Source organism: Carassius gibelio, chromosome A19 (assembly GCF_023724105.1).
Source record: "Carassius gibelio isolate Cgi1373 ecotype wild population from Czech Republic chromosome A19, carGib1.2-hapl.c, whole genome shotgun sequence".
NCBI lineage: Eukaryota > Metazoa > Chordata > Actinopteri > Cypriniformes > Cyprinidae > Carassius > Carassius gibelio.
The window spans coordinates 28,770,800-28,914,978 of NC_068389.1; the positions used below are offsets into that span (position 1 = coordinate 28,770,800).

The 144,179-nt window shown below is 37.2% G+C and overlaps 4 protein-coding genes and 4 long non-coding RNA genes across 12 annotated transcripts in view; 3 read left to right on the forward strand and 5 right to left on the reverse strand.

Moving 5' to 3' along the window:
- Positions 1-7,114: 7,114 nt before the first annotated feature.
- Positions 7,115-68,826, forward strand: LOC127935292 (uncharacterized). Its single transcript, XM_052533028.1, has 5 exons — positions 7,115-7,136; positions 8,929-9,216; positions 9,356-9,604; positions 68,228-68,272; positions 68,367-68,826. The coding sequence occupies exons 1-5, from the start codon at positions 7,115-7,117 to the stop codon at positions 68,510-68,512; spliced, it is 750 nt and encodes a 249-aa protein (XP_052388988.1). The 3' UTR covers positions 68,513-68,826.
- Positions 11,395-12,409, reverse strand: LOC127935134 (uncharacterized). Its single transcript, XR_008147988.1, has 3 exons — positions 12,267-12,409; positions 11,685-11,984; positions 11,395-11,602 (listed from the first exon to the last, which is right to left on the reverse strand). It is a non-coding gene; the product is annotated as an uncharacterized LOC127935134 (long non-coding RNA).
- On the forward strand, positions 20,864-24,457 carry LOC127935133 (uncharacterized). The gene is made up of 6 exons (XR_008147987.1): positions 20,864-21,272; positions 21,953-22,047; positions 22,946-23,073; positions 23,215-23,295; positions 23,829-23,956; positions 24,077-24,457. It is a non-coding gene; the product is annotated as an uncharacterized LOC127935133 (long non-coding RNA).
- Positions 26,424-29,101, reverse strand: LOC127935132 (uncharacterized). The gene is made up of 3 exons (XR_008147985.1): positions 28,737-29,101; positions 27,963-28,057; positions 26,424-27,036 (listed from the first exon to the last, which is right to left on the reverse strand). It is a non-coding gene; the product is annotated as an uncharacterized LOC127935132 (long non-coding RNA).
- Positions 65,903-111,338, forward strand: LOC127935119 (uncharacterized). Of its 5 annotated transcripts, none has more exons than XM_052532730.1 (8): positions 65,903-65,919; positions 95,203-95,331; positions 96,112-96,264; positions 100,084-100,118; positions 100,227-100,499; positions 108,140-108,385; positions 109,264-109,323; positions 109,421-111,338. In XM_052532730.1, the coding sequence occupies exons 3-8, from the start codon at positions 96,125-96,127 to the stop codon at positions 109,546-109,548; spliced, it is 882 nt and encodes a 293-aa protein (XP_052388690.1). In that variant the 5' UTR covers positions 65,903-65,919; positions 95,203-95,331; positions 96,112-96,124; the 3' UTR covers positions 109,549-111,338. The 5 variants fall into 5 exon arrangements, with proteins under 5 accessions (XP_052388690.1, XP_052388689.1, XP_052388688.1 ...); XM_052532729.1 differs by lacking the exon at positions 65,903-65,919 and adding an exon at positions 89,221-89,362; XM_052532728.1 differs by lacking the exon at positions 65,903-65,919 and adding an exon at positions 89,956-90,299.
- On the reverse strand, positions 102,472-103,344 carry LOC127935135 (uncharacterized). Its single transcript, XR_008147989.1, has 3 exons — positions 103,225-103,344; positions 103,050-103,117; positions 102,472-102,899 (listed from the first exon to the last, which is right to left on the reverse strand). It is a non-coding gene; the product is annotated as an uncharacterized LOC127935135 (long non-coding RNA).
- Positions 111,339-116,105: 4,767 nt separating the features above from the next.
- On the reverse strand, positions 116,106-119,022 carry LOC127935127 (uncharacterized). The gene is made up of 4 exons (XM_052532739.1): positions 118,903-119,022; positions 118,426-118,797; positions 116,965-116,991; positions 116,106-116,821 (listed from the first exon to the last, which is right to left on the reverse strand). The coding sequence occupies exons 1-4, from the start codon at positions 118,970-118,972 to the stop codon at positions 116,649-116,651; spliced, it is 642 nt and encodes a 213-aa protein (XP_052388699.1). The 5' UTR covers positions 118,973-119,022; the 3' UTR covers positions 116,106-116,648.
- A 14,657-nt stretch (positions 119,023-133,679) lies between these two features.
- Positions 133,680-144,179, reverse strand: part of LOC127935121 (uncharacterized) — a 13,389-nt gene continuing 2,889 nt past the window's right edge. Inside the window, exons 3-8 of the mRNA XM_052532732.1 lie at positions 143,038-143,106; positions 136,588-136,622; positions 136,213-136,485; positions 135,819-136,064; positions 135,636-135,695; positions 133,680-135,541 (exon numbers count right to left, since the gene is read on the reverse strand). Coding sequence (XP_052388692.1) covers positions 135,486-135,541; positions 135,636-135,695; positions 135,819-136,064; positions 136,213-136,485; positions 136,588-136,622; positions 143,038-143,106 — 739 coding nt within the window. The 3' untranslated portion in view covers positions 133,680-135,485. The remainder of the gene's footprint in view (positions 135,542-135,635; positions 135,696-135,818; positions 136,065-136,212; positions 136,486-136,587; positions 136,623-143,037; positions 143,107-144,179) is intronic.

Sequence of the window (144,179 nt, forward strand, 5' to 3'; positions counted from 1 at the left end):
GACCCAGTAGTCGATGGCGGGGACATCCGAGGGTTCACCGGACCAGGGGAAGAGTGGAGGTTGGTAGCTGAGTACGCACTGGAATGGAGTGAGTCTGGTGGTATGTTGTCGCAAGGGAGTTCTGTGCATACTCGGCCCACCCTAGGAACTGGTTCCAGGAATTCTGGTGTCTGTGACAGAAGGTACGGAGGAAGAGTCCAATCACCTGAACCTTCCTCTCCGTCTGCCCGTTCGATTGTGGGTGGTATCCAGAAGACAGACTGATGGCCACACCTAGGAGTGAGTGGAATGCTTTCCATACCCGGGAGATAAACTGGGGATCTCCGTCTGAGACAATGTCTTCTGGGATGCCGAAGTACCTGAAGACATAGTTAAATAGTAACTCGGCCATTTCCATGGCCTTGGGCAGACCTTTCAGGGGGAGAAGACGACATGACTTAGAAAAAATCTATCCACTATGACAAGAATGCAGGTATTATTATCTGAAGGAGGAAGATCAGTCATAAAATCCACCCCTAGGTGTGACCATGGACGATTAGGGACGGGCAGAGGATGGAGCTTGCCTGATGGTAGATAGCATGGGCTTTTAGAGACGGTGGAGTCTGTACATCCGTTCACATACCTTCTGCCATCAGAGGCCATGTTGGGCCACCAGAAGCGTTCCCTAAGCAACGAGAGGGTGTCATTGACCCCTGGGTGACCAGTGCCAAGAGACGTGTGAGCGGAGTGAATGAGTGGAGTGTGCCGTGTCCTGGCGATGTACTGGTGTCCTGGTGGGCAACCCGGCGGGGTGTTGGTAACAGGATCGGATGGAGGAAGGGTCTCGGCAGACCAGGTAATGGGGCTGATGATGACCTTTTCTGGGAGTATGGTTTCGGGTTCCTCTAGGTTTTCTTCGGGGGCGTGACACCGGGACAGGGCGTCAGCCTTCACGTTCTTTGCTCCTGGGCGATACGAGATGGTAAAGTGGAAGTGGGTGAAGAACAGTGCCCAGCGGTCTTGTCTTGGATTTAACCTCTTGGCGACCCGAAGATACTCTAGGTTCTTGTGGTCAGTGAGAACCAGAAAGGGGTGTTTGGCTCCCTCCAGCCAATGCCTCCATTATTCCAGGGCCAACTTGATGGCCAACAGCTCATGGTTGTCGATGTCATAATTTACCTCCGCCGGGTTGAGCTTCCGGGAGAAGAAGGTGCATGGGTGGAGGTGACTGGGATTCCCCTGCTGCTGAGATAAGACCCCACTCCGGTAGTAGAGGTGTCGACTTCAACGATGAAGGGTCGGGTGGGGTCAGGATGGACCAGGAGTGGAGCGGTTGTAAACTCCTTCTTGAGGGAGTCGAAGGCCTCTGTGGTGGCTGTAGTTCTGGATGAACTGTCTGTAGTAATTGGCAAAGCCAAGGAATCGGTGGAGTTATTTGATGGTGGTAGGAGTGGGCCAATTCATAATATAAGCTATTTAACGTACTATATATTAAAAACTACATTAGGAAATCATGAGAATTTTAAATACAGTAAATCTTGGGAGGAATGCAACTCTTGAACTGGAATACAGCTCTTGAAAGTATCTAATCTAATCAGATTTAAACAATTACACGTTTTAATCTCTAAAGAAGAATTCAGAAGTTACATTCTTCAGTGTTGTGGCTTCAGATAAGTCACGAGAAATATTCAGCTTATCTGAGATCAGATTTTACTGTCTGCTTCATCATGAACATGAAGAAACAGGAAACTGACCTTCCTTTATAATTCTTAAATTCATATGCAAATTATTCAACAAATAAATCACAAAATCATGTCGAATCAGAATCATTTTCCGACGGCTCAATGTGTTTTAACAGAACAGCCACTAATGATCATCACACTATTCGTTAGTAGGAGGCTCTAAATATCCCATGTTCACCAAAGTTACTTTCAGTTTTGTTTTAATCTTGCAAAATCTGCTGGTTTGCAAAACAAAAGACTCAGGTAAAATGTTCTCTATCTATGTTTTAATTAGTGGTTCAAGGATCACAAATCTCAAGGTTTGGATCACATTACGTTTTCTTTTATCGCAGCTGTTTTGTAGTTTGATGATCTTTAATGACAGCAGCAGTATTTATAGGACACTGTCTCTTTAAGACCTGATGCAGAGATCTGATAGATACACAACACATTTCTTTCTCAGCTGTTTTCATTAACTTGACACAACTGTCTGTGTTTACCTGAATGACTGTCCAGAGGGGTATTTTGTCATAGTTTAATGTGTCTGTTCAGAGGATTCAGAAGAGGATTCAGTTTGATGTTCAAAAGACTCATGCAGACGTTTCACCATGTAAGTTTAGATGCTATTTAATATAAAGCTTGTGTGTTTTTGTGTTATTATAACGTACCAATGTGTTCTGCTTCTGTAAACTTAACCTGCGGATGAAGAGATGTGTTGACATGTTTATGCTGAATGTCTGATGAAAAATAATTTTATAAAGTTTTGTGTCCATTGGACATTTGTGTTTGACAGATCCGTCTTCTTGAGGATTACACTGGCATCATTAATAAAACTAAGATTCAGATTTGTTTCTTATTCTTATTATAATGTTCTAATCAGAAGCAGAGTAAAGTATTTTATCTTTTGTGGCGTATGTCTCTGTCTCATAACAGCCTTCTATTTTCATCAGGTCCAAATGCTTGAATCTTCTTCTTCTTCTGCTGATGTTTTGTTTCTTCTATCAAAAGGGTCAGTGTCATTTGTTTTTTAATGGACTGAAACTTTTTTAAGTGTTAGAGTTATTAAATCTAGTCAATTATTTATCACACCACTCATCCAAGTGATTTCTTAAAAATTGAATAAACCCTAAATGGTTCGGACTCTAAACAATATCCAGCAAATATTTTAAGCTATTTAACACAAAGCATAGGATAGCTAAATTGTAATCTAAATTTATTAAATGTAGCTTTGTTTTCCTCTTTTTTCCTGAAACATTCTGGAAATCAATATCCAAACACCATGAAGTGAAATACATTAAAAATAATAGTTCATCCACACTTAAGATTCTGTCACCATTTGCTAACCCTCTTTGTGTTTATCAGAAGAAAGAAACTCATAAAGGTTTCAAATGACTTGAGGGTGAGTCCATGATGACAGAAACTATCCCTTTAAGATATGCATTTTAGGATAACTATCTATTGCCACGTTTCCACCGACAATACCAAAAACTTTTTTCCCAGGAACTATTTTCCCCTCAGACCTGTTGCTTTCTGTGTTTCCAGCGTGGTGTAAAGTACCGGGAAGATAATGCAAATAGTCTGGTGACGTAGGTCTGCGCATGTTACCCAATACAAAATAGTCTATTCAAATTTTGGATGTACATCCTCGGTAGTTCAGACTTTGTGCAATCGACTCGGGAATGTGATGTCCACGACGACACAAATCCGGTAATTCTGTTTGATGACTTGGCTACTGCTGTTTTCCTCACTGTATATTTACAATTAAACGAAATAGGATATCAAATACCATTGCCTCCTTTCATTTTTATTTACACATAATAACAGATGCAGAAATGTAGGCTACTTAGTTCAGGGAAATGTGTATACATACAGCCATTACAATGAAACGAAATAGACAAAAGATTACCTGTTAGATTTACCCAACTACATTGAACAAACAACTACATTCTTGCCTAAAATACTTTTAAAATTACATTTCATGACACAGTAACAGTAATATTTTGAAAATTATCTGAATAAATGGTGGTCGAAATCACAATGCTGCGTGAACTCAACCAATCAGGATGTTTAGCGCTGAAGTCTCGTCCCAAAAGTTCTGGAACTTTGAAAAAGTACTACCTCGCCAGCAGGGACAATTGCCCCGTTTCCACCGAAATTACTCGGAACAATTGTATAAGGAAATTTTTCCCCCAGGAACTACAACCACATTTCCACCGCAGGAACTTTACTCCAGGGGGGGCAGGGTTTCATATTTTATTGAAGCACCCCTGGGCGCCGCCATTGGCTAGCGGACCCCCACCTGCTGTTAGCATTAAATTGACTCCCATTCATTTTGGCATCACTTTAACAGCGAATAACTTTACATCTGAGGCGTTTAAAGACTCCATTTGTCCATTCATTATTTATAAAGAAACACAATACCACCTTCAATACCACCTGAGTATGGGTCACCATACTTGGCTGAATGTCACTTTCACTTCACAAAATACACGTAATAACCTGCGACTCTCTGTCGCACAGTAGAGAAATTACCATATGGACAGGAGGAGAAGCTCGCAGGGAATCATTTACTGTCTATGAGGCTATTGGGGGGACGTGGAGGTATAAAGTCAAGGGAGAAGCCCATAGAGAGTCCATAAAAGCAACGGGACAAAATTGTTCAACAACGTCTGCAAGATTCGGTGGGTGATTTAGATTTCTCTTGATAGAGTGATGAGAAGACAATTGTCAGACAGGTTGCTCACGTGACATTTAAATCATCAAGCTCAGTTAGAGTCTGCGCAGTACGCCCGACCCCCAGGAAGTAAGTGATTCTAATTGATTTCACTTGTCTCCGTTGAATCCAATGGGGTCGCTGTGTCCATTTCTTTTACTGTCTATGATTTATTAATGCAAACAGCCACACCTGCAGACCGACTTGACCCATGGCTGGAGAAGCACTGCAGCTTGGAGATCTCTAAATAAGGGTGGGAACTCCAAAACAGGGTGGGAGCTCCAAAATAGGGCGTGGCTTCCTCCCATTGACAGACAGGCGCATCCACTTCAGTGCAAACTGCCCCACAGCTGATTCTGAAGTTTTTATCGGTTGTGTCAGTTAAAGTGTTTCCTACACTAAGCAACAAAAGACACTAACCCCTAAACCTACCCCATACCTTACTTTAACCACTGAAATGGACTGAAAGGCGGGATTGGCGCTGAATAGCGTGGTAACGAGAGTTGCAGTTCAAGAGATAAACAGTTAATAAGATCATGCGATATGAGACTCACCAGACAATGGCACCTTGGGGGAGTCGTGGCCTAATGGTTAGAGAGTCAGACTCGCAAATGAAGGGTTGTGAGTTCAAGTCTCTGGCCAGCAGGAACTGGGGGGGGCACATGTACAGTGCTTTCTCCACCCTCAATACCACGACTGAGGTGCCCTTGAGCAAGGCATCGAACCCCCAACTGCTCCCCGGGCGCTGCAGCATAAATTATGCCCACTGCTCCGGGTGTGTGCTCACAGTGTGTGTGTGTGTGTTCACTGCTCTGTGTGTGTGTGTGTGTTCACTGCTCTGTGTGTGTGCACTTTGGATGGGTTAAAAGCAGAGCACGAATTCCGAGTATGGGTCACCATACTTGGCTGTATGTCACGTCACTTTTTTAAGTTACACCCAGCATCACTAACCCCTCCTAGCCTCCGAATTTCATGTCCCGGGACAGCCCCGTTGCTTGGAATAAAATGATGGAGTAAAATATTTCCCCTCCACTGGGACACTCCTGAGTGATTCCTGTTTAAATAATTTTATTTTAGATGAACTAGAAACAATGTTTAATTTATAAAGTTTTATTTTGAAATGTAAGTCAGTAACAATTGGCTGAAGCCACAGCCAATGCTGAAAGTCTTTGTGAAAGGAGACCTCGCCCCATTTTGGAGGTTCTGCCCAATTTTGAAGATCTTCAGTCTGCAGTTATACCCACTTGGATGCAAAGACCAAGAAGGGCACACTTCAGATGGAGTCTTCAGCATTTATCCACAAGCTTCCCCTCCAGCAGCCAATCAGAGCAACCAGGTGATTGATGACAATCAGAACCAGCTGATCTTCATTAAAGGGGGGGGGGGGGGGTGAAATGCTCGTTTTCACTCAATATCCTGTTAATCTTGAGTACCTATAGAGTAGTACTGCATCCTTCATAACTCCAAAAAGTCTTTAGTTTTATTATATTCATAAGAGAAAGATAGTCTGTACCGATTTTTCCCAGAAAAACACAAGCATCTGGAGGCGTGGCGTGTGGGCGGAGCTAAAGAATCACGAGCGCCAGTAGGCTTTTGCTTTGAGAGCGTTTGGAAGCTGTGACAGCTGTGAAGGCTGAAACTGAACGAGAGCAGCAGCAGCAACAACTCACTCCAAGCGGGGCTCAAACCCGGGTCTCCGGCAGGGGATGCGGACGCACTAACAAGGAAGCAGAGATATTTGAAGCAGTTTTACTCACCGCCTGCGGTTCCAACACACGATCGTGGCCCTTTTTCGTTGGGACTGCATTATCCTTATGAAATAAACGATGTGCAAATCCGGCGTCAAACTGGGCCTTGTTTGTAAAACAAGCATCTTCGAAATGCAGGGAACAAACACAAACACTTGCACAACTCCGTTGATGCTCTGTAAAAATAAACTCCATCCACTGGTCCCTTAATGCAGTTTCTCTTTTGGTAATCTGTGCAGGGTTGTCTTGCCCTGGCAACCAAAAACACACTCCTTTTGTGACATTTGGCGACGCTCTCGCTCTGATCAGTGAATGCCTGTGCTCTCTCAGTGCTCTGCTATACCCGGCAGACGTCCCCTTATAAGGAAATTCCACGCCATCTAACGTCACACAGAGCCATACTCGAAAAATCTTTCCAAAACTTGTGACAAACCGGAAGGAGTATTTTTGGAACAGAAATACTCCTTCAAACGTACAACTTAATTTTTGAAACTTTGTCCATGTTTAGCATGGGAATCCAACTCTTTAACAGTGTAAAAAACTCAGTATGCATGAAATAGCATTTCACCCCCCCTTTAAACTTTTGGATGGGGTAGAGAGAATAGAGACAAAACACTGCCAAAACAAACAGTAATCAACATAGTGGCAATAATTAAATACTGCACAAATAACACCTTAAATTACGCCTAAGGACATAACTGTAGGTTATTCCAGAGTTTAGGCGCCAAATAGGAAAAGGATCTGCCGCCCGCAGTTGATTTTGATATTCTAGGTATTATCAAATTGCCTGAGTTTTGAGAACGTAGCGGACGTAGAGGAGTATAATGTAAAAGGAGCTCATTCAAATACTGAGGTGCTAAACCATTCAGGGCTTTATAAGTAATAAGCAATATTTTAAAATCTATAGGATGTTTGATAGGGAGCCAGTGCAGTGTGGACAGGACCGGGCTAATATGACCATACCTCCTGGTTCTAGTAAGAACTCTTGCTGCTGCATTTTGGACTAGCTGTAGTTTGTTTACTAAGCGTGCAGAACAACCACCCAATAAAGCATTACAATAATCTAACCTTGAAGTCATAAATGCATGGATTAACATTTCTGCATTTGACATTGAGAGCATAGGCCGTAATTTAGATATATTTTTGAGATGGAAAAATGCAGTTTTACAAATGCTAGAAACGTGGCTTTCTAAGGAAAGATTGCGATCAAGTAGCACACCTAGGTTCCTAACTGATGACGAAGAATTGACAGAGCAACCATCAAGTCTTAGACAGTGTTCTAGGTTATTACATGCAGAGTTTTTAGGTCCTATAATTAACACCTCTGTTTTTTTTCAGAATTTAGCAGTAAGAAATTACTCATCATCCAGTTTTTTATATCAACTATGCATTCTATTAGTTTTTCAAACTGGTGTGTTTCACCGGGCCGTGAAGAAATATAGAGCTGAGTATCATCAGCATAACAGTGAAAGCTAACACCATGGTTCCTGATGATATCTCCCAAGGGTAACATATAAAGCGTGAAGAGTAGCGGCCCTAGTACTGAGCCTTGAGGTACTCATTCACTGCTTGAGGTACTCATTCAGTGCTACGAACTGATGGTGGTCATATAAGTATGATTAAAACCATGATAATGTACTTCCATTAATGCAAACAAAGTGTTCAAGTCTATGCAAAAGAATGTTGTGGTCAATTGTGTCAAACGCAGCACTAAGATCCAATAAAACTAATAGAGAGATACAACCACGATCAGATGATAAGAGCAGATCATTTGTAACTCTAAGGAGAGCAGTCTCAGTACTATGATACGGTCTAAATCCTGACTGGAAATCCTCACATATACCATTTTTCTCAAAGAAGGAATATAATTGTGAGGATAACACCTTTTCTAGTATCTTGGACAGAAAAGGGAGATTCGAGATTGGTCGCACTGTCTGATGCGATACTGTGGCTGACGGCTGAATGGTTACAATTTTAACTCTTAATAGAATCGATTTTAGAAGTAAAGTAGTTTATAAAGTTATTACTGCTGTGATGTTGGGAAAATGTAATTTTAAAAGTATTTCTAGCAAGAATGTAGTGGTTTAAAACTCAAATCTGTGGTTTATTTATAAAGAGAGTGCCTATTTAAAAATAAGTTCCAACACTGCATTTCTGAGGGGCTTTTTTTTTACCCGGAACTTTATTTAGTTCCAGGTTCCTGAGGTGGAAACACAAAGAGTACCAGCCCAAAGTCTCTAGTTTCTGGGTAAAGTTCCTGCGGTTTATGTGTTTTCCTCATGTGTACAGTAAATTTATTTGAATGTTGCTCAAATCGTAGTAATGTTGGTTAATCGTAGGTTAGTCATATAGTCTATAACACAACCCAAAATCTGTCCATTTGAGTTTATAGCTGATACTGGGATTGATTTCACAGCATATTACACCATCACACTTCATAAGATGAACCGTTTCTGAACTCTGCAGAACGTGAGAATTTTCAGCTGCCATTCAAACACAATCTCATGCTTTCATGAGCAAAAGATCACCAACAACCTTAAAGTTTAATATTATCATTACAATTTCTGATGCTAAATATTGGAGAAATGCCACAATCAGTTCACAGTTGTTGAATCCACACGAATGTGTGGTGAAACGTCTTGAAAATAAAAGCTGAGTAAAATAATCACTAGAATATGATAACATTGATTACAGAGAATAAACAGATACACCACATGTATTTTTCACATGTACTGATTCTTTGAATTGAATGGATCTGTTTTTGCAGAAATCCTGCCAGCAGAAAACTCATCTATATCTGTGTCGGGAAAAAAGAGAGGAAACATCAGACTCCGATGTGAACATGAGGACGATAATATTGTTCACACTGAGTTGTTCACTCCATCAAGAAACATATCTGTGTGTGAGACTGAAGAATGTAGTGGACGAGTGTTTAAAGAAGGAAACTGTGACGTCGTCATCAAGAATCTGATCTTCAGTGACGCTGGGAAATACACTTTGAGAATCTATTACAATAATGATCAGACAGAACTGAAGTACCAACTTCATATTCATGGTGAAGACTAAACTGATCAAACACCAGCATCTGCTTCTTTAAATGATTACATCTGGTCACCAATCATAAATCTGTGTTTATGGTCTTGATTGATTGACAGCATTATAATAATGATTAATATCTTTCTGTTTCTCCTCAGATGAGATTTCTGTGAAAACAGGCGAGGAGCTAAAGATGTCTGTTCTGGTGTCTGATGCTGATAAAGTGAAGACAAACTCTAGTGGAGAGTGGAAGGAGGTTTGGACGAGAGATCACGGGGTTCAGAGCGACCGAATGAATGATGATAATGATGGAAACCTGATCATTAAATCATTTCTGGACAGTGATGCAGGAACATACAGAGTTCTGGACACTGAAGGAGAAATCTTGATCACAGTCACAATCACAGGTGAGCAGGTGTTTAGAAATATTTCTAACATCATGAGTTTGGGATTAGATTTCTTTAAACTAACTAATGTTTTCAAATCTTGTTCATATTTCGTCATATCTGTCTGGCTCAGCGGGAGAAAACACAGGTAAGACAGAAGAACAGTAAAGTAAGAAGCTCTAAAAAACATGAACAATCATTTTAAAAATGTAAAATTTGTTCTTTCTTTCTAGCTTCGCACCGTTCTGCTCCAGAGCATTGGAGCTGGGTAGAAAATGTTCATTTTGGTTTTGTGATTATTGTATTTTTCATGTATATAGTGATTATAGCAGTTCAGTTTTTGCTTATGTTTGCTGGAATTATCTGATGTAATTACACTTACTGTTTTATTAAGAATATATTTGCTATAAGTTGGATTGCAATATTGCTGTTCATAGTATTTATCGTCTTTAATTGATTTTTCCATACATTTCTGTCATCATGACATTTAACTGTAATGACTTTAAATATTATAGAAACATGAATTTTCTGTAAAGTTGCTTTGCAACGATTTATAAAGTAAAAAACGCTATACAAACAAACTTGACTTCATAAACGACTGAAATGAGATGATTATGTCAGAAGCTGATTCTCCGGCGCTGCTAGATGCTTTGCTGTTTGATACCTCTGACAAACTAAGCTTGTAAACTATTTGCTTTGGTTTATTCTAGTATTTTGTATGAGAAGTAGTCAATAAAATTATAAGCAATTAAAACCAAGCAGCTTGTCTGTCAAAAGTCTCTGATCCAAACAGATGAAGACTTCTGTGACCTAAGAAAACTTAGATGCTTGTGATATAAGAAAGATCTTACTTTAGCTAACCTGAGAATAATTAAAATATGATAGGAGGTGATTAATAAATATGCACCATTAAATATAAAACCGAGCCACTAAAGGGACATGATTAGCCAATGACATAACTGTGAGAGAAAGCAATGAAATATATGTTCGGTCCCATATTTATTCCCTTTACACTCTTAAAAATCAAGGAGCTAGAATTACTGTCATCATCACTGCTTTAGATGAATGTGAAGAAACCTAACCTGCAGTATTGTATGTGTCCATTAGTCTACTGTTGATAAACTGAGGAGGATTTCTGTCGATAAAAAGTGAGTTAGCAGCAGCTTCAACATTTCAATTCAGTTTTGAGCACAGAAATCACAGAGGTGACTTCAATCTTGTCTAAGTCATTATTAGAAGAATAAGTTTGAATAAAGTTTTGTTTCTTGTATACGTGTGTGTGTTTGTGATGCTTCCTTTTATTAATTCATTTACTTCTTTATTCATGTTTCCTATTGTTGTCAATAAAAATATGTATATATTATATATATATTTAATTAACTTATGAATTAATTAACATTAGCTGCATTATTAGTCAAGTATATGCCCTTCAGCAAACGTGCAGTTGTGCTCCTGGACATCTGTGCATCCTTTTTCCTTTCAAAGCAACCAGAATCACCAAAAACACTGAGAGTTCAACCGGGACGATCCAGTACGCTTCAGGTAGAACAGAGGGAGCTGGGAAGAGAGCGTATGAATTAATTCATCAGAGATTTTGTAAAGCTGTCAAAGGCTCTTGTTTTACTCACTATGCTGCTGTTTGCCATCATTCATGAGGTTCATGTTGTCCTCTGATTCTGCAGGTGATGTTGAAAGATAATCATTCAGTTTAGCATCAATCTGATGTTCAAATCATTATCATGAAATGCTTTCTAATGATATCTCTTCTCTCACCTGTGACTGTCACCATGATCAGGATTTCTCCTTCCAGAACCTCATATGTTCCTGTGTCTCTGGCTGTAAAGTTACTAATGATCAGGTTTCTATCTCTGATGCTCATTCGATCACTTCTGAGCCCATGGCTTCTGCTCCAGTCCTCCTTCGGTCCTGTGCTTCTTCTGGTCCAGTGCACTACTTTATTAGCATTGGGCAACAGAACATCTAACTTCAGCTCCTCTCCTTTCTTCACTGAAACCTCATCTGAGGAGAAGCAGACACATGCTGGGTCCTGGCCTTCATGCAATATCAGCACAATACTAAAGGACATCAGTTTTGACATTACCGTGAAAATGAAGTCGGTATGTCCTGATTTGACGCTTCACTTCTGCCTGAGTATTAGTGTAATAGACTGTTAAAATGTATTTCCCAGCATCACTCAGTCTCAGATTCTTGATAATCACGGCACATGATCCTGTTTTAAACACTCGTCCATTCTGACTTTCACTTTCACTCTCACATTCTTCATTCTGACAAGAAAGGATGCTTGTTAACCTGCTCAAATCAAGATAATGAGTGTCTTTAAATTCACATGACAGGGTGGCGTCGCCTCCTTTTATTCCTTTCACAGATCGAGTGATGGATCCTGCAAATACATACATTATAATATCCATTCAATATACTGAAAATACATGCATTTCTTTCTGTGTATCATAAATAGTTATTTTAGTCGACTGGATAGTAATAATAATACACAAATATATCAGTCAAAGCATTAAGGAGCCAACAATACTATCTAAGCCTCATTTTTATGTTTTAAGTGTTGATGACAATAGTATCAGATGAATTTCAGCACAGAAACAATCAACTAGAGTAACTCTACACAGTGAAAATCAAAGTATAGAAAGTAAAACGAGTGAATACTGACCGCTGTGATTGAAAAGGCTGAGCAGAAGCAGCAGATTCAAGTGTTTGAACCTGACGAGAAAACAGAAGAGATGTCACAGATACGTCACAAACACAGTCATACAGGGATATAAGATGCACTCCTGAGATTACACAACAAACACAATAACTTTCACTTTCACTTTGTCTGAATATTTAACATGTGAATCTTACATACCAAAAATACCTGATCAGAAACATCAGACTAATTCTCAGAACAAAAGGTACAAAAGCGGTCACTGGGGTGTCACACTTTTAAACAGTGATAAGGGGGATATTATAAGGGGACAGCTTTTGTACCTTTTTCCCTGAGATTGTGAATGATTCTTGTGTAATAGTCAAATGATTACTCAAACCAAAAGTCATTAATACACACAAAAAAAAAGGTTTTAGAAATTCATTAACAGTCTAATAATTATATGAATCACCTCGTTAATTAAAACCGTCATCATAATAATTGTAATATCATCTAATCACAGTTATGGATACGTTATGCATTAAGATGTTGTTTCATTTCCTTGGTTTCACTGGCAGAAACACTTCAATTGTTACACACTCTCAGAAAAAAAAGGTACCTTTTCAAAGGGTACGCTTTTGTACCTTTAGGTCCTAAGATGTACAATTTAGGTACTAATGTGTACTCTTAACATACCAACATGAAAAGCCTTTTGAAAAGATACTACTTAATATATATATTTTAAATTCAATAAAAACTTACATGTTAAGAATCCTGCGGGAGATGTCTGGACGTCTTCATTCATCACAGCATGTTTAGTGAGATGTGACATTTCAGGAAAAACAAAACTAAAAGAATGGCCCAGACGCAGGTGAGTTTCCAGACAATGGTAATCTGGTGCCTCCCACTAAAGGCGAGTGAATACTGGTTATTCTTTCAAAGCAGATTAATATAATATCATAATGGTATCTGTTAGAGCTGGACCGGTCACGAGATTGATGTGAAATCACAACACAGCAGAAAGCTCACTTCTCCTCTTCTGTGTTTATGGATAACTTTTATAATTGATCATTAGGGGAAGGGGAAGTCGTGGCCTAATGGTTAGAGGGTTGGACTCCCAATTGAAGGGTTGTGGGTTCTAGTCTCGGGCCGGACGGAATTGTGGGTGGGGGGAGTGCATGAACAGCTCTCTCTCCACCTACAATACCACGACTTAGGTGCCCTTGAGCAAGGCATCGAACCCCCAACTGCTCCCCGGGCGCTGCAGCATAAATGATGAACACTGCTCCGGGTGTGTGCTCACAGTGTGTGTGTGTGTGTGTGTGTGTGTGTTCACTGCTCTGTGTGTGTGTGCATTTCGGATGGGTTAAATGCAGAGCACAAATTCTGAGTATGGGTCACCATACTTGGCTGAATGTCACTTCACTTTCACTTTCACTTTTCACTAGATCACGCTCCACGAACTCTTTCCACTTCCTCTCAGAGCAATGTAAACTGTGCCATGTTTATGTCTTGTTCTAAACTTAGTTTTAGTTTTCTTTTTGTTATGTTCCTGTTTACTGTGTCACTTTTATACAAATGATTATATATATATATATATATTATGGACCGCCATCAAACATAACATTTGGTCACTTTATTTTAAGGTTTAAGGTTCTCTCTATTAACAAATCATTAAATATGCCATTTTCCTCAATAAACTCCTAATTAGCTGATTATCAATAGTTAGGAAGCTAGTTAAGTTCAGGTATTGGGTATGTTTACGGATGTAGAATATTGTCATGTAGAATAAATGCTTAATAAGTAAACAGCCAATATTTAATAATCAACTAGTCAATAATGAGAATCGTTCCCTAAGTGTTACCAAACATTTTTCTCTAAAGCTTACAGTTTAAATGAATACTTCCTACTTTATAAAAAAACTGTATCTATACACCTTTTAAGCATATAAAAAAGTCATAGCTTAATATTTTTAAACTGAAAACGTATTTTATAATCAGTAACTTTAGGGTTAGGTTAATATAATAATTTTGAAATTCCGCGCTTGTATCATTTTCATTTCTAAATGAAATTTAAATGTATCAATTTCTGATAATCGCAGGTTGCTATGGTCACGCAGGTTTGTTTACACATTAGACTCATGACCGCGAAACAAGGATGATGTTAGCCCGTTTTTCGCCACTGAATAATAATAATAATAATAAATTGCGACTTTATATCTCACAAATTTGACTTTCAATTGCGATATTATATCTCACAATTCTGAGTAAAAAAAAAAGTAGAAATTCTGTGAAACTTTTTTATTCAGTGGCGGAAACGGGAAACGGGCTTCTACAGACACCGTGAATAATGAACGCACACACACACACACGCACACACACACACATATACCTGGAATAACATCCCAAAAATTTTCTTTCTTTTTTCTCTCTTTATTGTGTCTCAGGTCAGAATACAGCTTTGAAATACTGGGATAAAATCTAAATAATACATCTTTAAACACTAATAATTTTATATCGTTGAGAAAATAAAACAAGTAAATACAAATCAAAAAGTGACACACTTGTAGTCTGCTTTTCATATTGATAGCACTATAGCCTACAGATGAACTCCACAACAAATAATAACATGTAACTGATGAGGCTATCCAGTGAAAATGAAAATATGCACCGATACAGTGCTCAGTAGAATATAGAAAAAGTGATATGTTATATTAAAAAGTATATGTAGAACAACTTAAAGTAAAGTGAATAATATGAAAAGCGAGTACAACAATAACATACAGGTATGTGATATAATAGATTTATAATAGCATAAAATTATATGAATAATACCTTAACATAACTCAGTTTGGGGTTCGCGAATCATTTGAGTCAGTTTGGGAGTTCGGAGCGGGATCGCGAATCATTTAAATCAGTTCGGGAGTTCGCAGCGGGTTCGCGAATCATTTGAGTCAGTTTGGGAGTTCGGAGCGGGATCGCGAATCATTTAAATCAGTTCGGGAGTTCGCAGCGGGTTCGCGAATCATTTGAGTCAGTTCGGGAGTTCGGAGGATTAATCATTTGAGTCAGTTCGGCAGTTCGGAGCGCGAATCATTTTGAGTTCGTTCGGGAGCTCGGAGCGGGTTGGCGAATCATTAGAGTCAGTTTGGGAATCGCGAATCATTTGAGTCAGTTCGGGGCGTGAATCATTTTAATCAGTTCGGGAGCTCGGAGCGGTATCGCGAATCATTTGAGTCAGTTTGGGTATCGCGAATCATTTGAGTCAGTTCGGGAGTTCGGAGCGGGTTCGACAATCATTTAAATCAATGTAATGATATATAATATTATCATGTCCTTCCGGTTGCTTCGTTGGAATGTCAGAAGCTTAATCGCTAATGGACAGGAGTTTAAAAAGTATATTGCAGATATGAATAAATCTCCTGATATCATTTGTATACAAGAAACATGGTTATGCGTCATTAGATTTTAAGATGAACGGCTATGAGGTAATAAGGAAGGACAGGATTAATGGTAGAGGTGGAGGGTGTACAACATTCATAAAAGAAAATGTGATATATAGACAAATAAATAATGAAGGTAATTTAGAGAGCTTATGTATAGAATTAATGGGTACACAGGGGGTAATCAGAGTGTTACATTTCTATAATCCATGTTCAGAATTAACAATAGACATCCTGAAAAGTGCCTTGGGAGAAAAGGCAAACAAAATGATTATATGTGGTGATTTTAATGTATTTGGGGTAGTAAGAGTACAGATAAAAATGGAGAAATAATAGAAGAGTTCATGGAAGATAACTCTTTATTATGTTTAAATGAGATATAGCAAGAGGTGGAATGTGATGTTTGGATGTCACAATAGTTTCAGCATCATTAGCTGGTAAATGTATGTGGTCAGTATCTAAGGATAATATAGGAAGTGATCATTTTCCAGTGACGTGTGTATTTCAAAATAAGATTCAACTACAAAAATGTAATTATGTTGTAAGATGGATATATAAGAAAGCAGATTGGGGAAATGTGAAGAACAATTCAAAAATCTGTCAGTAGAGGTTAGTGTTGATGACAGATATAATAAAGTAGTGAATGGCATTTATTTTGCAGCCTCTCAGTCTATCTCACTATCAAGTGGTATAAGTACAAGAAAGAATGTACCATGGGGGTCAGAGGAGTGCTCGGCAGCAATCAGAGAAAGGAATAAAGCATTTCAGTTCTTAAAAAGAACACTCACCCCAGAAGCAGTCATAGATTATCAAAGAAAAAGGGCTTATGTTAAAAAGATTATTCAAAGTACAAAAAGGACAGCATGGCAAAATGTTTGTGATACAATAGGGAGGGAAACCGAAATAAATGCAGTCTGGCGTATGATTAAAAAGATGAATGGAATTAACAGCTTTAAGAAAATACCTGTAATGGAGGAAAATGGGAAGGTAGCTATCACAGATAAAGAGAAGGTTATTATGTCGGCTCAAACATTTGCTAAAGCTCATTGAACATTTAGATGATACATTTTTAACAAGACGACAACAAATTAACAATATCTCTGGAGATTCTTGCAAGAAAAAGCAAGATTTTAATAATACTTTGGATGATGAGTTTAGTTATTTTGAATTAAAAACAGCAATCAATAACTGAAAGAGTACCACACCAGGAAGAGATATGATAAGTTATAGAATCTTAAAGAAATGATCACCAAAAGCATTAGAAGCATTATTGGATTTATATAATTATATATGGAATGAGGGTCTCCTTCCTAAAACAATGGAAAACGGTAATTGTGCTCCCTCTAGCTAAGCCTGGTAAAGATATAACAAAATCTAGTAGTTCTAGACCCATCGCTCTTACCTCTACACTATGTAAAGTAATGGAAAAAATGATTGTGAGGCGAATGAACTACATTTTGGAGAAAAGGGAATTGTTATCAACATTTCAAAGTGGTTTTAGGAAAAGTAGGTCTACAGCAGATGTTTTAGTATTGTTTGAAAATGAAGCTAAAAAAGCTTTTGTAATGAAAGAGTACATGATCGCAGTCTTCTCTGACATAGAAAAGGCTTATGACACTTTGTGGAGGGAAGGTTTGCTAATTAAACGGAATAAAATTGGAATAGGTGGCAAACTTTATAATTGGGTTTTAGATTTTTTATTTGAACGCACTTTTCAGGTGAAAATTGTGGAAGAATTATCAGCTCCTTATAACATTCTAAATGGAACTCCACAGGGTAGTGCAATTAGCCCATTATTGTTTAATTTAATGATCAATTATGTTTTTGATAAAGTTAATAAATTAGGAATAGGATTGCCTCTTTATGCAGATGACGGAGCGTTATGGAAGAGAGGCCGTAATATTAAAAATGTGGTTAAAGGCATCCAGGAGTCAATTAAAGAAGTAGAAGAATGGTCATTGGATTGGGGTCTAAAGTTTTCAGTCTCAAAAACACAATATATGTTATTCACAAAAAACAAGAGGAATGAACATTTAGAACTGAAGTTGTATGTCATGTATTATTTATTTGTAGTAAGTATAATATTTTCCCGGGATGTATTGTTCAGTCATCTGAAGAATGGAGAGGATAGAATGAAGAATGAGGATATTTTAGGAAAAGGTTTTAAGGATAGACAGATATATAGAGCACTAATTACGTTTATATATGATTCAGGTTTGGGATTTAGAATATGATATACTTGAAATGTTAAACCTGCCATGGGGGCTGAGTGTGGACGGAGGAGCTGAACACGCAGCGCCAGATGAAGCTCAATGAAACCTCTATTGCAGGTATGATAAATAATGATGATGTATGTGGGATGATAGAGTAGGGTTCAACAAGGAAACATAGTTAATGGTCCATTTGTAAAAGAAGGAAGAGGAAATAGTTTTAAACTTTAGACTTATCACCCAAGGTTAATTTGCCATCCAACACAATAGGTGGCGATAATGCTCCTTTGGAGTTTATCGCCATTAAACAAGAAGAAAAAGTGTCTCCTGATGCACATTTCGGGTCAGATTAGCAAAACATTTGATTCAGATCGGGAATCGAATCGCGTTTCACGAATCATTTGATCGGGGCTTCGGAGCGAGTTCGCAAAACATTTGATTCAGATCGGGAATCGAAGAGCGTTTCACGAATCATTTGATCGGGGCTTCGGAGTTCAAAAACATTTGATTCAGATCAGGACTCCGAAGCGCGTTTAGCGAATCATTTGATTCAGATCAGGACTCCGAAGCGCGTTTAGCGAATCATTTGATTCAGATTTGGACTCCGAAGCGCGTTTAGTGAATCGTTTGATTCAGATTTGGACTCCGAAGCGTGTTTCGCGAATCATTTGATCGGGGCTTCGGAGTTCAAAAACATTTGATTCAGATCAGGACTCCGAAGCGCGTTTAGCGAATCATTTGATTCAGATCAGGACTCCGAAGCGCGTTTAGCGAATCATTTGATTCAGATTTGGACTCCGAAGCGCGTTTAGTGAATCGTTTGATTCAGATTTGGACTCCGAAGCGTGTTTCGCGAATCATTTGATCGGGGCTTCGGAGTTCAAAAACATTTGATTCAGATCAGGACTCCGAAGCGCGTTTAGTGAATCATTTGATTCAGATTTGGACTCCGAAGCGCGTTTAGCGAATCATTTAATTCAGATTTGGACTCCGAAGCGCGTTTAGTGAATCGTTTGATTCAGATTTGGACTCCGAAGCGTGTTTCGCGAATCATTTGATCGGGGCTTCGGAGTTTGCAAAACATTTGATTCAGATCGGGACTCCGAAGCGCGTTTCGCGAATTATTTGAGATCGGGGCTTTCGAGCGGATTTGCAAAGCATTTGATTCTATGATGTACTTGTTTAGATCAGGTTTTAATGAAGAGTAAAGAGGTTTAGAGACATTTTTTTTTGTTAATAGTCAGTTAGTAATCCCACAGTCCATAGCATCAGTAACTGTATAATTTAGTAAGGGAAAATTAAAACAAAATAGGATGTTTAAATTTTTATTTTATTTATGTAGCAATGGTCATCTTAACCTCTGTGCAGTGTTCAGGGTATTTCAGGACCCTAAATTAAATTCGAATTCATCTAAATGAGATGACACTTAATGAGTTTACCAAAACAGAAATTGGGATGTCTGATAGTATATTAGTGTAATAAAATCACTCAGAATGTTCATATAGTGCTTTTGTTTAAAATTGTAATTTTAAATGTTTTCCAGTAAATGGCAGAAATCTACCACTTAAGTACGGCAAATTTTTCATATGACCATGTATGAAAGCAAGAAATGTAGATATACTTTAAAATTAACTACATATTTATTTTGTATAAGCACTTCATATAAACACATAATACTTTTTTTAAACAAATTAACATTTAAACAAATTCCATATCAACTGTATAGTAAAAACATTGAAGGAAGTGGTTACAATTCATGATTGTCTAGATATTGAGGTTTTTAATTTCATCTCTTAAAGCAATTTCTTTTATCATTGCAAATATTAGTATTCAACATTTTGGGATTAAAACATCAAAAGACATTATGCATTTGTAATTGCAGGTTAAATGCATTTATATCTTGCATTAAACAGTGTGTGTAAACATCTGTCGGGTCTCTAGAGAGCGATGTGTAGAGGATTAAAACTTGAGCCAGAGGTTCTTCACTGCTATGAGGAGACCTTTGACGTTAACGTTCTTCCATCTGGTCTCATCATCCACCCTGATGCTCCACACCTTGGTGCAGATGGCAAAGTGGTGGACCCAAATGAAGAACCTCCCTGTGTCCTGGTAGAGGTTAATTGCCCTGATGTGAAAGAAATCGGAGAGGCATCCCACGTTGAGTTTATTGGGGACCATGCAAAACTGAGAAAGAAACACACACTTGGCATTCCACGGTCAGCTGATGGTTACTGTCTTAGTTAACCTGGTGTGATCTTGTGACAAGAACAAGAGGTGACTTCCATGTGGAGAGGGTATGGAGAGATGATGAGCTGATCACAGAGATCACGGCTAAAGCTGTTGAATTCTACTTTGGCATATACATTATTTTTTGTCAGGAAGAAAATAGGCAAGAAATTTACCAACAAATGATGTTCCTGTTCTATAGTGAATGTAGTTCTATAGTGTTCTATTACAATAATAAAATAAAAAAAAGTTACCCCGATAAGTCATGCTTCAATTAATTACATTTTATTGTTATTTATGTTATATTGTTGCAACATACCTACTCCAAACTGGAAAGATATGTCAGGAGGGGTTGGTGATTTCTGATGTGTTCAGAATCTGAAACGATATTGCAGAGCATAAGTAAAAGTAAAGAGTTAGATTTTTATAAAAAATTAGATTAGATGATGCTGAGGTCACTAGCAGGTGTTTTTTCCAGCTCCTTTATTTTTCCCATGCCTCAGCAAAAGCACTTAATTAACATGAAGCAAACAACACATGTATTATTTCAACACAGTCTCACTCTCTACTCGTCAAATGTCTGACGCATGGTCAAGTGATCTGGCGTCACTTTTTTGACGCACTGGGTATACCTTTGGCGTTATTTTTCAACGTGCAGGTTAGTCCGATAGACTTCTATAGAACTCAGTAGCGTTTATATTTGACGTCTTGGTTCAGCACACCGCAACCACACTGAATAAATAAAAAAAAATAATAGGCTACAAAAAAAATTATATATGACAGAGATCGTTTTTATCTGGCCCTCCAACTTGTTTTTAAGGGTTTAAATATTCTCGCAATCTGATATCAAAGTGATCTCTGTGCCAAAGCTTAGCGCGTTCATCAGTGGTGAGTTTAACAACACTCAACTGCAGGTAAAACAGCACTCAGCGGTGAGTTTGACCAAAGCAACGCTCAACTGCAGGGAAAACGACATAAAAGGTGAGTTTAACAACGCTCCAAGGCGCGTGCAAGTAAGCAGTTTAACCGTTTTCTTACAACCAATTTCGCTTATCGCTTATTCATAGTTCATCATCTCTATGAAATCACGTTCAAGAAGTCTCATTCAGCACACATCGCGATACTTGGCATCAGTTTCCATGTGCCACAGGGTCGGTGAGTAGATATAATTACGCTCTTTTAATGCCTGTTATAAAATTTATTCTGTCTTTATTAATCAGATTAGCGCCATATTGTTTACTCGCTGTATTATATCAGTCATCCGAGGCTGTCTTTGAGTTTCATTGCGTTTAACTAAATGAACACACCTGCTAACTAGTGTGATTAAACCCTGTCGGTCACGTGACGTGCCATAGACTTTCAATATATTCATTTCATGTCAAAGATGTACATTTGTAGTAAAATCATGGTAACCACGGCATGTACAATAGCAACAAATTAAATTTGAAGTTAAAACCCAGGAACGGGACATTTACCATGTTTTTACCTCAGTAACTGTAGTTCTACTATGGTATATTAATAATCAATACAACAATAAAATAATCATCAAACTAACTTTGGTTGTACAACTGTAATGGTCGTTTTTGATGTGCTTTTATATTACAGATATCACACATTTACTGTATCATGCTTTTGATACCTTTTTATGTAAATCCAAAAAAAGTAAATAAATAAAAGGAAACATTTTTCCCTTCCTGCAGTTCATTCATATCAGTTTATATTTTAAATATTTTGCTCACAAAACATTATTAAAATTCTGTTTATAATTCTATTTTATTCTACCCCTCCCCCTTTCTTATTTTTATTATTATGTATTTTTTTTTTTAGCTGAAAAGATGTAAAGGAAGCAGTCATCCCTGTGGTGTTTGTGGAGAGGTTTTCCTTCAGAAATGGAGAAGACTGAAAGCTGCGGAGGCAGACATTTGCAGCAGTAAGTCTGTGTTAGTTTTACCTTTTTATCAAACTGCTGTTATAAATTGCACAGCATTTGTTGTTTCTTAAACTTTTGCACTGTCCAAATACCCACACTTACCATCTTTGCACTTGACCAATCGATTATTTATTTGACGTATTTCCTATGTTTAGGCCAAGTGTTCGAGTGAGCATGGTGACCACAAGTGTGTGTCGAACTTTTCATCACCTGATGACAGTGGTTCCCGTTCCTGATCCTGGAGAACCCCAGCACTGCACGGTTTTGGCGTCTCTCTTATCTCACAAACACACTTTTGAGGTCTTGGAGTCTTCACTGATGAGCTGATGAGTTGAATCAGGTGTGTTTGATCAGGGAGACATCTCAAATGTGCAGTGTTGGGCTTCTCCAGGACCAGGATTGGGAGCCACTGCCTTACGGGACACACTTAAGTGTTTACAGAGATTTTTAGTTTGATCATTCAACTTTGCATTTTAAAATAAATTAATTGAAAAATTATTTTCAATATCTAATTATTATTATTATTATTATTATTATTATTATTATTATTATTATTATTAATATTTTACATACATTGTAAAGGTTTCCGTGACCCCTTGTGAGATCTCGACAAAAGGTCTCACAATTTATTCCAAAAATTGATGCATGATGGGATACACTAAGCCTGGTATAGAGCTCCTGAGTGGTATTGGAGATAATGTGGGTTTAGTGTTCATTAAGGGCACTGCGCTTTGGCATTATTAAGACTTGCGCACTACTGATAACAGTCCTGTTAGCTTGTAATAATTTTTTTTAATATATATATGAATATAGCTGTATAATTACACACACACATACGCACAGTAATGTATAAGATGCATGTAATGTAGTAATATTTTTCTTTCTTTCTGTCTTACAGGATTGTTTGCAGATAATGCTGTTCAAGCTCAACAGCTCTTTTAAGAGCCAACCCTCACAAACCTTCCTAAAAACTAAAAGAGCTGTTACTGAGTCTCAGCGAATCTTGCCATGATCAGCTCTTCCCAGGTACATTTGTTTAAAATATTTTTGAATCAACATTTACTCATCAAATGCTCTGGTCTGAATCTTATTTTAAATTAACTTAATTATATGTTTAATGAGCAATGTTAATTGCACACAGAGTAAGATTATCTTGTTTTTCCAAAGAGAAGGAAGACCAAGGAAATGATTTGCTCATGAGGAATGAAGACGGCCATCTTGAGCCCAAACAAAGACAGAAGTCCTCTGGTATGTGTGTGTTGAAGCAATGCTGTGTTATGTGTTACAGCACTTTATGATTTTATCTCACAGGACTGTTCATCTCAGCCGTAATTTATTCTTTCTATGTTTTTATTCTTAATAAAAAAAAAAATTATATACAGCTATTACAATTAAATCATGTAGGCAAAGTGTGACTGGAATATTTTTAAACTTTAAGTAAAAAAAAAAAAAAAAAACACCAACTGTTTGTCTTAAATAAAAGAATACAAGTTTTATGTAAGTGGTTTACATTATTTCATTGTTTCATAAATGTTGTATTATAAATTGTGGATTGATAGTTGATTGGTTTGAAGCCAGGCCTTACACTAAAACACATTTGTGAGAGAAGTCAGGAACTTTGAAGATAAATTAGAGAGGGAAAAAAGACACATTTACTGCAACAATAGATGAATTATAGAGGCAAAAAATTCTGTCACATGCTAAGGGGTGTCTCATGAGCAAGTCCTTTGCCTTAATTCTTGCAGAATGAAATTTTTATTGCAGTATTTTAATTTGTACAGATGATCTCATCAGCCAAATGGGGGGTTTTGACCAAGTGATGCTCTTGAAAGGACTGAAAGAAGAGGATGTGGTAAATTGTCTTCAGAGAAAAACGTTCTCTAAAGGTCTTAAAACAGCTTGAAGAATGGTAAGTGTACAGTACTACAAGGGTCATAGTTGCTCACCCTGCTAAAATCACACAGAACATAAGCTGAGCTCTCTGTCCATTAAACAACTTCATCTGGATTGTTTGTTTCACTTTGACCAGGTCTGGGATCTTAGGACTGAGAGATCATCTGGCTGAGGACAAGCTACACCACATCAGTGCTGGATATCAGCCACAAACTGTTTCCAGACACGAGAGAAGAAGATCACGATGGGGAGATGAAACCAGTTCAGATGTGATGATGGGAATCATTATTTTCTGGAACAGTATCACATGTCTTATATGCATCACATGATCTGTATCACAGTTGACTGGATGGATTATTTTTACTTTTAAGGACATTTCATCACTCATCTGTGTGAACTGATTAATTTATGATATTAATGAATTTTTGATCCTTTATTATTTTCCTTGAATTGTGTTTGTCTTGAAGCTACTTTATCAACTTCATAGTCTATGCTTCAATAAAATTAATATGGTGAATATTGTGTGTTGAAAATTCTTGGTAAATTCATAATTTTACTAGATACTGTAGGCTACTATGGGTTTATTCTACACTTGAAAAACTACATATTAATTACCAGGATTATTTTTTGCTTAAACATTAATGACATCTGGAACAACAATACACCAGAAAGTTATTATTGTATATATTTAATCACAAATATACCTATATATCTATATAAAGGGATTTAATAGATGAATTATTTTGAAAAGCCATTTACTTTATAGTTACAAACACTTGAGGGATAACTGAGAATGTAGCAGGAATGATCAACATGGATCTTGTACTGCATTAAATCCAAGAGCACGCACATTACTGATGTTCAGCATCTGAGGACCCAGATAAGGGGATGAGGAGGACATTTTTACACTGATTGTTGCTAATTAGTTAATATATATAGTATTCTGAGTACTCCATGAATTATTCCTTGTGGAAAAGTGAAGTATCACAATGTGTATAAATTGTCCTTGATTACTGCTTAACAGTGGGGAATAGATAATGGCATGTTGTTGCAGGTTTATCCATTATATTTATTACTGTTAACTTCAAAAATAAAATAAATAATCTATAATTTTTATTATTAAATCATTTCTTTCTAATTTTGCCATGTTTCATCAGATGGCCTCACCATGTCCTGTCAAAAGCTTTACTGCTCATGACATAAGAATAAGAAAAGGTTAGTCTATGAAAACTGTCAGATATAAATGTGACTCAGCTCAGTTTGTTGTCCATTATGAGGAGAATACATACATGTAGGTTTTACTGCCCTTCTACCCCCAGGGGCCCAGTAGCACCCCCCGGAAGAGCCAAAAACTGTACATTTGAAATGGCTGTAAATCAGAGTCCAATTAATGAATCAAAGAGAAAACCAAAAGAATTTTTACTTATGCTATGCTGATAAAATAATGTTGGGCACAGTTTTCAGAAATAAATGGAAATGTTTCATAAGGCCATTTTAAATATTGCTCCCTCTAAAATACCAAATTTCACTCTGTCTTTCAATTATATCATAGAGGTTTACACAATGAAACTATTCATATATCCAGTTTTCCATTAAATATATTATTTATTTCATTTCGTCAATAAAACGATTTAAACTACATTACCCACAAGCCTCCGTCGTTCTATATATGGAAAGGCGAAACTAGGGGCTGTTTTTTGTAGTTCATCGAAGTTATGATTAGGGTTAGGGTTAGGATCTCGCTAAAGAGGTAATTTTCCTCAACATAGCAACCCTTAATTGTTGACTTAATATATTACTAATGTGATAATAGTAGCAAAACGTTCTTCTGTAACACGATGCGCTGTTTAGTATGGGTTAAAGGATAGTCCAACCACAGACAACCCTGCGATGACAAGGGACATTGACAGCCAATGATATCAAAGCTGAGCAGCGGCGTCACGCTTCCTTATCCATTTATGACCGATGACTTTCGTTTTTCGGCTGAAGCGATAGATTGGTTAACAATCAATAACATTTGCTACCTATTAGATTGTGTTTTATTAACGTCTACACCTTCCTCCAACAATAATGCAAATGCGCTAATTATTGTTTTCAGCTTGACAAAAATTGGGCAATATTGATGAGCACATGGCCAGCATTCGCAGTTCTATCGAACCGATTCCTCTCATTAAATCTTTTTTTTTTTTTTCAAAGACAGGTGCATTTTCTAATCAAATGATTAGCTTGTAACATTTAAATTGCATGTTGTTTTGTTTTAAATCTATAAAAATTATTCACTTTAGTTTTTCTGTGATTTGCCATTCTTTACCAATTGAACTCTAGCAATAAAAACAGAGTTAAAAAAACTGATTCAAAGACAAATTGCCCATATAACTGCACTGCATCCTCTGTCAATAAGTTGTTTTTGCCACTATGAAGAATAAAAATTCTTTGCAAATACTTTTATTTAAAAAAAAAGTAAATACAGATAGTCTTTCAGAGAACACTGAAGAATTTATTTGACCAAAAAGTGATACAACACACTGTTTCAAACTCAGAAAATAAAAACCATGAAGACATGCATGTCAAGTGTGCAATATCATCTATAAACCTCCATCAGCACAGCATCAAATAAACACTGATTGTCCGAACAATGGAAGAAAGATAACGTTCAGGAAAACAAACACCTGCTACATAAAAATGCAGAAATAAAACTGACAATAACATCATTCACTTCATGACTGGAACTAGGGGATGGCTGTGCATGAATACGTCCTTTACGAAAACTCCTGATGAGAACTGATGTTTGTTTTTTTATGATAAAAGCACCAGAAGTAAAGTTTACTGTATGAAGCTTGAAAAAGAGAACACAATGCTTTATCAATATAAAAATACTATTTTCAACCATTGTTTTGATCACTGGTTCTGTATACAATATATGGGTTGCTGGAAGGTCACAATGTATTCATTATAAGCTTAGAACTAAAACAAAACTGCACTGCAAAGTCTAAACACTGATAAAGGGAGCATTTCTGTGTGTGTTGGGAAGATAAAGAGTTAAAGAGGTGAGTCCTTGTGCATGATCGAGAAGAACATCATTATCTGCGAACAATCCTGAAAGACAGAAAGGAAGGAAATATTATTACATGCTACTTTTAGACCATAAAACCAGCCTCTGTAAAGATGCTGTATAATTATATATTAAATGCATCTATTATTAAAAGCTAGTCAATAATAGCAAGCTATATTCATATGAATTATAAAAAAATATATTACATGCTTAAAGGAATGTTATCAGTAGTGTAATTGATCTGCTCACGGAAACCTTTCCAATGTATGTGAAATATTATTATTAATAATAATAATAATAATAATTAGATACTGAGAATAATTTGGAAGTAAAACAAAGTGTTGCATGTTTTCTTGGTGTACAGAAAAGTATATTTATTTTGTACATCATTTGCAACTGCTTTTTTTTCACTTAATTAGAAGCCCCAAAAATTTAATTGTCCTCTGTAATAGGGACTAATGAAAAGAGAATTAGAATTTCTTTTAAAATGCAAAGTTGAATAATAATCAAAAAAAAAAAAAAAAAAATCTCTGTAAACACTTAAGTGTGTCCCGTAAGGCAGTGGCTCCCAATCCTGGTCCTGGAGAAGCCCAACACTGCACATTTGAGATGTCTCCCTGATCAAACACACCTGATTCAACTCATCAGCTCATCAGTGAAGACTCCAAGACCTCAAAAGTGTGTTTGTCAGATAAGAGAGACGCCAAAACCGTGCAATGCTGGGTTCTCCAGGATCAGGAACGGGAACCACTGTCATCAGGTGATGAAAAGTTCGACACACACTTGTGGTCACCATGCTCACTCGAACACTTGGCCTAAACATAGGAAATACGTCAAATAAATAATCGATTGGTCAAGTGCTAAGATGGCAAGTGTGGGTATTTGGACAGTGCAAAAGTTTAAGAAACAACAAATGCTGTGCAATTTATAACAGCAGTTTGATAAAAAGGTAAAACTAACACAGACTTACTGCTGCAAATGTCTGCCTCCGCAGCTTTCAGTCTTCTCCATTTCTGAAGGAAAACCTCTCCACAAACACCACAGGGATGACTGCTTCCTTTACATCTTTTCAGCTAAAAAAAAAAAAACATAATAATAAAAATAAGAAAGGGGGAGGGGTAGAATAAAATAGAATTATAAACAGAATTTTAATAATGTTTTGTGAGCAAAATATTTAAAATATAAACTGATATGAATGAACTGCAGGAAGGGAAAAATGTTTCCTTTTATTTATTTACTTTTTTTGGATTTACATAAAAATGTTCAAAAGCATGGTACAGTAAATGTGTGATATCTGTAATATAAAAGCACATCAAAAACGACAATTACAGTTGTACAACCAAAGTTAGTTTGATGATTATTTTATTTTTGTATTGATTATTAATATACCATAGTAGAACTACAGTTACTGAGGTAAAAACATGGTAAATGTCCCGTTCCTGGGTTTTAACTTCAAATTTAATTTGTTGCTATTGTACATGCCGTGGTTACCATGATTTTACTACAAATTTACATCTTTGACATGAAATGAATATATTGAAAGTCTATGGCACGTCACGTGACCGACAGGGTTTAATCACACTAGTTAGCAGGTGTGTTCATTTAGTTAAACGCAATGAAACTCAAAGACAGCCTCGGATGACTGATATAATACAGCGAGTAAACAATATGGCGCTAATCTGATTAATAAAGACAGAATAAATTTTATAACAGGCATTAAAAGAGCGTAATTATATCTACTCACCGACCCTGTGGCACATGGAAACTGATGGCAAGTATCGCGATGTGTGCTGAATGAGACTTCTTGAACGTGATTTCATAGAGATGATGAACTATGAATAAGCGATAAGCGAGAATGGTGTGTAAGAAAACGGTTAAACTGCTTACTTGCACGCGCCTTGGAGCGTTGTTAAACTCACCTTTTATGTCGTTTTCCCTGCAGTTGAGTGTTGCTTTGGTCAAACTCACCGCTGAGTGCTGTTTTACCTGCAGTTGAGTGTTGTTAAACTCACCACTGATGAACGCGCTAAGCTTTGGCACAGAGATCACTTTAATATCAGATTGCGAGAATATTTAAACCTCAAAAACAAGTTGGAGGGCCCGATAAAAACGATCTCTGTCATATATATATATATATATATATATATATATATATTTTTGTAGCCTATTATTTATTTTTATTTATTCAGTGTAGTTGCGGTGTGCTGAACCAAGACGTCAAATATAAACGCTACTGAGTTCTATAGAAGTCTATCGGACTAACCTGCACGTTGAAAAATAACGCCAAAGGTATACCCAGTGCGTCAAAAAAGTGACGCCAGATCACTTGACCATGCGTCAGACATTTGACGAGTAGAGAGTGAGACTGTGTTGATTATTTTGTGTTAAACATAACACTTTAATAAAAACAATTCATTAATTTGGAAAGTTACTATCACATTTATGCAATAATATACCAGTTACTTAGAACATCAATTCAAAGTTAAATAACCTACAAACCATTATAAAATCATTTGAATTCTGCTTGTACAACAGATGTTTGTTCAACTTCTCGTATTTCCTACATTGTTGTGGATTTTACTGATCACTTTAAATGTCTTAGTTAATTTTGTGTGACTTAAGCCAGAAAGAGAGCAGTATAAAAGGGTGATGGCAAAAGTATAAAAACACCGCTTCACTAACCTGCTCGACTGTTAGCATAACTGCTAAAAGGAAAATGTACAACTGAGCAGCTTACAAGTTCGCAAAACATTTGATTCAGATCGGGACTCCTAAGCGCGTTTCGCAAATCATTTGATCGGGGCTTCGGTGTTATCATCATCCTGGGGAGGGACTTTGAGAGGATTCAGATCATCCCAGGAGCCAAACACGGGAACATCCAGGTGGACACACACACACACACACACACACACACACACACACACACACACACACACACACACACACACACACACACACTCACGCACACACACACACACACACGGTTCTGGCGTCCAAACAACATCAAGGTCTTTATAAACTGTTACAGCACTTACTCAGAGTGACACATAGCATAGCTTTTAGCCTCATGGTTGCAGTTTGAGGTTTAGGAATTAGTTTTATTAAAAAATGTTAGCCTTTATGTTTATGTAAGTTTTAATAATTTTAGCATTTCAACTTTTTTGTAAAAAGTTACTACTTTAATTTTAGTACTGTTTTCATTTAATTTATAGTGCTTTTTACTTTACAAATCATTGCAAAGCAACTTTACAGAAAATTAAGTTTCTACAATATTTAGTAGTAGCTTACACGATGTATCTATATCATTTTACTTTAGCTTTATTTCAATTACAGAAAACTGTTTTTAGTAGTTTCAGTCTTAGTTAACAACAATGACACATAGTTGGTTGCTTTGGGAATGAATTACTAGTTAGGAATAAAAGTTTAACTGTGTGTGCTTATTTTACATATTTATTTTTTAAAATAAAATGTAAAAATTATATTTTTTGTATGAGTTTCTGTCTTCTGCTGAATGCTAAAAAGATGATGCTTTAAACACCAAACGGTTGATGGTACCCATTCACTTCCATAGTATTTCTTCCTGTAGAATAGAAGTCAATGGGTGCCGTCAACTGTTCGCTCTCAAAAAAACATCTTCTTTAGTGTTCAGCAGAAAAAAAAACACTTGTTCAGGCTGAGGAAGAGTAAACGATCGCAGGATTTGATTGTTTGATTCCTCTCACACAGACAATACAGTTATATGAGTGTTAATCTAAACTGTGTTTGAATATGAAGCACTTTGTGTGTGAAGACATTTGTGAATCAACCAATCAGCTGTCACTCGATTTCAGAGCCGCTAACTAGAATAAGATCACAGCTACTTTTATTTTCATTATAAATATGGAGTTGAACACAAGGCTTGATGAAATAATATTGTGATAAAGATAATTTATTGGCAATTTTCTGGTGATTTTAAACATGTCCAAAAGAAGACATTTAACCCAGAAGGGCTGACAGGATATTTAAGGAGAAATGGCAAAAAGGTTTTGTCTCAACGCTGACAGGTTTGTTTAATCACAGCTCGTGGCTAATATTACATGACACTGTGACACACGGAGAAAGTAAATGAGTCAGGAGTATGCAATATTTATCGTGAACTAATATCCTAACGGTTGACTTAATGTGCAAACTTAGATTTTATAACTTTGCAAAAAAATGTGTCTGTCGGATGAAGGATATCAGATTACAATATAATTCCAGATATGAGGCTAAAATGCCCTTTAAGACATTTTGTTTTTAATATTTATGTCATAATAGTAAAGTAATGTCTGGGGTTGCTTTCCTGAATGTCAGCATGATTGCAAATGAATTGATTTTCTACAATAGTTCAACAAAAGATACACTAGTATTACAGTGTGAGTGTGTTATATTAGTCACAATGCTGTCTATCTCCGTTTCGGCAAGAAAACACTTTTAACAAAGCCAAAGTAAGACCAATCGTGCGTCTCCGAGCAGCACTGAGTATTTTGTTACTGAATGAATCTTTTGAGTCAATGATTCAGTGTCCGTTCATAAGACAACGGCTGCGTCTGAAATGGCATACTTCCCTACTATATAGTGTGCAGAGAGCAGTAGGCGAGTGAATGAGTATGTTTGAATCCTCAAGAGCAGTAGATTTACACTAGTTCTCGTGAGATTCAGACGTGTGTATCTGGTGGAGACGACTGCAGAGATTGATCCAGCAACCTTCTGCTGACCAGTCCACTTCACTACAGCACAGAAGTAATGAAGCTTTAGCAAATTAACATGCAGCTGTAAATATGACATTAAATGTAGCAATAACATGAGATATAAAGTGTTTCACTCTGTGTAAGTGTTTCACAGGTCGTGTGCTCATGGAGAGCAGACACAGCAGCACATGTTCTCCTGCTCTTCATCATGGTCCTCCTCATCCTCTCTGTTCACTCAGACAGGACTCGATGTCTCTCTCTCATCATGATCAGATTCAGGACCTGATGGACAGATGTGGGGTCACCGTCTGTACACTTTCAGAAACAGAACAGTGTTTGAATAAAGCTTTGTTTCATCTGTTGTTGACTTGTATTTATCTATTGTGATGCTTACTTTTATTTATTCTTTTACTCATTTATTCATGTCTTCTGTTGTTGTCAGTAAATAAAATATGGTCTAATTGTTTCATTAACACATGCATTCATTCATTACTTGACTCAATATTTAGATGTATTCATCTTAGCTGCATTTGTCCAGTGTGAAGTCATATGGAATATGAAAAAAGCTAAATACAAAACATATATAGTCACCATTTATGATTATTATTGTTGATAAGTGTTGGGGTGGGCTATAAATGTTTTCTGATGTAAACTTAATTTCTAATAATACTACTTACATTGTTCAAGTGTAAAATCAACAGTTTTCTCTAAAGATGAGATCAAGCAGCTGATCGATGTCTCCTTTGTGCAGATATTATAACTTGCTGCCATCTACTGGAGACTTTATTAATCCAGGACAGGTTTAAACCTGTTTTTATAGTCTATGGTTATACTACAATCATAATAATGTGCAGACTTGCTGCCATCTACTGGAGACTTTAGTGTTATATTTATTGATCCATGACAGGTTTAAACCAGACAAGGTGCTGATCTCAAAAACACACTCAGCAAAATCACTATATATATATATATTTACTTGCATTTACTGTTCTTCTTCGAATCCGTTGCAATTTCAGATGTCGTTCTGCCAGTCTACCATTTACTCTGAAAGTAATGAAATCAGAATCATTCTCGCCAAATTGTACTTCCCTAGTTATTGTTTGTTTTTTACAAGAATTAACAAGTACAATTCTCTTTAACTTGCCCCTTCACAAAATCCGCGTTAATGTCGAGCCCTGGCTAATATATAGGGACCATTTCCAGGTCAAAACTTTCATCTCAAAACACTTGAAGTCCATAAGGTAGTAACAATGAAGAAATATAAACATTGCAAAAATATTAAAGAACACGAAATTCCCAGCAATAACTTTGCTAGGTCAAAGAATTCCAAGGACAGCAAATTAATAATTGGTAGGCAGCGTTTACACTGAATAGTGACATTTTCCCAGGTCCTTCTTAAAAAATTAAAGGGGGGGTGAAATGCTCGTTTTCACTCAATATCCTGTTAATCTTGAGTACCTATAGAGTAGTACTGCATCCTTCATATCTCCAAAAAGTCTTTAGTTTTATTATATTCAGAAGAGAAAGATAGTATGTACCGATTTTTCCCGGAAAAACACGAGCGCCTGGAGGCGTGACGTGTGGGCGGAGCTAAAGAATCACGAGTGACAGTAGGCTTTTGCGTTGAGAGCGTTTGGAAGCTGTGACATTACCGTGAGGAAAAAAACATCATCCAAAACAAACCATGGCTAACAGTCAGATTCAGCGTATATTTATGATCCAGAATCAGATCCAGAGGCTGAAATTTAACAAGAGCAGCATCAGCAATGACGTCTCTATGTGGTATGTACTGAAACTGTATTTGCTTAGCGGTTTTGGAAAATGACTAAGTTCCACTTTATGTCGTCTTTTTTTTTTATTTTTTTAAGCTGTACATGTGGAAAGTGCAGTTTGATGACAACATCGCATGTTGTTTACTTGATGTGCTTACTCGCCGATAGCTAAGTTAACAACACAGAGATATTTGAAGCAGTTTTACTCACCGCCTGCGGCTCCAACACACGATCGTGACCCTTTTTCGTTGGGATTGCATCATCCTTAAGAAATAAACGATGTGCAAATCCGTCGTCAAACTGGGCCTTGTTTGTAAAACAAGCATCTTTGAAATGCAGGGAACAAACACAAACACTTGCACAACTCCGTTGATGCTCTGTAAAAATAAACTCCATCCACTGGTCCCTTAATGCTGTTTCTCTTTAGGTAATCTGTGCAGGGTTGTCTTGCCCTGGCAACCAAAAACACACTTCTTTTGTGACATTTGTCGACGCTCTCGCTCTGATCAGTGAAGTCTGTTGTGCTCTCAGTGCTCTGCTATACGGGAGCGCGCTCTTCCGGCAGAAGTGCCTCAGGACCCATATAAGGAAATTCTGCTCCATCTAACGTCACACAGAGCCATACTCGAAAAAAACTTTCCCAAACTTGTGACAAACCGGAAGAGGTATTTTTGGAACAGAAATACTCCTTCAAACGCACAACTTAATTTTTGAAACTTTGTCCATGTTTAGCATGGGAATCCAACTCTTTAACAGTGTAAAAAACTCAATATGCATGAAATAGCATTTCACCCCCCCCCCCCCCCCCCCCCCCCCCTTTAAACAGAAACGGTGACGCGTTGAACACACTGTTCTGATGACGCAAGAGTTGCAACTATGGCAGCTGAGAAGGCCATTCTTTGGTTTCTTTGTGAACAATTTTAGGAGCCTGATGAAGTCGGTGTATGCTACAAAATATGCCAGATGTTACAGTTACTGCACTAGCCTGTCCCAAAGGGATTGCTGAAGCTGAAATGGAAGCACACATCTTACCTAATTCAGACTAAAACACATCTATTTAGCCTCACATACATACTTTATTTGTAGTTCATACGGTTTTAATACCCTGTATTTTCTTTCTCATTTTTAGCAAAAGCACTTAATTACCATTGTTTATTTCTATACCAAATGTCATACACTTGCAATGAAGCTAAAAATATAAACCACTACATCATTATGTTGATATCTTATATTTTTACAATATAGCTTACGACAAACATGTTTTCTAATCTCCTCAGTCAGGGGCGTCGCACCCGTGGGGGATGAGAGGGTTCAACACCAACACGTATGGCGTGCATTTTGTGACACATCTAAGGCCTTAGCAGGAGAAGGAGAAGGAGCAGTCGACCCTTCCGTCGCCGTCAGTCCGTGTTCATTTTTGAATGGGATTGAATGGGAGGGCAGACGACAGACCCGCGGCGACGTCGCGGCGACGTCACTGTTGGAACCAATCATAGGCGGCGACGTGACGACGGCGTACGTAAGAAATTTAACAAAAATAGTACGTGTTCTCAGTACGTCTGAACCTAGCTACGTTGCCTTAGATGACACCTGATATATACGCCGTCTCAATATACGCCGCCTCACAAGACGCCTGATATATACGCCGTCTCAATATACGCCGCCTCACAAGACGCCTGATATATATGGAAAGCCGTTTGGTTCACAATTCGTCATCAACCAGACGCCTGGTGTAGAGAAAACGCCGTATTTCACGGCGTTTAAGACAAAAAGACGCCGTAAAATACGTCGTTTTGTAGTATAGACGGCGTAAATCACGGCGTTTTCACAGCAGAACCGCCGTTAACTTCGGCGTTTATTGATGCAATCCAAAACGCCGTTAATTTCGCCGTTTGGCCATCCATAATACGCCGTTATTTACGGCGCTCAGTTTGACAAAGACGGCGTAAAAAACGGCGTTTTCTGTAATATTAAAATCAGCCCCTCCTTTTATGCGCAGTCCAGCCCCTTAGATGCAGTAGCCAGTCAGACATGAACAGTAGAATGTCGATGCGAATTGCGATCGACTTCGAGGATGATGTTTTTTTTAATGTTATGTGGCCAATATTTGGACTTTCATAATGTGATGTTTTAACTTGTTCACTGGGTAAACGTGTGTTTTCGTCTTCTTTTTCACATTTACACAAATGTTACAGTTTTATCATCATTTTGTGTGAGGGGTGTGTCAAATATAGTGATTATATGAAGAACAATGTCTGCTTCTGTAGTACTGTGGTCTATGTCCCTTACGACCATGCAGTGCTTTTATGTGACAGGAGTTCGAGTCTGAGCTCCGATATGCTTTTCACTCTTCTTCGTTTGTTGTGTATTAGAATTTATTTTACGTTTTGGAGAAACTGCCCTTTCTGCAAATAACAGGAAGAACAGGACATTTGATTATTCAACAGCCTTTGCGAATCAGTTGAACTAAGCAGTGGCGTCGGTTTTTATTGTTCATTAAATTTGACTTCCCATGTTAAAGCGCTTGTTTTGCTCGTTTAGGTATAGGCTTGCTTGCAGTATGCCTTGAGTACAATATGAGGATCTGCACGCTGTTAGCCTACTGCAGGAGGGATCATAGGCATACACGGATTTAAATGCATTTTAATGTCATGGTTCTTATTGTAGCGGCATATTTATTAGGATTAATCAGTCTGTCTACAATATATATGCTCGCCTACCCAATAATCCAGAGAATCTGACTCGTTTAAGATGATCAGATCAAAATAAACAGTTATTTTAAACCGGCTCTGGCCTTGGAATATTTATTTGTTTGATTGACTCAAATTTGTAGTAACACCAAATCGAAATAAGAACAAAAAGAAATAAAGAGAAATGACAACGCGGTTTGTATTATTATTATTATTATTAGTCTATTATTATTATTATTATTATTATTATTATTATTTTGTTTTGTCCGAGAAACGGATAAACGAAAATCAAGCTAGTCATATTTTTTTTTATCTATGAGTAAAATAATAATAAAAAAGCTTATGCTATTGTGTGTGGGCGGCCCTAAAAGGAACCTTTTCAAGTCTTTTCCATTATGCAGGATAAGAGTCTATCTGATGTGCCGCTCAATAACGTTTCTTCATGTTTGGCTGCTGCAGACTCTTGCAAATATAGGCTAGCCTTTCTCATAATGAGCACAACACTACACTTCTCGGGTCGGCAGCGATGGCGCTATCCCTTGCATTGTGATAACTAACAAAGGAAAGAAATATAAATGTCTGCTTCATTTTGTGTACTTACACAAAACGTTAAATAGTTTTGGTAAAACAGGCCTATAGACCGCTCCAGTCCGGTCTACTTGAATGAAACAATCTAAAACAAATATATTTAATTTGTATAAATTAAAAATATTTGTTAAATATACTTCTGCTTATATATATATATATATATATATATATATATATATATATATATATATATATATATATATATATATATATATATATATATATGTACATGAATTTTAAAAAGATAAATATATATGTATATATATATGAATTAAAAAAATATATATATATATAGAGAGAGAGGCTATATATATATATATATATATATATATATATATATATATATATATATATATATATATATATATATATATATATATATATATATATATATATTAGATATTAAAGTTAAAGTTAAAAATTACAATTATTAAAAAGCACAGACTAAGTAAAAGAGTAAAAAGAGTAAAAAGGTCAGGCTAAAAGGGTAAAAAGGCTATTTTGATTACCCCATTAGACTTTACAGTTAGTGTTATCATACAAATACACTTACTTATAGGTTTAAAATTCTACATGACACATTTAATGTCCAACTATAAATAGAATAATGTATACATCAGAAAAATGTATACATCAGAATTAATTATCATGCACTTCTGACAGCAAAATGGAAATATTTCCATTGCTTTTTTAACATTTACAGATGGAGAATATACCTGTGCGATGTAAGTTATGCATTAAGGAAAACAGCACATATCAAACACGTCTCTCAAACATCCTCACACGCAGCCTTTCTATCAGAGCTTCTAACGGTTTGAACTGAAACTATAAACTATAGCCTACTAGGAGTCGGAGAGAAATAAAACGCAGAAATTATTTAAATGAAAAACAAACACCACAAGCAGCTAATGACTGAGAAAGAACAGGAAACAGGATTGATTTTTATTCGTTAATGTCTTGCGGTCTTGCTGGGTTATTCTTTTCTTTTTTTTGAACAATTACATTTTGGGCTAAAAGTACATTGTAACGCAAACGTTAGCCTACTGAACATGTACCGAGTAAAATATTACTGAATATTTAACAGTAATGCCTTACACTACTGCATTACAGCAAAAAGTAATATGTTGCTGTAATCCATTACTTTTGTAATGCGTTACTCGCAACACTGGAAATGATTTAGGCGATGCAAACACCTACCATATGCTATTTCATTCAGTATATCCCAATAGTTACATTTTAACAAAATCATTCTAAAGACATATATAAGAGCACAAAGTTGTCATATAGCAAAGTTTAATTGAAGCTATAACAGCAATATGTATTGTTGCATGAATAATAAACAACTGATAAAATTATCCACCCACCTTTAAATATTAATACATTTTAATGCAGTAATTATGGCATAATTTAACAGTGTTCATCCCTCTAAAACAGAATAATCTTTGCCTTAATCTTTCACAAATGTATGTCTCTTTTAAAGTGTATATGAGCTGTACTTGTAGGGGTTATTAATACAATTATTAACCCCAGATCTAATCCTTCAAAGCCTGGCTGGCCATGGTCGAAATGTGTTCTTTGAAAAAAAAAAAAAAAGCCTACAATCTTTATTATAGGTTTACCAAAGGCCTGTCTTTAAGCTACCTGGTATTTTATCACTAATCGACCAAAAACTCCCTAAAACGCCGTCCATTGCGCCGCTCTTCACCACCTAAAACGCCGTCAATTACGGCGTATTAACGTCCATAAACGCCGTCCATTGCGCCGCTTTTTACCACCTAAAACGCCGTCAATTACGGCGTATTAACGTCCATAAACGCCGTCTATTGCGCCGCTCTTTACCACCTAAAACGCCGTCGATTACGGCGTATTAAATTCCATAAACGCCGTCCATTGGGCCGCTCTTTACCACCTAAAACGCCGTCGATTACGGCGTTTTAACTTCCATAAACGCCGTCTATTGCGCCGCTCTTTACCACCTAAAACGCCGTCGATTACGGCGTATTAACGTCCATAAACGCCGTCCATTGCATTGATGTTGGATTATTAAGCCTATCCTAAGGTCTATTGTTATTATTATTATTATTATTATTATTATTATTATTTCCATTTTATAGCTTATAGCCTATATTTTAATGGTCCGTGTAAATCAGGGTATCTTCCGTCCATTCCAAATCCGTTTTCAATTAAAAAACAGAAAACGAAAGACTCAAGAGGATTCAAGTGAGAGAACATGAATTAAATAACAAGAAATGGAAAATGGCTAATTTATTCGTCATTTCATCTAGGTTAACAAAAGGGAAAATTAGTTTTTGACTTGATTTCTCATTTTGTCGTTTGGGGTTTAAAAAACGGTTTATGGCTTCAATATTTCATTCGCACTTGTGGGCGGAGCTGAAACGCTCCTTTCATCTGATTGGTCGAATCGCTCCGCCTTCAACTCGGTCTCCTCAGTCTTTCAGAATAAGAGTCTTACAAGAGTAGTGTCTGAAACCAGATGTAGCTGGACACATAATTTGTGTTGCTGCGACTTGCAAGTCACCCCTTTAAATTATTTCTAGGTTATAGCATTGTATGAATATTGTTCCACTGTAAATACAGTGCAAATAGTTCTGTCTCCTTGGATAAAAGTGAAGTGGAAATAAAAATCAATAATAGACTGAACAGTTCCATGTTAATATGTCTGCAGCATTTACCACTCTCGTATTTTAAGTCTAAAGGCACTAGGTAGGTGTGTGTGACATTAAAAATTAATTGGGAAAATTAATATAGTTCATTTTATGAAATAAATTTGTAATATTAGTTTTATTACATACTAAATTGAATGATGTTATTATTTTAGTCTTCTTTGTTGGCCTTGAGAAAGCCAACATATATATGAACATTTTTATCATTTAGTATGAGAGTAATTGACAATGACTAAAATTTTAATGTTTCACCAAATTCAGCTCAGATCTTCAGACTCATCTGACTCGTTGCTGTAACTGGTCAGACTTTGTCCTTCTCAAAAAATCCTAGTGACTTTCATTATCTGAGCAATGAAGGTCTTACACTTAAGGTCCACTAGAGGGGGAGACATGATTTCTGTTTATGTAAGTTTAAATGACAGATAAATACATGAATTTCATGTGTAACACAGGTTCTTCAATGATAGATGGGGTGGTAGGGGGGTATACCTTAGCTCAATGATAGCTGTATAATATAAAACAACATTAACTACTGCAGTTGGTGCCAAATAAAAATGATTACGTTTTGGAAAACTGCAAGTCAAATGTACTTGCACAAATGACTTGCTGTGTTACATAATACCCCTAATGCGTTGTTGGGGAAGTTTTCGTCCACTAGGGGGTAAAGTTGAGTCTTATTTTGGCCACAACTTTCTCTGTGTTTCAGCTAATGGAATGATTTTTGTTGACAAATCTTATTTTGACACATATTTTGCGAAAATGCTTTTTAAAAAACAGTACACTGTGGGCAAATTCACTACCCTTTCGTTATGTTCGGGATGAAAACACCCACTAAATTAAACTGCTGTAAAAATGTATCAGATAAAGATTTTTTTTTTTTTTTGCATAAATCTATAAATCAATCTCAGTCTGATCAAAACTACCAAATGTTTAAAAAAAAAAATCCAAGATTTTAACTCTTTAATTACCAAGTTCATAAATTATGTCACTGATTTGGGAAGAAAACACACACATTTTCAATATACGGTTGCAATCAAAATTATTCAACCCCCTTGACCTGCAAGACATTTTGCTGCGGAGAACAACATTTTTTTAAATCAATTCAACAAAAGCATCAGTAAAGTATTAGAGAAAGTTTGTTAATGCACTTTTGAGTGATTCTGAGAATGGAACATTGATGAATCATGATAAAATTTAAATTGGCTCTAAACATTCATGTTCAAAATTATTCAACCCCCTTTGTGCAGAATCTTTTATTCTTTAAAATCACCAATAAACGCTGTCTGTAAGTGTTTAGAAGCTTCTGTCACCTCTCTCAGTCTTGGCCCATTCCTCGCCTTAAAACACTTACAGATCACAGATAATCTTTGGTTTTCACATTGCCACTGCTTTCTTCAAATTCAACCAGATATTTGTAATGAGAATTAAGCCTTGAGACTGAAGAGGCCACTCAACTACATTCTATGACTGATCCCTGAACCAAGCAGAAGTAGATTTGGATGTGTACTTTGTCCTGCAGGAAAGTCTACTGATCATCAGCTTCAGTCTTTGCACCAAAGGCATCACAATTCTTATCAAAATGGCCTGATACTTCAAAGAATCCATGATGTCCTTCATACAGTCATGATTTCCACTTCCTGCTATAGTAAAGAAACCCCATAACAGGACTGATCCACCTCCAAGTTTGATGATGGAGATGGTGTTCTTCTGCTTATGAGCTTTGCCTGTTTTGCAGCAGACATACCGCTGATCCATGGGTCCAAAAAGTTCCAGTTTGGTCACATCACTCCATAAAACATTCCTCCAGAGCTCCTCAGGTCTACACAAATTAATTTTATCAAGTTCAAGTCTGCTTTTTGTTCTTCTTGATCAAGAGTAGTATTCTGCAAGATGTCTCAACATGAAGGCCATACTTGTCTAGTGTTCTTCTTACACACTGCATTGAAATGGTTTTCCTCCTTTCATCCGGTCATCTTGCAAGTCTTTGGCTGTACATTGCAGGTTTTTCTCAGTTGCTCTGATTAAACATTTCATGATATTGTGCTTTTTCTTCAACAGCCTCAAAGGTTTTCTGGTAAAACACACTTTAAACTAAGGAATAAGGCTGAGAGCTGTGTCTCTATGAACTTTCAATGTCTTGGAAATCTTCATAGCCTTAGCCTTTCTAAATTACTACGATATTTATTCTCTTTAGCTTTTGTGAGATCTCTGTTGACATTTTTGCTACTCAACTTCAACACATGCATGGGCTAACTGTATGTGTAACAGCTCAAGCTAATTATGTTTTTAATAGAGTTTCTAAAGGCTTAATTGTGTTTTGAGACTGTTTTATTCCCCTCCATGCAAATAAGGGATTTAAAAACAGCAATGTTGAATAGGGGTTGAATAATTATGACATAGCAGTTTTATTAAAAAATCTTATAACTCAAAAATATTACATTATATATTGACAAAATCACTTTTAATATGCCAGTGAACTGTTATAGATGCAATTTTAATTTTATCCTGGATCTTCAGAAAAGCTTGTATTTGTAAAGTACTGCAGTCACTGAGGGGTTGAGTAATTTTGATTGCAACTGTAAAAAGTGATTGTGGACTGGATATTTTTTTACCTTTTATGACAGTCTTGGGCATGTCAAAGATTAGTAACAAGATTGGCTTTGATGTATTATTAGTTTTTGTTCAGCATTCGATTTTAATTTTTTCTCCCTCATTTATTGTTGGTGGCTGTTATTGCCCCATTGACTTCCATTATAACGACATTTTTTGATTGCAAAGCCATGACACCATAAAATCATGCACTCTTGATTGTTGGTGGTTTTCCCTGTTGGGAAGAGGTTACATTTGTTATTTTTACAGTTGATCACTAGGTGGGACCATTAACCCTTTAGATAGGCCTGTGCAAAAAAAAGGCTTAGTTTCTGGCTTGTATATGGAGTTATATGGAGTTTAACAGCAAATTATAGTGTGAGAGTGTGTGTGTGTGTGTGTGTGTGTGTGTGTGTGTGAGAGAGAGAGAGAGAGAGAGAGAGAGAGAGTGTGAGAGAGACCTTTGTGCACTTACCTTGATGTATCTGAAAAAATCTAAATATGCACCTCATGCTCTCAGAACTACATGCAGTAAACAATTAAAAAAAGAAGTGTGTTTATGCACCTGCTGCCTTTTGATGGTGAAAAGCACGGATGGCCTATGTGTGAAATCCTTGTCTTTTCTTGATGGTAAAGCCTGTTTAAAACCTTTAAATCCTGTGAAAAAAACTACTTTGAACATAATTTATTATGGACCAAAATGCAATACCAACTTCAACTAAGCAGCAGCTCGACGGAGGGGTCAAACTGCAAAATCATTTCTAAAACTTGGTTCAAGTCAAGCCCTTTCTCTTATTGCTTGCTGCTCTTCTCACCATCAAATGACCAGCAGGATGGCAAGTGTTTAAATCCATGTACTTTGCTTTTGTTTAGTCTATACTTATCACCACCATTAAAAGGCAGCAGGTGCATAAATACACTTTTGTTTACTCCATGTAGTTCTGAGAGCTGAGGTGTACATTTAGATTTTGTCAAATACATCAAGGTAAGTGCACAAAGGTCTCTCACTATCTCTCTCTCTCTCTCTCTCTTACACACATACACACAATATAATATGCTGTTATACTCCATATAGCTTCATATACAAGTCAGAAACTAAGCTTTTTTTGCACAGGCCTATCTAAAGGGTTGATGGTCCCACCTAGTGATCAACTGTAAAAAATAACAAATTTTACCTCTTCCCAACAGGGAAAACCACAAACAATCAAGAATGCATGATTATGTGTCATGGCTTTGCAATCCAAAATGTCCTAATAATGGAAGTCAATGGGGCAAAAACAGCCACCAACAATAAATTAGGAGGGAAAAAATAATCTAATGCTTATAGCAGTTTAATTGAGTGGATGTTTTCATCCCGAACATAATGAAAGGGTAGTTAATTTGAAGAATGCACAAGGGATACATAATAATTTTTACTTGGCACCAGCCGCAGTTAATGTTGACAGCTAGCAGGAGTGTGGTGGGGTGCGAGGTCTGTTTTGACCAATGGATGGAGACCTCAAGGCAGTGGACTAAATGCTGATCTAAAGATTTTGTCTTTATAGATTACAGTTTACATTGTACTTACTGAAGTATACCTCTGCATGCAGACACCCAACAGTGATGCGAGGGTTGATCCAAAATGAGCAGGTCCCTGCGGTCAACCGCGGTTGCCTGCAGTTACAAGTCATCCAGAAATATTTTTAATGATATTCGGGTCGCGGTCGGTCGGGTCGTTTGAAATATAGATGCCAATTAAACCTTTGTAATTAATATAGTACTAGACACAATTTTTCAACATAGGCCTTTATTGGCTGAATAACTGGCGCTCAGTCTGCACGTAGAGATGAAAGCAGCACGAGAAAAGTTGAAGACCTGTTTTTGGTAAAACATGATTTTAAGGACTTCATTAAGTTTTGTTTTATAGAAAACTCTTTTTAACCCTCTGGAGTCGATTAACGCATATACGCGTTATGAGTCATTTTCTCCTGATAACCACGAAAAGAACTTAAATTACACTTTCAGTTTTGATCGTACAGATAAAAGTAATACATCAATCGAATCTGTAAAGGGTCTACTTTTTTTGAATACACACATAATAACAACAGAACTTTGCACTTATAAAATAAAGATAACAAACAAGGTGTGCTGTCTGCGCTGATCGTAATGTACAAACACGTCATTAAAATGAAGTGTAACTCCGTGAATACTCAACGAAGAGACATGAGAGAGATATCTATAGAAAGCTTGACATGTCTGCTTTTAAACTAAACAAGTGCTGCCAAAACAGATATTCTGTGATAAAGTCCATATGAAAACAACGCGATGTCTAGTTTTTCACGTCTCCCTTCATTATATTTACTGTGACCACGCCCCTGCGCTGAACGCTATATTCAGATTCAAACTGAAGCGTGCGGCTTGAATACACCCACACAGAAGAAAAAGCAGCGAGAGTTTTTTTATTTTACTGTTTTCTTCGCGATGAGAGCAATAAGACATAATGAACCCCAAAAAGATGTGATGTGGTTGAGGATTTGAGAAATGGATTTCCTCAGAAAAAAAGGATGAAGTGCTTTATTCAGCAGAGATCATAAACATGAGTAAGTCTCTTTTTATTTATGTATATACTTGTAGTACTAGTTTTCACATAACATGTAAACATTTTACTAGTTAGACTTTTTCCAAACTATAATTCCTGACTAAATGTATAATCAAGTGAAACATTATGAAGTTTCAGTAACAATATACAATACTTAAAAGCTTGATTTAAATAATATAAATGTAACAAATAAATGTGACTGTAACAAATGTAATAATGCTGTTCTTTCAATTTATCCCCCCTAATAAACCTGAAAAAATATTCTCAGCTCTTTTCAACATTAATTATAATAATAATAATAATGATAATGATGATAATAATAAATGTTTTTTTTTTGTTTGTAGAAAATCAGATTGTTAAGATAAAGATTTTCGTTTTCTAAAAATTGTATCTTAATTTTGATCAATGTTTTATCAATCAATTGCCCGTTTTTATGAATAAGAAGCAAATATATAACAGGCAATGTAATGAGGCGCCGACAGGATCACTTGCATGTGAACTGGAGGGCGACGAAACAGTGTGTGCCTCACAGATTTGAGAAATATAAGGCTATCTATAACAGAAAGCTTGAAATGTCTACTTTTAAACTAAAATATTAAAACCAAAATAAATAGGCTACTCTCTGATTATGTAATCCATAATGTGCATTTCTCTCTGGCATTAGTCTGCATCGTCAACTTAATCTTTGCAGAGACACAGAAAACACCAGTTATACTAAACAATTTAATGTCTCCTTGCATATTTTGGAACCAGCAGGCCATTCTGGGTTAAGCGAGACCCCACGGAATGAGCGAACGGAGCGTAATATATGGAGAAATGCGCAAACCCAAACCTCATGTCTGCTGAACAGAAACATAAAAATAGACATAGCCAGACTAGACTATTTTAGAACAAATGATGAGCTTATTGACGATTTTTTTTTTGTATAATTCTTGACAAAAATAGAATATATTAAGGATTTTCCTTTTTTTTTTTTTTTTTGCCTAGTTCTTACGTCTATGGCCCAATGACGATATGATGAGCATTTACTACATTTACGGGTCAGGAAGCAGGTCGGGTACAATATTTTCTTTTCCTTTTTTTGCGGTCCGAGTTGCGGATGGGTTAGTTGTAAATGTCGGTCGGGTGCAGGTTATTAATACATTGACCCGCGCATCACTGATTCTTGTACACAGATATGGCATATTCACATGAAATTCATGTATTTGTCATTTAAACTTACGAAATCCTGTCTCCCCCTAGTGGACATTAAGTGTAAGAACTTCATTGCTCAGATTGCTTCTATAGTAGTCAGCTGCATTTCACCACACTCTCCATCCCAATAACAGCGGAAAGAGCTTCAGCTCCGTCAGTTTTGGTCATAAGACACCCTAAATAACATGAAAACCTTACAAAACTCAACACGATGTGCTTTCTGCCATCTCAGTCATGAACTTCTTTCTGAAACTTCAGAAACCATGTTTATGCATCAGACGAACCATGTCTAGCTGGACATGTCTACTTTTAAAATAAGCCATTAAAATAGAAAAGTAATAATAATAATTTTATGTTTAGGCCTATGTAATTAATATGAAACCAAGAGAGGTGCAGTGTTTCCCGTCTGAACTCATTATATGTAATGATGTCACACCATCACTATATTCATACCGTCATCTACGGAATTCGTGAATTCAGTTCATAATTCTAAGTAGGCTATCCTATTTAAAGCAGACTAATTATGGGGAAAACTTAACTTATTTTATTATAAATGTTATTATAGATGTGGGTTGGATTTTTCCCATTATTATTTTTTTCTGAATGGCCAAGAATAAATTAAGTAGGCAAAATGTATTCCATGTCATTGTAGATCACAGGCTAAAATAAAATTCAAATGGCGTTTTATGAATAAAGTTGTCAAGTCTGCTTTGTCAATAACATGCAGCAGCCTGAAAATATAATATTATTTATTATTATTATTATTATTTTTATTATTATTATTATTAATATTATTATCGTTATTATTATCATTATTATTATTATTATTATTATTATTCAAGCACTTGCAAGAATCGGCAGGATTAATAAGCTCTGCTGTCTGCCGCTTCTCTGCTGTTGAAGATGAACTGAGCTCGCAGAATACAGAAGAGTTGAAAGGGGCGTTTCAGCGCCGCCCACACATTCAAACAAATATTAAAGCATAATCTCATTGTATACCCATAAACAAAAATACGAAAGATCCAGCTAAATTTTCGTTTTCCGTTTTTTAAACAAAACACACAAAAAAAAAACGAAAATAAATCCGTTTCTCATTTATCTTTATTTCTTTTTTAGTAGAAAGTCAAATGACCAAAAGATGCACGGATTCTGATTGTACACGGACCCTGTTTCTGAATGAATCAACTTTTATTTGAATAAATCTCTGTTTTAAATGGCTTGTCTCCGCCTGCTGGCTTTACGTTGTAATTGATACAGTCATGAAAGCATGAAGTCACTTTCAAAAAGTGATTTAGCCTACTCTATTTTGATTACTATATCCGAACTATAAACTTTTATTCCAGTACTTCTGTGATTATTTGTATGTTTGGAAATTGCAACACATTCAGAATTAGACTGAATAAAGCTATTTTATAGGGCATTTATAAACGTAAGTAATTTATGAACAAGATTGCGAGGGTTACTGAATTTGTTGATTGAGTTTGCTATTTATTTAAATATCCAAAACATCAAACAAGAGCTTAAGCTGTGTTTAGCAGAATGAACACTTCAGGAGTTGGGTAAAGCTTTTCTAAAAGCTAGCTTTTCACAGACAGTTGGATTTCTAGACAATACACATAGGCCTACATTAAAATATAGGCTATAGGCTATAAAATGGAATTAATAATTATAATTATAATAATAACAATACACCTTAGGATAGGCTTAATAATCCAACATCAATCAACTTTCACTACTAATGCACAAACTGCTACAATTTAATAAACGGACGTTAAAAACGCCGTAATTGACGGCGTTTTATGTGATAAAGAGCGGCGCAATGAACGGCGTTTATGGACGTTAAAAACGCCGTAATTGACGGCGTTTTAGATGGTAAAGAGCGGCGCAATAGACGGCGTTTATGGACGTTAAAAACGCCGTAATTGACGGCGTTTTAGATGGTAAAGAGCGGCGCAATAGACGGCGTTTATGGACGTTAAAAACGCCGTAATTGACGGCGTTTTGGGTGCTGAAGAGCGGCGAAATGGACGGCGTTTATGGACGTTAATACGCCGTAATTGACGGCGTTTTAGATGGTAAAGAGCGGCGCAATAGACGGCGTTTATGGACGTTAATACGCCGTAATTGACGGCGTTTTAGGTGGTAAAGAGCGGCGCAATGGACGGCGTTTATGGACGTTAATACGCCGTAATTGACGGCGTTTTAGGTGGTGAAGAGCGGCGCAATGGACGGCGTTTTAAGGAGTTTTTGGTCGGTTAGTGATAAAATGTCAGGCATTTTAAAGATAGGCCTTTGGTAAACCTATATTACAGATTGTAGACTTTTTTTTTCTTCAAAGAACACATTTCGACCATGGCCAATAATTGTATTAATAACTCTACATCTCATAAACACTTTAAAAGAGACAGACATTTGTGAAAGATAAAGGCATATATATATTCGGTTTTAGAGGGATGAACACTGTTAAATTATGCCATATTTATTGCATTAAAAGGTGTTCATATTTAAAGGTGGGGTGGATAATTTTATCAGTTGATTATTATTCATGCAACAATACATATTGCTGTTATAGTTTCAGTTAAACATTGCTATATGACCACTTTATGCTCTTATATATGTCTTTAGAATGATTTTGTTAAAATGTAACTATTGGGATATACTGAATGAAATAGCATATGGTAGGTGTTTGCATCGCCTAAATCATTTCCAGTGTTGGGAGTAACGCATTACAAAAGTAATGGATTACAGCAACATGTTACTTTTTGCTGTAACGCAGTAGTGTAAGGCATTCCTATTAAATTTTCAGTAATATTTTACTCGGTACATGTTCAGTAACGTTTGCGTTACAATGTAGGCCTACTTTTAGCCCGAAATGTAATTGTTCAAAGAAAAGAAAAGAAAAAAAAGAAAAAAACAGCAAGACCGCAAGACATTAACGAATAAAAATGAATCAAATAAGTTATATTTTCTGTTCGTGCTCAGTCAATAGCTGCTTGTGGTGTTTGTTTTGCATTTAAATAATTTCTGCGTTTTATTTCTCTCTGACTCCTAGTATAGTTTCAGTTCAAACCGTTAGAAGGGCTGCGTGTGAGGCTGACAGAGACCGTTTGACAGACGTGTTTGAGATGTGCTGTTTTCCTTAATTCATAGCTTACATTGCACAGGTATATTCTCCATCTGTAAATGTTAAAAAAGCAATGGAAATATTTCCATTTTGCTGTCAGAAGTGCATGAGCTTTTGCTTTAGCGATTCTCGGCTAGTCGGGCGCCGCCACGCGCATGCGCGCCAAACAGACTGCGCTCAGTGCAATTATTCTAATGTATACATTTTGCAGAAATATTTATAGTTGGACATTAAATGTGGCATGTAGAATTATAAACCAATAAGTAAGTGTATTTGTATGATAGCACTATATATATATATATATATATATATATATATATATATATATATATATATATAGCAGATATTTAACAAATATATTCAATTTATACAAATTAAATATATTTGTTTTTGATTGTTTCATTTAAGTAGACCACTGAAGCGGTCTATAGGCCTGTTTTACCAAAACTATATAACGTTTTGTGGAAGTAGGCTACACAAAATGAAGCAGACATTTATATTTCTATCCTCTGTTATAGTTATCACAATGCAAGGGATAGCGCCATCGCTGCCGACCCGAGAAGTGCAGTGTTGCGCTTTGTATGAGAAAGGCTAGCCTATATTTGCAAGAGTCTGCAGCAGCAGCCAAACATAAGACCAACTCTTCTCTTAAGATCAACTCTTATCCTGCATAATGGGAAAGACATAGACTTGAAAAGGTTCCTTTTAGGGCCGCCCACGCACAATAGCTTTTTTATTATTATTTTACTCATAGATAAAAATAAAAAAAAATATGACTAGCTTGATTTTCGTTTATCCGTTTCTCGGACAAAACAAAATAATAATAATAATAGACTAATAATAATAGTAATACAAACCGCGTTGTCATTTCTCTTTATTTCTTTTTGTTCTTATTTCGATTTGGTGTTACTACAAATTTGAGTCAATCAAACAAATAAATATTCCAAGGCCAGAGCCGGTTTAAAATAACTGTTTATTTTGATCTGATCATCTTAAACGAGTCAGATTCTCTGGATTATTGGGTAGGCGAGCATATATATTGTAGACAGACTGATTAATCCTAATAAATATGCCGCTACAATAAGAACCATGACATTAAAATGCATTTAAATCCGTGTATGCCTATGATCCCTCCTGCAGTAGGCTAACAGCGTGCAGATCCTCATATTGTACTCAAGGCATACTGCAAGCAAGCCTATACCTAAACGAGCAAAACAAGCGCTTTAACATGGGAAGTCAAATTTAATGAACAATAAAAACCGACGCCACTGCTTAGTTCAACTGATTCGCAAAGGCTGTTGAATAATCAAATGTCCTGTTCTTCCTGTTATTTGCAGAAAGGGCAGTTTCTCCAAAACGTAAAATAAATTCTAATACACAACAAACGAAGAAGAGTGAAAAGCATATCGGAGCTCAGACTCGAACTCCTGTCACATAAAAGCACTGCATGGTCGTAAGGGACATAGACCACAGTACTACAGAAGCAGACATTGTTCTTCATATAATCACTATATTTGACACACCCCTCACACAAAATGATGATAAAACTGTAACATTTGTGTAAATGTGAAAAAGAAGACGAAAACACACGTTTACCCAGTGAACAAGTTAAAACATCACATTATGAAAGTCCAAATATTGGCCACATAACATTAAAAAAAACATCATCCTCGAAGTCGATCGCAATTCGCATCGACATTCTACTGTTCATGTCTGACTGGCTACTGCATCTAAGGGGCTGGACTGCGCATAAAAGGAGGGGCTGATTTTAATATTACAGAAAACGCCGTTTTTTACGCCGTTTTTGTCAAACTGAGCGCCGTAAATAACGGCGTATTATGGATGGCCAAACGGCGAAATTAACGGCGTTTTGGATTTGCCGGTTCTGCTGTGAAAACGCCGTGATTTACGCCGTCTATACTACAAAACGCCGTATTTTACGGCGTCTTTTTGTCTTAAACGCCGTGAAATACGGCGTTTTCTCTACACCAGGCGTCTGGTTGAGGACGAATTGTGAACCAAACGGCTTTCCATAGATATATACGCCGTCTCAATATACGCCGCCTCACAAGACGCCTGATATATACGCCGTCTCAATATACGCCGCCTCACAAGACGCCTGATATATACGCCGTCTCAATATACGCCGCCTCACAAGACGCCTGATATATACATCGTCTCAGTATACTTCGCTTTACACGAAATGTAAGGTTTGCATTACAGTAGATGCATTTGTAACAGGTTGTTTTTAAGATATTTCCCAAAACGTGGTAACAGTGCATAATAATAACTGCATAAAGTCTATTTTATGTTTGATAAATTATGTTTATCTGTTAAGTTGGTGTTGAAGTGAAGTACAAGCACATTAATGTTCAGTTTGCTTGGATGCTACAAACAGTAGGGAAAAACTGAGAGGAAATGCATGATTTCTGCTTGAATTACATTTCTTTCTTGTTTCCTTGTGATCTTGACATAGAAGAGTGTAATTTTAACAGAAATAAAGTTGTATTTATAATAGATATTCATTAGACATTCGATCTTTAACATTAAATGGCATCGAGAACAAAGTCGTTCTAAGCAAACATGCTTAATTTTATTAATTTATCATATTTGGGACGCTAAGGCAGTGATATTAATGTTGTCCACTAGATGACGCCATGGGATTGATTTTAACCCAAATATAAGAAGTTTTTATTCTTATGAATTGAAAAAAAAAACGCGAATGATTTACTTAATTTGGATAACTATGGTAAACTGACAGTATAGTTTATAATTACAGTACATAGAATGCTTTGAAATTTATATTTATCATTATTATTTTTAACTTTTATAGACCTCAAGACATAAAACATCTCGATAGGATTAAATAGAAACCCATATTTAATATTTATTTGATTGACAAAACTGCAAACAAAATTTTCAATGTTTTCACTGACTAAATAAACAGTAATCTGTAAATATAAGATAAATGGGACAGAAACACGTTTCACACTGTGTCACGTCAACTTTCCTTTTAATTTCAGTGTTCAATTGTTTGTAAATCGAGGATAATAATTGTTTCTTCTTCAGCTGCTCATCAGTCTGTGGTCATCATTGCCTGAATGTCCTTTTCATGATCGGTCACACATGTTCAATATTCAGACAGATCTGGACTGAACATTCACTCTGTCTACCGTGCTTCTGTAGCACATGCAGAATGAGAGCTGGAATTGTCTTGGTCTAATAACCATGGACTTCTCATGAAAGATGTAATCTTGATGGCAGTATGCATCTCTGTACAATGCCAATATAAAGCCTCCATGTCTGTGTACCCTCACACATTCCAGTTACCCATACCTGATAAACCCCCATCCAATGAGAAATGTTAGCTTTTTGCATCTATCACTGGTAAAAGTCTGGAAGACCCCATTTGTCTTTAATTTTTATATCTCCCTTATCTTACACACTCAGTTCAGTTCACGGAGCTCTCTTTTACCAAGCTAATGAACTGAATCGGGAGTGTTAAATAAGAGAGACATGCAAAATGTGCATAGCAGAGGGTCCACATGACCAGGACTAAGAACCAGGCCTAGGGATAACCAATGAATGGAGTGCACCTGGCATGCAGAATTAGCTCCAACCCTAGTCAAACACACCTGCATTTGCCAAACAATTAATACAATTTTTTAAGCACATCAATATACATAGTAACACAATTTATCTCTGAAGCACAGAACTTAAAAAAAAAAAGAATAGACAAATAGTAGCCTATTATGATATAAAGTAAACTACAATATATAATTAGCAAACACATTCTTGTTATTTTGTAAATGTATGCAGACAGCACAATGGTTCTTAAGAACATTCCTGGAGGACCCCCATCACTGCACAATATGCATGTCTCCTTAATTAAACACACCTGATTCAGGTCACCTGTTCATTAATACAGACTGACTGACTTGAAATGGATGTGTCAGACAAAGGATATTGTAGCCTACTCTGTGTGACAAAATGATGACTCTTACATCCAGGTACGTTTACAATAGGTGTTTTCATAAAGTGGTATTACATTTAAAAATATTTTGATACATTCATTTTTATCAGATAAGCGGATGTGTTCTGACAGAAATATTTTCAAAGTGTAGTTCGCTGGTAAAGTGTTTAACCCTCAATCTTTCCTGGGTGTCAATATGACCCCAATCGACTTTTCATTAGTTAAAAAAAGGGTTCCCTTCATCTCAGAGGAATACAATTTTGTGACTTTTCTTACATTATTTATCTATCTATCTATCTATCTATGTAGCTATACATACACAAAAAACTGGCCTTGATTCGGTTGTTCTGAAGGTGTGTAAAAAAAAATAATAAAAAAATTAATCAATCTTGTCTTTGGAAAATGAATGGGAAATTCAACAATTTATTTATTTATTTTTTTTCATCAAAAAACACTTACACACACTCGGACAGAGACACATGTGCACACATGCTCTCTCCCTCTCTCACACTCACTCACTCACACACACACACACACACACACAAAGACACTTACACTCACACAGAGACCCAGGCACACTTGCCCTCTCTTCCTCTTTCTCTCACTCACACTTTCTCTACAACCTTCTCTCTCTCTCTCTTACACGCACAGACACTTACACTCACACAGAGACCCACGCACTCTCTCTTGCCCTCTCTCACTCCCTCTCTCTCACTCTCTATCTCTCACACAAACACACACCCACAGAGAGAGAGAGAGAGACCGAGAGACACAGGCACAAATGCTTTCTCTCCCTTTCTAACTCTCACTCACTCAAAAAATGTGTATGGAATAATTATTTTATGTGTTTTACACCATGTATTTCACAAATTTTTTTGTAGTTTGTTATTGCTTTTATGTTCAGTGTTCAGAATGTGATTGTAGAAAAAAATATTTGTTGTAGGCCTGTACATTTACACCTGTTTATTTCTGGATATTGCTGTTGCTTATTTACACTTTTTTTACATTTTAAAGTTATTTTTTTTATTGTATTTTGTATACATTTGAATCATTCAAAGGTTCAATAATATGCAAGTACAGTCTGACTCAAAATTTTGTCCTTTAGGTGTGACCTAGGTGGAATTTATGAGCAGTTGGCCTCATCCAGTAAAATGAATGGCTTTCAATTGCCCTTTGCTTGTCAAAACAAGTGTCAAAACACTGGCATTCCTTCATGACCCAGTAAACGGTGTGAAGAGAGTTTTTCCAGAGGCAAATACGTGTGGACTAATTCTGAGGCTCCCAGTACACGCCACGTATGATAGCTTCAGCAGCCACATGATTTTGGGCATTGTACAGTCCCCACATTTTGGTCTAGCCTGAAGTTTTTTTTTATTTTGGTTGTTCATGTTGAAATATTAGGATGTTTTTGATGACAATGCCTTTTTTATATATATATATATATATATATATATATATAAGGCTTGTTCTGTTTTTTTATATATATATATATATATATAAAAGGCATTGTCATCAAAAGGCTTGTTCTGTTTTTTATACATATATATATATATATATATATATATATATACTTGTTCTTTTTTTTTTTTTCTGTTGAATTCGAAATGTTTGACGTTGTCTTTTAAGTCTTCAAATTAAATGTTTGATACCAATCAAAATGTACTCTGAATTTTATTCACATTTTTAGATTAGTATTGTAATAACCCAAAACTTCAAATGCGTTTGTCATTAATGAATTTAAGACACAGAAAACTTCTCACAACATACAATAACACAGCAATGCTGATTTATCATTACTAATTGTACTTTTATTTCTGAAAATGAGCAAGCAGTACAAACAGTGGCTTGAAATAATGTCAATTGCAAAAAGACGGAAAAAAAATGTAACTGGAAAAGGGATGCCATAAAACTGAAAAATTAGTTGTATATTAAATGTTAAATTTTAGTGAAATCATTGTTTATCCTACAGGCCAAAAGTTACATATTTAAGGGACATGCTAAATATTTGCGTCTCCATACATTATTCTAAAAAAAAGTTTGATCAACATGAAGATCCCCATTCCTTTAAGACTTTGAGACTTTAGATTTTTAATTTTAAAAATCCTTTAAGATTTTTTTTTTTATCCTCCAATGTGTGGATATTTCTTGTCGAAGTGAATTTCTCGCTATATCAGCATAGTTTGTGGCTAAACATTTTGTAAAGCCTGCATTTTTCTGAATTGTACCTATATGTTTCCAATAATATTCATTGTTTCACTGTTATGTGGAACACATCTCTTGCAGCTCAGTCAACAAACTCATCTGCAAAGTTCATCTGTTGACTTAAAATGTTGAAAACATTCATATATATGAAATATATATATATATATATATATATATATATATATATATATATATAAAACGCCAACACAAGATTACATCCAATATAGATCTAAATATGCAAACTTGCTCAATCACTTAGGCTGCTGGCGCCCTCTATAGGCATTTACATTACATATTGTACATACGTTTATTGTTTAGATGAACATTCCTTTATGTTTTTTAACAGTGTTCAGTGAAACCATATGATTACTCGCTTTTAATGTTTTATTTAAACCAATTATTGCCTCATCGTTACAGATATTTTAAGTCTACTTTTAAAGATTTACAGTTTAAGCAAATATTTCAAGTCTTTTCTGTATTACAAAAAAAAAAAAAAAATCATCAGTAGATTGCTCATTTAACAAAATAATCGTTAGTGACAGCCCAATTTAAAGTGTTTCAAAATGCACCTGAATTTTTAATACACTTCTTTAACAATTTTATTAAAATACCTTTTCATTACCTTCTATTGACCAAAATTATTTAGCTCAATGGTTGATATGCACATTTTATGGTCGACATGACTCTGAAAACAGGACAAACTGAGAACCGTAACAGAGTGTTAAGTAAAATTATTAACATAACCAATATATCAAAAGTAAAACCTCAGAATGGCACAAATCAGAATAATGTTTAATAATTAATGTGTGTGAATTTATGTTGATGTTATTGTGAAAATACAACTAATTTTCAGCTCTGTTGATGGTGTATAATTTGTAGTAAAATAATGTAAAACCAAAAAATTATTTAATTTAACTCTATTTGAGGTATTTTGTGTCACAGTCAGTTGAGGCGGTTTACTTATCACGCGTCTGTTGAGGTGACGTCAGTTGAGGCGGCGTACTGATCACGCGTCTGTTGAGGCGGCGTACTTGTCACGCGTCTGTTGAGGCGACGTACTCTTATGACACGCAAAAGTACACGACTGTCGACTTCGGCAGGTAATCCTGTCACATTCCACCCGCCATAAACACGTTTTCTGCAGTTTTTCCGCAGTTTTGCACAAACGCCTTACTACAGTCGCTCCGTCCTCCGTTTCTCTAGCCGCTCTGTGTCTGCGCTCGCTGCGGCTGCCTCATCCCCCTGCCTCTCAAACTTGACACCGGCTTTGAGTGTGACCAGCTGATGATTGGCTGTTCTGCCTTAAGTCCCGCCTCTCTTGGGGTGTTATTGGTCAGCTCGTGCGGAGGAGGCGGGAACTTACACGGGAAGAGTTCTGTTATCGTTTTTGTTGACATGTCCAGTGTTTTCGGTATTATATTTCGTTTTTTAGAAACGAAATGCTAATTGCTATTATTGGGATATTGTTCAGCAGCTAGCTTAATTCGGTTATGTAATGTTATGTGGCCATGCAATGTATAACATAACTGTGATGATGAAGGCAGGGAATTGACGAGGAGGACAAACTGTCATTAAGCAGTGTATTTATGGCTTCATTTCCAGTGCAACTGATTTTGATATTTTGCATGTTTGTTGATTAGCTGTATACTTTTGTGGATACTTACCTGTTGTGTTTGATTGTAGCGTTACCTGTTGAGAATAAAGTGAGAAATGATGACATTGTTTGCGTACCTGTTGAAGAACTATGAAAGAAAAGTGTATTTTAATGTTTAAAAACAGTAAATTGTTACATTATTTATACCACCAGAGAAAAAGTTTTGTGTGGGCGTTTTTTTTCTCCCCTTTCCTGATTTTTTTTTTAAATGTAGGATACATTTTTTTTCCCGGTTTTCGGCAAGATGGCGAACTGAGCACACATATTTTGTTGTGACTCTGATCATTAGTCCCAAATTTTTGCATTGAATGTCCTTCAGGTTTCGTTTATTTAGTTGATTCGGCTGCATGTGTAATTAAGGTGCATAACTGTATACTGTTGGGTGGTTTTTTAGGACTCTTTAAACAAAAAATATGCCGAAACCGAAGACAGCTGCAGCAGGTGATGATTCTTTGGGTGCACACACATTAATGTCTCATGACTACGCTGTCCCTGCTAGTGAAGAGATGATGGAAACTCAATCAGTGAGTATAAGGAGACCTCTGGAATCTACACCTACTAAAATTCCAGTACCTCAAAAAAAAGTAAAAGGGGATGGTCAGCCTGAGGTTTCCAATGCCGCCATTCTTGATGCCATAAATAATCTGACAGCCATGATGGAGGGTTTCGGGACGCAACTAAAGCAGAATACGGTAATGATTGCTGAACTGGCAAAAGGTGTTGAATTTAATGCAAAGGAGATCAAAGACTGCAAATCTGCGTTGAGTAACCTTGGAAAAGAAGTGTCTAAGATGGCAAAGGATAATGCGGCGCTTAAGGAGCGGGTTCAGGATCTGGAGCGTTACAAGTGACGCTGGAATCTCAAGCTTCGCGGTTTAAAAGAGAAAACAGAAGAAAGAACACGGGACGAGGTACTTGGTATCATGGCGAAGATCAAGCCACAGTGGTCCACAAAATTGGAAAGTATGGTGGATTCGGTACATTGCGTGGGAAAGTTGGATATGGGGCGAAACCGACAGGTGGTTATCCAATTCACAATGAGGCACTACAGAGATGAGTTCTGGCGTCTTACGAAGAATTCCTCAGTTTGTAAAGATCTGAGCATCAGTTTCGCCGAGCACATCCTTCCAGTCGACAGGGAGGCAAGAGCACTACTGTGGCTGCAGATAAAGCAGGCAAGAGAAGCAGGTCACCGAGCTTATTTTAGAGGTCCATATGGCTACATCGATGGCAAAAGAATCTCTACTACTTAAGATTTTCGCGGCAGTCCTATGTCTTTAATAAGGAACTTAAGAAGGACTCTATAATGTCTGTTTAAGGGACGTTAAGCATTTCTTTCACAGCAAAGTTAATTCGTTCCTATTTACTTTATTCTTGTTCAAATGTTCTCTTTAAAATCAGATTTCTGTTTTTCTTCTTTCAACGTTGGGGTCTTCGAGATAGCGTGAAACGCAAAGCTCTTTTCTTATTCTGTAAAGGTAAAAAGGCACACTGTTATATGTTGCAAGAAACTCACTCAAGTGTTTTAGATGAGAAATTTTGGACTAATCAGTGGGGGGACAAAATTTTATTTGGTCATGGAACTAATCGTTCAGCGGGAGTTGCCATTTTGTTTTATAATTGCCCCGGAAAAGTAATTGTATATAAATCCAGTGACAATGGTCACTGGCTCATTTTTGTGCTTTCCATTGATGACATGTTTATTATAGGGAACATATATGGTTACAATAATACTAATCAAAACAGGGAAATGCTATCAGAAGTTTCTGAAGTTATAATGGGCCTGAAACTTGCATATTCCACAGACAATATTATATTAGGAGGGGATTTTAACATGGTGCAGGATGACTGGTTGGACCGTTTTCCATCTAAATTTAATAGCCATCACTATAATCCTATTTTATGTAATTTTTGTAATTCTTTTGACCTGTTTGATCCATGGAGAGATTTGAATCCCAATTTATGTCAGTATTCTTGGTTAAAACCAGATGGGTCAAGCAAATCAAGATTGGACTTCTGGATTATCTCATTCCACATTAAGGAACATATTTTAGATTGTTTCATATCCCCCGCACCAATTTCTGATCATTGCATGATTGGTTTAAATTTAAAGTCTCTGACTGCACGGCGTCGTAATAAGGGATATTGGAAATTTAACGCCAATCTTCTTAATTCGGAGGCCTTTTGTCAAGGAGTTAAAAATATTGTTACAGAAGTGACTGAAGATTCTTAATTCTCCTCAAATATTAATAAATGGGAATATTTGAAATTTAGAGTTCCTAGTTATTCCATTTCCTTTGGTAAACAGCTAAAAAAATCGACCCATTTAGAAGAAGTTAATCTTATTAGAGAGATAAGTGAATGTTGCAGTAATAGTCAGTCTACTGATTCAGATAGAACAAAGCTTTTATTCTTACAATCCAAACTTGATACTATCTATGTTGAAAAGGCGAAAGGTGCTTATATTTGTTCAAGGGCCAAATGGTTAGAAGAGGGGGAGAGAAATTCAGCGTACTTCTGCAGATTGGAAAAGAGCAGGCAGGAGAAAAATAATATACGATCCTTAATTATCGATGGCAATGAATCTTCGAACGCTCATGATATTGCACAAAAAATATTTTCCTTTTATAGTAACTTATATAAATCGAAATTTTCTCAAATTAATGCAGATGCTTTTTTTGAGAGTATTAAGCCATTTATTCCACAAATCAGTTTGGAGTTTAAAGAGATTTGTGATGCAAAAATCTTGTTACAGGAGTTGGAGAATGCTTTGCAATCTTTACCCTCTGACAAATCTCCTGGCTCCGATGGTTTAACGGCCAACTTTTACAAATTTTTTTGGGATTCTATAAAATGTATTTTATTCAAGGGTTTAACAGAGGTTACTGAATGTCTTTCACTTTCCCATACTATGAAGCAAGGGGTTATAATTCTCATTCCTAAACCAGGCAAAGATCCTAAATTTTTAGATAATTTGCGGCCCATTACATTATTAAATAATGATTATAAATTGTTAGCACACATTTATTCTAATTGTTTGAAAACCGGATTATCTCAGATTATAAGTAATACGCAGTCAGGGTTTATGAGGGGTAGATCGATTCATAATGATTTACGTTTGGTCCTTGATTTGATTGATTATAAAGACAAGATTAACGACGACGGTATCATGTTTTTTCTTGATTTCTACAAAGCGTTCGACACGGCCGAACACCCTTTTATCTTTGCAGCTTTAGAATTGTATGGGTTTGGGAAACAATTTAGAAGTATAATTGGTAGTTTATATCGGGATACAAATTGTTCTGTTTCATTGACTGAAGGGAGCACTCCACGCTTTAATATAAGCCGAGGTATTAAACAAGGCTGTCCAATTTCGCCTTTACTTTTTATTTTGGCTGCTGAAATCCAACTCTTTGACATTGAGCATTTGAAGGTTTTTGATGATTCCATAGTGATCAGTCAATTAGCTGATGACACAGTCTTATTTCTAAAGAATTCTGATCAGGTTCCAAAAACTCTCAAAGTTATTAATAATTGTTCTAATGCCTCAGGCTTATGTCTTAATCTAAGTAAATGTGAAATATTGACATTGACAGAATCTCAGCTCACACAAATTTGCAATGTACCAGTTAAATCTAGGATCAAATATCTTGGTATTCTAATTACCAAAGATAAAGAACTACGTGAATCACTTAATATATCTAATATAATTGATGAATGTAAGGCCAGATTGGATAGATGGATGCAGAGAGATATTTCTATATTTGGAAGAATTTTATTGACAAAAGTGGAATCTCTATCTAGATGTATTTACCCTGCAGGATCCCTTCCCATTTCTAATAAGAAAATTAAGTTAATTAATCAAATGAATTTTAATTACATTTGGAAGAGGAAAGCTCATTATGTTAAAAAAGGGACACTAGTGAAGGATTACAAAGAAGGGGTATTGCAGGCCATAGACTTTGACTGTATGAATAGAACTTTCAAGATAAACTGGCTCAAAAATTTTCTAACAAATAATGACAGTTTCTGGTTCTGCGCCCCTAGAAATATCTTTGAAAGTGTTGGTGGAATAGAATTCTTATTACGATGTGATTTTTCAATACCAAAACTTCATCTCAAATTATCAGAATATCACAAACAGGTTCTTTTATATTGGAAGATGCATAATTCACCTATTTGGAATAATAGGTACATTTTATTTAGGAATAAGTCGCTTTTTATAAGTGATTGGTGGAAAAGAGGTGTCTGGTCTGTTGTTCACCTGCTAGGGAAAGATGGTTATTTTTTGGATCAAAGTACTTTCTATAGTATACATTGTGATTACAAGCAATATAACAGAGTATTGAACTGTATTCCAAAGGCCTTTGTATTGTTGGTAAGTAACACATTGGCTAAAGCTCTTCATTTACCTTCTTTGATAATAAATGGGCAAGATTTCATTAGTAACCGCCTGCCAAATAAGTTAATAAGGACTTTATTGACCCAAGATAAATTTCCAAATCAAGCTAGTCGAAATAATGTTAATAATCTTTTTCCCAAGAGCTCTATTTTTAAATTAAGAACCATGTATATCTCCTTCCCTATACCCCCCAAAGCCAAGGAAGTACACTTTAAATTTTTTGATGATGTCTACCCATCTTTAGAGTTTCTTAGATATAGATTCAATATTGATCACAATAATTGTACCTTTTGTGATGTTGATATTGAAACAACTGTACATTTATTCTTTGACTGTTCATTCAGTAGAGCCTTTTGGTCTGATACATTCGAGTGGCTTAAAGTTTCAATCAAACTGTCTTCTCAGTTTTCTAAAAATGACATAATTTTTGGTTTAATAATTGAAGATGTACATACTCATGTCGTTCTGAATAATATTCTCATTTTGGGCAAATTTTATATTCATAAATGTAAGTGCCTTAAAACAAAGCCATTGTTTTCTGTTTTTCAAAAGGAATTTTGGATGTACTGTAAATCTGTGAGACATGTAAAATCTAAACCAGGAAGAAGACTGTTTGGTTTATTGCAGAAAGTTAATCTATTAGAAGACCCTATTATATAATTCCTTTTTTTTTTTTTTTTCATGTTTTATTATTATTCTGTTTTCTTATTTCTTCATCTTTTGTTTTGGTGCTCTGTTCTTGTGAATCTCATTACTATCTTGTATTGCCTTATTGTATATCTGTTTTTTGCAACAACAAAAAAAAATAATAATAATAATAATTTCCCAGCCAAACGCTGCGAGCCGGAAATCCGGCACGGTGCCGGAGAACTTTAAGTCTTGCATTTTGTACCCAGGTACAACTTGCGCACAGGCGCAGAAAACAAGCTCTGCTCAAATAAATCACCTGCCTCTTTATTTAAAGCAATGTTTGAATGCAAAATAGACTGAGTTTAACAGATTACATTTACGTCTGTTTGATTGTTTTTATAACAATATTCACATAAATCATAACTTGATTTTTGCAAGAATTGTAAACCGATGCTCTACGGTTAACAGTGATTTTTGATGTTTCCTGCTTCTGTTGTATTCTGAACCCGTTCTGTATGATGTCAAGAAATTCTCCCAGCATACTGTATATTACAAAGGCAGAGAGGAAAAAAATTGTTATTATACTACAGTTCCTAAACATTTTTATATTTTTCTTTACCACAGAAGCCCTGTCCCGAGACGCTCTCGAGTTACGTTGAGACTGATGATTCCCCAATCTTCCACAATGGACTTCACATAGGATGAACTGTTTCCAGTTTCAGCAAAAAAGCAAGAATTTATGAATGGATGACTGCACCTTAGCACTCTTCACTCCCACTGCATGCCTCACCTGGGCCACAGAGAAAACAATGTTGCTGCCTGTACATGGCACAATTAACCTCTAACCTTACAGCTGAATCAATGCAGTAACACTGTTAACTACAAATGATATTTTACCAAATGTTCAGACTGAATATACAGAGGAGAACTGGTCCCCAGTGTTTTTGGTTAGTTTGGTTACTCCAAAGGTTTTTTTTACTCCAGTATCGACATCTTACAGATTTTTCTTTATTAACCACTGTTGCCTTTGTCTTGCTTTCTGTATGTATGACGACTAATGCATTTAGAACCAACTATTAAAACAGTCAGGGTGTTTTTGACCATATAGACACAACAGTATGTCTTTCTGTAAAGATTCTTTGAAAATGTTATGCATTTTGAAAAATGTATAAATGTCTTACATTGATAGTGTGCATATTGCTTGAACATTTATATGTAAAAAAAAATGTGTAAAATTATATTATAATTGCAAGTTATAATTATATAGCAATTATTGCTATCTATATAAACTATCTAGCTGTATTTTTAGTTACTTTCAGTGCACAAACAACCATTATTCACTTACTATACTAAATGGTATATTATTATTATTATTATTACTCTTTATTTCAGACTCATGGTCCATATGAAAAGAAGAAAGAATGAAGAGGAAAATACACAGAGAGAATTTAAAAGACATACAAGCTTGCATTCCAATGCTTCCGCAAACTGGAAAAATACCTTGTATCACTATATAAATATAATAGGCATACTGACATACTTCATGTAAAATTAATATGACATTCGTTTTACATAAAATAATAATATATCTGTATATAATACAACAATAACACGGTTCTGCAAAAGCAATTGCGATATTATATGATTTAGATTAACAATATAAATTCACACACACATCGAGTAGCTGTATGCTATACTGATAGGAGAGTAACAAAAACAAAAACGAGAAATGTTTGATTTCACAACCTAAAGCGCGTCGGCTATATACTAGCCTATGAAACATGTAGTTTAAAGTACATAAATGGTCATTATAGCAAAGTTCAAACGACAAAAATAAAAACGCGATTTAGCAGGAATTGTAATCAGGCGCTAAAAAATAATACCCATTAAATGTTCGTTGAGCCAATGGGATCACTCGGGTCCTAAGCGGACTCGATTTCTCGGGCGGACTCGATTTCTCATGACACCGGAAACCGTAGTAAAACGTTGTTGTTTCCCTAAATTCATTTTTAATTCAATTGGAGGACTCAACTTCGTGTTGAAGTGTGACTATAACCCTGATAAATTGCCTGTAAAATTAGCTAATTTCCACAAGCAAGCTCTGCTGTCATGGAAACTGGTGTACAAACATAATTTCTCACCTACAAATTATTACATTTGGAATAACAGGAGTATTCAGTATAAAAACAGATCTTTGTACAACAAAAACTGGATTAATAATGGTATTGTTTTGGTTTCACAACTTATGAATTCGGATGGTCAATTGTTATTGTTTGAAGAATTTATTTCTAAATTTGATATTGCAGTTACACCAAAAGAATATGACATTGTTTTTGCTGCTATTCCAAGGAATGTTTTGCAGCTTTTGATTGGATCCAGAACAGAGCTTTTTGTGACAGCTCCTGTTAACAAAATTTTTCTGGGAAGTGTAGATGTTACAAGAAACAAATGTTCGAGTAATTACATTAGAAACCTTTTGGTTAATGTTATGGTTCCTCCTGCTAAAAAATTTTGGACATCTCTTTATAAGGATATTAATTGGAAAGAAATGTGGTTGATGAGTAATAAATTCTGTCTAAACAATAAAATAAAAGAAGTATCTTTCAGAATTATACATAGAATATATCCGGCAAAAAAGACGTTAGAAAGATTTAAGATTGATATTGAGTATTCATGTACTTTCTGTGGCTCAAATGAAGAAACTATTGAGCATCTGTTTTATCATTGTGTGTTTACTAAAATGTTCTGGATGGATGTACAAAATTTTATTGAAAGGAAAACAGGACAGTCATTATATTTGCAGGAGAAGGACGTTCTTCTTTACTTTGAGGTCATTAATTTGGAAAAGGACTTGATTTTTTTTGTACAACTTGTTTTATTTTTAGGAAAATTTCACATTCATAAAAGAAAATGGACTGACAGCAAGCCATTATTTCACCTATTTCTACAAGAGCTATCTCATTACAGCACCACCATCAATGATCTTAAACAATCAAAGGCTTTAAAAACAAATTCTATTCTAGAAAAATTTCTATGCAACTAATGTTTATTCTGTATACTCTTTGTAACCTTATTTATTTTAATGTTTGTACCCCTGGCAAACAGTTTTGTTCTGTACATATTTGTTAATAAAAAAAAAAAAAAAAAAAAAAGTAAAACGTTGTTGTGCACCGTTTTGAACTTGAATATGCCCCAGGTCTGTCGGCTACAGTCCATCCATCTGATTGGACGCTTAGGGCGTGTCGATGACAAGCCCCGGTCTGTCGGCTACAGCCCATCCATCTGATTGGACGCTTAGGGCGTGTCGATGACAAGCCCCGGTCTGTCGGCTACAGTCCATCCATCTGATTGGACGCTTAGGGCGTGTCGATGACAAGCCCCGGTCTGTCGGCTACAGTCCATCCATCTGATTGGTCTGTCGGCTACAGTCCATCCATCTGATTGGACGCTTAGGGCGTGTCGATGACAAGCCTCGGTCTGTCGGCTACAGCCCATCCATCTGATTGGCCGCTTAGGGCGTGTCGATGACAAGCCCCGGTCTGTCGGCTACAGCCCATCCATCTGATTGGACGCTTAGGGCGTGTCGATGACAAGCCCCGGTCTGTCGGCTACAGTCCATCCATCTGATTGGACGCTTAGGGCGTGTCGATGACAAGCCTCGGTCTGTCGGCTACAGTCCATCCATCTGATTGGACGCTTAGGGCGTGTCGATGACAAGCCTCGGTCTGTCGGCTACAGTCCATCCATCTGATTGGACGCTTAGGGCGTGTCGATGACAAGCCTCGGTCTGTCGGCTACAGCCCATCCATCTGATTGGCCGCTTAGGGCGTGTCGATGACAAGCCCCGGTCTGTCGGCTACAGTCCATCCATCTGATTGGACGCTTAGGGCGTGTCGATGACAAGCCCCGGTCTGTCGGCTAATGCGTTTAGTCCACAAACCCCACCTCCTGTTGAGTTAGTTCCACATGTTTTATCTGCTGAGTTCTGTAGAAAACTATTTACCCTGCGTAATCTAACACTCAAATGACAATCACGTAAAACGTGTACTTGTGTTTCTACATCAGTCTCGTCTGTGGTATAGATGTGATTTCAATGTTTGGATGCCTGAAACTAAAATACATGCAGAACATTTATCATGTAAGTGTACTTTTTTAAGTTTTCTTATATGGAGCCAACTTTTGTGTTTTGTGTTATACCAGTATTTTATTTGTTTGTGTAAAATTAAACCTAGTGAAGGATTGTGTGTCTCTGCTGTTTCAACATTACTGTAGATACGATGATGATTATGATTATAATTTTACAGTGGGATTATTAATATAAATGTTAAGTAGTTCTACCATGATTACTCGGATCGGTGAAGTAAAAATAACTTCTAAAAGCTCTTGCTTGTGTTTTGGGACTTTTAGTTTGACTGAATCTCGATCATTCTCAATCTGAGGATTACACTTTAGTAATGTAGAAAATGTATTATTTAAAAAAATAAGTCACGAGAATGATGAATGTTGACACCGTGTCTTCACTCGACGAGACAAATACAACAGAATCTCCTCTGATCTATAAATGTTCTCTATTATATATCAGTGAACAGAACACATTAACATCAGTAATACTGCATACACTGAGATGGGAGACATGACGATTCTCCTTTGACAATCTCACGATTGGGCGGTTTGGTACCTAAGTTTTTATTTCTGTTAAGTGAGGGTTGCCAGATTTTTACAACAAAACCCACCTAATTGCTACTCAAAACTAGACCAATCGCGTTCCAGGGGTCAAAATGCACTTTTTTTTGTGTTCTTGCGAATTAATTAATAAATGTTAATGCGAATCTCCGAGGATAAATATCATGTTATTGGGGTCGCAGCAGCAGAGTTAAAGTAGCTCAATTCCGCTGAATAAACGCGCACCTGGCAACACTGTTCGGCACTCATGTGAAGTCACGTTACTGTGTAAGTGACACCGAGTGGTATTGCAGTCCCAAATCACAATATTAGAGAAGGGTTTCCCCCAGGCCCTGTTTCACTCATACTGTATTTTAAATGAAAACTTACCACTGACAGAAACAGTTGGTTCTCGTGACTTTTACATTGAAATATTTTTTAACAAACACTAGAATTTTGTTATTCTTTTTCCACAAGACACAAGAACATATGTTCATCTGATTTATTTAAAAATCCAGTTTTCTTTGATTTTAACCTAACCTAAACCTACTTTGACATTACCCCAGAGATGTGGCTGAGTTTAACAAGTCAAATGGTCAGGAAGAGCATGAAGACCATCGGTCATTATCTCAGACACCTGGGCTACTTGACCTGATCTTCTTAGAAAGTCTCCATCTTTACCTCAAAATCGAATCCACAATGTACATAATCTTAGTTTTTCATGTGATGCAGCATACATTAAACAGATTCTTAAGTTTGTAACCACACGTCTCATTCCATCATCTCTTGTGTTTCTGATCAGGGTGAATCTGCTGCTGCTGCTGGGTTTGATCACTTACAGCCCTCAGTTTAGTGAGTATTTGTGACTGATGATGGAAATCTACAATCATATTACAGAAATAACACGCACTGCATCACTGCTGTATCTGTGCAGTTCATTCATCATTAATTCACTACAACTGCACTGATATATCTGCTTCAGATTTATACTGTTCTCAACATACTATTGATATTTACTGTCTTTATTTGCAGAAACCTCCTCTATATCTGTGTCAGGAGAAAAGAGAGGAAACATCACACTCAGATGTGAACATGAGGACGATAATATTGTTCAGATTGATTTATTCACTCGGTCAAGAGTCATATCTGTGTGTGAGACTGAAGAATGTAGTGGACGAGTGTTTAAAGAAGGAAACTGTGACGTCGTCATCAAGAATCTGATCTTCAGTGACGCTGGGAAATACTTCTTGGATATCTATTACACTAATGATCAGACAGAGCTGAAGTACCAACCTCATATTCACTGTGAAGACTAAACTGATCAAACATCAGCATCTGCTTCTTTAAATGATTACATCTGGTCACCAATCATAAATCTGTGTTTATGGTCTTGATTGATTGACAGCATTATAATAATGATTAATATCTTTCTGTTTCTCCTCAGATGAGATTTCTGTGAAAACAGGCGAGGAGCTAAAGATGTCTGTTCTGGTGTCTGATGCTGATAAAGTGAAGACAAACTCTAGTGGAGAGTGGAAGGAGGTTTGGACGAGAGATCACGGGGTTCAGAGCGACCGAATGAATGATGATAATGATGGAAACCTGATCATTAGTAACTTTACAGCCAGAGACACAGGAACATACAGAGTTCTGGACACTGAAGGAGAAATCTTGATCACAGTCACAATCACAGGTGAGAGAAACTCAGTGATGTGTAGAAATATTATCTTTAAACAGCAAATTCAGACTAAACTGTGAGACTAACCTTTCAATATTCTGTACAGAATCAAAGGAAACACTGGAGCACACTGATGCCACTAAATGTGACGGTGAGTGAAACAGGAGGCATCGAGAGCTTCACAAATCTGTTAAAGAGTGAATGTCAAACTAAAAGAAGTGCTCTGTCTCTACTTCTCTCTTCAGCTGTCGTCTCTTGGATTGCACTGACTGTGGTTGTGCTTCTGCTGGCTCTGATTCTGACTGCTGTCACGTTACACAAGCGTCTGCTCAGAGGTTATACCTGCGCTGTCTCTCCAGAAGCACTGAGGGCCCATAATGATGTCTGCTGAGGGCCCCATAGACTCTGATTAAACCGGAGAGGTGTGCAGGACATTAGTGACCTCACTGCTGGACACTGAACTCACCAACACTTCAACAGAAACAGCACACACTTCACAACTGCAGAAACGGTTAGAAACAATATGTGTTCAAGAACTGGCTCCAAATATCAGACGTGTGTGAAACTCTCGGACTGGATGAAATCAAAGTCTGAAACTAAAGAAATCATGTGTTCATCACACAGTTCAGGATTTTCTGGTGGATCTGTCAGATCTGAGCAAAGTCTAGCAGCTCACACTGTTTTCAGTGTTTATGAACATTTGAGCTGGAGTCTATGTTTGTTAACTGTATCTGCATTCAGCATTAGACAGTGTGCATGGAAATATGTGTATTTGTACAGTTTTCTATGGTTTATATGTTGCTTTTGTTTGTTTAATAGAGAATGTGCATTATTATTTGTAAATCTGCTTTAAAACCGTATTTATTCTGAAAAAATTACACAAAAAATAAAGCACTTTAAGCCAGTTTTTTGTAGTTCTAGTTTTATTGGTTTATGTTTGTATGAATTAAAGCGGATAGAGCACACATCTTCAGCTCAATCTGTTTTGACAGAATAATCAGCAGAGGACAATAAACACCTCGAGACTCAACCATTTTCTCTCTGAAAGACTCTGAAAGCTCTCAGCTGTGTGTGAATTATACTTTCACTTTCGTTTTTACTTCAGTCTCACTAAACCTGCTGTGGTTATACTACAATCATAATGACTTGCTGCCATCTACTGGAGACCTAAGTGTTATATTTATTTATCTATGACAAGTTTAAAACAGCCAAGGTGCAATCTCGAAAACACACTCTGCTAAATCATATATATATATTTACTTGCATCAAACTTGTGTTTTTTTTTCTTCATAAAAATAGAAAGTGTAATATTCAAATAAATTAGTCCTACGTTATTTTTCATTGCATTTCATTTAGAATCTTCCTTACAAAAGAACAGACATGCACATTATTGCAAAAGATAGTAAATGCAATAACTGTGTGATTTTTTAATAATTTATAATGGTTTTTCTCGCCAATGTGAGCTGTTGACAGAGAATGGCGTTTACAAGCAACAAAACTGTTTGTGGTTAAGGAAGGACTTTTATCGTTTTGGGAACAGTGTTTGAGAGGGCAAAGTGTTTTAGTTTTCATTCAGTCACAGACATTCACGTGTCATTGTTTTTAATAGTAGTATTATAATGAACGATAACATACTGACTGATAAAACTATAACACTGCACTAAAGATCACTCGATGTGCTGTGTGTTTCTGTCTAGTGTCAGTGACGTCACACAGCTTGGTTTCACAGGTCACGTGACAGCCGCAGAACACTTTCATCTTTGAGCTCCAGAAGGAGGCAGCAAACTCCGCTCAGCTTCATTATTTTGCCAAGCTGTAAGAACACTCGTCTCTTTTTGTTTTCTGAACTGCACTACTGAAAACCTCATTAATCCTGAATTTATGTAGTTACCCGCTTCTATATAAAAACATAATACACTTAATCACCCCTTTAAACACTTTCTAAAATCATTGGTAATTGAAATATTACACTGAATTGTCACAAACTAAATTAAGAATTCATTAATTAGATTGACTCCATGCCTGCTTTAAGCAATGCATAGCAAATGATGTTACCATCAAATATGAGAAACGATACGAACGATGACCGATGTAAAAGAATGAAACCTGTTGTCATGCACGTGTTTGACATAGTATTTATTAAAACACTACACACTGCAAAGTTGAACTTTAAATGACATCAATTAATAAATCACAACCAGCTGATCTCAGTTCATTCTCTCTTCCCCTTCTATGAACTTAACACACCAATGTGGTTCATTACGCCAAAAACCAAAAAACTATCCTTGGAACAGAATCCTGTGTGAACACAAGCCCAGAAGATCACCAGGCGTCCTCTTCCCCGAACTCTGGAGGGTTTGACCTGAAAAGGGCTGTGCACTGCAAGCGTTCCCTGATTCTGTTCATCTGAACTCGATCCGTTCTTCCAGTCGAACACAACTTATAGTGTAAAGACAAAATACAGGATAATAATAAAAAAGTTTAACAGCCTCGTACTACAAAATTAAACTGGAGAATGTGCATTAAACAGGGGGAAATCTTACTCTCTAGCCAGGCAAACTGTGCCGCTTTCAGAAAAACTTCATACATAGGTTTATTTATACTTGTATATAAAAGTCATTAAAAATTATATAAACACAGACTAAACTCTATAGATTGTTGTCACAACTGCATACTCATTCTTTTATAATAACACTAATAAAATGTGATTATACAGTATGTGCAGAAGTATTAGGCATGTTAGTATTTTCACACTGAAACATTGTTTTAAGCCAATTATTTATATCTTTTGTTGTAGTGTGTCAGGTTTATATATTAGTTTACATTTCCACACATTCATTTTGCCTTTAATTGTAATAATCCAGTGAGATATTTGTATATATTTGTATGCATGATCCACATGAAGATCTTTTACATTGAATATAAATATTTCTGTCTTATATGGTGAACAAAATCCACATTAGATCGCAAACAGAAGTTATTTAAAACACTCGCTGCTGTCTGAAAATGAATTAAGCTGAAGTGTTTTTAAATGTCTTTGATGCTGATGTTAACTGATAGCTATATATGAAATAATCCACAGTATTGACCAATATAGTACTTGTACATAATCCCAATTTCACATCTGAACAACTATGTAGCTGTAATAACTAAAATACCTCTGCATGTACACACACATGTAATTATTAGTTCTTAATGAATGTCCTGTATGTGACAAATAACCTGCTTTGCTGGACTCTGCCTGAAGACACTTTTGAATGGTGAAGTTCTTCCCCTCAGTGGTTGGTATGAATTTATATTCAATGTAAAAGATATAAAACAGAGTAATCCCAGCCGGCACATGACCGACCTTCAACGTTGAAATATGGTTGAAATAAGGTCAGTTGTGGTTTCAACGTTGAAACAACGTTGATTCAACGTTTAAAGATGAACTGTTGAAAAACTTCCAGCACATGACCAACTTTCAACATTGAAATATGGTTGAAATAAGGTCAGTTGTTTTAATGAAACAACGTTAAAAATGTTTAATGCTAAATGGCAGAAAAAGGTTAACAATCTTTTAAATTATTTATATTAAATTATTTAAATTAATTATTATTTTTATAGCATTTAAAAATATTTTAGTCATGATACCTATTCTAAAATCTAAAGGTATATGTTAAATATTATCATCATTAACAACAATAAAACTATACATTTCGCTGCTTTATCACACTGAAACAACTCCCATTGGTAGTTTTATTTTATTACTTCTATCATGATTGGTTAATCTGGCTGTCATTCAGGAAACTGGACAATGAATCGGTTCGCGCTTTTCTACATTTAAAAATATGACCGTTATTGTCGTCTTTCTGTGAGTGAGGCGGCTAACTGTGAGCTGCTGCTCGTTATAACTGACTGCTCGGTCGGTCCCGAATTATTTCATATTTGCCTGTACATTTTTTATTTATTTTGAGCGAATTTGAGTCGTGACATGTCAATGGAGAACAAAAACTGTGAACACAAGAAGGGTCAGGTGTTCTGCGAGGTCCTGAAAACATCCTGTCAAAATGAGGTAAGAAAATCGCTAACTTTATCTTTATTATCTTTTGAAAATAGTAAAGTATTACCAGAGTTTACAAATGGGTAGTTTAAAAGACATGTAACCTGCAGATAAATAAATACCCGTGTGTCTATTTTTGCATTGCTTTATCACAGCTGATCAAGTTAGGTGCTCACCTAATGTGTTGCTGGTAAGTTATGTGTTAATGTCTGTCTTTTAGAGATTTTCCCATATTTTCCTGATATGAATCCCATGCATTAGGTGTGTTATATATGTTTGTATTCTTATAATAGTTTCAAAGTGTTTTCTGCAACATATAAGTGCAAATGTCGGTATTTAAATAATATAATTTTAATGAATTAATGAAAATGAAAAAAAAAAAAAAGGATTGTTTAAAGCCATGGTTCTCAAAGTGTCAGGCCCCCTCTAGTTGTTATGCAGGTGAATCACTAAATTAAACTAATTAATGTTAATATATTTTAACTTAATCTTTAAAGTTTTTTTTTTTGCACATTTAAGTATGTTACAGTTAAAGTACAGTACAGTTTTGTAACTTTTGTTACATAATTACATTTAAAATTACATTTTAATTTAAACTTTTTTTTTTCATTTACCTGTGTATGTAAGCACAGTTGTAGTGTTAATGTTCAAACTGTATTTACCATGGTAAAGTGTCTGACAACAATTAAGATTCTTATTAGAATAAAACTGCCTCATTTTTTTAACTGTAGAGCTGTAGCTGAATAGTTTGGCCTACTACGCTGCTGAAATGTAATGTTGGTCATTATGGTACAACTTAATATTTAATAACAAATATTTTCTGAAGTGGTACTTGGTATAAAAAGTTTGAGAACCAGTGGTTTAAAGAAATGGTATAATATGAAATCCTGCTTTTTAAGAACTTTTCAGTAAACTCTTTCTTCTTTCCCCTTGTAGAGTCATCGAGGATCCAGTTTATTCTTGAAACATTGGTAAGAAATTGTTCATCTGCTACATTGCACTGTCACTTCTGCTAGAGATGCTTTGACCTTTTGTGATAGGTTTTGATTGTACTTCGTTTAATAAAAATGTACTTAATTTGATTTGACTTGTTTTTCTACACTGTAATGTTATTGTTCTGATTAAAACAGTGTAACTGGGGGCTCTGAAAACACTGCTTGTGAATAATTTGTTAATATTGTACATTTTCATCTGAATACATTAAATAAGTGTTTAATGAATAGTGTTGTCCACTTTGTTTCCAACCTCACTGTTACTGTGATATAATATTGTGTGATTTATTTTGCATTCAGTTTTCAGTTAAATATATTTCACAATATCAAAGTTATTGTCAAACATTGTGAACATACCTAAACTCACTGGTTAAATCTTATGTGTCCTCCAGAAGTTTGCGCTCTGCAAGTGAACGACGCCTTGTGGTGCCATCCCAAAGAAGTTCACAATCACTCTCAAGGACCTTTTCCTGGACTGTGCCCAGCTGGTGGAATGACCTCCCAATCTCAATCCGAACTGCTGAGTCTTTACTCATTTTCAAGAAACATCTTAAGACTCTTAAGACTTTTCACCAGAAATTAACCAACTAATGCTAGGACTTTTCCTTCTTTTCTTGTCTTTTATATAAAAATAAAAAAAAACCTGGCTATGCGTTCTGTACTAGACTAACTGAGACTTTTCATAGCACTTGTATCCTGTTGTTGTTCGCTTGTAGGGGTGTCACGATTTCGATTTTAAATCGAAATCGATCGAAATTAAGTCACAGTCTCGAACTTCGAATTAAAAATGGAATCGTCGATGCTGCCACGCCCCCATGTTGTATGACGGCAAATCAATGACAAAAATAACCGAGCATTCAACTGATGCTGGCGCGCGCTATATGGCTTCCGCGAGAGGAAAACTGAATCGGATGCGAAGAAACGGGAGCCCGCGAGCTCATTTCAAACTCTCGCGCGTGCGTGACATGTACTCTGCGCGCAATAAAAGCCCTCGCGCGCGCATGCTCATTCCCCACATCCTCGCGCTCGATCATCTCACCTCTGCTCGCGCGAACAATTTTATTTTTGTCAGTCGTGGGGCGGGGCTTGCTGTTTTAGTTATCTCAAATGTCATTGGTTATTCCCCTTTTCCTAAAGTCAGTATTCGACACCTGTTAGAAAATGAGTAATAATTCACTTGACTTGACCCATGACTTCATCAGTGGACCAGATACATGAGAGTAATCATTTATTTTGCTTGTTTAATTTTTTTTTGTCTTTAATGTAATTTAATGCATTGTTTATAGAGTAGATCTTTTGTAGATACTTGATTAACTGGAATTCTTCTGATTGCTAGTGATTGCAGTCTTGTAATAAGAGATACACATATTTTACAGACTGTAATGATGCACACACACACATACTGTACATACATATATATATATATATATATATATATATATATATATATATATATATATATATATATCTAAATGAATGACAGTGAAGTGTTTAACAAGTGTTTTATCTTTAATCTTTTAAATAGATACATCGTAATATTTGAAGGTTAGTTTAGTCATTTTTTATTGTTTTTGTTTGTTTTGTTATGAACTTGAATGTCATCTTTTGTGACTGCACTTACAAAAGAGAAACTGGATGGCAGTTTATTTTAAGTTTTCAATTGACTAAAGATATAAGTTATTGTTACATTATGTTGTTAATAAAAGTTTTAAATTTGACAGTGTAATGTGGTACATTGCAAACAAAGGTAGGATATTATATTACATAAAAGTCTAGTTTGAAAAATGACAATCTGTGCTTTAAAGCGTATAAATGTAAAAATCGAAAATCGAATCGAACCGTGACCTTAGAATCGAAAACGCAATCGAATCGAGGATTTGGAGAATCGTGACACCCCTATTCGCTTGTACACCTGACTGCTTCTGTTGTTCTCATTTGTAAGTCGCTTTGGATAAAAGCGTCTGTTAAATTATTAAATGTAAATGTTTATACAGGACGGTACAGAAAGTGCACAAGTGGGAGAGAGTGGAGGGGACGGCGTCAGAAAGGACCGAGCGCTGGGACACTTTCAAGGATCTCCCGAAGCACAACCACACTGTATACACTAAGGCTGCTGGTTCTAACATTTTAGAGTGCCCTGCGGTAGAAATCTCATTCTGCATTCCCCACGGTAAAGAAGACACAGTCCAGGGAGGTTCCCATTAGAAATCAACTGGTTGAAGGTTCCCTGCTCGAACTGTGCAACACATTTTCACGGCACAAATGTACACAACTCTTGTAATGAGACACATTACTAAAACATGTTTTTGACAGAAACTGTAGGTTTCCACCAAAATAAAAGATCCACTGGTTTCAGTCATAAAGGTACAAGGGTTTGTCTTGTAAGTGCTGCAAAAAATATGCATTTATGTGCCAAATTATTTCACAAAAACCTTTAAATATTATGGTATTTGGATTGTTCTACTACCTGTTTTTAGCATTACCTCCATGCATACTCTGCATAATAAAGTGTGGGATTATTTTCATCTGTTTTATACAGTATGTTTCCAAAATTTAACTGCTGTTTGACAATTTTGAGCATGTGGTAGTTTATTGAAGTTGTTTGTAAAGCCATTGCTGCCAGTCATTAGATTTTTAGCCTTGCATGTACCGTGTTGATCTAAATGCCAACTAGGATCTAGGTGTATTTATACACGGTGCAAGGTACGACGGGGAAACAACGTCGTGTTATCAACGCTGATTAACTTTTCAAAATCGACACCTCATTCAGCTTTCATCCCAGGTCTGCAGCACAACCCTAATTCACCCGTCATGCAGGTAAGACGGTGAAACAGCGTCGCGATTTCAACGGTGAATCCACGTCGTGATTTCAACGTTGATCCAATTTGCAAAATCGAAAGGTTATTCAACGTTGATTCAACGTCGGGATTTCAACGGTGAATCAGCGTCGTGATTTCAACCGTACATCAACGTCACGATTTCAACGGTGAATCAACGTCGTGATTTCAACGTTGATCCAACGTTGTTTCAACCATGGTACCGGACGTTGTTTCAACGTTGAATCAACGTTGAAATGCCGGCTGGGAATGCACGCCAGGTGTCTATTCACAAGACTCAAACGCTAGCAGACACAACAGCAGTTGTCGTCTGTAAATAAGAATTTTCTTGTCTTTAATTATTCATTTTTTCGTTCATTATTCTTTCATTCGTATCACTTGTTTAAGTTACTTAATTGTAAAAATAAATAAATAATTAATTAAAAAAACAAATAAAGTAAAAAAAAAAAAAAAAGATAAGCAGCCGCTTAGTTCGCTTATGCCTTGGGCCGGCCCTGGATCGGGACTCCGAAGAGCGTTTCGCAAAACATTTGATTCAGATCGGGACTCCGAAGCGCGTTTCGTGAATCATAGATCAGGTCTTTCGAGCGGATTTGCAAAACATTTGATTCAATCATGTACTTGTCTAGATCAACTTTTAATAAAGAGAAAAGAGGTTTAGAGACAGATTTTTGTTAATAGTCAGTTAGTAATCCCACAGTCCATAGCATCAGTAACTGTGTAATTTAGTAAGGGAAAATTAAAACAGAATATGGTGAGTTATAATTTTTTTATTTTATTTATGTAGCAATGTTCATCTTTACCTCTGTGCAGTGTTCAGGGTATTTCAGGACCCCAAATTAAATTCTAATTCTGCATACAAGTGTTTATTTGAGTTGAATATTTCGATATTCATGTAAGGAAACGAAACCATAATTTGATAAATTTACATTTACATTTATTAATTTAGCAGATGCTTTTATCCAAAGCGACTTACAAATGAGGATAAAAACAACACAACAAAAAGAGCAACAAAAAGTTTATAAGTGAGAGTAAACAAGATGCATGCAAAATGAAGGCAGATATTGTCTGATATGTTAAGAAATAATATAAAATTAAAATGCTACAAAATTTTGCCAAAATTTTTGACTCAAAAAGTCCAGAGGATTCAATCTGTTCGTGACTGTGAGTGTAACAGCAGCAGCAGAGATTATTAACCGGAAATGAAAACATTTTAAACTCTGATTCCTCGATTTAAAAAAATAAATAAAAATGTAGCAAAACATTAGATTCAGATGATATGTAGAACTCTCTGTGATTATCAGTGTCAGACTGTGTGTGTTGTTTTGTCCGGGGCTCGTGCGACAGGCGTACTACTCTGACTGTGACGTCATCATCCTGGGAAGGGACTTTGAGAGGATTCAGATCATCCCAGGAGCCAAACACGGGAACATCCAGGTGGACACACACGCACGCACACACACACACACACACACACACACACACACACACGGTTCTGGCGTCCAAACAACATCAAGGTCTTTATAAACTGTTACAGCACTTACTCAGAGTGACACATAGCATAGCTTTTAGCCTCATGGTTGCAGTCAGAGGTTTAGGGATTAGTTTTATTAATTTTTTTTTTAGCCTTTATGTTTATGTCAGTTGAAATAATTTTAGCATTTCAACTTTTTTGTAAAAAGTTACTACTTTAATTTTAGTACTGTTTTCATTTAATTTATAGTGCTTTTTACTTTACAAATCATTGCAAAGCAACTTTACAGAAAATTAAGTTTCTACAATATTTAGTAGTGGCTTACACGATTTATCTATATCATTTTACTTTAGCTTTATTTCAATTACAGAAAACAGTTTTTAGTAGTTTCAGTCTTAGTTAACAACAATGACACATAGTTGGTTGCTTTGGGAATTACTAGTTAGGAATATTTATTTTTTAAGATAAAATGTCAAAATTGTATATTTTTTGTATGAGTTTCTGTCTTCTGCTGAATGCTAAAAAGATGATGCTTTAAACACCAAACGGTTGATGGTACCCATTCACTTCCATAGTATTTCTTCCTGTAGAATAGAAGTCAATGGGTGCCGTCAACGGTTCGCTCTCAAAAAATTTTTTACTGTTCAGCAGAATAAAAACACTAGTTCAGGCTGAGGAAGAGTAAACGATCGCAGGATTTGATTGTTTGATTCCTCTCACACAGACAATACAGTTATATGAGTGTTAATCTAAACTGTGTTTGAATATGAAGCACTTTGTGTGTGAAGACATTTGTGAATCAACCAATCAGCTGTCACTCGATTTCAGAGCCGCTAACTAGAATAAGATCACAGCTACTTTTATTTTCAGTATAAATATGGAGTTGAACACAAGGCTTGATGAAATAATATTGTGATAAAGATAATTTATTGGCGATTTTCTGGCGATTTTAAACATGTCCAAAAGAAGACATTTAACCCAGAAGGGCTGACAGGATATTTAAGGAGAAATGGAAAAAAGGTTTTGTCTCAACGCTGACAGGTTTGTTTAATCACAGCTCGTGGCTAATATTACATGACACTGTGACACACGGGACAGCTTCGGATGGAGAAAGTCAATGAGTCAGGAGTGTGCAATATTTATCGTGAACTTATATCCTAACTGTTGATTTAATGTGCAACTTACATTTAATAACTTTGCAAAAAAAAAGTGTTGGATGAAGGATATCAGATTACAATATAATTCAAGATATGAGGCAAAAATGCCCTTTAAGACATTTTGTTTTTAATATTTATGTCATAATAATAAAGTAATTTCTGGTGTTGCTTTCCTGAATGTCAGCACGATCGAAAATGAATTGATTTTCTACAATAGCTCAACAAAAGATACACTAGTCTTTCTCCTCAAATGCTACTGAGCTTGAAATTTGCCTTTGAGTCCATGTGAAACATTATATTGAATTGTGCATTATACCTGACACCTAGATGAACAATTACAGTTGTTTTTATGGCTGTAAGTCATTTTCCTCAAATGCTACTGACGTTAGAAAAGTTTACACCAATATCGCAAGTAACTTTAGAGACGGTCCCTAAATTTGAGACTCTCGAACATCCAACGACAAGCCAACTTTATGTCCTTTTCTTCTTTCTCTTTTCGGCACCAGAGGGATACATCCTTTTTGTGACATGGCTTATCATTTATTACAGTGATGCGCACTTGCGTGCTGGCGCGAATTGTCAATGCACGCGAGGTGTCTATGCACAAGACTCAAACGCTAGCAGACACAACAGCAGTTGTCGTCTGTAAATAAGAATTTTCTTGTCTTTAATTATTCATTTTTTCGTTCATTATTCATTCTTTCGTATCACTTGTTTACGTTACTTAATTGTAAAAATAAATAAATAATTAATTAATAAAACAAATAAAGTAAAAAAAAAAAAAAAAAAAAAAAAAGGTTAGGCAGCCGCTTAGTTCGCTTATGCCTTGGGCCGGCCCTGGATCGGGACTCCGAAGCGCGTTTCGCGAATCATTTGATTCAGACCGGGACTCCGAAGCGCGTTTCGCGAATCATTTGATTCAGACCGGGACTCCGAAGCGCGTTTCGTGACTCATTTGATCTGGGCTTCGGAGTTCAAAAACATTTGATTCAGATCGGGACTCCGAAGCGCGTTTCGCGACTCATTTGTTCAGATCGGGACTCCGAAGCGCGTTTCGCGACTCATTTGTTCAGATCGGGACTCCGAAGCGCGTTTCGCGACTCATTTGTTCAGATCGGGACTCCGAAGCGCGTTTCGCGAATCATTTGATTCAGATCGGGACTCCGAAGCGCGTTTCGCGAATCATTTGATTCAGACCGGGACTCCGAAGCACGTTTCGCGACTCATTTGATCTGGGCTTCGGAGTTCAAAAACATTTGATTCAGATCGGGACTCCGAAGCGCGTTTCGCGACTCATTTGTTCAGATCGGGACTCCGAAGCGCGTTTCGCGACTCATTTGTTCAGATCGGGACTCCAAAGCGCGTTTCGCGACTCATTTGTTCAGATCGGGACTCCGAAGCGCGATTCGCGAATCATTTGATTCAGACCGGGACTCCGAAGCGCGTTTCGCGACTCATTTGATCGGGGCTTCGGAGTTCAAAAACATTTGATTCAGGTCGGGACTCCGAAGCGCGTTTCGCGACTCATTTGATCTGGGCTTCGGAGTTCAAAAACATTTGATTCAGATCGGGACTCCGAAGCGCGTTTCGCGACTCATTTGTTCAGATCGGGACTCCGAAGCGCGTTTCGCGACTCATTTGTTCAGATCGGGACTCCAAAGCGCGTTTCGCGACTCATTTGTTCAGATCGGGACTCCGAAGCGCGTTTCGCGAATCATTTGATTCAGACCGGGACTCCGAAGCGCGTTTCGCGAATCATTTGATTCAGACCGGGACTCCGAAGCGCGTTTCGCGACTCATTTGATCTGGGCTTCGGAGTTCAAAAACATTTGATTCAGATCGGGACTCCGAAGCGCGTTTCGCGACTCATTTGTTCAGATCGGGACTCCGAAGCGCGTTTCGCGACTCATTTGTTCAGATCGGGACTCCAAAGCGCGTTTCGCGACTCATTTGTTCAGATCGGGACTCCGAAGCGCGATTCGCGAATCATTTGATTCAGACCGGGACTCCGAAGCGCGTTTCGCGACTCATTTGATCGGGGCTTCGGAGTTCAAAAACATTTGATTCAGGTCGGGACTCCGAAGCGCGTTTCGCGACTCATTTGATTCAGATCGGGACTCCGAAGCGCGTTTCGCGACTCATTTGTTCAGATCGGGACTCCGAAGCACGTTTCGCGACTCATTTGATTCAGATCGGGACTCCGAAGCACGTTTCGCGAATCATAGATCAGGTCTTTCTAGCGGATTTGCAAAACATTTGATTCTATCATGTACTTGTCTAGATCAACTTTTAATAAAGAGAAAAGAGGTTTAGAGACAGATTTTTGTTAATAGTCAGTTAGTAATCCCACAGTCCATAGCATCAGTAACTGTGTAATTTAGTAAGGGAAAATTAAAACAGAATAGGGTGAGTTATAATTTTTTTATTTTATTTATGTAGCAATGGTCATCTTTACCTCTGTGCAGTGTTCAGGGTATTTCAGGACCCCAAATTAAATTCTAATTCTAATACTGCATACAAGTGTTTATTTGAGTTGAATATTTCGATATTCATGTAAGGAAACGAAGCCATAATTTGATAAGTTTACATTTACATTTATTCATTTAGCAGATGCTTTTATCCAAAGCGACTTACAAATGAGGATAAAAACAACACAACAAAAAGAGCAACAAAAAGTTTATAAGTGAGAGTAAACAAGATGCATGCAAAATGAAGGCAGATATTGTCTGATATGTTAAAAATAATATAAAATAAAAATGCTAAAAAATGTTGCCAAAATGTTTGACACAAAAAGTCCAGAGGATTCAATCTGTTCGTGACTGTGAGTGTAACAGCAGCAGCAGAGATTATTAACCGGAAATGAAAACATTTAAAACTCTGATTCCTCGATTTAAAAAAAATAAATAAAAATGTAGCAAAACATTAGATTCAGATGATATGTAGAACTCTCTGTGATTATCAGTGTCAGACTGTGTGTGTTGTTTTGTCCGGGGCTCGTGCGACAGGCGTACTACTCTGACTGTGACGTCATCATCCTGGGGAGGGACTTTGAGAGGATTCAGATCATCCCAGGAGCCAAACACGGGAACATCTAGGTGGACACACACACACACACACACACACACACACACACACACACTCACTCACACACACACACACAAACACACGGTTCTGGCGTCCAAACAACATCAAGGTCTTTATAAACTGTTACAGCACTTACTCAGAGTGACACATAGCATAGCTTTTAGCCTCATGGTTGCAGTTTGTGGTTTAGGAATTAGTTTTATTATTTTATTTTTTTAGCTTTTATGTTTATGTCAATTTAAATAATTTTACCATTTCAACTTTTTTGTAAAAAGTTACTACTTTAATTTTAGTACTGTTTTCATTTAATTTATAGTGCTTTTTACTTTACAAATCATTGCAAAGCAACTTTACAGAAAATTAAGTTTCTACAATATTTAGTAGTAGCTTACACGATTTATCTATATCATTTTACTTTAGCTTTATTTCAATTACAGAAAACAGTTTTTAGTAGTTTCAGTCTTAGTTTACAACAATGACACATAGTTGGTGTCTTTGGGAATTACTAGTTAGGAATATTTATTTTTGAAGATAAAATGTCAAAATTGTATATTTTTTTGTATGAGTTTCTGTCTTCTGCTGAATGCTAAAAAGATGATGCTTTAAACACCAAACGGTTGATGGTACCCATTCACTTCCATAGTATTTCTTCCTGTAGCATAGAAGTCAATGGGTGCCGTCAACTGTTCTCTCTCAAAAAAACATCTTTAGTGTTCAGCAGAAGAAGAAAAAAAACACTTGTTCAGGCTGAGGAAGAGTAAACGATCGCAGGATTTGATTAATTGATTCCTCTCACACAAAAGATACACTAGTATTACAGTGTGTTATATTAGTCACAATGCTGTCTATCTCCGTTTCGGCAAGAAAACACTTTTAACAAAGCCAGAGTAAGACCAATCGTGCGTCTCCGAGCACCACGGAGTATTTTGTTACTGAATGAATCTTTTGAGTCAATGATTCAGTGTCCGTTCATAAGACAATGGCTGCGTCTGAAATGGCATACTTCCCTACTATATAGTGTGCAGAGAGCAGTAGGCGAGTGAATGAGTGTGTTTGAATCCTCAAGATTATTTTACTCATTTACTCATGTCTTCTGTTGTTGTCAGTAAATAAAATATCTAATTGTTTCATTACTTGACTCAATATTTAGCTGTATTTATCCAGTGTGAAGTCATATGGAATATGAAAAAAGCTAAATACAAAACATAATTATTAGTCACCATTTATGATTATTATTGTTGATAAGTGTTGGGGTGAGCTAGAAATGCTTTCTGATGTTATCTTAATTTCTAATAATAATACTTACATTGTTCAAGTGTAAAATCAACAGTTTTCTCTAAAGATGAGATCAAGCAGCTGATCGATGTCTCCTTTGTGCAGATATTATAACTTGCTGCCATCTACTGGAGACTTTATTAATCCATGACAGGTTTAAACCTGTTTTTATAGTCTATGGTTATACTACAATCATAATAAGGTGCAGACTTGCTGTCATCTACTGGAGACTTTAGTGTTATATTGATCCATGACAGGTTTAAACCAGACAAGAGGAAAGAGCAATTAATAAATAAAGATTTTCATGGTTAATAAGGACCATTTTGCTGATCTCACAAACACACTTCTGCAAAATAAGGTCATCACTGTATATATTTTACTTGCATCAAACTTGTGTCTTTACACAAAAGTAGAATGTTTAGTACGCCAATAAATCAGTCCTACGTCATCTTTACAAAAAAAAAAAAAAAAAAAAAAAACACCACACACTTATTACACTTGCTATCTTTTACAATAATGTCAGTAATTGTCGCCTCTCGCCGTATAGCCCAATTTCAACCCCCCCTTTTTTTTTTTTTTTTCAATTAGAACACAAAAAGGCACACTATACACATCGGATTACTTTTGGTCTCCTTCATTTTTCGGCAAGCGAATGAACGCTATAGCGCTTTCACTGGAAAATAACTTGAGATTCGGAGCGAGTTCACAAAACATTTGATTCAGATCGGGACTCCGAAGCACGTTTCGTGAATCATAGATCAGGTCTTTCGACCGGATTTGCAAAACATTTGATTCTATCATGTACTTGTCTAGATCAACTTTTAATAAAGAGAAAAGAGGTTTAGAGACAGATTTTTGTTAATAGTCAGTTAGTAATCCCACAGTCCATAGCATCAGTAACTGTATAATTTAGTAAGAGAAAATTAAAACAAAACAGGATGAGTTTCAATTTTTATTTTATTTATGTAGCAATGGTCATCTTAACCTCAGACAGTGTTCAGGGTATTTCAGGACCCCAAATTAAATTCTAATTCTAATACTGCATCATACAAGTGTTTATTTGAGTTGAATATTTCGATATTCATGTAAGGAAATGAAGCCATAATTTGATAAGTTTACATTTACATTTATTCATTTAGCAGATGCTTTTATCCAAAGCGACTTACAAATGAGGATAAAAACAACACAACAAAAAGAGCAACAAAAAGTTTATAAGTGAGAGTAAACAAGATGCATGCAAAATGAAGGCAGATATTGTCTGATATGTTAAGAAATAATATAAAATAAAAATGCTAAAAAATGTTGCCAAAATGTTTGACTCAAAAAGTCCAGATGATTCAATCTGTTCGTGACTGTGAGTGTAACAGCAGCAGCAGAGATTATTAACCGGAAATGAAAACATTTAAAACTCTGATTCCTCGATTTAAAAAAATAAATAAAAATGTAGCAAAACATTAGATTCAGATGATATGTAGAACTCTCTGTGATTATCAGTGTCAGACTGTGTGTGTTGTTTTGTCCGGGGCTCGTGCGACAGGCGTACTACTCTGACTGTGACGTCATCATCCTGGGGAGGGACTTTGAGAGGATTCAGATCATCCCAGGAGCCAAACACGGGAACATCCAGGTGGACACACACACACACACACACACACACACGGTTCTGGCGTCCAAACAACATCAAGGTCTTTATAAACTGTTACAGCACTTACTCAGAGTGACACATAGCATAGCTTTTAGCCTCATGGTTGCAGTTTGAGGTTTAGGGATTAGTTTTATTATTATTTTTTTTAGCCTTTATGTTTATGTCAGTTGAAATAATTTTAGCATTTCAACTTTTTTGTAAAAAGTTACTACCTTAATTTTAGTACTGTTTTCATTTAATTTATAGTGCTTTTTACTTTACAAATCATTGCAAAGCAACTTTACAGAAAATTAAGGTTCTACAATATTTAGTAGTAGCTTACACGATTTATCTATATCATTTTACTTTAGCTTTATTTCAATTACAGAAAACAGTTTTTAGTAGTTTCAGTCTTAGTTAACAACAATGACACATAGTTGGTGTCTTTGGGAATTACTAGTTAGGAATATTTATTTTTTAAGATAAAATGTCAAAATTGTATATTTTTTGTATGAGTTTCTGTCTTCTGCTGAAGGCTAAAAAGATGATGCTTTAAACACCAAACGGTTGATGGTACCCATTCACTTCCATGGTATTTCTTCCTGTAGCATAGAAGTCAATGGGTGCCGTCAACGGTTCGCTCTCAAAAAATTTTTTACTGTTCAGCAGAAAAAAAACACTTGTTCAGGCTGAGGAAGAGTAAACGATCGCAGGATTTGATTGTTTGATTCCTCTCACACAGACAATACAGTTATATGAGTGTTAATCTAAACTGTGTTTGAATATGAAGCACTTTGTGTGTGAAGACATTTGTGAATCAACCAATCAGCTGTCACTCGATTTCAGAGCCGCTAACTAGAATAAGATCACAGCTACTTTTATTTTCAGTATAAATATGGAGTTGAACACAAGGCTTGATGAAATAATATTGTGATAAAGATAATTTATTGGCGATTTTCTGGCGATTTTAAACATGTCCAAAAGAAGACATTTGACCCAGAAGGGCTGACAGGATATTTTAGGAGAAATGGAAAAAAGGTTTTGTCTCAACGCTGACAGGTTTGTTTAATCACAGCTTGTGGCTAATATTACATGACACTGTGACACACGGGACAGCTTCGGATGGAGAAAGTAAATGAGTCAGGAGTGTGCAATATTTATCGTGAACTAATATCCTAACTGTTGATTTAATGTGCAACTTACATTTAATAACTTTGCAAAAAAAAAGTGTCGGATGAAGGATATCAGATTACAATATAATTCAAGATATGAGGCAAAAATGCCCTTTAAGACATTTTGTTTTTAATATTTATGTCATAATAGTAAAGTAATTTCTGGTGTTGCTTTCCTGAATGTCAGCACGATTGAAAATGAATTGATTTTCTACAATAGCTCAACAAAAGATACACTAGTATTACAGTGTGAGTGTGTTATATTAGTCACAATGCTGTCTATCTCCGTTTCGGCAAGAAAACACTTTTAACAAAGCCAGAGTAAGACCAATCGTGCGTCTCCGAGCACCACTGAGTATTTTGTTACTGAATGAATCTTTTGAGTCAATGATTCAGTGTCTGTTCATAAGACAACGGCTGCGTCTGAAATGGCATACTTCCCTACTATATAGTGTGCAGAGAGCAGTAGGCGAGTGAATGAGTATGTTTGAATCCTCAAGAGCAGTAGATTTACACTAGTTCTCGTGAGATTCAGACGTGTGCATCTGGTGGAGACGACTGCAGAGATTGATCCAGCAACCTTCTGCTGACCAGTCCACTTCACTACAGCACAGAAGTAATGAAGCTTTAGCAAATTAACATGCAGCTGTAAATATGACATTAAATGTAGCAATAACATGAGATATAAAGTGTTTCACTCTGTGTAAGTGTTGCACAGGTCGTGTGCTCATGGAGAGCAGACACAGCAGCACATGTTCTCCTGCTCTTCATCATGGTCCTCCTCATCCTCTCTGTTGACTCAGACAGGACTCGATGTCTCTCTCTCATCATGATCAGATTCAGGACCTGATGGACAGATGTGGGGTCACCGTCTGTACACTTTCAGAAACAGAACAGTGTTTGAATAAAGCTTTGTTTCATCTGTTGTTGACTTGTATTTATTTATTGTGATGCTTTTATTTATTCTTTTACTCATTTATTCATGTCTTCTGTTGTTGTCAGTAAATAAAATATAATCTAATTGTTTCATTAACACATGCATTCATTCATTACTTGACTCAATATTTAGATGTATTCATCTTAGCTGCATTTGTCCAGTGTGAAGTCATATGGAATATGAAAAAAGCTAAATACAAAACATATATAATTATTAGTCACCATTTATGATTGCTATTGTTGATAAGTGTTGGGGTGGGCTAGAAATGTTTTCTGATGTTATCTTAATTTCTAATAATAATACTTACATGGTTCAAGTGTAAAATGAACAGTTTTCTCTAAAGATGAGATCAAGCAGCTGATCGATGTCTCCTTTGTGCAGATATTATAACTTGCTGCCATCTACTGGAGACTTTATTAATCCAGGACAGGTTTAAACCTGTTTTTATAGTCGATGGTTATACTACAATCATAATAAGGTGCAGACTTGCTGCCATCTACTGGAGACTTTAGTGTTATATTGATCCATGACAGGTTTAAACCAGACAAGACTCTCTCACAAACACACTCTGCAAAATAAGGTCATCACTATATATAATTTACTTGCATCAAACTTGTGTCTTTAGATGAAAATAGAATGTTTAATTCGCCAATAAATTAGTCCTACATTATATTTCATTGCATTTCATTTTGTATCTTCCTTACAAAAGAACACAAACCTACACATTGTTAAAAAACACAAATTCAGTTATCGCATGTACTGCCTTTTGCAATAATAAATTTTTTTTCGCCAATGTGAGCTGTTGACAGAGAATGGCGTTTACAAGCAGCAAAGCATTTGTGGTTAAGGAAGGACTGATAAAACTATAATATATCTAGAATATATTACTACATTCATTAGTTCTTAATGAATGTCCTGTATGTGCACAAATAACCTGCTTTGCTGGAACACCACCAGCTCCTTATCACAGGCATGTCATCCTGAAAAATAATAATAATAATAATAATAATAATATACACACAGAATAATCATGCATGTCTGTTCAAATAACAAATGTAATGGCATACCTCTGTAAAATCAAATCTACGAACTAAAGCCATGTACAGAGTGTACTGTTACAATCCACAAAGAACAATAAAATTAACAAATCTTAACAATTATTTACAAATTATTCAAATTTAACGTACCATGGATAAATAAATGATCAAACATCGCATTTAATGTTAACATATAAGTTATACACAACCACTTTTACTCACCTCATGCAATATATTTGTATATATATATATATATATATATATATATATATATATATACATATATATATATATATATAATGTGAATATATAAATCAAGGTACTGCATAACTATCTACATAACCATACTTCGCATTATATTGCATTGTGTCACTTTCATAAGCCAGCGAGTGATGTGGGCCGGTGTTCTGAAATATTTTAATTGTTATAATTTGTAGAAAATAAGCAAAACATTTTTAAAGTACTGCAAGGTTGTGGATTTCAAAACTTTACCGATACACATTTGAGTCAAAATGATTTTCAAGTGCACCACAATGCATTATATGATTAAAGACAAAAATAAAGTTTATAAAGACATTTTTTTAACTATATTGTGCATTTTATCTACTAAATGTATAATTTTGGGGGCATATAAATAAATGCAGAGATTAAGAATGTTTATATTCCAGTTAATGTGTGCATAAAAAAAACATTCAGCTTTTGCTTTGTTATTAAAAACATTTTTTGAATGATTAAGAATGACACAGAATAATCATCATACATTTTATTACATTTCGGCAAAGTTATTAAGCTATACATTTTAAGGACTCTTATTTATGTCAAATAAGAATATTCTAAAACTGCTTCATTGTAGGCTCATTTGGAGCATATAGCCTACCTCAGGTAAATCTTTAGGCCTACTACAATCACTAACCATGACCCAATCTATAAATTATATGCATATTAACAATAGTAATAAAAACAACAATAAACGAAGCATAATGGCATTCTACGCTAAAACATACCTTTTTGAAAATCGTTTATGTTTCAGTTTCAACGCACTAGTATTTTCAGAGTCGCTTTAACGCAAAACAGGGAACTCATAAATATTCATGTATGCTCCGCCCAGCGTCACCGAAAATCTCAGAAACGGAATATTTCAGAACAGCGGATCTGGACAGAACCAGTTTGCTGTCTGGGGAGCTAGCGTCTACAGCTGTTGAGCGAGTAATTGTTAATTAGACCATTTATTTCTATTCTGTTCGTCGTAATCCAAAACTCTTCGTATTTATACGGGATGTTGTGGAAATGCAACAATAACGCAAAAAACACAACATTTATAGTTGCTTTTTACTTCATATTAAAAGTTAATTCAACTGAATGTCTCCTTCCGTGTACCAGTCTCGCTCATAACGTCGTCACTCATCTGTACACCAATAAGATCATTTTAGACGAAGAACCGTCATTAAGCTCCGCCTCTATGTCTTATCCAAACTTCCCTCTCTCATAAAATGTGCAGTTGTAGGACACTTATTTCTCCTTATTGGTTTCTACAATAGTCTCATCTGTGGTGTCGTTCTGATTTCCGTTTTTGATGCCTGAACCTAAGATACATGCAGAACATTTATCATGTAAGTTTACGTTTTTAAATACAGAGACAACTTCTGTGTTTTATGTAGTTTATAACAGTGTTTCAGTTTGTTTGTTTAAAACTAAACCTAGTGAAGGATTGTCTGTCTCTGCTGTATGAACATTACTGTGTATACGATGATGATTATGATTATAATTTTACAGTGGGATTATTAATATAAATGTTCAGTTGTTCTACCATGATTACTCGGATCGGTGAAGTAAAAATAACTTATAACTTCTTGCTCTTGTATTAAGACTTTGGGTTTGATTGAATCTGGGCCATTCTCAATCTGAGGATTAACGTTACTCTTTAGTATAAAAATAGTATTTTTTTTAATTATTTTAAAACGTTTTTCATGAAAAAGATGAATGTTGACACCGTGTCTTCACTCGAGGCTACAAAATATAAAATATATGGGCTACAGTCTATGGTTGGAATAGGTCGAATAGGCACATTTAACTCCGCCCCAGGTGGGTGTACTCGGTGTACTTGCACTATAGTGAGGATTTAAGTCTCTGATCCATTGCCTACAGTAGATGGCGGTAATGCTCTGAAAAAGAATGCGAACCGCCAATAAGCACGAAGAAGAAGAAGAAGAAGAAGACATTTTTGTGCGTATTACCACAAGCAACACACCCCAAACGACAAAATTATGGAGCATTTTCGGATTTTATACAGAGAAAAAGTTGTTAATGGAGAAGGCGACAAGGAAAGAAAATCAAAAACTAGAATTAAGAATTTGGATGCTTTTATTACAGCTCTAGGTAATATGTCAGGTCGACGTTTAACGCATTATCTAAAAAGCACGGATATATAGAGTTATGGATAAAAAAAATGCAATTGCAGCAAAAGTGAAGTATATATTGTGTAAGGAAAGTAATTGGATTGCGAGACTGCAGCAGAAACTGGAGCTCCAGCGGTCATGCGATGAAAGGGTGAGTAATGCGGCCTAATTCTGCAACACTACACCATTTGAGCCTTTATTTTCATGTTTTCACAGATAATGTATCCCGAAACCGGGGGTAAAGACACTCGTTCACGTGAAAGACTGGCTAGGTGTGATCTTTCAAAGAATCGATATGAGAGAAAACAGCAGATGAACCATATATTCAAACAAACACGAACATGATTTAATAACCCGGACATCAGTATGGTATCGTTACGTGTCAAAAAAAAAAACGGAATAAGCTCACTCTCCCAAACAAAACGGGTTATAAAACACATTACAGATGCTTATTTAATTGAATTTCACTATTTGGTCATTCCATTTAATAGATTTCACTTTCAACACAACAGATAAAGTGTTTTATGCATGGGTGAGTTTTACTTCTACCAGCAGGCGTCACCAGTTCGGAGCTTTGACAGTAACCTTTTACTTTCGCCAGAGAATGTCGCTCTTCTCTCGCCATACTTTGTTAGCCACGTGATCGCACTGCCAAAAACAGGAAACACAAAGTAGACTGCAAGGCCGGTTGCGTCGTCTCAAAAGGGTGGATTAAATGTCTTCAGTTACCACTATACACTTCGGAGTCACCCTCGACACAAATTGTAAGTAATTGTTTATGCAGCTGGTTTATGAACGCCTTTTTTTGGAATCGAACCGCGCTCGCTTTTGAGCTGTCCGTAGCCAGTGGTTTTAGCTCGTGGTTTACGTACTATGTGGGCACAATCGCGGAAAAAGTCAAAAAAAGTCAAAAGTCATTTTATTTATTTTTTATATTTTTTAGAAACATCATGATTTTATCATTATTGTTTGTCGTGTTGGTTTTTCTATTTTGCAACCTGTTGGAGCATTATAGCCAACACATTACAAATACACAATACACAAATAAAAATAAATAGTGTTTTATTTTCAGGGACAATAGTATTTAGCAGGAGCAAAAAATTTAATGAACAAATAAAGATAAAACACAATATACATTGATCCTATTAAAGCAACTGTTTTAAAGTTTTTCAGTCAAGAGTATTGAGTGATTTTTCTCTGTGTGTTTGGTGTCTTATTAAAATTAAATTCAAGGAATAATTCACCCAAGAATTTAAATAGGTTAGTGTTTTGGTTTTTAAACCTTCATGTACCCACTCAAAAATAGTTGTAAACCTGAATGAGTTTTCTTCTTCTGCTAAACATAAACTCTATTTTGAAGAAGGTGGAAACCAAACAGTTGCTGGTTCACAGTGACTCCCAGAGTATTTTCCCCCTTCTATCAAAGTCAATGTGGACCAGCAACTGTTTGGTTATCAGCTTCTTCAAAATATCATCTTTTGTGTGCAGCACAAGATAAAAAATAATATACTGCAGGTTTGGGACAACATCTGAGTGAATAAACTATGACAGAAATTAAATTTTAAGGTGAACTATCCGTTTAATTAAAGTGGCAGCATGTTCAGTACTCAGTGGGTTTTTTGTTTTTGTGCGCACGCTTTGAGTGTGCTCAGAAAAAAAAACATGTCAGAACAGCACAGAAAATGTTCAGAAATGACACAAGAAAAACTGACTTCAATAAAAACAATTATTAGTTTTTGTAAGGGTTGTGATGTCCATGTTTTTGTTGAAGAAATTATAGAGGCTAGCATTTCTATCACAAAAAGGTGGCCACACATTAAAAATAAAGTGGATATTTGAATGAAATGTTTGGTCAGTATAAAACATGGATATGATCATCCTATGAGTGTTACAACAGCAGTTATCAGGCCTTTTAGCACCCTTTGTAGGCATTTGTAGCCTATGTAATGTACATAAAATGTTTATTTTGTATTACATTATGAATTTGAACAGTGTTATTAAATTGTTAACTAAACAACAATTATTGCCTCTTTGTTTTTATATAATGCATTTTATGGCATTTTAAAAGGTTGTTGTTCTCTTAGATCTTTTTTTTATTATTATTTAATTACTATTCGAAGTGATTTGATAAAAGCCATAGTTAATTTGTAATTACCATTGCTACAAGAACCATGTTTTATTTTATTTTTTCGTAGTAAAATTATGGTTTATTTTTGGAAGGGAACATGGAAACTCCAAGAATAATAAGCAGATGTGGCGGAGATATTAACACTTACATTAATTTTATTATTGTAATGGGGCTTTTTTCTTTTCCTTATCTCAGCGCCGGACTACTGTTGTGTTTTCCCGGGCAAAGCTGTCTATCAGTTCTGATCTTCAGTTCTAGTTTTTTAGTAATCTACATAAAAGATCTAATAGCTCCTTTCTTTTTTAAATGTTTAGTTATAATTAATTTAAATTGATGTAAAATGTTGATTCACTAAGAGCCTGATTAAAGATAAATATCAGTGTCTTAAATATAAATTAGGTGTTTTTACTATTAACAAATGTTAAAGTTCTTAAAGGGATGTAATTCAACCAGAAAATAAAAATTGTCATTTACTATTCATCATGTCATTCCAGACCTGTATGAATTTTTATTTTGTGGAACATAAGAGATTGATTGAGAAATTCAAGAACTTTTGTAGAAAACAAGAATGGTGTGTCCCACAGAAGAAAGTAAGTCTTATTAGGGCTGCACGATTATGACAAAAATCATAATTGTCGATTATTCCTTTGAAATTGTAATTGCGATTATTAATTACGATTATTACAATTTACATTGATTGATGTTTTAAGTAGCTTTATACCATGTTTAAAGCAACTTCATGCCATATTTGTATATAAAAATAATAAAAAAACAAGCTGAAAACACTCTTCCTGAAAAACTTTTATTGCTTTTCTACATTGGTTTGGTTTCTTTAAATAAAAAAAAAAAGTGCAAATATGCAATAGTATGCATGGTATTATACTAAAATTAAAACAATAGAAAAACTCAAGATAACCTGTAGAAAGAAAAAAAAAACTGAGTTTGCCATATGAAGTATTTTGGCCTAGAACACAAGACATAAAAACACTTCAAGGTTTCAGGAATGAACGACATCAAGTTAGACTTTTAAAGATTTTTGGCTAGGAACACAAGCCTGTCCACACTTTCAGGCTTTAGGGATGCACGCAAACAATTCACAATGTTTCCTCCAGTGCTGAATACTCTTTCCGAGGGAGAGCTTGTGGCAGGAATGCACAAATACTTTTGTGCCAACTTGGATAGTGCTGGGAATTGTTTTGCATGTTCATTGCTTGTTTTGAGCCCCATCTTGTTGGACACTCAGTCTTGAGCTTGTGTTGAGGTAACTTGAGCTCTTTCTGGGCCTCGAACAACTCCCTCCTTCGTCTCCAGTTTATATAGTTCACTTATCTATATTTATAACATTATATTAATACAGTATATATATCTGTATTAATATAATGTTATAAATATAATGTTATAAATATAGATAAGTGAACTATAACAATAGCCTATATATATATATATAAAACACTGAAGTTGTTGCATGCTAAACTGTTCAATCACTGAATGCATTATAATCCAGGAATGAATAAAAAAAAAACCTGGTCTACATATTATTCGCCAAGTACATATGATATTGCAATGAAATAAATATGGAATTATGTGTAAATTTTTAGCTAAATGAATATTAATAGCAGGCTACTACTCACCAATTGCTAGGTGCAGCCTGTGTCCAAAACACTGAAGTCTGCTCCACTTATTGATAGCAATAGCATTCACTATATTTGCTGCGTTGTCTGTTGTGACACAGACTTGTTGCTCCTCCTTTAAATCCCAGGCACCCAGCATCTCTTTCAATCCTTGAGCAAACGCATCCCCGGTATGATCTTGCGGAAAATAGGACGTTTGCAAGCATCTGGTTTTGAGTTGAAACTCGTCATCAATGTAATGAACCGTAAGGCTCATATATGGTTCCATAGTTCTACTCGACCATAAATCAGTCGTGGTGGAATAGAACTCAATTTTCTGCAGATCTGATTCAATGCTTTCCCGGCATTTTGAATAAAGCGAAGGCAGCGCAACTTGAGAAAAATAATTGCGGGAGGCGATGACGTATCTCTTGTCCAGTGTGTTTATGAGTTTTTTAAACCCCGCGCTGCAAACTCTATTAATCGGCACCATGTCTTTTGCAAGGAAATGCGCGATTGCTTCAGTTATCTCGATCTGCTTTTGGGAACCTGCCGGGTACGGAGTAGCATTAAACAAAGATTTCGTGATGGGTGTCTGTGTTGCAGTTCTCGCATCACTTGGCGCTTTTTTTTTACGCTGAGACACTCCTCGTATTGCACTCTGTGGTTGAATTTTAAATGGTTGTATACATTTGTGGTGTTGCTTGATGGTGCAGAAACAGTTGATCGACACAATTTACACAGTATAACACGCTGATCGACATCATCCCTGGTGAATCCGAAATAATTCCACACCACTGATGTTGCTTTTCTTTTCGGTTCTAATTGTGGATGAGCACTTTGCACGTTGTCGGAATCGGATGTTGCTCTATCAGCAGACATGATGAAATTAACATGACTTGAGACATATCAGTGGATAATCTGGTCGTTGATAATGACACGCCTACAGACTATTATTAAAAGTGGTGATTCGCCACTCACAACCTGACATGATCTAAACACGCCTCTTAAGCGCGCAGAATTTTATTTATTTATTTTTTTTTTTTTATGTAATCGCGGCTTTGGACGATTACATAATCGTGGCTTCTGTAATCGTGATCGCGATTAGAAATTCGATTAATTGTGCAGCCCTAAGTCTTATGATGTCATGAGGGTGAGGAAATTACAGAATTATTAGCGATACATTTTCTGCTTTCTAGCTCAGATTCAGTGTTTTACTGTCAAGTGCATTTCTATGTGACAGAAATGCATTAAGTTTGTTGCATTGGACATGAATCCAGTAATATCTGTCCTTGTTTGTTTATGTTTTGTTCCAGTTTAAGGCTCTATAACCCAGTGAATCATTCTCAGGAAATCTTGGGCTGGATCTGTCCAGGGCTGAGTTTAACCCCAGTCCAGCCTGACCCCATCTGAACTGCTACTGACGATAAACCGGGAGCAAAGCTGTATGTAGTTTATACTGAAACTAGCTGACTATCTGTTATGGAGCTGCTCTGTGTATGCACTACACTGAGGCTAATCTCAGCTTATGTTATTAAAAATAATATAATGCATATGATAATACTTTAATGCATAAGTACACAGCCAGTGTAATAATCATTAACACCTGATTACAGTCTGAAAAATGCAATCTTTGTTTCTAAAAGATACGCAGGCATGTAGTTGACGTGTTGAACACACACACACACACACACACACACACACACCGCAGTCACTCTCTAGTCCAGTGCATCTTCCTCCAGATTCCAGAAGATTTGATCTCCCGTTACCCTTTAGTCTCTGTTCCCCTCGAGCGGGACGCGTCCCATAGTTTGAGAAACGCTGCTATAGGGAGAAGAGAGGTTCTGTGTTGTGTAACGGTCAACTAAGATCATGTGTGCCTTAATAACCAATCACATTACAGCCTTGACGTTAATTAAAGTCAGTTGTGCGACACTCAGTCACTGTTCACAGATCCTATAGGACTGAATCAGAAGTGAGCCACCTGTCGAAAAAAGTAAGGATAAATCCAAGAAGATACAACAATAACAAAATGTAACTGTGATTAGAATTGCTTAATATAGCAGACACAGAATAACATACATTTAGGGCAATCTAGGTAAATTGATCTATTCAGTAAGTGTAAAATAGATGCAGTAGTAGTACATTTGAATGCTTATGACATGACACTTGTTGTGACATATTTTTCTACATACTGTTGTATACGTGTGTGATTGTATTCACAGGTTCTGGAGGAGAATGACCGAGATGGGACGACAGCGAAGCGGCAGTGAGGACAGAAGAAAAGCAAAGAAGAGGAAACACTCCAGCAGCAAGAACCGATCTGAGAAGAGTCTGAGAACACACCTGAGAACACACCTGAACATCTACCTCCACTGGTGAGTGACCTTCAGATCTCTCTGTGATCATATTCTGTGTTAATAATGCTGACAGTTACACTGAAAACTAAAGGTTTGAAATGGTGTTCAAGAGTTTTTGGTGACACTGATTGTGTAGTGAAATAGCATATATCATATTTTAAAATAATTCATATTTTGATGCTTTGCCCTGCATCCTTTAAAGTTGTATTCATAACTGTGGGTTGGAAACTCGTATCAAGTGAGAAACACAACAGATCTGTAGCTGCGCTCTATGGTTTATGAAGCTCTTGAGCTCAGATGGAGTGACCATAATTAACAAAAGAAAATGAAAGTGCATGACAATACAAGCTTCTATCTCATTCATAGCTTGGATTTCGACATCCACATGGATATAAATGACTCCACATAACAACAGACTCCATACTGGAGCGCTTTGAGTCAAACCAGCTTGTGCTGCACATGACAAAGGCCACACTTTAGATCTTGTGATTCCCAAAGGTTCATTTGTGTCTCGATTGTGAACCTCTGATTTAGTGTTGGGCGATATGGTCATTTTTCAGATCGTCATATCGTCAGTCCGTGAGATCAATGATACACGATATTATTGTGCTTGTGTGGAGCAAGAGAGAGACTCTTTGTTCTTGTCATAGCAGAACTGTTTGGTGTTTTAAACCATGCATGTGTGCGAGAGAGAGAGAGCCTGGAATCACCAGTAATCTAAAAAATATACTTTCAAACATACAGTAGTTTATATTTAACGTTAGTTTATCAGTATTTAAAACAGGTTAGTTGATGTATTTGGAGTGAAGTTGAACTGATCATCAGTCACGCATCGCATCGCACCGGACGCCTCATGATGAGCTCGACACAGAAACAAGAATGAGATGCATCTAACATACAGTAACTGTGGCATTACACTCAGTGAGTGAGGGCTCGTTTAAAATACTGCACTTATATAGGCCGTTCAGATTACTTGTTAAAGTGTAATGAAATGCCTTCTATTAGCAGACGATGTACTTGGACACTTTGTAACAGCCGAAACATGAAAATAATAAAAGGCGGCAGAATGAACTTCTCATCCATAGTGGTGCTCACATAGTACTTCTACTTCATCACCACATAGTGTGTGTTATAAGTGATCAGTCTTTAAGAGAAGGACTGCGTGAGAACCACTATGGATAAGTTTGTTCTAGTTATTATTCTGTCTTTACTTTATTTGTAACACCTAGAAAGAGTTAATCTCTCGTGTTTGAGAAGAGCGCGTTGTCGTGTAGCAGTCATTAAATGTGTGGGACACCTACTCCTCGTTTTCTATCTCTTTAATTTCATGGATTTAACGAGTTATCCGAGTCAAAGCGTTACTTAAACTTCAGCGACTTCAGGATCTAATCCTCTTTTGTGCACTGAAGACTCCCAGTCTCTCTGTGATATGGTTTCACAAAAGAAAGCTTTGACTTTTAGAGTTGATCCGATATCATCCAGTCTGTTCAAATCATGTTTTAATTCTTTCTTCTGTTGTTTAGAGAATTATCAATGACTCTCTGAGCTTAAAACTGCTGCTGTCCCCCCCCGTACCGAAAACTAACAACATGGATATGCATCTCTGTTGTTTGGTCTGTTTAATATAATGTAATTCTGTAGGGTTTAGTTTGTGTAGAGCATTGTAGTGCAGCAGCAAGGTCCTGGAGGAGCACTGTATTGATTCAGCTGTATGAAGCTAAAGTGATGATAAAGGCCCCATTTACACTGCATGGTTCAAGTGACCCAAATCCGATTTTTTTTCCCCCTCATGTGGCACAGATCGGATATGACCGGTGAACGTGTAAGAAAAAACCACATGGATTACGATGTTCTCAGATCGGATTCAGGCCTCATTCATATGTGGTAATAAATCGGATATGAATCGGATAAGTGCATTTGCGTCTGCCATGTAAGCAGACAAAACAGATATTCCCCAGTAAATGCGAGCCGTACGTCATTAAAAAAGTGACGTCAACTCAGGTGGACACCGCCACATGACTTATTATAGGCGCGATTGAGGATGAAGGATGCACACAGTGGAGCAATGCCGAGGTTTCATGTCTTTAGGGTGAAGAGATGGGGCAAAAATGCAGGATTGTTACAGAAATATGCACAGACACTATTTAACTGAACAGAGATGACATCACTGAATTCAATGATGAACTGCCTTTAACTATCATTTTGCATTATTGACACACTGTTTTTATAATGAATGTTGTTCAGTGCTTTGACGCAATGTATTTTGTTTAAAGCGCTATATAAATACAGGTGATTGATTGATTGATTGATTGAAATAAAGGGCTCTCCTTTTTTTCTCCGCCATACGAGAACAATGTTTTGCTGAATTTTTTTTTTTTTTTTTTTTTTTTTTCTTGCTGCTCCCCGGCCCTTGACAAATGTAAATTGCGGATAGATAGAGAGTGTGCGTGAGAGACAGCGAGAGAGAGAGCGAGCCCCGGCTGCACGCTCACCATCTTCAAACATGAGTGCTGTCTTGCTCTCTCTCCCTCGCACATATTAATCATACCCACAGTTAATAAAATATTGCAATGTCATTTTTTCCCAATATCATGCAGCCCTACTGTATAATTTTATTTACATCTGCATCCATTGTATTTTGTGCTGTTTTACTTCTTTTCCGGGTCAGAACGTCTACGTTTGGTATTTTCAGCAGTGTATAGTGTAAATGCAAAAAATCGGATACGGACACTTTTAAAAGATGATGTAAGCAGGTCGTCAAAAAAATCGGATATAGTCAGAAAATCGGATTTGGGCATCAAGACCTGCAGTGTAAATGCAGCCGAAGTCACTCTGACTCTGGTCTTCATGACTCGTCTGGATTGTTCACTAGTGATTCAGACGCTAGCCGTGTTTCCACTATCGATCTAAGACCGGGCGTGCTAGTGCGTGCCAGGGCCAGTCACTTCCGGGGCTTGATCGTGCCTCGCCGGATATGCTCGCTAAACATTAACGTTACCATAGTAAACATAGTAAATATGACCGCTTGGATAAATCAGACGTCAGCTTCTTATTCTCTATTACAATCGTATTTATTTAGTAACTTATATTATCAGTCTCGTCTCGAGAGTTTAGCTATATATATCTATCTATCATAGAAATATATCATAGAAATATAATAATGTTTTTGTTCGGGAGCTTTTATAAAAATAGAGATATTCTCATTCATTCTAAATGTGACGGCTACTGTCAACAGAAACAGAAGCGACTGAATAAGCAGGCTATTTTCATAAGCATTACAAATAAAAAAATATATATTTATTTCTGTGTGATTAATTTTGAGTCCTGATAAATTAATTCATTATGATCAATGTATCATGTATTCTATAGTAAAACATTGATGCTTTTGAATTAAAATATATAAGAAAGCATGCAAGCAAACGGCCGCTTTTATCATCTTCGTGTGTGATCGCGCATGTTCCAGTGACTTATTCTTAGTTTTCTGATAACTTCTCTTTGTTGGTGAAGTGATGATGGGGTTTTGTGATGTTGTTCTGAGAGGCGTGTAAAGGGCGTGTTTTAGTGACGTGCAGTGAAGCCCCTGACTGACTGAAGCCCCCCACGGCCCGCTTTAAGCCCTGGCTCACACTGCCCCAACAGTGGAAATGCGGCTAATGTGAGGCGTTCTGTAACAAGGCCAATCTTTTTCACTCTCAGTGTTTTAATAGACTGATGCTAGACAGGAGAGTCAATGAAGTTTGTGCAGTTACAGAAGTGAAGCAGTGTCAGTGTTTCTCCACAGTATTCTTTACTTCAGCTGAGATCTGAGGATCACTCTGTTTTCTTTCTCTTTATCAGGTGCCTGCTGTTTTTCCTGCCGTCTGTCCTGCCTGGTGAGTATGTGTAATGTAAAGAAAAAATGATTTGTAAATTGGATCGGTGACTTTAATAAGATTAATGAATATAACATTGTTCAGTGATTAAACAGTTTTTATTTGTAGGTGCTGATTCTTTACCTGTGGTGGGAGAGATAGGAGGCAGTATCACTCTGAAGTGTAATTCTGACAACACACAGGACCCCATCCTGACATTTGGGACCAGAATTGCTTATGGTGTCAATCAGGATGAACACTTCAGGGACCGTGTGCACAAGACTGACACCTGTGACCTCATCCTGCAAGACTTGAAGACCACTGATGCTGGAAAATACCTTTTAACTCTTTATGTCGAGGGTGAACCGCTATGCAGCTACAGTTATGAGGTCCGTGTTGATGGTAAGGTCAAAACTGATTTTTATGTTGATTTGGATTTTTGTTGCTTTTATTTGTTACCAGTGTTTTTCATCTTACGTGTCCTACATTAGAGCTGCATGATGATCTCATTTCTAACTGACAACAATTCTGAGTCTGTTAAACCTTTGACAAAGTCTTACCGGATCATCCAGATCTGTGTTCAGTCTGCCGCTAACACATAGAGAGCAGAAACATCTTTTCAACTACACAGTAATATTTCTGTCTTACAGTCATTTATATTATCACACAAATACTGGAATAAGCTTATAGTTCAGATATAAACATCGATGTCTATCTGGCAGCGATCAAAATAGAGCAAATCCCCTTTTGAAAGTACTGCGCTTTAAATAACGTTTGTGTCGATTGCACTGTTTCACCACTAGGGGGCGACAAATGTCTTAAAGGCTATGGTGCAGGTTAAACACTACTTTCGATTAATGGGTACGTAAAGCAGTCAAGATATGTATATAAAGTTAGAAATGTCTCCAAAATGGTGTTAAAGTCCAGTTTTTGTAGTTTTTGGTTAGTAACGGTTATTTTTTACGCAATTCGGCGATGACGTCACATGAGGTAGACGTGCTGGAAGGTAGCCCCAGCCTTGCAGCTCAGCAGCTACTAGAACTAGTTCTAGCACTCAGTGACTATGGCGTCTAACTGGGATGAGGAAGAGGTGGAAAGACCCACAGTTAACATTTATGATGGCCCACAGCCATATAATTTCGAACCGTTTAGACGTGACAGGGCGAATGAGGAAATACCGAGAGCCGATGGCAATCAAAGACAAATAAATGCATGGTCAGAGGAGAATGACTGGAGAGTTGGTGAAGTGTCCTGGTGAGTTGCTACCATTTAGAAACGCAGCAATGACTGCTGGAGCTAGTAGTCTGTGAACAGCAGTGCATACAATAACAACTTTTTTTTTACTGTCAGTGAATAGCACCGAATAAAAGTCAATGTTTTCTTTATATCTAGTGACAGTGATTAGCTATGGGCTAGCTTGACAGTCCCACCTGTGAACCCCTACTGTTAATTTCTAAGCTTTTACCACCTCCTCCGGTGAAAATGTTGTTGGCAAACGTAGCCGACGCCGACGGCTGGTCATGTCTTCAGTGTGATTATTGTTGATAGTGCCAAGTTTTCCTCGTGATTAATTGTCATTGACACCGTCAGGCTTACCGGTAGAGGGAGTGAGTAGTATGCATCTGTGTCGCTGTGTTTGGCAGGTGTCTGTGTGGGCGGTGTCGTCCCATGGAAACTGTGGTGGAGAGCTTGTGTTGTAGGGAGGTGAGAGCGTTTTGGTCGCTGGTCGAGGACCTCACCCCGCGGCCAGCAGATGTAATGTGCCTAACGCAGCATCCTGGATTTGAGGCATGCTGCCTGAATCCGTTTGTGCTACACATAGCATACTCACACTTCAGGCAGGATCATGGTCCCCTTCAAGCCAGCACGCACGAGTATGCTCATGGTTTGTTTACTTTACCAATCTTTTTACACTGAGTCTTTTGAACAACAGCTATAGGTGACAGGAGATGTGTTGCATACACAATAAACATGCATAAGAGACAGGCTTAAAATGACGTTTCCAACCTACTTACAGTTTTAAACTTAAGAATCTTTCCTACTTATCCCTAGGCAATACCGGTACACTGCGTACAGGCAGGCTATACGCTGGGCTTATGGAGTTTTAGGCAGGAGTATAAGGAAGCCTCTACCCTCTTGTGTTGTTTCAACCATCAGACAAAAATTTCAAAGTGGTGACCAGACCTATCAGGGCTTTCAATGGCCTCGTTTGGATGAAAATTAATAAAAATAATTGCTTATTCTGTTGTGATCCCCCAATTGCCCTTAAAATGTTATAAAGCACACAGAACACATGAATTTTGATAAGAAAACACAGTTTATTGGCATTGCTTGTAACGATTACTGAACATTTACTGAACAAGGACGAAGATTACTGACCTGAAACGTTTGCACAGTTTCTTTTGTTTCTCTCTCTCACACACACACACACACACGCAAAAGCACATCAAGCAGACACACAGTGAGCCCAGACAACACCGCACACAGAGGTTGACAAGGCACAGGTAAAATGATTGGTAAATTATTTTTAATTACATACAACAAATTTCATGCAAATAACAGACAGAGGAGCAGACATGCAGCATGCAGGACCCCTTGAATGGGGTACAGCGACAATTATTGCCACTTACAAAGATGGAAAAAAGTAATAATTTTGTGCAAAGTAAAACCAAAGCAACAGCACACAAAGAAAAAACAAACCATGCAGCATGCAGGAAACCACCACCAAATGAGATGACAGGGACAGAGGGAAAGAAGATAACTAACTAAAATAAATACTTACAACTAAATCATTGGACTTGTCTGTGGAAAAAAAATAATAATAATGTGAAATTAGTTTTTTTTGTAACGTGACTACCGGGCTAGGTAGAGGCTGACGGCCTCCTCCTTCGGAACCTGTTCGAAGGATTTGGCGATGGGGGCGGGTGCATCGAAGGATAAATTGTCGCTAACCTCTCGAAGAGCTGCAGGTGAATTAGTGTAGCTTTCCCGAAGGGCCTTCATTAATGATGTTGCATAACCTGCAGACATAATAATAATAATAATACTGTATAAAGATCATTGCCACTGATCACAGATGTCTCGTGCACCATCTCAAAATATGATAGAACTGCATGACACTGCTTACCGTATGAGGCTGCCTCTTTGATGGGAAGCACCACATGGGCACTTTTTCTGAAGCGCGGATACCGCACACAGTACTTCTCCGTCCCATCACTTCTCCGTGCTGTCTCACGGTTGGCATTGTGATTATAATTTACTGAGAGGTAGCTAAACTTTGAAGTGAAAAGTGGATAAACTGTTTCTGACATTTCAGAGGTGGGTAAACTGTGTTTACTTGCGTTTAGCCTCCACTACACGGTCACGGTCAAATATATGTGAAAGAGAACCGTAGCAGTCTAACACAAAACGCAAACACACTATTGTGAAAGCCGATTGCCGATGACGATTCCCGATGTCCATATTATGGACATTTACTTCAGGGCAATTTTGTTTTGGCTCATATTCGTGAATCACGAAATATGACTTTCTAATTTCAGAATGATCATGCTTGTAGTGGAGGCTGTGTCAAAGGGAACACGTTATGCAAAATACAAAAAGAGCTAGCTAAAACGCAGCTTGTAAACATTAACGTTAGCATGATGCTTACCGTGGCAATATATCGCTTGCGGCAGACGGTGTCTCTCGACCTCGGGACAGGACAAGCAGAGAGGTTTGCATTCACAGACGGCACGGCGGTAGGAATTAACTTAGCCATCCTCATACTTTTTAAAGAAAGTGCGACCATCTTGGCATCCCCTGAGTGGTAATCCTCCTCCTTGAAATGCGCGCTGCATATTCTCGAGTAGGCGGTGACAGAGCTAGCTGAAAAATCTGCCCGCCTAATCTTGACAAATTGCACCCAGCTTCGGAAGATCCCTTTGTCCTTGGGGAAACAATGGACCCTATGTCCAGTTTTGCTGGAGTTCTTGCACCCGCCACAAACACAGTAATAAACCATGTTGTCTATTTATTCTCTACTCTTTCTCTAAGCTATCTTTTATGCTATGCTATCTCTGACTATATATTTATGCTATGGTATGATATCTATCTATCAATCTATCGATCTCTTTCACTAGCTACTACTCTCACTACTCGTCTCACTCTCTCAATGGTATCAAGGCGGGCTTTCGTTTGTCGTCCAAAAGCAAGTACCTCATGTGACGTCATGCAATGCATTGTGGGAGAAACAAGATTCATTTCTAACCTGTAGCTAACCGCTAAGATATCACCTACTTTTCCTTATTATATTTATTTTTTGTAATACCCTACAACATCAAATACAATGGATAACTGTTTAAATGTTTATTATGAACTAGAAAATTGCCAGAAAAAAAAAACCTGCAACATAGCCTTTAAACAGGGCTCTCAAGTCTCACGCATTGGGCGTGAGACTCACGCATTTCAACCCGTTCACACGCTCACACGCCACACCTTGTATTTCTCACGCAGAGACATTACGAGGACAACGCCCACCAAGTTGCGGCGCTATTTTTTTAAACAGTGAAACAGGTAACGTAGAGGAATCAAGTGAGTTCCCCGAAGGCCCTGACACGCACCTGCTAATCGAATAAAAAAAATATAGCTACCGATCAGCCAATCAGAAAATAGCATTGCTGTATCCGGGTAAGATTTTTACAGGCTCGTGTGCAACACAGATCCAGACGCTCGCTGAAGTAGGTAACGTTACGGTTACAGACTTGTCAAGACAATGACGCAGATTTTCACTATATGTTTTTTTTTATCAATATATTAATTTAACATTTTTTAAAAACAGTCTAAGATATGTTTTGGTCTGATGGTTATTATGACCCCGACACGCACGCAATTTTGGCCATTATACGTGGTCGGCCGTAGCTTTTGTGCCTATTATTAGCCCACTATAATTTTTTTATTGCCAAAGTTACACGTTGAAGAGGATGCGGGGCTACTCTGACAGTTTTATATAAGAGACTTCTATAATAGGCCTATCCATAATACTTGTATGGCAGTATCCATAATAGTTTAAAAAAAAAAAAAATTTTCTTTCCTTTTATTTTTACTGCACCTCATCCTGGTCCCCATTTTCAAAACGTTTTGCCTAGGCTATTTCATTATATTTTATCCAATGTATAATATTGATTATTGCATTCGTCTATTTCAAAGATGTCAGGGAAGAGGCAAAGGAGCAATCTTTCATGCTTTGTTCTAAAAGATCTGGGCCCGTATTCATAAAGAATCTTAATGCAAAAAGTAGTTCCTAGTGACAAAATTCTAAGAAAATTCTTAGAAATGTGGGCGTTTACTTTTAAAATTAAAGAAAAAAATCCTAGTAAAGAAAAAATTAATTCAGAAAGCATCTTATCCCTTAAAAGAGGTCTTAAGGTAAAATTTGTTATGAGCACAGACGAGGACTTTTAAGAGGCTTAAGAGTTTCTTTAGCAGAGGAGAAAATGGCAGAAAGATGAAGAGGCAGAAGAAATGTGTTGCAGACAATGGATGACAATGAGTTAATAAGACGGTATAGATTATATAATAATTTAATATAATATAATTTAATATATAAATTAAAGTAATCACTACATTACGATATTTGGCAACTGGGAACATGCAACAATGCAATAGTGATGATTTGAGTCTGTCACAACCTTCTGTAAGCAGAGTGATCACACAAACAATTACAGCACTTTCAGAACATCTTATTGTGTCGCAGTTCATTTAGTTTCCACTGGAGATTCCCACCTTGCAGGCTCTAAAAACTGCATTTATGAATATAGCAGGCTTAGGTGCGCACAAGCAGGGGGAATGAACCGTTAATAGTTTGTCCTATACGCTCCCATGTCTGCTTCTTGTCCCTTGCTGTGTCTGAATTTTCCTTTAAGAATGGCCTTGTGTTCATCCACTAACTGGGCTAACAGTAAACACTGTTCCTCTGTCCAGATTGGCTTTCTCGCTCTTCTTGGCTTTGATTCCATGTTTGATACATTAAAACCAACATTCAAACCGCCACTTACATAGGACGGCAATCACTGTAATTGGAAAGAGTGGAACAATTTTTATCATTCTAAGCCAATCAAATACCTTATAGGAAATTAAAAGCATGGTAAATAAAAAAATAGAATTCATATACACACATATAATGTGTGTGTGTGTGTGTGTGTGTGAGAGAGAGAGAGAGAGAGAGAGAGAACGGTCAAATAGGAAAAATTACGCATGTAAATTTAAAGTGAGGATTAGAATAGACCCTATACTTAAAATCACTCTTTTTTTTCCTTCTTGGACAACCAGCCAATCAGAGTCTTCAAAAGATTGTGTCATACATAGCAACCGGTTCAACCCCGCCTCCTCACTAAGATAAACGTTTTTGTCTTTTCCTTACTCAGAGTTGCTCTCAGATCGGTCCCGAATCGCTTTTAAGCTAAGACTCCTACGTAAAAGTTTTTAAGCTAAATTAAGAGTTTTCTGAGAGGATTCTTAGAATCTTTATGAATGCGGGCCCAGCTCCCTAAAAAGGTGGCTAGGTCAGAGGAGGAGGCTGTGGAGAATACAGTAGGGGAGGGAGTTAGGGTGCCAGTAGAGGATGGGTGCATGGAAGAGACTGTGGAGGACCATAGAGGAAACAGTGGAGAACCCACTGGAAACAGGGAAAAAGAGAGGGTTATGTAGAGCAGCCACCTGTAGGTGTTCCTTTAAGAAGTAGTGGTCAACCCGATCACCATTCATCACAATGGGAACCACCAGCTCTTTTTACTGGTGCTTAGTCTGCAGACAAGATAACTCCTGTGTCCATCAAGGTGTGAGGGACATAAGCAGGGAGGATTTCTAAAATAGCTGCATTAGTGTTAGTGCTTGCTCATTCAAATACCTATGCTGAGAGGGTTTTCTCCATGGTGGGATTAAACAAGACCAAAACCAGGAACAGTTTAGCACTTGATGGAACTGTGAAAAATGGCTGGCCTGGAACCACAGTGATTCAAATGGGAGCCACCAACCCCTGGCCTCAAAACCAGCTACCAACACCTACTATAAACAGCACTGACCATTTTTTCTCTCTCTCTCTCTCACACACACACACAAATAAATGCTGAATTAAATAAATATTATTTTATTTGTAAGAATATGTGTCATTTATGAGATCAGACACCCGTCCCCATCAAACCCCTGCCGACATCGCGACCGCGGGCAAAATCTCACTCTGAACTCAGTTCAAAACTTGAGAGCCCTGCTTTAAATGTATTTGTCAATTAATTAATTTTTCATTCACAGAATCGTTCAAAATCGCTGATTAATCCAGTAATGACACAAGGGAAGTAGGTTTATGATTGAGTTGATGAATCAGTGATTTAAACAACTTTTTCATCACGCTAATATAAAAAACTGGGGTTTTAAATATATTATATATACACTACCAGTCAAAAGTTTTTGAACCATAAGATGTGTAATGTTTTTTAAAGAAGTCTCTTCTGCTCACCAAACCTGCATTTATTTGATCCAAAGAACAGCAAAAACAGTAAAGTTCAATTTAAAATAACTGCTTTCTACTTGAATATATTTTAAAGTGTAATTTATTTCTGTGATGCTCCGCTGTATTTTCAGCATCATTCCTCCAGTCTTCAGTGTCACATGATCTTCAGAAATCATGAAAATATGATGATTTACAGTTAAAAAAAAACAACGTTGTTGTTATTATTATTATGTTGAAAACAGATGAGTCGATTTTTTTTTTTCAGGTTTCTTTGATAGAAAGTTCAGAAGAACAAAATTTATGTAAAATAGAAATATTTTGTTATAAATGTCTTTGTCACACTTGGTCAATTCAAAGAATCCTAGCAAAATAAAAGTATTAATTTATATACTTGTGATAATGATATTAGTAATAATACTAAAAAAAGATCCGTAGGAGAATCGTGATCTCTATAAATTGTGATTCTCAATTTATCCAGAATCGTGCAGCCCTAGTCATACATCATCAGTTTTATGAAAGCATCATGCCACAATTGTTTTATTGTTTTATTTCTCTTCAGTTAATTTAACAGCACTGATAGGTGAAGAAGTGATGCTTGCTGATCTGCCGGGTGATGCTGAGAGCGTCGAGCATTTAACAAACACCGGCTCGACAGAAGTCTGGAGGAGAAGGATGGGTGTCCTGACTGATCGCCTGATGGACAAGGATGGTCACCTGATCATTAGGAGCTACACTTTAAGAGACGCTGGAACATACAGAGTCCTGAACTCAACAGGAGGAGTCCTGGTCACTGTGACCCTCACCGGTGAGAGAAGACGGATGGATGTTTAGAAATATTAATTATAAAGTGGACAAGTGAGGGTTAATCATCATGATTTGAACAGCAAATTAATATTAAACTGTGTGATTAACATTTCAATATTCTGTACAGAATGGGATACAGAATTGTAGCCACACTGGGTTGTACAGAATAATTAACTCAAATGATATATTGGGAATTTGAATAATTAATCAGGAATATGATTAATATATATATCTCATATGACAGTTACACTAAATTTTATTGATTATGAAAATAGCTCAATTGCCTATACCAATAACTCATTACAGAGCACTGTAATTTACTCAATATGTCAATATAATAAAGTTATCACTTACAATTCAAGGAAAAATATTCTCTGGCCATGAAAACATTATCCTATCATTATGATAAATTTAGTTTCTAAATGTAAAGCTTGTAGCTAAAGATCAGACACTTCAGTGACTCGCAATGTGAGCGGGTGGTGGAGACGAATCATGAATATTTGGGTTTTTAATGATTGACTAATAATACATCGAAACTACAGATCACACAGAGTAAATACACGTACGACAATACAGACAGTAAACTTTTTACAAGACATAAAGGAGAGAGACCTACAATTATAATCCTCGCATAACAAGGATTAACCATTGTACCCACAAACATATTCAAAATACATATTATTAATAAAATGATGAAGATAAGGAACTTTAAGAAAGGTTTCTTGGTGTGTGTGTGTGTGGAATGTGGGGGGCTTTGTTTCTCCTTTGAGGCTCGCACGGGTATCGTAAATAATTTAACGCCAGGCATTTAGTGGAAAAAGGTTTCCTTTATATGCCTGAATTTAACCCATGAATCGATGACCTGCATATCTTTTACAGAATCAAAGTATGAACAGGACAGCACACGTGATGATAACACTAAAGGCACTGAGCGACATCGTAAGTAAAACAAGAGGCATTGAGAACTTTACAAAATCTTTAAGCAGTGAGTGAAAAAAATAAAAATTTATCAATTGTGCTCTCTTCCTTCTTCCAGATGTTTGGGTTTGGATGATGGCTCTGGTGGCTGTGATTGCGTTTACTGGCTTCATGATCTATCGATGTCTGAACCGGAACAAGGCACAAGGAGTCCTAATGAAAGAAATTGTACAGCTTCCCATCTGAGCCAAACATCTCCCGTGTGTGTGTGTGTGTGTGTGTGTGTGTGAGGAATCGCAGGAGCGGAGTCCTGTGTGGGTTTTATTCATTCAAAGACTTTGAGGGCCACTGCTTAACTGATTCAGTTTATAAAACGAATGCCACCTTATTGGGAAAATACAGCCCTCCCTCACAACTTTTTGATTATTCCCTTCATTTTATTCAGATTTGAACCTGGGTCAACTGCATCAAATTGTGAACAACACATGGTTTTTTTTTAATCTGCACCACATAAGTGAAAGTGAAGTGAAAGTGACATTCAGCCAAGTACAGTGACCCATACTCAGAATTTGAGCTCTGCATTTAACCCATCCAAAGTGCACACACACACACACTGTGAACACACACACGGAGCAGTGTTCATCATTTATGCTGCGGTGCCCGGGGAGCAGTTGGGGGTTCAATGCCTTGCTCAAGGACACCTAAGTCGTGGCATTGAAGGTGGAGAGAGAACTGAAAGCTTACAGAGGTCATATGAGAACATACATAAAAGTACATACTTTTGGGTGTGTAGCAAAAGAGTATGCACGTTGTGGGACATACTTCGCCTAGTTACGCACACCACAACTGTTAACGTTTCATTCATTCTTTATGTCCAATAAAATTTTACTATGTGTGCTTCTACCAAGTTGAGGAGTGAAGAAGCAGGGCGGCGGCGTCGTAGAACCAAACGCAGGTCGTTTGTGAGGCGGCTGGTTCTGACGTTCATGTGCAATGTGTGTAACGAAATAAAAGATAACTTTAATTAGGGTTAAAAATTTGAATTCTTACACTTAAAAGCTGAGAGCGCTTCTCCGCTGCTGCTAAAGCTGCCATGTTTACATCACTGCAAAGCTCCTCCCTCCCGCACGCAATGGGTTGTGGGCAATATTAGCACTTAGACCGGAAATAGTAGACCATCCGGGTATCTTTGGAACACTCTTTTCAACATACTATGATTTGGGACGTACTAATTCTAGTTTCGCATACTATTTAGGACGGATAGTATGCGAATTGGGACTCCGCAATAGTTTTTAATGTTACCAGCCAGTTCCAGAAAGTTTGGTTTCTTTTTTTTTTAATTTTGACTTGTGCAAATAAAATTTGGATAAAATAATTAAATGTATCACACAATACTCTGAACATAGACTTTTGTCATTTTGAGTAAAACCAAACTAAACATTTTCCCACCGTAGTGCAAATTGAGGGTAAATATGGAGAACAAAAATGCAAATTTCTTTTTTTTTTTTCAGGTAATAGTTAATGTTGTTGGAGATATGCCTCTTAGACATAAAACCTGATTGCGTTCCATCAATTATAGAATCTAATCCTTTTTTTATTGTTTTATTATTTTTTTAAATAATATATTGCAGATATGTTCACTGAATATAAACCTAACAGAGCACTCTGTTAGAAATACCAAGGGTTCACACAAAACAAGGGAAATCTGCTTTTAGTTTTTATGCCGCTCGCAGTTGGAATCAGCTTCCAGAAGAGATCAGATGAGCTAAAACACTAGTCACATTTAAATCTAGACTTAAAACTCATCTGTTTAGCTGTGCATTTATTGAATGAGCACTGTGCAATGTCCAAACTGATTGCACTATATTTCCACTGTTTTTTATGTAAAATCATTTTCTAACTGTTTTTAAATGTTTTGATCATTTTAAAAGTTTTAAAATTGCTTGTTTTATTCTTGTTATTATTTTTTTCATGATTATTTTACTTTCTTTTATGTAAAGCACTTTGAATTACCATTGTGTACGAAATGTGCTATATAAATAAACTTGTCTTGCCTTAAAAATGTATCATTGTTTTAATAGGCTAATAGGACGCCAATGATCAATATAAAGCAAATCTTTGCATGGTTTAGGGAGTAAAGTAATCAAACCTTGAGTCATACTCCATGGTAAGGTTTTGCATTTTATACTTTGATTAAATACCTGCAGTAAGACGGGCGCCATCTGCTGGGAAAACAATGTATAAAACTCAGACGATAGGCCATCTGTCCCAGGTCACTCTTTTAACAGTTCTAAACACTGAGAGACTTCTGCCAGGGATAACGGGAGGTCACAAAAATCCTTTTCTGAGTTGTCGAGCTTAGGAGTATTATGTAAAGAGTTAAGAAATATCGAAGAATTATCGTCAGCATATTCTGAGGTATATAGCTTTTTATAAAATGAGGAACAAAATTCAGATATTACACGTTGATCATCACCTATAGAATTGCCAATTTTTAATTAATTAATAGTATTCATTTTTGTATATGATACTTTTCCAGTTTGAAGAAGTATGCTGAATTTTGTTCCCCTTCTTCTAACCACCGTTTCCCTCTGCCTTCTTTTTATATATATTAACCAGGCTCTCTTGTAAATTAAAGCATTTCTATTTTTTCTTGCTCTGTTAAGGTGTCTGGTGTAATTTGAGACATTACCGAGAATTCTCCACCACAGCTTTGTTGAAGAAATGTTTAATCAACGGTGGGATTTTCTGATTAACCTCCTCCACTTTAAGAATAGAGTTAAGTTTCCTGTAATTGGCTTTGTAATCATTATCTGATAATAATTTAATAGAAATGAATACTGCTTTATGATCGCTTAAAGGACAGGGAAGAATGTTAAGTGAGATGAAATTGTATTAGTAATGTGTTATATTCCTGCTGTCACACTACACTGCCAGAAGGAACACAGAGCTGAGGATAACTGAAAGAGTCTTTATTAATCAACACAGGGATAAATCCAACATGGAGAATAGGTAGAGGACATGGGTTTAAAAAGGCAAGATAATGTGTACACAGCTGTATGGAATGAATAAATTAACTGGAACACATGGGAAAGAAACTAGACACACCTGGAGTCACGGGGCAAATTTATTTTTCTATATTTAAAATTTTGTTCTGTACTGATTACATCAGCAAATGTTTCCATTTAATGTTTGTAATGATATACTGAATAATGCATCATCCTGTACATGCTAAATATCTCTAAATATGTTACCGTTCACTGAATCTTCCTTCATCTTTTCATATATTCAGTGATTCTGACCTAATGTTTTTCTTCTATTAGAGATTTCTCAGCATGAATAATGCTCTGTAGTGTTAGTCATAGCTGGTTTGTTTTCACATCATATTTTTGTGGTTTTAGTTGGATGATCTTAATGCAGTCAGTCAGGAAATCATGTTTGTTCATTGTGTGACACTGATGTGAAAGCATTTTTTTTCTTTTTCTGAAACTGTGAGGGCAGATCTGACATCAGTGCATATATACAGCTGTGTTTGAAGAGCTTTAGCATTGCTAATGATCAGGCTTTCCATAAGAAACGTGTGATTTCTTAGTTTTATTGTGGTTTATTTGATCATGATTTAACAAACAAATTTAATAATCAAGACATTTTTAATCAATCTTTATGTGCCATAAAACAGACATGTCAGATACAGATCCCCTGTAAAGACCTTGTCTCAGAGGAGCACCAGGACAAGACCACAGGAAACAGATGATTCTTCTGCACAATCTGACTTTGCTGCAGTCTGGAATTGAACTACTGGTTTCGTCTGGTCAGAGGAGAACTGACCCCAACTGAGCCTGGTTTCTCCCAAGGTTTTTTTCTCCATTCTGTCACCGATGGAGTTTCGGTTCCTTGCCGCTGTCGCCTCTGGCTTGCTTAGTTGGGGTCACTTCATCTACAGCGATATCATTGACTTGATTGCAAATAAAAACAGACACTATTTCAACTGAACAGAGATGACATCACTGAATTCAATGATGAACTGCCTTTAACTATCATTTTGCCTTATTGAGACACTGTTTTCCAAATGAATGTTGTTCAGTGCTTTGACGCAATGTATTTTGTTTAAAGCACTATATAAATAAAGGTGATTGATTGATTGATTGAAAACACTAGGCGCGCCGCTCTCCTTATTTCCAAAGCACTCTGTAATCTGTGCTCGCGCTCCAGTGGCGTCTGCTGTTGCTGGGCAACCATGACTCGCTCTTCATGAAGATGATGAAGTTTCAGCAAAGAATAAATGGAATTCACTTAAAATCACTTGTAGTAGCTCTGCTAATACATTCATTTAAAAAATGGCTATCCTTGTACAACTATGATCATCCGTTTCTCCATCTTAGCTTTCAGTATTGTTCCGGGAAAGGATGTGCATGACCAGTGGTGCACTTACTGCGACCTGAAAAGTTTAGATGTTTCTAATTGTGTTTTATTTACGTCTACACCTAGATAGCATTAACCGTCCCCTTTACAATAATGAAATACTAATTGTTGTACAGTATAGGGGTTGCAAGACTACTGATTTTTTTAATAAAAAAAAATGCCCGAGTTACTCGGCTATACTCGTGGTTCATGCTATTGTAAATGAAAACACATTAAATAGTTTTTTTTTTTTTTTTTTTTTTTTTTATCAATCAACGCTTATTAATGTATAGGCTTATGCAACAAAAACATATGTAAAATTTTTAAACTTCATAATTATGACATTACATATTTACATTGTCATGTAACAGCCAGTAGCTACCTATTTGTATCTGTTACAATCACAACATTTTTCCTATCTGCATTCGGAAACATCAGTTACTTGATAAGACCGTTACTTGTTTTCGTAGTTATCACTGAACAAGTTTGTCGTGTTAAAATAAAATAATTATTAATTTATAAAATAATATTTATCATGCAAGCCATGACAAATGTTTAGTGATCATTTGAACACGACTGAATCCATTCAATGCACACATTCTCATTATGCAGAAAACTTTGAGCGAGTCTTAATGTTAATGAACCTCACTAAACAGATGTGTGTGTTCCGCGCAAACCAGCAAAAGGTAAAGATGCAAACATGTAGGACAAGTAGACAATGTATCCGTATCTAAGCTGATTATTAGCCTACTCTTGAGAGATAACTGATTTGGTTTTTGAGAGACTGAGACGCGCAGCGCGGCTGTTTGATTGGTGAGCGCGCTGTGCTTATTCCATTCATTCGGATCACATCTTAGCCTAAGCTTTAAATCATTGCCATTTAAATATATACAAATACTATAACGTGTATGATCTATTATTATAGGTAAAATTCCTCTTGCAACGCTCTGATTTCTGAGAGATAAACAGAGAGGCGACAACAATGCGGTGTTTGATTTGCGCGCTTTTCACTCGTAAAGTTTACATTCATTCACTTCTGGCGCTGATGCCCTGGCTCACCTGTTATCTAGCAAACACCAGACTGTGTCAGCTTCAGCCGAGTATTCAGGCAGAATTATTCCTTGTCCGTTATTCGTTTTTTAAGCCATTATCCGTGCCATTCCGAATAAGGCATTCGGCTTCAGGCACAACCCTAATTATTACATTACATATTTTATTTTTACATGCAACATAGATAAGGTCATATAGTAACAGCTCCACGCAATATTGTAATTCTAAAATTCACGTCATAGCCTACTTGCAAACACTTTGTATTCATTATGGTTAATGCATGCTGGAGTAGTCGATTGTTTCCGACAGAGCTCGACTAGTCTATGCAAGCCCTAGTACAGTATGACAAAAATGTCGCTGTATTTATGTGCGCATGCCCAGTGGAGCCAAACGTATCCATTCTAGCCTTGCTGCGCGCATTTGTCATATCCCGAGCTTTGCGTGTGTCTGTGCACTGTGCCAATTAGGCATAGTCATTTACATTTTTAAATAAATATACATATACAAAGTAAATAAAATGAAAATAAAGTACATAAAAATAATTTTACCTTACAGCTCCAAACTCTGTTCTAGAGGGCCAGTGTCCTTTATAGTTTAGCTCCCAGGGTCGGACTGGGGGTAAAACCACTCATTAGCAAGGCCCCAAAGGAAGAGAGGGCCCTTGAAAAGTATGAATCTAAAATATATATATTTTTTCCTGGATATTTTCATGGGTGGGGGCCTTGGGCGCCCATCAGGACTGCCTATGCATAGGGCCCAGGATCTTGTTTAACGCCCCTGTTAGCTTTAACCCTAATTATACACACTTGAACCAGCTAATCAAGCTCTTACTAGACACACTAATCTTCCAGGTGTTTTAAGGCCAGTTGGAGCTAAACTTTTCAGGACATTGGCCATCCAGGATGTAGTTTGGAGACCCCTGTCCTACAGAGTTGTTACTTTGCACATGCTTTTTGATCATTACAAATAATAATGTAAAATAAATTTTCTTAGAATAGGAGATATGCTTTCTCTCGCATCACAAACATTATCAGTAGTTAAGTATGTGGTCTTGAAGAGGACCCTTTTTTCTCTCATTTGGACTCAAACCTCTTTGGACTCGGTCTTGACTCGGTCTCGACTAGTCCTAGACTTGGACTTGACTTGGACTCGACAAAGCTGGACTTGACTACAGCTCTACCTCATTCTAACACGCTCCACATCTCTACATCACTATGTGGGAAGATTAGCATAACACAGGCCTAGTGATTAGCATCGGGGGAGTTTCCTGATCCTGGGAGAGAAGACACAAGGTTCTGTTACCAATGAATCTCACACTGCACGATTAATATATTATTAACATTGTGTATCCCCCCCCCCCCCCCTAAAATGCTCTGGACACGCTCCAATAGACGCCGTAGATGACACTCAAGGACAACCTACAACGAATTCATTAAACCCACCTTAAAACATATCTTTTCCTTTCTTGTTTCTCTTAACTCTGGCTGCACAATCTGATTCATGCCATTGATTTCATGTTTATCTGTATTTTTATTTATTTATTTTTGTATGCTGTCATGTTTATCTGTTTTGATATTGTAAAGCCACTTTGAGTTTTCAGAAAGGGGCTATATAAAATAGACTTTATTATGATTATTATAATTATTATTATCATTATTAAGTTAAAAAGACAAAGTTCTTTTAGAAAAACTGAATTTAGTTTTTACTGGTGCTGAAAAAGGTAACTTTTGCCACAATATCTCAGCTTTTTTAAAGTGAAAGTATCTAGCCGACAGGAAAACACATCTGAGCCAATGACCTCCGTTTCAGTTTGTGGTTAGCTACATCATTGCATATTTTACTGGCAGTGCAAGGTTCAGACATATTGAGACTTGAAAATAAAGCACATAAATGTGTTATTTAGCTGATTTGTGATGAATCCTAGATGAGCGTTTGGCTGTGCTCCATCCTTTCTGCCAGCCGCGATAGTGAATGATTCTTCCAGCAATGACTGTAGCCAGAAAAAACACAAGAATAGCCAGCCCAACACCACCAAACATCAGCACACGCTCCGTCAGCGTCACCTCATCTACAGACAGACACACAGGAGAATTACTCATGTTTGTACTGATCTGAACTGATGACTAGATTTAGAGCTGGATCTCCACAGAAGAGCAGTTACATTATTAATAATCAACTAAACAAACAACAGACATAACGCTCAACACTTACCTGTGTTGTCAGCTTCTTTTGGCAGTTCTGTTTTAAAAAAGACAAGTAAACATATATTACTCTATTAAAAACACAGTAAGCAATCAAAACACAGGGCTTCTGCGGCTCTTAAAAACTCTTAGCCTTCCACAAGTTAAGGACTTAAATAAAGTTATGGCATTAAATGATGCATGCACTGAAACAGATAATATTTTTCACTATTTTTCCATTACAAATACCTCAAAATCAAGATACATTTACTTGAGATACAAAATGAATATATAAAGCAATGTCATTTTGATATTTTTTCAGAAAAAAAAACTTCTTTGTTATTTGATCTTGAATAAACAGCTTTGCACTGGAAAACAACACAGAAAGTACAGTAAAAGTTATTCCCATATTCTAGTTAAGATGTTTTTGTAAAATAAATTAAAAAGTAATGGAGATTGGTTGGAATTTGCATTTTCAAACTTGTAATTTACTTAAAATTTGATTTGACATATTGTGTTTCCTTTCATATAAATTAGAAACCCTTGCAGAAATCCTGAAAACTAGGACTGCAGAAAAGTGAGGTGAGGGCTTTTAAGTTGTCAGAAATATGACTTCTCAAACTAAATCTTATTAGTTGTGGGTTAATTAAGCAATGAGAAATGGTAAATTGAGATTTCTTGGCAAACTGTGAAATGAGTAACATGTTTTACACCCAGTGCTATAACTTTCTAATTGTAGTCTCCACTGATTCAGATTACTTGATGAAAACTGTAGTTAGTTCTTGTAAATTGTAGTTAACGTAATCGGTTTCTCGTTTTAAGTCATGTATTCTGATTACTTTTAGATTACTCTTAACCTTGTTTACTACTTTTCATTTGGTTTCATTAAATGAACCATATTGACATAAAAAATACAATAAAAACAACAACAAGCATTTTTTACATCAACATGAAGTGCATTAAACTTTACATTATGCCTGTGTTTCCCTAACAGGGGTTAGTGTAAAAATTGAGGTTAACTAGGTTAACACTAGAAAGATAAATGTTTGATTTGTTAACCTGCATGTCTAGTTTAGGTATTCGGTCAGATTAGGGATATGGAATATGTGCTTTATAAATACTAATAAACAGCCAATATGTTAATGATAGGTTTGCTAGAGAAGTAGGAGAATTTGTCCCTATACTAAAGTGTTACACCATTTTACATATTTGTTAGTCAGTCATACTTCAGTACAATTAGTTTTTGTCTTAACAAGCCCATTTCAGCCTTCTTTTTGATAGGTAATGTGTGTTTTTGATCTGAAAATAAAAATAAAACCTATTTAGCATTTAAAACCACACATGTGCGGCTCTCAATCACAAGCAGCAGCATCTATATCACATACTAGAAACTGATGTACAGATCTCATCTCAGCTGGTTCATCTTACCCATCCCTCCCTTCCCTGATAAATTAATGAAGGTGTTTTTGGAAGTCAAACTGAAATCTGTTACCAGTGCACCGATCCTCGGCTTGTTGACCCTCGATCTCTAGTCTGATGGGTCGATCGAAGTGCATCTCGGTAGTGTCCGACTTCGTTCCACAGAAATAAAGACCTGAATCTGACTCGGTTACTCCAGAAATCTCTAGCGTGGCTCTGGTGATCCATGGGTCTGTAGAGATTTTCAGACGAGTCCGGTTTGGATTGTAGGTGGTCAGAAATTTTCTCCCAGTTATGTCAGTCTGTGCAGAAATCAGTAGATTGAATCGGTTGGCTCTGAGGTGATACCAGGCGATTTCTTTTCGGTTGCTCATGTTGTATTTCAGACTGATGTTTTCTCCCTTCTGAACTCTCAGCAGATCAGAAGATCCTTGAATTGATTCATCTGAAGAGACATTGATAATTATCACATTGGTTAAAAATAATAATTGAATTTATATATTTAAAATAACTGTAATGATTAGAAATAATTTTGAGTTTGATAATTTACCACTGGAAGTGATTTGTATATTTATGATCCAAAGTACACAGAAGAAAATTATATTTTTCATGTCTTGCATGTCAGGTTTCTGAACAAAGTGCAAACCCTTAAACCACTATTCATTTCCTGCTATACACTGCTATTCATTTCCTTTGGTAATCGCTTCTACCTGCTGCTTTTCCGGCTGTGAAAACATTGCCATTTGTGGTTTGCATCAGATATGTTTAAAGCACTAACGGTAAATGCATATGTAGCACACTGACAACCTTGTATCTTTCTCTCATTCCAATTTGGTTTATTTCAGTTCACGAACTCAAGGATAGTGTACCATGTTCAATTCCTACACAAAAGTCAGAATTTAATATTCACATAGCTTGACCTTACAGGGCACCTATTTGATTTAACGTTTTGTTTGAACTTTGAACATAAATGTGTTTCAGCTGTATGTGGAACGACCATCCTATAATGATAAAAAAAAAAAAAAAATCATAAGCACTGTCTCAGAAAAAAGCTGTTCGCAGAATCTTGCCCACGACCGTTGACTGACACTGCGTTATTATCAGAGACTCACCCTGTGTGAGCTGAACATGATTTGCCATGTTTATCTTCACAAAAGAGCATTTAAAAGCAGCATTCAGGTAGGAAACGTCTTTGAATAAAAGCTATAGAAGCTATTCAGTCCATAGCAGCGAATGAATTTAAATCAGTTGTGTTAACTAAGAGAGACATGCAAAATATACAGTAAGGGGTGGGTTGACTGGGATTTGGAACCGCTGGTATAGGCCTATGTATGAAGTGGAATAATGTCCAGGTTTTGGCAGTTTGCACTGTGCGGCTCCATCGTTGTGTGAAGTTCCTGATAGCCATACATAGAGCAGACAGCTCGTTATGCTTTACATCTACTTTGATGTATTTTTTGATTGGTGTGCAGCAATGCTTAAAGTCAAATAAATGAACAAACACTTGCGCATATTTGCATCGGTTTAATTGTTCCCTGTAGAGCTCACCTTCTCATGCGCAGCAGGTAACCCATCTTACTTTTGTGCCAGTTTTTCAAAGCAAAAATAGATTGGATCACCCTGATCCAGGTACACACTTTTTCAGAATTACAAACCTGGATTACTAATGCTCTAAGGAGACCCTAAAGCAGGGGTGTTAAACTCAGTTCCTGGAGGAAACGCCACCCTGCAGAGTTTTGTTCCAACCCTGCTCCAACACACATACCATGTACTTTTCAAATAAGACTGAAAAAAAGCCCTCCAGGAACTGAGTTTGAATCCCTGGTCCAGATCAAAACCAAGATTGGATTTTGTGATTTAATCCAAATTTAGAATCCTTTTGTTCTCCAACTACCCATTTTCAAGATTTTTTTCCAATCCAATGGCCAAAATCTGATTACTTACGAACATCTGGCCCCTGGCAGTTGTGGCCTCATGCTTAGTCTTTTACTTTCACTTTGTTAGTGTTTAATGTTCAGTTATTTATTTATTTTTTAAGTTTCTGTGGTTACCATTGTGCTGAAGATTATTGGGTTGTGGTTGCCATGTGTTATGTTTGTGTATTTCACTCAGTGAGCGTTGCTGTATTGCAGCAATAAATGATTTGCTATGCAAGCTGTAGAATGTTTTAAATGTACAATAACAACCAATAACAAGAGCCAAAATTACTTTGGACCCTACTTACATTTTTTTCCCCTAAGAAATTAGTTGTGTTTGGAAGACTATTTGTTTTAGTAAGTAGTTAGCAATTAGTTGTGTTAGAATTTTCTTTAGTGTGTTATAGTTGTTAAATACAAACTTTTTTCTCAACACAGCATGAAGTCTGCCATTTGAGCAAATTATAGGTATATTTTCACAGAAATAAGATTTTAAGATGGAGTAAAGTCACATTATCATAAAAACACTTAAAACCAATAAAATGGTTTCATATTAAGTATGCAAATAGTAGTGAATGTCCCCTATAAGAGGTCTCTATGGGTTTCTGAAGTGAAATAATTAAATATTTCTCAAAAATACTTCCACAAGTTTATATGATTCTTTAGGGTCTTAATGAAAAGTTTGTAAAATAGTTTGCTTAACATTTTTCAGTGGTAGCGGAAATAACTACTTTTCTATCTGTCAAAAACAGCTCTTTTCAGGCAGTTTTGTAGCATTTTCTTTTAAATGTTAATGAGCTCTGCTGACTCCGCCCACTCTTTAAGTTGCTCTCTGAGGGACCGTTTAATTTGCATCATGCAACTTGCCAATAACCTTAAATAAAAATAATAAAAAATTTAACTTTAAGTATTTAATTAACTTTCATTTTCATTTAAAACAGACTCAAAGACAATTAAAGCTAAGCAAAATTATTATCAGTATAAAACTTAAACACATTTTAAATCTTCTTTTCTAAGATTATAGTAATAAGAATACAAGATTTGACACTTTTTTCTTGTGACTGGCTTGCAGTACGTTTTCCCATTGTGCACACACACAACAAAACAGAAATACAAAATAGTACCAAAATAGATATTCACAAGATTCACATAATGCATTAAAAACATTTTTTTAATAAAAAGCTAGTTAAAGAGCCACACAGATGGGAAATCAAAAATGACCTGTATTACAGTGTATGATGTAGCTTTCCATCTGTGTAAACAATGTGCAAATAATTAAACCAAAAAGTACACGATTTATAAAGTTATTGGCTTCTAAAGTAAGGAGTCGACTCTGAATCGCTGAAACGAGTCATTATAGATTTCAAATCTTTTGCCCATCTCTATGTACGTCACTCGGAGCACTTTGCATAATAATCTCCGCCTACCGTCTTGAGAGAAACAAACTCTGACCTCCCCCCCCCACACACACAGACGCTCTGGTTGGTGTGAGAGCATCATGTCGAGGAGACAGTGTGTTTTTAATTGTAAAGGCAAGTTTGTTTTATTTTCACTGCCAAAGAATGAAGATCAGAAGAACCAATGGCTAAAATTCATTTAACCACAATACCAGAGCAGTACAACAAATCCCTTGTTGTGTTCACAACATTTCACTGATGACTGCTTTTCTAATCTCGGTGAGTACAGCGGGACTTTCAAAGCGTTTGGCGATAAAAGATGGTTCATTACCAACTTTATTTAGACCAACAAGCATCTCCGAATCACAACGCGAAGTATGATTATGAAGTTATGTGTCTGTTTTCTCCCGAGCGTCTCATCAGTATGTGTGCTGTCTGCGCTGATCGTCATGTACAAACACGTCATTAAAATGAAGTGTAACTCCGTGAATACTCAACGAAGAGACATGAGAGAGATATCTATAGAAAGCTTGACATGTCTACTTTAAAACTAAACAAGTGCTGCCGAAAACAGATATTCTGTGATAAAGTAATCCATATGAAAACAACGCGATGTCTGTTTTTCACGTCTCTCTTCATTATATCTAATGTGACCACGCCCCCGCGCTGAACACGCTATTCAGATTCAAACTGAAGCGCGGCTTGAATACACACACACAGAAGAAAAAGCAGCGAGACTGTTCAAATTTTTTATTTTACTGTTTGCTTCGCGATGAGAGGAATAAGACATAATTCACCCCAAACAGATGATAACGCATAGTTTACCGTGGAGGTGTGTGCGGAACAACCAATCAAACCTGACTATGTCAGTTGACCAATCAGAACACAGTATGCTACCGAAAGGTGGGGTTTAAGGAAACTGAATCTTTTGAACAGCTTCGCGTGAACCGTTTGGGGATCTCTGAGAACTGAGGTAATTTTAAAATGATATTTTGACAAAATGACAATGTTTTTTAACCTTGGATGGATTTAAACCTGTTGTACAGGACTTATAAACAGTGATAGGAAGATGGGTAACATGCAATAAACCAATCAGAGTCTCATCTTCCATTCCCTTTAAGAGCCAGTTCATGGAAGGAACCTTTAACTGCCCGAAACCGTTCTGGCGAAGCGGCCAAGGGGTATGCTGGGGATTCACCCAGGGGAGCGTTCTGTTGCAATGCAATTGTGTCCTCAGAGCGCCTCAGCATGGCGTGGTGGTCCCAAGCTTCCCTCCAAGGCCTGTAAGTTCTCATCCACGCTTGTGGCCAAGGCTTACAGAGCTGCGGGTTGTTGCGTTGGGTTCTTTTACAAATAAAGACTGTTCCCTTGAGTGTTCATCAAGCCGCTTTATTAACAGGCTGCAACAATAACATTGTGCGTCTCTCACTCTGCTCATGCAGTACTCCCCCATCTACATGCCCGTGTTGCCCTCTAGTGGTAACATGTAATATAGATTACACCACATCCCCCTTACTGAAGGTAAGTTAACTACCCTTAGCTTTAACTCAAACCATTAGCATTTATATATATATATTTTTTTTTTTTTTATAAATGCCACATTGGTAGCCAACTGTAAATGTCTGGGCATAAACATTTTCCATACCATTTTCTTTTCCCTTATCGAACAGTTATTGAAACATTAGAACATTTTCAATGCACAAATTCACATTAGATTAAGGCATATTCAGACTTATTCGAAGCATACTGAATTGTTAATGCATTCTTTTATAGATCCAGTCTTTTTGGTTTTACCACTTCTCTACCAGACCTGGTTCGAACAACATCTGGTGTTTGATGTGCTTGTGGCTCAGAAAGTATCTCTGCAGGAGTGTTTCTTTCATTAGACTGGGTCAGTTGTGTTTCAGTATGAGTCTCTGATATCGGCAAAGGCACAAGATGACTGCGATTCCTTCTAATAGTTCCCTGCGGTCCACTGATGACATAGGACCGTGGAGTTGGGTGGACAGATGTCACTGTGCCTGTTGCTTTTGCATTTGCAATCCAAACAGGGTTTCCGGGTATCAGTTTATCCAGATCTCTTGTTCTGTGTCTTTTGTTGAAACATTCGGTTTGTCTCATCCTTCTCTCCCTCTCTACATGCCGAAGTTGTCGAAGATTTGGCACACAAGGCTGTAAGGCCTCTGGAAGCATCGGCAGGGTGGTACGAAGTCGACGCCCCATGAGTAGCTGTGCAGGGCTGTAGCCATTTGCCAGCGCTGTGGTCCTATAGGCTAATAGAGCTCTGTACGGATCACTAGCTTTCTTGAGGAGATTTTTAACTGTTTGGACAGCTCTCTCCGCCTCACCGTTGCTTTGGGGCTATCTGGGACTACTGGTCACATGCTCAAAACAGTATTCACTTGCGAAGTCTTTCATTTCCTGACATGCAAACTGCGGGCCGTTGTCCGTGATCAGTATCTCTGGTATTCCATGACGTGCAAATATTGATTTCAAATGCACAATGACATTGGCAGAGCGAGTTGGGCTGAGCTGAGCAATCTCTATATACCTAGAGAAGTAGTCCACTAGCAACAGATAGTTTTTATCTTTCAGAGCGAACAAGTCAGCACCTAACTTCTGCCATGGTCTTTCAGGTAAATCTGTGGGCATTAAAGGCTCTCTTGCATTGACTCTTTCCTGTATGCACTGTCTGCATTTGAGGACAAGTTCACTGATCTGGTTGCTTAAACCTGGCCACCACACTGCCTGACGGGCACGCTCTCTGCACTTAACCACCCCCTGGTGCCCCTCGTGTATTTTGTCCAAAACTGAGTTTCTCATGTTAGCAGGAATAACTAACCTTGTGCCCCTAAGTAATAGTCCGTTGTGCACACTCAGAACAGCTCTCTCAGGCCAGTAGTGCTTCACCGCTCCTTGTAGCTGGTTACGATCCGGCCAGCCTTCTGCACAGTACCTTATGACTTGAGAACAGACACTGTCAGACATCAGCTGCTCTTGAAGATCTGCCAGATATTTACTGCTTGTAGGAAGGCCCTCTAGCACAGATTCAAGGTAAATATTAGTGTCCTCCATAAGATCTGTATCAGCGCCCGTAACACTGTTTGTAAGCGGTAAGCGTGAGAGTGTGTCAGCTGTGGTGAGACTTTTGCCAGGGATGTGCTTTATTGTGTATGAGTACCTCATTAAGCGCATACGGAATCTCTGTATCCGCGGCGGAAGCGCATCCAAAGCTTGTCCTCCCAGAAGACTCACTAGTGGCTTGTGGTCAGTTTCGAGTTCAAAGTGAAGGCCTAGAATAAAGTCATTAAACCTCTCACAGGCCCACGTAAGAGCTAGCGCTTCTTTTTCCACCTGAGCGTAGCGCTGCTCTGTAGGTGTTAAAGATCGGGAAGCATAAGCAACTGGTGACCACACATCTCCCTCTTTCTGTAGCATGACTGCCCCCAGGCCAAATGAAGAGGCATCCGTGGAGATTTTCTGTGGCTTATTCGGGTTGTAGAGCTGTAACACAGGAGGAGAAGACAGTTCGTGTTTAAGGTTGTGAAACGCCTTTTGCTGGTCGTGCCCCCAGTACCACATGTTCTTAGTTGAAAGTAAGTCTCTCAGTGGTTTATCCTTTTCAGAAAGGTTTGGAATAAACTTCCCCAGTTGGTTCACCATACCGAGAAAGCTCCTAAGCTCACTCACGTTGCTTGGCTCCTTCATGTCCTGAACAGCTTGGGTTTTGTCTGGATCAGGACTCATTCCATCTGCTGAGACGATGAATCCAAGGAATTTTACTTTTCGTTTGTTAAACTCACATTTCGACATGTTCAACGTAACGCCGGCTTTCTCTGCCCGCTGCAGGACAGCATGCAGTCTTGTGTCATGCTCCTCTACGGTCGATCCCCAGACCAGGATATCGTCCATGTGACAGACGACTCCCTCGAGATCTGCTGTAACCTCCGTCACCATCATGTTTTGAAAATGTTCGGGCGCGCTGGAGATGCCAAATGGCAAACGGTTAAAATGGTACCTGCCGAATGGCGTAATGAAGGTGGTGAGGAGTGCAGACTCTTTGGATAGTGGTATTTGCCAAAAGCCCATATTTGCGTCAAGTTTAGAAAAATACTGAGCACCTGTGAGCATGCCTAGCGTTTGGTCTACAGAAGGAAGTATGTATCTTTCACGACACACGGACTCATTTAAAGGTGTCATGTCCACACAGATACGCACCTTCTCTTTGTCCTTTTTGGGAGCTACAACCATGCCACAGCACCAGTCGGTCGGCTCGTCCACGCGACTAATAACTCCCAACCCTTCCATTCTGTCCAGCTCTTCTTTAACTTTGCCCATGAGCGGCAGTGGCACGCGCCTTGGCACTTTTAGCGAGAAGGGCTTTGCATCAGGTTTTAGTTTTATGGTGTATGGCTTTTGTACCCGCCCAAGTCCTTCGCATAACTTGGGGTATGCTTTAGCCACTGTCTCTTTGTTTATAGTATCGACTCTGGTGATAAGCTTCAGTCTCACCGAAGCAGTTCTACTCAGCAGTGGCACGCGGAGGTTTCGGACTACATAGATCTTCTCAGTAGTGCTCCTATCACCATACACAATAGTCTCTGTGGTAGACCCCAAAACAGTTAACGCAGCCCCACCCGGTCCATAGAGTGGTTTTTCTGCCTTGTCCAATGCTTTGTCTTTGAGTTTGAAGCTCAAAAATGTTTGTTCGGAAATAGCAGACACATCTGCTCCGGAGTCTAACTTGAAGGTCACCTTATGTCCGCCCACGTTTATGTCTGCCAGCCATGGTTCTTCTCCAGAATCCACCTCACCCAGAAAAAGTCCAGCCGCACTGTCCGCAACCTCGTTCACAGATGTGCTGGACTTACAGACTCTACCATAGTGTCCGCGTTTTCCACAGTTATGGCATTCTGCATTTTTTGCTGGGCACTGCACTGCTGCGTGTGCGGGTGCCTTGCCACACCTGGAACATACTTTACTGTCATGTTTGGTCTGCTGAAACTTCGGAGACTTAATCTGTTTTTGCTCTTTGGTTTTAAACTTACTCAGCTTGGCTTTTCTAATTTGTACTGCATCCATAGCTGTTTTGCTGGCGATAACTTCACCTCTCAGGTCAGTTTGCTGTCTCTTTATTTCTTCAGATTGTCTTGCCATAGTGATAGCTTTAGCTAGGGTGAGATCTTTGTCAAGCTGCATTCTTTCTGACAGAGACGAATCTTTAAGACCCACTACAAGCCTATCTCTCAAAAGATCATCATGAAGAGCACCGTACTCACAGTTTTCTGCTAGTGCATAAAGAGCTGTAATAAATGTGTCCACAGGTTCTGATGGCTGTTGCACTCTCTTGTTGAATTTTGCCCTCTCGTAAATCACGTTTTTTCTTGGGACAAAATGTCTGTCGAAAGCTGTTTTGACTGCATTGTATTGCTGGCACTGCATGGCCGTTAGCTCGAGCCCTCTTAGCACGTCGTCAGCCTCATCTCCCATGCAATAAACCAGAGTATTAACTTGGTTTGCTTCCGAAGAACTATTCAGGTTACTTGCCAGTCTAAAACGCTCGAACCGTCTACTCCACCTTTCCCACTCTTGAGGCTTTGCAAAATCAAACGGCTCCGGTGGTTTGATGGTGAAGGTTGCCGCCGCCATTACTGGACCTGCCGCCGCGGCTGCTCCCGCTGCTGAGGCTCCTCTCGCTTGTTCTTCCTCACTCATAATAGCTAGCCGGGCGTAAAGCTGACTTCCTTCTCAAAGCACAGCCACTTCTGACACCATGTTGCGTTGGGTTCTTTTACAAATAAAGACTGTTCCCTTGAGTGTTCATCAAGCCGCTTTATTAACAGGCTGCAACAATAACATTGTGCGTCTCTCACTCTGCTCATGCAGTACTCCCCCATCTACATGCCCGTGTTGCCCTCTAGTGGTAACATGTAATATAGATTACACCACACGGGTCAGGCTGCTTCTGCCCTGCACGCCATGACCACCCTTCAGGTCTATCAGGCCAAGGTGCTCAAAGAGCTGCACTGGGGCAGTGCTGACCCAGGGGTTTTGCAGGAGGTGCGCACTGCTACCGACCTCATTCTCCGGGCGATGAAGGTTACTGCACTCTCCTTGGGTCAGGTAATGTCCACTTTGGTGGTCCAGGAGCCCCACCTATGACTAAACCTGGCAGACATAAGGGAGTCATAAGTATTGAAACAACATCGGGTGAGTAAATGTAAATGTAAATAAACAGAATTTAAATTTTTGTGAAACTATCCCCAAATACTTTTTTAATTGAAATTATAGCCTTCTCAAAATATAATATAATAATAAAATAATAATATTAATTTCTTATTAATTTAACTGTTGCATAAACTTATTTCCACAATTTGCATTCATTCATGCCTGGTGTGATAACTTTGACATGCTCTTGCAAACTTGATGCTCTGACTTGCTGTAGAGTCCTCGTACCAATGAGAGGTGTGTCCATGTAGATGAGTAAATAAATCTGCATCTTAAGTGGTGTACAGCGTTAACTTAACGTCGGTTGGCATGTGGCGTTATTTTAACTTGTGGTGGTGTCTGGCATAAATAAACATATCGCCTAACAGCGCTTATTTAATGCCTGGCTGCATTATGAAAATGGCATTTTAATATTGATATGACGGTCAAAAGCATGTGAATTATGAGCCATTTGGCTTTCCAAACTCCTGCATTGTGTGTTTCATTCATACTCAAAGTTGGAGGTGCTCTCATGCAGAAAGTCATATCAGGAAATTAATATGGGCAACAGCGTCCAGCTATCGCTGTATCAAAAAAGTTGTTTTCACACACACACAAAAAAAACAGAAACTTTTGGAAACACGAAAACATTAAACACGATTGCGGTGATATTTTCAACTCATCTTCAGCAGGTGATAAAGTACATGAACAATGCAGCGCTAATTGACATATAATTTATTACAGTATAGAAACTATTCTGCCTTATTATATGATAAGAAGTGTTTGTAGTATACAATTCCAAATAATTCTACTGACTCCAAGCTTTTGAATTATATTTTTTCACATAAATGCTGATCTTTGGGTCCTACAATTCATCAAATAATACTGAAAAAATGTTCTCATCTGTTTTAAATATTGATAATCAGCAAATCCGCATATAAGAATAATTTCTGAAGGATGAGACACTGAAGACTGGAGTAATTGATGCTGAAAATTCAGCTTTGATTACAGGAATAAATTACATTTAAAAATATATTCAAATAGAAAACATTTATATTAAATAGTAAAAATATTTCACAATATTACTGCTTTTGCTGTACTTTGGATCAAATAAATGCAGGCTTGGTGAGCAGAAGAGACTTCTTTAAAGGAAGGTACAATGGTGTTTCGTGTATTCAGAGTTGTTCACAGAGTTAAAGAGATGGATTCTCATGCTAAACATGGCCAAAGTTTTACAAATAATTTAGAAGAATGACTAAGAATTTCTGTGCCGAAAATCTTAACTTCCGGGTTGGTACAAGTTTCGGCTGGGTTTTTTTTCAATCGTGGATCTAATGTGGACGAGAAGGGAAGTCCTTATATGAGCATTTCTCTGGTAAAAGCGCACCCGTGTGCACACATTGACCAGAGGAGGGCGAGATTGCGCACATCAACGCGCTTCAAAATCATCGGCAGCACTGCATAGGATTTTTTCGAGAATGCCTCCAAATAAGTGTGTTTTTGGATGTGAGGGAAAGTTTACCGTGTTCATCTTCCCCAAGAACCCAACATTACATGAACAGTGGATGCAGTTTGTTTTTCCGATGCAGCAATGATAAAAGACCCATTCATGTACAATTGCATCAGATTTCTGTATTTTGTTGGAAATCAGCACATAAGTGAATATATGTTAATGGAAACAACACAAAACATCAGTATTATAGCTCATCTCACGGCATGCCTCCAGGTAGGGATGTGCACATCGATGCTGCAGTATCGATATATCAGTACTCAGAAGTTACTATTTTGATATCGATATTTTCTGCAAAGTATCTATACTTAAATATATGTATAATTACTTTATAACTAAATGTTTTAAGCAGTGTGTGCAGGCCGATCGGGATGTGTGTGTATGATATATAAAGAGAAACTCTCGTGGACGCGGGAAATATGGCAAAAAGCAGAAAACGCAGCGTGGTGTGGTGCTACTTCTCATCAGCTGAAAAAAGTATTCCATGATGCAATATTTGTGGTCAGAGAGGCACACACTGCAACGAAACAAGCAACCTTTTTAAACACTTGCAAACAACACACCCTGAAACTTATAAAGAGGCTGAACAAAAACAAGCTGCCCGGTTTTCAGCTGCCCAGTCTCCCTCTGTTTGACAAAAGACGTTAAAGGAGAGTTTTGATGGAGGCAAACCTTATCCAGGTACAAAGAGCAAAGTCATTAACTTACTCCCTGTCTCTGTCATAACCATTAGGCGAATACGAATAAATATAAAGTGCGTATGTTTGTGTGTGGTGTCCTGGTATTCCTTACATTAAGGACAAAACGCACAATACCAATACATTTTGTCTTCCTGAGGACTTTTTAGGTCTCCACGAGGAAAGCAGCTTATAAATCATAAAGCATTATGTTCTTTGAAAATGTTACAAAGAGTTATCTGTGATGGGTAAATAAGAATCAGAAAAAAACTTCTTGTTTAAATAAGAAAGAAGTAAACATATGCAGTTTATGTTGTTGCTGTTTTGGTTAAGTTCTTTAATCAATATTTTTTGTTAGAATATTGTTTAAACATTTGTATTTATTTGTTGTAAATTTGCTTTTCAAATAAATTAGTTATTAATGGCCAGAATGTGCATGTCAAGTGTAATATATATATATATATATATATATATATATATATATATATATATATATATATATATATATATATATATATATATATATATATATATATATATGTTTTTTAATCAACATTATTTTGAAAAATCACATACACTTTTAAAATTATAAGCAGTATCGGTATCGTTAAAATTGTAACAAAAAGTATCGGTTTCGTATCACATGTAATAAATTTGGTATCACCCATCCCTACCTCAAGGAGCTTGTATTTTTCTGGAAAGAACTGGAAAGCTGTATTTTTCTTTTTTATAAATATGATAAAACTAAAGACTTTTTGGATATATGAAGGATGCAGTACGACTCTGTAGGTACTCAAGATTAACATGAGATTAGGTGAAACTGTGTATGTTATTTACCTTTTAAAAACATTAAATATCTTACTGTTCAAAAACTGTTGACCTGTAAGGCTATATAGATTACAGACATGTTAATGTCGGAAATGTCGGGCGTACTGCGCAGACTCAAACTGAGCTTGATGACGTAGATGTCACGTGAGCAACCTGTAAATCTTCTAATCCCTGTGCCAAGAGAAATCTGAATCACCCACCGAATCTTCCAGAGAAGGCGAACGTGAACAAGTTTTGGTAAGTATTCTGATTAATTATCTCCCTTAACTTTATACCTCCACGTCCCCCCGATAGCCTCATAGACAGTAAAAGATTGTCTGCGAGCTTCTCCTCCTGTCCGTACGGTAATTTCTCTACTGTGCGACAGAGAGTCGCTGGTTATGACACAATCGTTAGCCTATTTTTTACAAAAACTGCTTCTACGGGGCCACAACGTAAGATACAAGGTAATGGAGACTTTTATACATTTTCGTGTTTCTTTAGAAATAATTAATGGACACATGGAGTCTTTAAACGCCTCAGATGTAAAGTTATTCGCTGTCAAAGTGACGCCAAAATGAATGTTAGTCAATGGAATGCTAACAGCAGGTGGGGGTCCGCTAGCCAATGGTGGCACCCAGGGATGCTTCAAAAAAATATGAAACCCTGCCCCCCTGGTTATAACTGCGGTCCTGAAACTGCAACCGTTGCTATATCATCCAGTTCGGTAGGTGGCGCTGTCACAAAAAACTAGGGTCCTATAACCGGAGACGTGGTCCTAAAACTGCAACCTCCGGTTGTGCAGGAACATACTATTGAAACCCGGTACCAATATGTACCTATGGAACCGGTACGCACCGAACCGAATCAGAACGTAGATCTGTGCCTCATTTCGGTGCCTCTTAAATGCCTGAGCGATCGATGGAAATATTTTTCCTGGTTCTCCGGAATGTACACAAAAAGCATGGATATCGCTAGGCTTTTTAGCAGGGCTATAGCTCCATACTCCTGCATTGTGTGTTTCATTCATATTAGCTCCATAAACTGTACACAAATTCGCGATCGCCTCAAGAGTAAGTTCTGTCCCCCTAACTTCTGAAAAGATGGTTAAGCTTCAGGTTTGGTTTATGTGCCGCAATTATATCAATTGTGATTTTTAAATGTTTCTAAAGTGAGTATATACAGTTTCGAAACAGTGTAAGTTAATGCTGTCTTTGTGTGTTTAGAGATGAATTGTGACATTTGTACACCTGTGTGTTTAAAGCTCTGATCTGAACATTATGCAGCTCTGTAACTGTGTCTTTCTGTTGCTCTATTATCAGTGTTGACAGATGATGACATACAGGAACTGCAGGTTGTGGACCCCAGTGCTGGAGAATAGTGACACAGACACCGCATCATCTGACTCTGATTCAGAGGAGCATCCTGACTTACCTGAGCCTTTGACTGCTTTATTTGATGTAACACTCACCACAGGAACTGCAGGTGAAATGTGAGGATACATTTCACAGACCTAAAACTACATTACAACCACATCAATGTGAGAACCTGGAATTTGTGACACAGCAGCAGTCAAAGTCAAAGGACTGGTTCATCTATAGGGCTGGTCGAATCACAAGCACTAAACTACACCAATCGACCACAACTGACAAGACATACATAAATGATATAATGCAGTATAAAAGAACAGAGTTAAATCTCCCATCTTTGCTCTGGGGTAAGAACATGGAGGAAACGGATAGACGAGCCTACACTGCATATATGTCCCAAAGCCATTCAGATTTCAGCGTCAGCTCACGTGGCTTAGTAGTGCAACCTTCCGAGCCACACCTTGGATCATCTCCAGATGGGATAGCAAGATGTACCTGCTGTGGCAAAGGGGTGGTGGAGATCAAGTGTCCCTACAAATTCAGCGATAGCCTTCAAGGATGTACAAAAGATGAGCAGTTCTGTCTGGACAAGTCATTCGCATTGAAGCAACAACACTTCCGAAAAAAGGTCTATAGTCTAGATGGAAATAGGGGTCCACGCGCACCCCCCGGCTTTTTTTATGCCACCTGATTTTTTTAAATCCTTAAAGTGTCTATTTTCATAATCTGCCAGGTGTCAAGCTGAAATAATGTCCCAACAGGTTCTTTTATAACCCTTTGCTGCACCCGACCGGAACCCGAAAAATCTAAAAGTGAAATAGAAAGTGGCATAACATTAGAAGTAAACAACATACAGAGACAAATGAACACATTTTCCCATACAATTCTGACCCCAGGAATTTAATGGAATGGTTATTTTTGACATTTGACAACATATTGACCTTATTTCTGGACATAAATAGCAAAAAAATGGCCAAAGATGTGTAGAGGATCAACTATTTTTTGGCCGTTTTGGTGTTATATATACACACAAAAACTTTCTGTGTGATGGAGCCTAGAGAATATCCCTAAAATTCAAGAGTTCCCGTTTGAAATTTAGTCTCATATTTACATCACATAGTTAAGAAATATCACAGGAGCTGTAGGCTTAATGCAATATCACACAAGTGAAAATGTGGTACTCGTACAACAGTTTATTAAGAATGTAATATTGTGTTATATTTTGCCAACCAAAATATAAAGACAAATCAGAACTGTTCATCCCCGAGCTACCCACAGTGGCATTTCATTTCTTAATTTCTTTGTCTGATGATGATGATCCGCTTCAAGTCGAACAAGCCAAATCAATGAACCATTCTTAAAGAACCCTTTACTTCACTCCTGAATCTGAACCTTTCAAATTTGAACAAATCAAACCAATTAATAAATGACTCCAAGACTTCATTAAGACACTTACCACCACCTACTGGCAGTATTAGTTTATTATTTAGAGTATCATTTCATTAAATAAATAATTTCATATTTTCACAGTAATAATAATGAAATGAAGAAAATGAATGATTAAAGTTATAGTTCACCCAACCAAAAAGACAATTCTGTCATCATTTACCCACATCGTCCAAAAGAGTACATGTAATACATTTTATCAAGCTAAATATTTCTTGCTGAACCTACTTTTTGTAATCTCTGTTTGATGCTTTGCACAAGAATGACTTTAAATGCAATTAATTAGATTAATCAAAATATCATGTAATTAATTCGATTAAAAAATGTATCCTAATTTAAGACACATGGTCTAAAATGCATAAAGCACTCAGGTGTTTTAGAAAATAAACTTAACTAGACAATGTGCACAGGTAGTAACACAAACAACAGTGTGCTTTATGGGCACAATATGTTTAACACAATTACATTTTTGAATAAATAATATTATACAAATATTACATTTGTATAATATAAATACATTTGGACAAATTTAACCTTAACCCAGAAGCACACGAGAACTGTTTAATTATCTGAATGGCTATAGAAAGTTGACTTTTATCTTTTAAAAAAAAGAGTGGTATCATCCACTAGCTAAGATTTTAGTTTCCCTATCAAAGATGGAGATACCTTTAAAATTCTGATTATGTATAACACTTAATGATAATAATTCAGTAACCAAAATAAATAAAAAAGGGGAAATCGGGCAACCATGTCTGACACCACATCTTATAGAAAATCTTTGTGAGGTGAACATATTAACTATGACACCTTTATAAAAAAGAAAAAAGAAAAAAAGATTTTTCAGTTCTTTAGGTTCCCGTGATGACATCGGGGTCACACCTCTCCAAGCACATGTGGCTAACAGCACTCTATGAAAGACTTGAGATCTAACAGCATTTTCACTACAGCTTAACACACAGGAGCCAGCATGTCAAATACATTCAAAGAGAGACACACAGCACATTGTTCACAGCTAGCAACAGATTTCCAAACTGATGGGTGTCTCCAGGGACCCACAAGTTAAGAGAAGTGCACTTTTTGTGTGTGGAAGAGGTTTTTCTGGTTTCCCTGTAACACCATAGACAGCATTAAAACATGGACGTAGTGTCTGTGGCATAACCCGTAGACTCCTGAAGAGCGTTTTTAAAGCTCAAAGTGTGCAGAGCTAGCCGTCGACATCTTAGCAGCGACTCACGACTCTCCCGGACAGTTGAAAATGAGCAATAGGCGGGAGCTGGTTGCTGAAGCCACGCCCACCTAGCACCATGGCAGTGACAGCAGCGGGAATCCACCTGTCACTCAAGTGGCCAAACTTCAAGACTCAATATAATTTAAACTGATGAGTTACAAAAAAAATTCACCCCCCTTAAAGTTGTCATGCAGGATAAAATTTGCTATAAAGACCAAACTCTTTTTTTTACACTAGGCTGTAAACATGTTTTTCCTGCTTTAAAGTTGGTCATGGACTCCCTTCTGCAAACAGCCTCAAAAAGCCAGTCAATGAATTACAGTTTGAGTCTCTTCTTTGTTGTGTTCACAAGAGAGAGCTAGGTTGATGCACGTTTAACACCCATTTTAGATAGATTGGCCACTAACAAGGTGTATAGTTTCAGTGGGAATGTGTTTCTTTGTCCCTGTGACACTTCATTTGCATGCTTTATGACAGGTGTGATAAACTGTTGTAGTTTTATGCAAAATATGGTACAAATAGTGTGGTACAAATAGGCAGAGGAGCACCAATGATCCTTTCAGCAGTCCTGACTGCTAGAGCCTGAAGAACCGCATCAGAGCTACCAGAAACACAACGCCAATACTAGCATCTGGAAGGGGAAAGTGGGAAGGGAGCACAATTAATGAATTCATTTTTTTCAACTCACTGCTTCAAGATTTTGTTTTAGCTCCTGTTTTACTTACGAACTCGTTCAGTGTCATCAGGTATGTCAGAATGTGTACGGTGCTGGTTTCTTTCTGATTCTGTACAGAATATTCAAAAGTTAATCACACAGTTCTGTATTTATTTGCTGTTAAAATCATGATTAAACCTCACCAGTCCACTTTATAATTAATATTTCTAAACATCCATCCGTCTTCTCTCACCGGTGAGGGTCACAGTGACCAGGACTCCTCCTGTTGAGTTCAGGACTCTGTATGTTCCAGTGTCTCTTGAAGTGTAGCTCCTAATGATCAGGTGACCATCCTTGTCCATCAGGCGATCAGTCAGGACACCCATCCTTCTCCTCCACACATCTGTCGAGCCGGTGTTTGATAAATGCTCGACGCTCTCAGCATCACCCGGCAGATCAGCAAGCTTCACCTCTTCACCTTCCCGAGCTGTTAATTTAACTGAAGAGAAACACAACAAGAAAAAATAATTGTGGCATGATGCTTTCATAAAACTGATGATGTAGGACATGTAATATGAAATAAACATGGTTACCAAATAAAAGCAACAAAAATCCCAAATCAATATTTAAATCAGTTTTGACCTTACCATCAACAGAGAGCTCATAACTGTAGGGGAATAGTGGTTCACCCTCGACAAACCCCTTTAAAAGGTATTTTCCAGCATCGGTGGTCTTCAAGTCTTGCAGGATGAGGTCACAGGTGTCAGTCTTGTGCACACGGTCCCTGAAGTGTTCATCCTGATTGACACCATAAGCAATTCTGGTCCCAAATGTCAGGATGGGGTCCTGTGTGTTGTCAGAATTACACTTCAGAGTGATACTGCCGCCCATCTGTCCCACCACAGGTAAAGAATCAGCACCTACAAATAAAAACGGTTTAATCACTGAATAATGATATATTTATTCATCTCAATGTCACCGATCCAATTTACAAATCATTTTTCTTTGTTACACATACTCACCAGACAGGACAGACGGCAGGAAAAACAGCAGGCACCTGATAAAGAGAAAGAACACAGAGTGAATATAATGTTTAATATAATATAATGTTTATATGATCCTCAGATCTCAGCTGAAGTAAAGAATACTGTTCAGAAACACTGACACTGCTTCACTTCTGTAACTGCACAAACTTCATTGACTCTTGTGTCTAGCGTCAGTCTATTAAAACACAGAGAGTGAACAAGATTAACCTCACAATGTCTGTGAACACTAGTGAACGAGCCAGACGAGTCAGAGTGACTTTGTCATCACTTTAGCTCTATACAGCTGAATCTGTGCTCCTCCAGGACCCTGCTGCTACAGAACACAAACTAAAGGGGGGAGGAACGCAAGAGAAGTCTTGCTGCACTGCTCTTCCTGGGAGATATTTTGTATCCAGCCAAGACCAAATTGGAGAATTTGGAGACCAAAATGGATAATGAACAATCATAGTGACTGTTAAATCGGTTTTCATCTTCAGTTAAGTCTAGATTTAAATGTGACTAGTGTTTTAGCACATCTGATCTCTTCTGGAAGCTGATTCCAACTGCGGGCAGCATAGTAACTAAAGGAGAACTCCCCTTGTTTTGTGTGAACCCTTGGTATTTCGAACTGACTCGATCCTAGTGATCTGAGTGCTCTGTTAGGTTTATATTCAGTGTACATATCTGCAATATATTTCAGTCCTAGGTCATTTAGTGACTTATATACGAGTAAAAGTACTTTAAAATCAATCCTAAATGTAACTGGAAGCCAGTGTAAGGACCTGAGGACTGGTGTGATATGCTCAGATGTTCTGGTTCTAGTCAGAATCCTGGCAGCAGCGTTCTGGATGAGCTGCAGCTGTCTAATGGTCTTTTTGGGAAGGCCGGTGAGGAGCCCATTACAATAGTCCACCCTGCTGGTGATAAAGGCATGAACTAGTTTCTCCAAGTCTTGACTGGATTGAACATAAATGCTGATGACACACGGGCAACTTTGAGCAATTTTGCTCAAAGAAAAAACGCCATGGATATCCTGAATGGCATTGGGAGGAATAAATGATTTGGAAATTTTCATTTTTGTGTGAACTAATCCTTAACACTGTATTACAGAAATACACTCGAAGTAAAAAATAAACATGCATTTTACAGGACACTGTATTTTAAAGATACTTAAAACATAAAAATCAATACGATATGCCGAGAGAGAGAGAGAGAGAGAGAGAGAGAGAGAGAGCGTTTGTGTGTGAGTGATTTAGCGTGAGTGCGTTTGTATGTGTTCAAGTGAATGTGTGTGTGACAGCACGCAACTGGTCAGAACGCAACGTGTAACAATAAGGGCCGTTCAAATATCACATCTTTTGCACGCTCAAGTTCGTTATTTCCAATGTAGGCGTGCGGTATGCACGCTCATAATGGAAGCATCCAGGCGCGTCTGCACCACATCGAGTTAAAAACATCTCCCCTTTTTAGAATGCTGCAAGCGCACCGCAGGTCATCTGACAAGAACTAACCAATCAGCTTCATCCTTTCCCGCAAGTGCCCGAGCGCTTTGGAAAAAAAGTAAAGTGAAAGTAAAGTGAGTGACGTCAGTGAGTGTGTTGTCAAGCAAAGAGAGCGAGCGGTAGCAGTGTCTGTGAGGGAAAAGAATAGATCCCGGCCTGTGTTGGGCACGAAATATTTTTTTATAAAATTTTTAGTCAAAAACAACGTGATGAATGCTCAAGTCCGAATTTATATATCCTCGAGTCCGAGTTCAAGTACGAGTCATCAGTCCACGAGTTCAAGTCGAGTCACGAGTCCAGAGAATAGTGACTCGAGTGACTCGAATACAGGACTCGAGTACTCCATCACTGCTGAGCGAGCAGAAATCCACTGCGCGAGCAAAACAGCACTCCGCGAGCAGGATTCCTCTGTACAAGCAGAGTTAACCTATGAGAATATGCCGGCGCTCGCTCGCAGCTACATGTACACCTCTCGGTTGTTGAATTTGTGCGCGAGTACTTTTATCATGCCAGCTGAAGGTTCATTTTTGCGCGTGTGAAATAACAATGTGCTTGTGAGCATGTCTTACACACTCATAACTTTTGACTAAAAAATAACGGCATACACACGGACCGTTGTTCAATGTACAGGAAGCACACATTGCACGTGACACATTTAGAATTTAGTGCACGATGGCGGAAAGTAAAGTTGTCAAACGGCAGAGAATGTCTAAAGTTTGGGATCATTACAGTCCTAAAAAAGAAAACAAGGTACAGTGTGTCCACTGCAAATAGACCTGGCATTCCACAGCAGTACGACTTCAATTGATTCAGCATCTGAACCGAAAACATCCACTCCATGCTGTTTCACAAAGCGTCGCTGAAACAAGGTAACGTAGCCTAAGCCTATACATTGATGTTCACTGATTTTAATCCCATACTGTATTTGTAGCGATGTCGTGATGCGGTTTTACTATGATGTTTAGCTTTGATGTTTTTAAGTGGTAAACCTATTCACGTTCAATTGCAAGAGAGTATAGCCTAAAAAAAAAAAAACTTCACAACCACACTCACTCTCTACCTTATCTAGGTACATTTTCATGTTTGTTTTGAGATTACAGCTGAAAAAGTCTGATTCTTATTTATCATTAGGGATGCACCGAAATTTCGGCCACCGAAATTTTTCAGCCGAAAATGGCCTTTTCGGTTTTCAGACGATAGACTTTTATCACCGAAACAACACGGCCGAAATGTTGTGATGACGCAAACAGAATCCGCGACCTGCACGTGCACCTGCATAGCGCAGACCAGGAGCTCCACGCGACATTCACTTAACACCAGTGAGAACATTCTCTTTCTTCGTATTCCTTTATTCGCAGCACTAAAGCGTCTCCTAACAAAGAGATTAAGACGGACCACGAAGTAAAAACAAAGAAAAGTACAGTCTTATAGAGTCTGTTAGCACACGTCTCACTGAGATCTTTTCGGATCCTCTGCACTTCATCGCGAATGTGCTTGATCCGCATTATAAAGACCATTACTTGGATGCGGAAATAAGGCAGCGCGCACGAGAAATGATCCAGGCCGCGCTGGATGCGGAGAACCCGCGTGGAGACGGAGAAGCGCCAAGTGCAGGAGACAGATCAGAGCGCAGAAAAAAAGACTGGTCTCTGCACCAGATGAGTGGCATGCACCATCGCTGTCTGATATGTTCAGTGGAATTCTGCAAGAAAGTGCCTCAAATAATAATAATACGTTGGCTATTTTGTTCTTAGGCTACTATATATATATATATATATATATATATATATATATATATATACACACACACACACAAACATATATACATACATAATATCAGATTGTAGCCATATTTATGCTAGATTTTCTGCTAGATTTCTGCTTTAATTTGATAAAAATGTTTATTTATGCCCTGGCCCTATTTAAATACACTCTCTCAAATATTTCTCAAATGTCAGGCATATGACAAGCTCAACTATCTGTCTAAAGTCCCCATCCCCAGAAGTGATAACAGTCTTGCCAACTGGAGAAGTAATGCACTTTCTAGTCCTACAGAGAAACATTTCAAATGCACTTCACCTAAATGCACATTGTTTTTATGAGAGAACTGTTCATTTTAAAACCTTTCTGCAGGCCAGTAGGCCTGTACATTATTATTAAATATACACATGAGTGGGATACATTTTTAGTTTGAATTTTATTTTATACTGTCCATTGTTGCAATGTGCTTAATAAATATTTGCATCATTTGTAATTATGTATTTTTATGTTTTTTTTTTAAATAAATTACAAAGTTATGTAATTGTAATTATCTTTAATTACTTTAATATTAATTTATGCAATTGCAATGTCTTAATTTTAGTAAAGTTAGTACACTGTCATAGCAATAAATGCAATGGTACTAATAATTGGCATAATTTCTTTCGGTATTTCGGTTTCGGTTTTCGGCCTTGGTTTTCTCTTTTTCGGTTTTCGGTTTCGGCCAAGAATTTTCATTTCTGTGCATCCCTATTTATCATTGTTTTATTTACATTTTTTTTTCCATAAATTGTATACATTGTGTACAGGGCTTGACATTAACTTCCAAATGCGGGTGGATTTTTCTCGTGGTGGGTAACACAGTGACTCCAACTAGCCACTTTGGCGGGTTTAATAATTGTAGCGTTTTTAAAAGGCATCTGAAATAATAAGCCATATAGCAGTGTGACACTCATAGACTGTAAAAAAAACATGGACGTAGTGTCCGTGATGTCACCCATAGACTCCTCAATAGCGGTTTTGAAGTCTAAAGTATGTAGAGCGAGCCGTCGCCATCTTGGCAGCGCGTCACCGCGCGATTCTCCCGGTTAATCGAAAATTGGCAAAAAGGCGGGAGCTAATTGCTGAAGCCACGCCCACCTAGCGCGACTGCATTGTCAGCAGCGGCAATCCACCTGTCACTCAAGTGGCCACGCCCTTAATTATGCAGAACTTTAAGGCTTAATATAATTTAAACGGATGAGTTATAAAAAAATTCACCCCCCTCACCCCCCCCCCCCGAGTTGTCATGAAGGGCAAAATTAGCAATATAAACCAAAATAATTTTTTGAGCCAGGCTGTAAACGTTTTTTTCTGCTGTAAAGTTGGGCATTTTAACATGGGGATTCTATGGGACTGACTCTGTTCTGCAGCCAGCCTCAAGCGGCCAGTCGACGAATTGCAGTTTTAGTCACTTCCTTATTGGCTTCACGAGAGAGAGCGGGAGGTTGCCGCTCGGTGACACTACAACTCCCATGAGTATTACATGCACACGGTGTTGCCTTGCGCTTGCGCGCTAGTGACAGAAACGAAGAGGGCTATCCATTTCGTGTCAACCCAACCCTCTACATTGCGACTAAATCTTCATTCTGGCGACTAAATGAAGTATAATATTAGCCAATGGCTAATAAATTCTCAGATTTTACTCGTCAGTGTGTGAGTTGTAGGCTAAGTTTTGCTCAGATATATTTTCACTCGCGAACACTGTGACTCTGAGGGCTTCAGTTTTTCTCTCTCTGCCAAGTGATCTGTGATATTTCTCAGTTCATCTCAATGGATGCGCAGTGCACCTGTATTTAATGTACCATAAACTCTGGTGTGAAGGCTCACAAATCGCCGTCGCTTTCTCTCAATCATACAAAGAGAGAGAGAGAGAGAGAGAAAATTGACTAGCTACATTTAAACAATATTCTTCGTTGTATTTTCCTGTCAAAATAACAGAGTTCCTATGGAAGTCTTCAGCTTAAGAACAGCTGGTTTTTCCGGTAGTGGGTGGAGTTAACGCTCAAACGTCAATCTCATTGGCTGGCGTTCACCTATTATCATCCGTTTTGATTTCAGCAAATCAGTTCAACTCTTGCAGACACACTCTTGCAGTTTAAATCTAGATTAAAGACCCATCTCTTTAACCTGGCACACACATAACATACTAATATGCTTTTAATGTCTAATAATTAGGTAAACTGGAACCGGAAACATTTCACATAACACCCGATGTACTTGCTACATCATTAGAAGAATGGCATCTACGCTAATATTAGTCTGTTTCTCTCTTGTTCCGAGGTCACCGTAGCCACCAGATCCAGTCTGTGTCCAGATCAGAGGGTCACTGCAGTCACCCGGATCCAGTACGTATCCTGACCAGATGGTGGATCAGCACCTAGAAAGGACCTCTACATCCCTGAAAGACAGCGGAGACCAGGACAACTAGAGCCCAGATACAGATCCCCTGTAAAGACCTTGTCTCAGAGGAGCACCAGGACAAGACCACAGGAAACAGATGATTCTTCTGCACAATCTGACTTTGCTGCAGTCTGGAATTGAACTACTGGTTTCGTCTGGTCAGAGGAGAACTGACCCCAACTGAGCCTGGTTTCTCCCAAGGTTTTTTTCTCCATTCTGTCACCGATGGAGTTTCGGTTCCTTTCGGTGATGAGCAGTTAAGAGAACAGCATTCAGCACAGAGGCCTTATCATCCAGATCATCAGACGGAGAAACAAAACATCAAGAAGAGTCAATCAAATTTGAATAATCCAATTCCGCTCCACTTGTGATAATTATTGATGCGAGAAGTTGAAGTGTTCGTGTCAGGTAATTCCATGTTAAAAGATCTGATGACCAGAAAGAACTAAATCAGAGGTTGACAACTGAGACACAAATGAACCATTGGAGATCACAAGGTCTAAAGCAGGGGTCAGCAACATTTTCTGCATGATGTGCAATTTTTAATTTATCTGGTTATCCACTGTGCCAATAATTCTGTATGCTTGAACATGTTGAAATTGCAGCTTTTCTTTTCAAAAGACTACTTAATCGTGCAGCATTGTGTATCAAACCGATTGCTCCCCTGTGACCTTTTGTAAACTTTATTTATGACAAAGACCTGCACAAATACAGATATTCTATCAATCTATCGATAAACACACACCGTGTGTCCTCAGTTTCTGTTTGAGTCCGTTCGAGCAGCTCCACCACGGTCTGCGGATTGAAGAGCACGCTGAAAGATGGAGAAAAGACAGATCTGCCACTGTTTTTATATGACATTTAAGCGGACTGAGTCTGATGCGATTGCAAATTTGTATGTACAGTTTTTGGAGCTAAATGCTATAGCCCCACTAAAAAAGCCTAGTGATGCCCATGATTCTTGTGTACATTTCGGTGAACCAGGACAAATATTTCAAGACTTCCACAATCCATAGAGCGCAGCTACAGTTGTGTTTTTCACTTGATATGAGTTTCCAACTAACAGTTGTAAGGATAAAACAAACTCAGATACTTTGATCTCCTGAGAAACAGACAATACAAACATACACAGGGATCTTCGAGACACCCCACAGAGTGGAGGAGCAGGAGACCTCCTCCCCTTCTGGCCATTTGTTTCATTTTAAATCCCTTCACCCATTCTTCCTTCTACTCAGTCTGCTCAAAATTACATGAAAATGTCAATGCAAGTGAACTAACACTCATGTCTAGTACCATTGGAAATGTCTCAGTGCAACTGGTACAATGGTCTCACTCTCACAAAAGTAGATTAGAAGATAATACAGATCTGAAGAGTCAGGAGAAATCTTGATTACTGTGATGGAAGTGTCCTTTCTTAGGGTCCTCCATGTAAATTACCCCCTGTTCCCATTGAGTTGTAAAACCACCCAGGATTGGGACCTGAGTTAATGCAAATTGATGTTTCATAATGATATGAATTGATATGATAAGATTCTAAAATGGAGTCAGATTTGAGTTTAACCTAAATTGAATAACTCTACATGCTGAAAAGACCGAACACGCAGGAATCCTTCAGCCAGCACCGATTACCTTCCTTGGGCCGAGTGCCTGGACCTTACACAGTTATATACATATATATAGAAATGGGGGGCTCTTTGACTACACAAGATCACAGTCACCAAAACCTCGTCAACACCATTTCAAACCTTTAGCTTTCACTGTAATTTTCATTATTTACAAAGACAGACTGAAGAAGATTTTTAATGGTCAATATGTAAACTAATCAAGTATAATCAATGTGAATCTAGCCATTAATGTATCAAGTTATTCTACTGTTATAATCATGCA

Bases quoted from the DNA above. Each gene is read 5' to 3' on its own strand.
- LOC127935119 (XM_052532726.1), top strand. The intron at 96,265-100,083 runs GTGAGTGACCTT...TCTCTTTATCAG, and splicing joins CTGAACATCTACCTCCACTG to GTGCCTGCTGTTTTTCCTGC. The intron at 109,324-109,420 runs GTAAGTAAAACA...TCCTTCTTCCAG, and splicing joins TAAAGGCACTGAGCGACATC to ATGTTTGGGTTTGGATGATG.
- LOC127935127 (XM_052532739.1), bottom strand. From the start codon at position 118,972: ATGCAAGACATGAAAAATATAATTTTCTTCTGTGTACTTTGGATCATA. The intron at 118,798-118,902 runs GTAAATTATCAA...ATGTCTCTTCAG, and splicing joins TATACAAATCACTTCCAGTG to ATGAATCAATTCAAGGATCT. The intron at 116,992-118,425 runs GTAACAGATTTC...TTTTTAAAACAG, and splicing joins AGCCGAGGATCGGTGCACTG to AACTGCCAAAAGAAGCTGAC.
- LOC127935292 (XM_052533028.1), top strand. From the start codon at position 7,115: ATGACCATACCTCCTGGTTCTA. The intron at 7,137-8,928 runs GTAAGAACTCTT...CTGTTTTTGCAG, and splicing joins GACCATACCTCCTGGTTCTA to AAATCCTGCCAGCAGAAAAC. The intron at 9,605-68,227 runs GTGAGCAGGTGT...TATTCTGTACAG, and splicing joins GATCACAGTCACAATCACAG to AATCAAAGGAAACACTGGAG.